General features: G+C 42.5%; 8 protein-coding genes and 2 long non-coding RNA genes across 16 annotated transcripts; 8 read left to right on the forward strand and 2 right to left on the reverse strand.

Moving 5' to 3' along the window:
* The first annotated feature begins 36,089 nt into the window (after window positions 1-36,089).
* On the forward strand, window positions 36,090-44,495 carry LOC127778125 (RNA polymerase I termination factor-like). Of its 2 annotated transcripts, XM_052304781.1 has the most exons (10): window positions 36,091-36,318; window positions 36,448-37,560; window positions 38,316-38,400; window positions 38,727-38,838; window positions 39,505-39,617; window positions 41,138-41,235; window positions 41,400-41,476; window positions 42,205-42,279; window positions 43,172-43,234; window positions 43,936-44,495. In XM_052304781.1, exons 2-10 carry the CDS (start codon window positions 36,448-36,450, stop codon window positions 44,078-44,080), a joined length of 1,881 nt encoding a protein of 626 aa, XP_052160741.1. In that variant the 5' UTR covers window positions 36,091-36,318; the 3' UTR covers window positions 44,081-44,495. The 2 variants fall into 2 exon arrangements, with proteins under 2 accessions (XP_052160742.1, XP_052160741.1); XM_052304782.1 differs by lacking the exons at window positions 41,138-41,235; window positions 41,400-41,476; window positions 42,205-42,279; window positions 43,172-43,234; window positions 43,936-44,495 and adding an exon at window positions 40,657-41,104 and having other exon boundaries at window positions 36,090-36,318.
* A 466-nt stretch (window positions 44,496-44,961) lies between these two features.
* Window positions 44,962-47,285, forward strand: LOC127778126 (GPI-anchored protein LLG1-like). Its single transcript, XM_052304783.1, has 3 exons — window positions 44,962-45,169; window positions 45,343-45,405; window positions 46,783-47,285. The coding sequence occupies exons 1-3, from the start codon at window positions 45,112-45,114 to the stop codon at window positions 47,148-47,150; spliced, it is 489 nt and encodes a 162-aa protein (XP_052160743.1). The 5' UTR covers window positions 44,962-45,111; the 3' UTR covers window positions 47,151-47,285.
* Window positions 47,286-48,567: 1,282 nt separating this feature from the next.
* Window positions 48,568-50,896, forward strand: LOC127778127 (uncharacterized). The gene is made up of 5 exons (XR_008018411.1): window positions 48,568-49,313; window positions 49,418-49,487; window positions 49,564-49,604; window positions 49,893-49,983; window positions 50,384-50,896. It is a non-coding gene; the product is annotated as an uncharacterized LOC127778127 (long non-coding RNA).
* Window positions 50,897-71,375: 20,479 nt separating this feature from the next.
* On the forward strand, window positions 71,376-72,986 carry LOC127777700 (uncharacterized). Its single transcript, XM_052304310.1, has one exon. The coding sequence runs from the start codon at window positions 71,532-71,534 to the stop codon at window positions 72,834-72,836; it is 1,305 nt and encodes a 434-aa protein (XP_052160270.1). The 5' UTR covers window positions 71,376-71,531; the 3' UTR covers window positions 72,837-72,986.
* A 5,155-nt stretch (window positions 72,987-78,141) lies between these two features.
* On the forward strand, window positions 78,142-82,134 carry LOC127776679 (uncharacterized CRM domain-containing protein At3g25440, chloroplastic). 6 transcript variants are annotated; one of them, XR_008018220.1, is made up of 6 exons: window positions 78,142-78,278; window positions 78,364-78,742; window positions 78,848-79,249; window positions 79,462-79,781; window positions 80,097-80,367; window positions 81,301-82,134. XR_008018220.1 is itself a non-coding variant. In XM_052303183.1 (4 exons), exons 1-4 carry the CDS (start codon window positions 78,202-78,204, stop codon window positions 79,648-79,650), a joined length of 1,047 nt encoding a protein of 348 aa, XP_052159143.1. In that variant the 5' UTR covers window positions 78,142-78,201; the 3' UTR covers window positions 79,651-80,089. The 6 variants fall into 6 exon arrangements, 1 of the variants encoding a protein (XP_052159143.1); XR_008018224.1 differs by having other exon boundaries at window positions 80,267-80,367; XR_008018223.1 differs by having other exon boundaries at window positions 79,462-79,695.
* A 59-nt stretch (window positions 82,135-82,193) lies between these two features.
* Window positions 82,194-88,786, reverse strand: LOC127776676 (aspartyl protease family protein At5g10770-like). Its single transcript, XM_052303182.1, has 2 exons — window positions 88,605-88,786; window positions 82,194-83,787 (listed from the first exon to the last, which is right to left on the reverse strand). Exons 1-2 carry the CDS (start codon window positions 88,702-88,704, stop codon window positions 82,475-82,477), a joined length of 1,413 nt encoding a protein of 470 aa, XP_052159142.1. The 5' UTR covers window positions 88,705-88,786; the 3' UTR covers window positions 82,194-82,474.
* Window positions 88,787-101,062: 12,276 nt separating this feature from the next.
* Window positions 101,063-106,901, forward strand: LOC127777947 (putative disease resistance protein RGA4). The gene is made up of 4 exons (XM_052304569.1): window positions 101,063-101,156; window positions 102,245-106,034; window positions 106,117-106,444; window positions 106,564-106,901. The coding sequence occupies exons 2-3, from the start codon at window positions 102,277-102,279 to the stop codon at window positions 106,136-106,138; spliced, it is 3,780 nt and encodes a 1,259-aa protein (XP_052160529.1). The 5' UTR covers window positions 101,063-101,156; window positions 102,245-102,276; the 3' UTR covers window positions 106,139-106,444; window positions 106,564-106,901.
* Window positions 106,902-110,442: 3,541 nt separating this feature from the next.
* Window positions 110,443-113,830, reverse strand: LOC127776045 (uncharacterized). The gene is made up of 3 exons (XR_008018100.1): window positions 113,369-113,830; window positions 112,117-113,282; window positions 110,443-111,855 (listed from the first exon to the last, which is right to left on the reverse strand). It is a non-coding gene; the product is annotated as an uncharacterized LOC127776045 (long non-coding RNA).
* A 10,848-nt stretch (window positions 113,831-124,678) lies between these two features.
* LOC127776192 (nuclear pore complex protein NUP155) lies at window positions 124,679-134,837 on the forward strand. The gene is made up of 13 exons (XM_052302550.1): window positions 124,679-125,144; window positions 126,306-126,475; window positions 126,653-126,779; window positions 127,439-127,701; window positions 127,783-129,415; window positions 129,487-129,699; window positions 129,833-130,080; window positions 130,184-130,595; window positions 131,290-131,495; window positions 131,615-131,960; window positions 132,910-133,128; window positions 133,238-133,566; window positions 134,012-134,837. Exons 1-13 carry the CDS (start codon window positions 124,983-124,985, stop codon window positions 134,109-134,111), a joined length of 4,428 nt encoding a protein of 1,475 aa, XP_052158510.1. The 5' UTR covers window positions 124,679-124,982; the 3' UTR covers window positions 134,112-134,837.
* A 5,669-nt stretch (window positions 134,838-140,506) lies between these two features.
* On the forward strand, window positions 140,507-141,796 carry LOC127776898 (aspartyl protease AED1-like). Its single transcript, XM_052303466.1, has 2 exons — window positions 140,507-141,141; window positions 141,223-141,796. The coding sequence occupies exons 1-2, from the start codon at window positions 140,507-140,509 to the stop codon at window positions 141,794-141,796; spliced, it is 1,209 nt and encodes a 402-aa protein (XP_052159426.1).
* Window positions 141,797-144,179: the final 2,383 nt, after the last annotated feature.

Consider the following 144,179-nt stretch of genomic DNA (forward strand, 5'->3'; position numbering starts at 1 on the left):
AGGAATCAACTGGAGTACTCCCAAATCATTGGCTCACTTATGTACCTAGCTAGCGCAACAAGGCCTAGCATCTCTTTTGTTGTAAGCAAGTTGAGCCGGTTTATCTCTAACACGGGATATGATCACTGGCGTGTACTTGACCGAGTAATGCGCTATCTAAAAGGTACTATGGACTTGGGGCTTCACTATACTGGTATCCTGTAGTACTGGAGGGATATAGTGATTCTAATTGGATCTCTGATGTAAATGAGATCAAAGCCATTGCCCACTAGTGGATATGTCTTCACACTAGGTGGTGGTGCTATTTCATGGAGGTCTTGCAAACAGACTATTTTGATGAGGTCAACCTTGGAAGCAGAGCTAACGGCACTAGATACTACTACTGTTGAGGCAGAATGGTTGCGTGATCTATTGATGGATCTATCTGTGGTTGAAAAATCGGTGCCAACTATTGTTGTGAACTATGACAATCAAACGGTAATTGTCAAAGTGAACAGTTCTAAGGATAACATGGAAATTGTCTAGAGATGTGAAAAGACGATTGTAGTGTGTCAGGAAATTGAGAGACTCCGAGATTATAACATTGAATTATATCCAAATAGCTAAAACCCTAGCAGATTCCTTCACGAATGGACTATCATGAAATGTGATAGATAATGCATCAAAGGAGATGGGCTTGAGACCCAAGTGAGTGATGCTATGGCGGTAACCCAATCTATGTCATCGAAGATCCCGTGAATTAGAACCTAGTAAGAACAAGCCATTAGTTAAGTAGAGGAGACTATCAATCTAAACCTTCTCTAAGTGAAGATGCATGTGCTCTCATGAGTTACAAGGCAGGTTGGCTATGCCTTAATGAGTTCTATTGGCTTTAATTAGCGAAGATACTATCCTACAAACCATTCTTGAAAGAACGCACCTTTTTGAGCTTGACTGTTGGTCGCAGTCTATGGATATTTTGGGTGAATCTTATAGGAAGCTTACTATGAGACAACGGAGTATGACCTATACGCTACACCCGAGGGTAGTCTACTCACGTTGTGGTACCAGATAAGACTCTGAGTGAAACTTACTTGCACAAGACTTGCAATTCAAGGCGTAGTCCATTGTTCAAGTTGTGAGTAAGTGTAGCTTGGAGTTGTAGGTAGATGTTCAACCTTAATCCATCTCCATTGAACTGCTGGTATATAAGCGGTACATTGGAATAAGGTAAATCCCAACGGGATTTTGATATTTAGTGGGGGATTGTTGGAATTAGTGGATGGGCCTTAGCCCATTCGAAGATTAATTCTTTGAAAATCACAAAAGCCCACCTCATGGGATGGCATGCATGGGGAGTTTAGTACAACCTTGACTATTCTAGGAGAGGGAGACCTCCTTATAAGGGAGGATGCTCTCCTAGCCACTTGAGGCATATCTGGTGGAGAGAACAAGAGGAGCACACGCATGTGCTCCCTCTCCTGGCAAGGCGAGGCGAGGCGAGGCACGTACACGACAGTTAACAATGGAATTTGCGTCAGGTTCGGAGAAGAAGGATGAAGATTGACGAGGATCTGGTGTGGAATCGAGTTGAATTTGGAGTCAGATTGCGCATCAGCTGGACACCGTATCGGCTATACATAGAGTATGAGTTGATCAAGGTCGATGAAGCCGATGGCCGATACTACCGATATGGTATGACTTGGGCTCGGTGGGCCTAACTTTGGCTGAGACCACCAACGATACCCTATCGGCCTATCGGCCAGTCGGCTATCGGCTGACTAACTCTACTTTTGTCTTTCTTACTGATTACAAAATCAAATCAGCTAGCACACCCTTGACACACTCGAGGCTAGCCGTGGACCTGCACTAGAGTTAAGCAGATCTCTCAGGCCGTCGTGTTTTCACATCAACAACGACATACACGTCGAATTGTTGGTCAAAATTAATTTGTTCCTCACCCTTGCGCAGATGCGGTCTCCTTTTGCAGTTTTGTTTTGTTGCAGGAAATTCGGTTTGTTTTTTGGAAACACACCGGATAATCCGGTGCGTGGAGCCACGTGGAGTCCGGATAAGTTAGACATGACTTCCAGTTCGGTTACGTGGGGTGTAGATCTTGGAGGCGCCCTGATCAAGCGTTGTAATATCTCTATATAAAGCGAGCCGCTGCATCCAAGCAACACACACGAAATCAATATAGGGTTTGTCTCCTCCTCTGTAGTGCGCCGTCGCTCGTAGTCTACTCCATCCTGCTCACCGGCCATCGGGAGAGTAGGTCACCGGAATCTTCGCCTTCGACGTCCTGCACCGGGAAAAGGCGATAATAAGGTTTTTGGAAGCGCTTTGCGCGACTGCTTGCTATTAGTCCATAACAGCTCATCTTCCACTTAGCTCGAGTGGTGCGTGCTGTCGTATATGCCCGGTACCGCAACTTCTTCCTGTTGTGCAGCCGATCTTTCAAAACCCTCGGTGCACATTAAATGTGTTTCGCATATACGATCTGTTTATGGTTTACTGTCTAGTTTACAAATGTAGATTGTATGATGCGATTATACTAGTTTATCTATGCAATGTCTTGATTTATTTATGGAATAAATTAAATCATCATGTGCTTATATATTCAACAGGATGTGGCTTCTGTGAGAATAAACAAGAAAGTACAATTTTGCCCTCAAGAGGGTTTGTACTAGACGGTATGTGTGCCGGTACCGCCAAGTACTTGATTCTTAGGCAGCCGTTCGATCATCTTGTATCGACGGTCCATATTAATTTAGTACCATCCTTCCATGCTGGACGGTGAAAACATGCATATAAAATATAGAAAGGTTTAGATATAAATTCCTGATAAGTGCTTATTTGCTTTTTAGATTCATCACGGCTAAGGCCCTGTTTAGTTCCCAGACAAAAATTTTTCACCCTGTTATATCGAATGCTTGGGCACATGTATGGAGTATTAAATATATAAAAAAACTAATTACACAGATTGTGTGTAAATGGCGAGACGAATCTTTTAAGTCTAATTGTACCATGATTTAATAATATGGTGCTACAGTAAATATTTGCTAATAATGGATTAATTAGACTTAATAAATTTATCTCGTAGTTTCTATATAAAATCTGTAATTTATTTTGTTATTAGTCTATATCTAATATTTCAAATATATATGTCATATATTCGATGCGACAAAGTCAAAAATTTTCGTTCAAGAAATAAACAGGCCGTAAAACGTGCGAACGGTCTCCTCCCGTAGACAGAGCGTCAATGCGTCATCCTCTGAACATGCTCATGTCAAAAAGTTCCTGTGTATATCGTCACGAGCTGGCCAGTGTGTCTGTCGATCTCGGATCAGGATCCTGTGCAGTCGTTATACGTTATTATAACCGTAACTTAAGCAGTTACATGTGCATCACAATATCACATGATCTAGAGTCAGGAGATGAAGTGGTACTGTAGCAAAAATACTGTAGCATGGATGCACTGTTATGCTCACACTGTAGCAGTTATCTAGAGCCGTTGGATCTGAAAACGAATGGCCATAATTATGTGCAGTTAGTATTGCGCAGTTACAATAGCAACTGCATTTCATCTCAATCCGTCGATCTCCTATAGACTACAGTGTCTATCGTCAGACAGGTCTATGCTATGTTCAGGCGAGTTGAAGTCCCCTCCATATCTATCAGTTAAATTATAGTACCACTCACACTGACGAGAAGAAGAAGTGTAAGGGGTATTGGGGCTAAAACTGGTTTAGTGGTTCTCCCTTCGTTCTAAAATATAAGTATCTTTAGTATAGTGCCAAGCCAATCATTTTTAATTTTGACTATTAATAGTAAAAATTTTTTAAAAGATCAATTATGTAAAATTGATGTTACTAGATTTATCATTAATCAAACTATTATAATATGCAACTCTTTTTATTTAAAACATTTTATTTTTATATATATTGTTGGTTAAAGTAACATCTCGAAGACTGTGTCTGGGTCTAAAAATCCTTATATTTTGGAATCAAACAACTAATTTACGAGCAAATTAGTAAAGAAGATAACATCGTACTTACGTGACGACGAACGACTAGTTTCCGAGCAAACTAGCAAAGGATAACCTTCTCGCTTTCGTGGAGGAGCACAACCGTTTTTCAACGTAAAAGGCAAAGATTAACTAAATTTTAGGGTTGCTAGAACTTAGCCATAAAAATAAAATAAAAAGTAACGGTAAAGTAAAGAACATGAAATTAATAGATTAAATTGTTGGGGTCTTCAATCTGATCTAATACCCCGGTATATATAGGGAGACCTAAGCACCGGACCTACAAGCCCTACGTACATGGAAACTCTAGCAAGTTAACTAGGGCCTGTTTATTTCGTGGAAAGAAAATTTTTTGGTGTCACATCGGATGTTTGACCGGATGTCGGAAAGAGTTTTCGAATACGAATAAAAAAACTAATTTCATAACTCACCTGGAAACCACGCGCGAGACGAATCTTTTTAGCCTAATTAATTCGTCATTAGCACATGTGGGTTACTATTACACTTATGGCTAATTATGGACTAATTAGACTCAAAAGATTCGTCTTACGATTTCCCCCTTAACTGCGCAATTAGTTTTTTTAATCTATATTTAATGCTTTGTGTATGTGTGTAAAGATTCGACGTGGTGTTTTTAGAAAAAATTTTGGAAACTAAACCAGGCCTAATACGATTTAATCCAAATAAATTAACTACCAAAATATCTCTATCTTCCATAGTCTAGATCACCGCAATACGGCACCCTGCGCAGCCAGATGCAATGCAGCCGAGCGATCGATCTCCAGCGTCCATCTGCACACGCCCTTCCGTTCGCATATTCCACCAGCAAATCCACACAGCATGTGATCAGAAGCCATGCCTCCATATGATTGCAGAAATCAAGCACCAATACGATCCGGCTAAAGACACAAGAAACCAAGCTCCATCTATCGCTGCATGCACTACACGGCACTCTGCATAGGTATGCAGTGCTGCTCTGCTCTCCATCTCCAAACCAGATGAAATGCTACGGCCACCCATCATTTTGTACACACGATCTCTCCATGCATCACAAATTCCTGCACACACAATCTCAATTGACCTCTCAAGCAAATCACTCAAAATGCACCGGTTATTCTAAACAATTTGGCCTTCTCAAATGAAACTAACTATTAGCCAAATTTTGACACAAACATGTAAGGGGTACAGAGACTAAAACTGGGTAGTACTAAACCACTACTACCCTACTATGCCCTACGCCCATGGTTTTCTGTGCTCGTGGTTGGTGGCTGTCTGAAATACAATGGGCAACACATTAATTACATCCTCCGTACTCACTGTGTCTGTGAACATATTATGGGCCCGTTTAGTTTTCTAAAATACTTTTCCAAAAAACATCACATCGAATCTTTGGACACATGCATAAAGCATTAAATATAGATAAAAAGAAAAACTAATTGCACAGTTATAGGGGAAATCGCGAGACGAATCTTTTAAACCTAATTAGTCCGTGATTAGCCATAAGTGCTATAGTAATCTACATGTGCTAATGATGGCTTAATTAGTCTCAAAAGATTCGTCTCACGGTTTTACAAGCAAGTTCTGAAATTAGTTTTTTCATTCATATCCAAAAACTCCTTCCGACATCTGGTTAAACGTTCGATGTGACATCTAAAAATTTTCTTTTCCCCAACTAAATACACCCAATATATAAAAAACAAGGGGAAGGAAGCATAACACTGTGTCTTCCTCTGTATCCAACTCGTACTCATTCGTCATAACACTGTGCCCGGGCGTCGTTCGCGGGCAAGGACGGTGGTGCCTCACGAGCTCACGTACTGCTGTGAGGATGGTCGAGGTCGTCGACGTTGGTGCTCCTGCCGTCACGCACACAATGGCCACCACCACAGGTCACGATCTATCTCCTTGTCTGTTCCACAAACCTGCGTGAAATCAGTTGGATAATTAGCAGTTAGCACAACACTACGGAAAACTATTTTCTTGATGCAGTTTGAAAATGGGTTTTACATGCGGTTCGATGTACCACATGTAACTAAGAGATTTGTTCCCGTCTTAAAAACAAGTATCTCGAGGTACCGATATCTCACATTACCAAATAGTTTTCGATCGTTGCATCTAACAATGCTCATTTTGTCCAGTTAGATCCAACGATCAGAAAGTATTTCGAGGTACCGGTACCTCATGGTACCAAATAGTTTCCGATCGTTGGATCTAACAATACCCATCTTGCCCTGCCCATCTAACAATCGAAAATGATTTGATACCGTGAGTATGACGAGTTACTTTTTATTGGACCGGAGCAAATCTCTTAACTAAAGGCATATGAAAACAAATGAACCATTTACACAGGCGGGCGATAACCCGCCTATGAAAAAGCTTTTCAGCCAACAACGTAAGGCCAGTCACCAAAGGATTCTGCCCGCTTGTGAAGATTTTGCTGCAGTTTCAGTTTTTTTCCGTTAATTTTAAATATATTTTAGTTAGTATATTGGAATGCTGTCAATTTGATCGATCTGTCAAATACAATGCAGTAGGAACATCACATATACTGTCAATGAAAGTAACAATAATATAATGTAAAATAAGAAAGGCAAGTCCCCTCGTGTAAAAGAACACGAACCCCCGAGCCCTCCCAACTATGGATGGATGAAAAGCTTATCGTTAATACGGTCTATGGCTAGGTCATCTCAGCTTGACTCAACTCGTAGCATTTTCTTTAACGAGGCAAGATATCATTTATGCTCGTGTTCCATAACGGGCCAGGCAGCCAGTTTGAGTTAGCTTGCGAGCTCAACAATCAGTAGGCCAGCAACCCACTTGGCAGCAACTGGGCGCGCGTGTTGGTGGCACGTGTTCCCGGAGCGCCTAACTAACTGTATTAAACTCCTAACTAACTAACTGAATTAGTTTTAGGTAATGACGGTAATTAAGATGAGATTATTCTTTTTTTCGGAAGATTTTCTTTTACTAATTGATTGAAAATTTTTGACTTAACATTTAAACTTTGAATTCAAATTTTGAAAACTTTAAGCTCAAAATTTAAAAATTTTCAACTCGAAATTTAAATTTGCAAGACAAATTTTGAAAACTTTCAATTTAGATTTGAAAAATTTTAACTCGAGATTTAAAAACATTCAATTTGAGATTTGAAAACATTCAACTTGAGATTGAAAATTTTCAAGTCCAGATTTGAAAATTTTCAAGTCGAGATTTGAAAACTTTCAACTTGAGATAATTTTCAAGTCCAGATTTAAAAATTTTGGACTCGAGATTTGAAAACATTCAACTCAAGAATAGAAAACCTTCAACTCTAGATTTGAAACTTTCTTCAGATTGAAAAACTTTCAAGTTAAGATTTAAAAACTTTCAACTCAAATATTTTTGAAAACACGTGTCATAATAATTAAAAAAATGGGGAAAAACACAAAAGAAAATAGCAAAAAAAGGAAAAAAAAGAAAAAGATGAAAAAAAAGAAAAAGCGAAAATAATAGAGAAAAAACCACGTGAAACCGCCAGCTGACGCGCGTGCGAGCCAATTAGTGGCCGTCCAATTCTCTACTAAGCCCTAAAAACATACTCCAAAATCCACCCCAATCCATAGTCCCTAACTCCCTAATCCTTATCTTCTAATGACCAGAGATCAGCGTCATCAGCCGCATCCCAATCTCATGAACTTCTTGCACAACAGTCGCCCCGCCATCGCACTTCTCCCAGCACAGCGACTACCACTAGTGCAGAAACGATTTTCCTGGACGATGAGCTATTTAGTTTACAGACGGACTGTTTTCACGTCCACACGCAAAAAATCGGCCTCCCATTTTTGTGTGCGGACCCTTAAGAGGCTCGTACGCGAAAATCAATTTTGGCATACGGGCCTCTTAAGGGTTCACACGCAAAAATAAGCAGATTTTCACGTGCGGACCTCTTAAACACTTACCGACAAGTCTATCCATCCTCTTCTTTTTCCCTCCTCAACACTTCAAAATTTCATCTCATGCACTCATCCTCATCCTTATCCTTATCATTTCTATCTCTCTCACCCTCTGACCTCTCTATCCTCTCTCACCCTCTCACCTCTCTATCCTCTCTTACTCTCTCTCTCTCACTCTCCGGTGCGGCCGGCGGCACCGCACGGCTCGGCGGCGGGCGCGCAGCGGCGCTAGGCGATGGAGAGCGGCGGGCGGGAGCGGCGGGCTTGGCGGTGATTGGGAGCGACGGGCTCGGCGGCAGGCGGGAGTAGCAAGCGCACGGCGGCGGACGACCGCCCCCCACCCGGATCCGGCGGAGGCGGCTGCCCCCCGACCGGATCTGGCGGTAGCGGCCGTCCCCCACCTGGATCCCGTGGAGGTGGCGATGGGCGGGCAGGCTCAGACGGCGACGGCGACGACGACGATGACGACCGCGAGGAGGGCGGCGGCGGCGGCAGCTTTAGGGTTAGGGGTTTTTTTTGGATTTTAATTTTTTTTGGCTTTTTATTTTTTTCCTGCGGGCGACATAACCACCCCGCACGCGAAAAATCTGATTTTCGCTTGTGGGTGCGCCACCCGCACGCAAAAATAGCGATTTTTACAGATACTTCGTTCCAGACGGTTGGAAGATCCGCATACGAAAATCACTTTTAACCGCATAGAAAAATCGTTTCTCTACTAGTGTACGCAAGGTATCCAGCCACCCATGACCATCGCACTTGTTTCCCCGTCATGATCAGCCGTCACCCTCCTCTCATCACGCTTGCTGGCTGCAGCTCCTTTCATCATGCTCGCTAGCAGCCACCCTTCACTACTATAAAACATCAAATAGGTGTCGGCACTATAGGTGCCGGAAATGCTAAAACCGATACTTATAGGCCTTTTCGTCACCTCCGTGGGTTGCATTCACAAAAAACCGGTACCTTTAAACAATTATAGGTGCCGGTTCCAAATAAGAACCGCCACCTATTCTATAGGTGCCGTTTTTTTTATAAAAACCGGGACTTTTAATATGTTATATATGCTGGTTAATTAAAAATGAACACCTATAATAAATTATAGGTGGCGGTTTTTACCCCAAAATTTGAGCCGAGCCGAGCCAAACCAACCTCCACATCTTATCCTCTCCTCCCCTCATCTTATCCTTATCCATACCCCTCTCTTTCTCTCTTAGCTCTGTCTTTCTCCACCTCACCCGGCTCTCTCTCTCTCTCCCTCGACCAAATTGCGGCGACCCAGAGGCAGCGGCCGCAACGTCGTGCGGCAGCGGGAGGGGAGGCGGCGGTGGTCCGACGGCCTGGGAGGTGGCGGCGGCGCCCTCCCCTCCGCTAGATCTGGCGGGAGAGGAGGTGGCGGCGGCGGCTCTGCGGCGGCTCGACAGCGGGAGCGGAGGCGGCGGTGGTCCGATGGCCCAGCGGCGGCGCCCTCCTCTCCACCAAATCTGGTGGGAGGGGAGGTGGCGGTGGCAGCTTGGCGGCGGGAGGGGAGGCGGCGGTGGTCCGACAGCCCGGGAGGTGGCGACAGCGGCTTCCCGCGACAGTGGTAGTGGTGGTGGTGGAGAAGACAGCGGCGCCCTCCTCCTCTCCATCCGACGACGGCGGTGGCGGTGGAGACGTCTGTGGCGGCGGAGAAGGCAGTGGCGCCCTCCTCCTCTCCATCCGGTTCTTGATGAATGTATTCTTCTTGTTGTGTTCTTGATGGATGTGTTCTTGATGTGTTGTTTTTCTGAGGATTATTGACTATATTATGTGTTTATGGATTTGACGAAATGTTGGGATTTGGGTATTAGATGGGATTGGCTTGATGGCTCAATTTATTGGCTCGATGCATCGAGACGATTTTTTTTGGGCTCATCGACGCCTCAAAGGTGGAACCGGCACCTTTTTCCCTAGGTAATCAGTGCCGTCTTCCGGGTGCCGGTTGGAAAAACCGGCACCTTAGGGGGTTTCTCAACCGGCACCATTTAGGCCTTCTGTAGTAGTGCTCCGATCCCCTCATCGCGGTTGCCAGCTCAATGCGCTCATCGGGCACTCGCCGGCCGCCGTGGCTGCTGCACTCCCCTCGCTGCACACCCCTCGCCACGCTTGCCAACTGCCGCACCACTCGCTTGCCTCTGCCGATCGCCACGGAGGAGTAGGAGGATGAATATATACAGTGTGCAAGTGATGGAGGAACACTAGCTCACGAGCTGCAACGAGCTTGCTCGATCGAGCTCTCAATGCGCCAATCCAAGCTGCCCTTCAAGCTTGAGTCAGCTCAAGCAGCCTATATATATGAGCTAGCTTGTCATCCACGATTTTGAGAAATACCGTTATTATTTAACTATTTGAACTTATGCCATTACAATACTACGGTTATTCAAAATATGTCACTACTTACCGTTTCATTGCATTTTCTAAAATTTCTGTAAGAGAATGCCCATGTCTTCTTCCTTATCAACTCCTCTACTTCCAGGTCATTTCTCTCAAAAATTCATTTATCTCTCTCGGATCTATCTTAGAAATTTTTATTTTTATTTTTCTGAAACGACCTCGGATGATTACAAACTCTATTGAAAATTGTAGCTCTCAATGAGATCTACAATTGTAGTTGAAAGTTTCTTCATTTGAGATTGTTTACGAGTTCAGATATTCATTTATTTGCCCTCACATCTATTTTTGAGATTATATTTTAGTTTTCCAAACGATGTTGGATGGGAGACATGTTGTCTAGTAAAACTGTATATCTTGACACGATCTACAACAAAGTTGAAAGGTTTTATATATGCGATCATTAGATGTCTAAATATTCCTTACAAGCTTTTGACCTATACATGTATAGGCAGACTTCTTCAAGAAAATTATCCTTGGAAATGGAAAGCCCGTAAAAATTGATTTTCACAAACGGTTATCTTTAAGAAAATTTCCCTTGAAAAATAGGAGCACCAGTTAACGAGATCTACATCTTAGTATTTGTATATTTTTTAATTTAAGATTATTTAGGGACCCAAATATTCATTATAAACTCCCGGATCTATTTTGCAAAACAATTTTTTTAATTTTTTTCAAATGAGCTAGGATGGAGATATGGTCTACATCAAAGTTGTATAGGTTGGCGCAATCTACAAGATTATGTCTAGATTAACATTTATTATACTCCCTCTGTTTTATAATGTAAGACTTTCTAGCATTACCCATATTTATATAAATGTTAATGAATCTAGACATATATATATATATATATGTGTGTATTCATTAACATCTATATGAATATGGGCAATGCTAGAAAGTCTTATAATATGAAACAGAGGGAGTATAAAATATATATTACAGCTTTTGTAAGAGGTGAAGTTGAAAGAATAGCAGCATCCCCATAGTCACAGAACTGCTTCATAGGTGAGATGATACAGTCATATGGAGACTACATGTTAAGTGTAAGGTACTAGGTTCAAATCCTATATTTTACGTGTAAAATTATGGGTCCGCAAATAGATCTAAAAATACAAAAAAAAATCAGGTTTCTTTTCCCTAAAAATAAAATCAAAAACTAAAAATTCGCTTTTATGGGCGGGTCTTTTAAGAGAGAACCTCCCATGAGCGGTCGGTATTTTGTTAATGCAAATCCCACGATTTTATGAGCCCTAGGTTGTAGGCGGTTTTTTTCTATAAGCCATGTCCGTATAAACCGTGTAAGAGTGCCGCCAGAACAAACTTTTTTAAGTAGTGCTAACACAAATACGGTGTTTGGCTTAGGAATAATAAACGCATACACGAAAGTATTTTGTGGCACTGCACACTGGTACACGTTTTTTCTTTTCCCTCGCGGGACTTTTTACTTTACTTGGCCACACCTCCACCAACATGTGAGGTCCTTAAGTGATCCACGTATAAAAATATCTCCTCTTTTTTTCTCTCCTCACCACTTCAAATTTTTTTCACCCTTTTCCTCTCTCCCTCCAGATATTTCTTTCTCTCCTCTCCTCCTCTCGTCTCACTCTCCTCTGCTCAATTTCTCTCTCTCCCTTCGAGTGGGCAGCGACGGGCGGTAGCGCTGCCGCCGACGATGAGGAGGCGTGCGGTCGGGAGCGGGCGGCTCCATCCCCGGCGCCGCTACCACTGCCGCCGCCGCCGAGGACGACGATGAGAAAGCAGCCAAGGGCCCTCAGCTGGCCGACGGCGGGTGGCCTTGGGTGTGATGGGCGGCGCTGCCAGCTGGCCAGCAGCGGGCTTACATGGGTACGGTGGGCTTCCTCGGGTGCAGCTGATGGTGGGCTTCCTCGGGCACATTGACCGACGGCAAGCTTCCTTGGCTTGGAACCGGCGCCAGCAGCCTGTCCCACGCGGATCTAGCATACGGGCCCTCCCTCGCGGGGATGTGATGCCGACGATGACAGAGGGCAGTGGGGACGACAGATCCGACAGCGACGGCAGGTGGTGGGGCCAGCAGCGGGCGGCGCATCCGATGCGCAGGGGTGCTGGCTCAGGCGGCAGCAGCGGCGCCGCCCTGCGCGGATCCGTCTACAATGGCGGCGGGCTAGGGTCCGGCCGGGTTTTTTCCATTTTTAATTTTCTTTCACAGAATTTATTTTTGCATGCGGTCTGATTTTCGCAGATTTTTTGGTGCATGCGGTTTGGCATTGGCCGCATGTGAAATCACTTTTGACAGTTTGTAAAACTGATTTTTGTAATAGTGAGAAACGAAGTTGAAACGACGATCGTTACGTCTCTCCCCTTGCTGTCTCTCCGCAACTCCTCCGGCCACCCATCTCCTCGTGTCTCCGGCCTTTTGCCTCTGCCAGTCCGCCCCCTGGCTTCTGTCCTCCATGGCCCAGCTCACAATTACTCCCACCGTTCCAAAATATTTACCGTTTTAAAATTTTTTTATAACGTTTGATTATTCTTATTATTCAAAAATTCGTCCGAACAATTAAGTATTAAGATCACACACATTAACACACCGTGTTTGGCTCAGGAAAGAGAAGCGCAGACACAATGGAGGTCTTCTTTTTCTTCTGCTGCTGCACAGCACACCAGTGCTTTTTTTTTCCTTTTCACTCACTCACAGAACAAGATGATTTACAGTACATACTTAATCTATACTTTCATGTACTTAATCTATACTTTCTATATAATTGGTACCATTAACAATTATTAGAAGCTAAAACTCAACATGCAAGCATACCACATCATCACCCACTAGTAATTAGTATTTTAGTCCATTTAAAAACCCATGCAAGCATGCCAATTCTTCACTCACTAACAAAACCCATGCAAACATGACACATCATCTACAATATTATATTATATAGAGATCAACAAGTATGTGTCAAATTATCTTGCTCACATTATTTTTTCAACATTTTAACTTTGATCATTTCAAAAATATTTAACATATACACATTTATAAATCCCACAGTAAAGCGCGGGGTATCATTTAGTTTAGGTAATAGGCACACACACCAATCAAGCAACGGCTTATCTAACGACTGGCAGGCAGCAGGACCTAGCCGACAACACTCACGTGGTTAATTGCCCACTAACACACTTATCTACCCCCTCCGTCCCGAAAAAAGTCCAATCCTAACTATAAACGACATGTGTCCAGATTCATAGCCAGAGTTTGGCTTTTTTTTTGACAGACTAGTACGTGCAAACCACCGTTACTTACTCCGGTAAGTAATAAACACTCACATGGTGGTAGGGAGTTTGTTCAGATTCATTATACTATTTATTATACTAGAATGTGTCATATCAATCTAAAACCTTTTATATTTTAGAACAGAAAAAATATATATGATCACCAGTAACATATATATATATATATATATATATATATATATATATATATATATATATATATATATATATATATATATATATATATATACACACACACACACACACACACTCTCCTATGCTATGCTGCTAGCTGATCCACACTTCACGACATGACTTCTTATTTTATTTGACTTGGCCTCACCTCCACCAAACGTTGACGTGCACTAGTGCACCTTACAGCTGTATGTAGGTCATGGCAATCACCAATCCAACGAATTCGGATCATGTGCAGTGAATGCAAGTTACGCAACTTAACAACTGCAAGCAACTTCGGCCGTTTATTTTTACGATCAACGTCTAGCTAGATCCGTAGCTACACTGACCATGTGAACAGTATTCCATGCTACAGTATTTGCTGCTGCAGTGCGGTATGATGCGTTAGGTCTAGGCCGTCCGGCTTGTATCCGATGATGCCATACTGCTTCTTCTTAAGTTGCAAGTTACTGTTGTGACTACACCTGATGCAAATCCCAATCCAACTAAAGGCTAAGTTTGAAACAACTTCTGGTTGTTGTAGCTTTTTCTAGAAGTTATAATTCTATTAGATTCTTATCCAGGGATACCTTTACTGATTTGAGGTTACTACGGTAATCGCTGAAAACCGCATAAAATTCACCTCCAAAAATTTGAATTTAAAAATCAGCGGTTTCATGGTTACCGCGCGGTTTTTGGTGATAACCATGATATTCGTGCGGTTCGCCGGTTGTGTAGTAGAACACATGAAATTGAAAATAAATTCAAGAAAATGCTTAAATATATGTAGAAATTGGGGATTATTGGAAGAATATGTAGGATAATTACAAATCTAACTGTTGGGTGTAAAATATAAAAATTCGGCATGACCTTTTCTATATTATATGTACTTCGAAGCAATTCAATATTTCATAGCATAATAATTACAAATTAGCATTACTTGCAGATAGGGATGAAAACGAAGCAGATAGTTTCTGTCCGCTCTGGACAAAAACAGATACGGATACCTTTCGGATCGAATAGTTATCGGATACGGATACGGATACGGATATGGTACTGGGGTTTCCGTCGGATACGGATAATAATTCGGATATCCGCTGAACAGTGCTATTCGGATATCCGCAGAAGCCATGAGACATACCCCATTTCTTTCTAAATCTATAACCTTCAATATACCTTTATAGATTTTAATAATAGTTAATATCTTAACACTAGTCCATACTATTAATATTATTTAAATTTTAAAAAAATATTTATAAATTATACTTTACTTTATATAAAATGAGCTAATTATATATGTTGATATTTGTTTCTATTAGAAGTTGAGTTGGTTTTCATGTTCCGAGAAAAAATTATTTCCGTATTCGTGTCCAATCATATTTGATTCTTATTCGTATTCGAGATAATCCATATTTGTTTCCGTATTCGAGCTATTCGTATTCGTTTTCGTATCCGGTAAAAAAAATGAAAACGAATATGGAATGAGCATTATCCGTCCGTATCCGCTCCGTTTTAATCCCTACTTGCACATCACTACCATATTTCACATGAGCAACAAACTTGAGCATATCTACTCACCAAATAAATAACATATCAACTCTACAAAACCATTTTCAGCGTCACTAGCAAACCTTTCACCTGTTTCACAAATCTTCATATCTCAATAAACATCAACCTTTCACAGTGTATTCCAGTATTTGACTTAACCCTAATACATTTTTTCTTTTTCCAATTTCTAAACTATTTTTGGTTTTGCCCTTAAATTTGAATTTATCTTACTCAATTTCAGAAAATTTCTTCACCATCTACCACTAAATCAAGAACTACATCCATGATTTTTTTTCAAATTTTTTCATAATTTTCAATTTGCTCAAATTCATCCAAACCATATTGCGAAAAACCGTTACCGTGCCTTGGTGTTAACCACACGGTTACCACGCGATAAGGTAAACCATGTTCTCATCTATATTTTGATAATCTGTGGCTATAGAATTCAGAAAATAAACTATTCTCTCTATCCAAAAGTCTAAGACTTATTTGTTTTATCACCAGGAAAAAAAACAGGGCACTAAAAATTTGTGGTTTTTGCTTGGAGACACCCGAAGAACTTTTATCTTGTCATGGACACTATAGAAACGTGGTAATTAGCTGTTGGATATCCAACGTATTATTTTATTATATCTGATGAAGATGGAGAAAGAAAGAGCGTCGAAACTACCATTTTGCCCTGATTAGGAAAAGAAAGAGCGTGGTAATTAGCTTAGTCGGTCGGCTTGTAAAGGGGAGTTTGTTCACTAGTACCAGTATCTCTCTATCACCATCGCATCGGTCAGTAAATACGTGCTACTACAATTAACTACAAATATTAACCACATTGTTATCTAAGCAGTGATAGTAGTATTTATTAGCACAAACTAGATTACAATTTTGTTAATCGCGTTGATAATTATATGGGCACTACTAGCTAGTACAGTACCGGGAGCATTGTCATGGGCCGAGCCCTCCAGACTTTTTCCCTGATTAAATTCGTATTTAGGCATTACAAGCTCGTACGGCTTCGGCGAGCCTCCACGAATGCCGGTGCTCTACCGCCGGAACGGACGGACGGACAAACATGAGGAAGCTGCCACTGGTGGAGAAATGTATTTTACTCTCAGTTGGTAATCCTTATAGTTCCGGTTTTCTAACCGGGAGTAAGAATCTGGGATTAAGTTAAAATAAGTGGGACTAAGTTTTTTTTTTCTTTTTTTTTCTATTTTGTATATCTCACACATGTTATCTCAGATCATTCACAGCAATATAGTTCATCCCAGATCACTCGCAGCAATAGTTCATCCCAAATCATTCACATCAACATATTCATTCTCAAAATCATTCACAATAATAACACAGATCGAGTCACACATTCAACCCAAATCGTATCATTCAACACAGATTGAATCATACATTAAGGAAAAAAGAAAAAAAAAATCCACGCAGCAGCGCCGGCCTCCACCGCCTGCCGCCGTCCGGCCGCCTCCCCTCGATCTCCTTTGAATCTGCCTTCGCTCCCCACCGCTCGAATCCACCATGACCAAACCCACCAGCCCCGCTGCTATAATCCGCCAGCGCCATTTGAATCCGCTGTCACCACATCTCGCCGCCGTTGATGACCTAGCTTACCGCTGCACTATCCCCGGGCTGAGACTGGCAAGGGTCTGGTTCGAACTGGTCCTAGGTCAGGTTAAACAAGATGACCCCAAGGGCAACCTTTCCTTTTATCTAAGTTTATCTATCCTTCTCCTTATTGACTGGATATAATAAAATAATACGACGGGTGTCCAGCAGCTCACTATCATATTTTTATGGTATCAAATAAATACGTGTTCTTTGGGTATCTCACAGCAAAGACCATAGACTTAATTTTCAAAAAAAATATACGTACTGGACTTTTGGATGAAGAGAGTATAAGCCTGAAACTGGATGGTTTTCCAAGTTTCTTCGGATACTCAAAAGTTGTCTACTAACCAATTATTTCTCAAAATCTTAAACTTCCTAAATATGACCTAACTTACACATACACCTAATACTCTAACTTAAGTTATGTTAAATATGACCTAACTTACACATACACCTAATACTCTAACATAACATAAGGACATAACTGGACTTTATTCGGTTCAAAGGATTTTCAAAGAATTATTACAGGAATCGAAACCATATGATTTTTTTCTCTACGCAACATTTGTTTCATAGGAATAGATTCTACCAAATTCCTAAGGATCATAGTTTTAAAACCTTATTCTACATTATCTTTAGCATGAGGTAAGACTTCTTAGAAAAAATCCTATAGACTGGAGTATATGTGGCATCCGAATCCGTTACTTTTTCTATTCTTGTGATTTAAAAATCCTTTCAACCGAATAAACCCTTAGTAGGCTTTGATCAATCCAGCATTTCATACTGACTACACCATTAATATCTAGTCTCCCCTCTCAATACACACAGCGTCTTGAAATCCATACTATGGCTATTTACAATTTTGTAGTCCACATCTCTTCTCTCTATACCCCCTCTCTATCTGGATCAGGCCCACCCTTCCCCCGCATCCTCCCCACCACTCTTCCCACACGCGCATCCTCTCTCCTCTCGGCACCTCTCCCTCTCCCTTGCTTCTCCCGGCACGCACTCCCTTCCCCTCCCTTCTCCCAGCGCCCTCTCGCTCTCTCTCCCTCTCATCCCTTCTCCTGGTGCCCACCCCCAATCCCTCCCTTCCCCGGCGCCCTCTCCTCTCCCTTCCTCCTCCCGGCACCGACTCCCTCTCCTCTCCCTTCCTACTCCCGGCACCGACTCCCTTTCTCCATCCCTTCCCTCGTTTTTTTCTCTCCCTCGAACAATCCTCCTTTTTTCTCTTCCTAAAAAATAAAAAAATAAATTAGTGAATTCAATACTTTAACCCATGATCTCTTAATTCATAACATGTTCTTCTAACCAATTTACCCCATGGCACGTTTAGTTTTAAGGATTATTACTTATTTCTTTTGCATCTTACTTTGCGATAAAGAAATATGATAACCGATTCTTTATATCTTTCATTACCACCATAGAACAAAGTAGGTATGTTATAAAAAAATTTCATAACATGTTACTATGTTCCAGTAGTAACACTACCGTAAAAGTGCAGTAACACACCACGTTACTCTAAAATATATAGAATATTACTACACTTTTGACAGTAATATCCTAATGAAATTGTAGTAACATAGAACATGTAGTAGTTACGATATAGCTATAGTACTACCAAATGTGTAGAGCTAAGCTTTAAAAATCCCAATCTTGAAGTAGTACGTTATAGTGTTACTGTTTTAGGTAAGGAGGAGGGGGTGCATGACCATAAGTAGGCACAAAGTATTAAAAGTACTTCACTTTGCACACACACACAAAAGATACATGGTAGCAAGCTAAGTACAAGTGGATTTTTTGAAATTCTAATCTTTAAACAATCATATCTCTAAAGACACATATTATATTTTTGAACCATTTCCACTATAATGATTTAAAAAGGAGCTCTACAAAACTAGATCAGTCATGACTTTATTTTGACGATGTTCTAACGATGTTACTGTGAGAAATTAGTCCTGCTACTGCATGATGGTTATCCTGTTACTACTGATAGGCGTGGGGGAAAGTGATCAGGTGGATTTGACCGGGAGATGACCACTTGCTCCCTTGGGTTTGGTTGCTGCTGTTGTACTGCCCCTGCTCTAGGCTAACAAAGGCAGTTATCATTTGTTTTTTCTTAAATAAGCTTAAGGTCTTGACAAATTTGCAACAGCTGATGCCAAATCAGCGGCATGCAATTACAGTGCATATTACCAGAGAAAGTACTTACTTATAGTATCAAGCAGTTATTAATGTTGAAAAGGGCACGTTCTAAAGAGAAAATTCAGCTTAGCTACTCCTCATTTTCGGTTTTTCAAATTGCAAAATATTGTTTTTTGTGCCAAAACTGGTGCTTTAAAAAATCAAATAAATATATAAATCATTTTTATTAATTAATAGTCACTAATGATATGCTAATCATGTTCTCATTTTGCGTGTAGCTAATACGCGAAAATGATAGGCTATATAAAAATTCGCCCTAAAACTATTTTAATCTCAAAATATGCGAAGAAAAATTGGAAATGAATTTCAGTATAATTAGCAATTAGCATAAACGAACAACACGAAACGAACAACAAACTGGTTGATAGCCGAAACCTCAAAGCTGTTCAATTTCTCTGTTAACATTGTCTGCCTTGATGTGAACACTCAATCACTACTACGAATATGCAAATCATATTTTCTCTAATGGCTGGCCATGCCGGGAGCGACTAATAATGAAAATGCAATCTTCTGACCAGCGGTAGTCAACCAACTACAGGATAAAATTATCCCAGACGGATGACGTAGCCCAGCCCCCAATGAAAATGGTCTTTGCTTGCAGCCGACTTAATCAGCCGTAGCAATAAAGTATACCTTTGTTGATGGCTTCTTAAGCCGACTACCAGTGAGAATGTACTACATTTTCGCTGATGGTCCACTTAATGGGACACCTAGCTATGAATAAGGATGCAAGCGAGCCAACCCACGAGTTCATTTATAGGTCAAATAGATGACAACTCATGTATTTTCTTGTTGTGGCCCAACTTGCCGCATCTAGAGATGTACGTAGGTCGATCCATAAATTTATTTATAGGTCAAATTAGATAACCCGCGAGTCAAACCTGCGGGTTACCAACTAATTTTGCCTATAAGCGGGTTCACGGACAAGCTCGCTTGCACCCCTACATGTGAAAGAAAATTTACACGCAGCCCTCGCCCCCCCCCCCCTCCTCCCCCCCTCCAGCCAAGGTTTATGCAAGCGGCGGTGTTTAAGGACTGCCTATGGAAAAAAAAGAAGGTGGTGCGATGAAAAACCATTTTTCATAGTGACGTTAGTTGGGCCAACTAGTGGGAGATATAATTAGGACATCATTTCTGATGTTGAGTCAATGAAGATGTTTGGACCAGTCCATAACTCTCATCTGATCACCTCAGAGGTGGCAATCGAATGGACTAGTAGAGTTCGGAGGGATAGTTGTAGTGGTGGCAATCGAATGGACAAGTAGAGCTTAAAGACCGTCTTCATTCCTAGGAAAATACCATCAATCAAGAAAACAAAATTAACTTTGATATTGCAACAAATACTTTGCAACAGAGCTATTACTAGCTGGAATAGCCTATGTCACTAAAAAAATAAATATTCTAAGTTTCTTCATAGTAATAGTGGATTTTAATAGAAGAAACTGAATGCTAGGTAAGCCTAAACCTATATCTGACCCTATAAGGTACTACCATTTTCTAATAAGAAATTTCATGAAGAAAAGAATGTCTGCACATAGAGGCACAAGATAAAAAGAATCAGTTCAATCGGAAAGATTGAAATAATGAAAATGACGAGATTATGAGTATAGACCCGTCGATTTTACACAATTCGGTGCAGCCACTATGTTTTTGCATAATAGACTTTTCATACTATATAAATTAAACACAAACCATATTATTAGGTTAACATTCCTATTTGCCCAAAAAACTGAACAATAGCCACATATGTTTGGGCATTTGACCTTATATGTAACCACCCAGCCTTCAATTTTATGTTAGTCCACTCCCCACATTCATATAGCACTGATTTACACTTCCGTTCTAGCTTTCTATCAAACAGTTAACCTAAAGGTAGTCCTAATATGGAACAAGGACACATATGGGCTAGGTTATTACACTCCGCCCTCCACCCCCCACCCCCAACTGGTTGACATCGCATCTCACCGATATTCAGTAGGCGAATACCAAGGATCTCCTCTCTGTGTTACGACATTGCTCCATCTCTCCTTCACGGGCCAACATGTACACCTAGGATCTCCCCTCAATACTACGGTGATGTGCCATGTCCCCTTCATGGGTCAACATGTACGCACACCCGTGAAACCGGTGCTACAGCGCAGCGCCATGTCCCCTCCACGGACCAACATGTACGCGCACTTATGCAGCCCAGGATCTCCCCTCGTTGCAACAATGTTGCACCATGTCCCCTCCACAGGCCAACAGGTACACCCAAGATCTCCCCACGATGCTTCTATGATGTGCCATGTCCCCTGCACAGTTCAACATGTACGTACACCCATACAGCAAGTGCTACGGCGTTGCGCCATGTCCCCTCCATAGGCAAACATCTACACACACTCGTGCAGGGTCTCCCCTCGGTGCTACGGTGTAGCGCCATGTCCATGTACGCACGCCTATGCTACCTAGGGTCTCCCCCTTGGTGCTACAACGCTGCACCATGTCCATGTTGTACGCACACCCTGTAGCCTATGATCTCCCCTTGGTGCTACGGTGTGGCGCCATGTCTGCTCCACGGGACAACATGTACGCACCCCAACATGTACGCACCCCATGCTACCAGTGCTACGGCGCTTCACCATGTCCCCTCGACGGACCAACATGTACACATGTTCGTGCAGTCCTGGACGATCTCCCCTCAATGGATCTCTTCTTGGTGCTAGGGTATTGGGCCATGTCCCCTCCACAAGCCAATATGTACCAACACCCGTGTCTGCTAGTGCTACAGCACTGAACCATGTCCCCTCCACATGCCAACATGTACATACCCCCGTGCAACCAGTGCTACGGCATTGCACCATATCCCTCCACAGGCCAACATGTATCCACACTCGTGCAGCCTAGGATCTTCTCTAGGTGCTACGGTGCTGCGCCACCCATGCTACCCATCTCCCCTTGGTGCTACGGTGTTGCGCCATGTCCCCTCCATTGGATAACATGTACACGTACCTGTGCAGTGGGGGTTGAGGCTCTAATAGCACCTGTAACCACCCAACCGCCAAATTTGCATTAGTCCATACTACACACTAAGTGGGCCCACATTCACATAGCACTCCACTTACACTTTGGTCCTCGCTTACTATGGTTGGAGTGAACTGTGTATATAAGCTGGCATAAACTTATCTAAACTTTCTATATGGGACTATTCCTGACAAACACTTAGCGGGACCAAACTGGAATAAGGACATGCAAAACACACTAGATACATTATACTTCTTGGAAGTTATATGGACAAATATTTATTAGATACAGCCCATACACTCTGGAAATTATATTTCAACTTTCAGAATCATGTTTATTTTTTGTTATGCTGCATCTCATTCACACATGTCTTGTTGGAGAATTCCACCCAAATGCTTTCTTTTGTAAGATAGCTATGTAATATGTGTGATTTGGAACCCTAATTTCTATGGGCCCTAGACTGATGGGAATTGCTAAAAATATTGTCTCAAGTTTTTGGTGGAAAACTTTCTAATGTAACTATAGTATATAGTGTAACTGCATTGTAACTTTATATAACTTTTTCTACAAGTTACATGTGTTTTTAATACTTAAATTTAAGTTATATAAAAGTTACAATAAAGTTATACTATATAACAAATTATACTATTGTTAATTTTGAAAGTTTTCCAACCAAAAAACTTATGGTAGTTTTTTAGATAGTCCCATATTAGCTATGTTGAATATAAGCATAGGCATTTCTTCATTGACTTGCGTTGCACATATTGGTCATAAGATGTAGGGTTTATCCCTTTTCATATAATGTATAGAACCCACCAACTTGATGGCATACACAAAAGATTGCTTTTGCAATATTGATTCTCCAAAAGTTTTAAGCGTACTGGAAACAAAAAAGGAGAAACACAGCTTCAGAAATTCATTGTATGAGCTAGTTTATGAATGACACAGTCACACAGACAAACAACGCATAACAATCTTGTTGCTTGTCTTTGTCACAGCTACTAAGCATGCCTTAAAGAATATTTTGGTCAGCCTCCCAAAGCCAGGTGGTGGTGAATATGGGAAGTTTTACAGCCTTCCTGCACTAAATGATCCAAGGATTGGTAATTTCTATATATATATGCTTTGTTCTGGAATTACACAGTCTCCTCCTAGCTAGCTACACTTTGCAATACATTCCTATATTGATTGTGCCCGGTTGAGCCTGAGTTCTTACAGACTTCAAACATTCTAATTCTTATAGATGTAGTTCTTACATTGATTGTGCCATGTTCAACTCTGGCGTCACTAGTACAGAACCTTCCATCTCTGAAGGCCTCTAGCATGCTTGGAATTAGCGGGCCGTCACAAGTAAGTCATCTCCATCGGGCCGAAAAAGTGCCCGATTGAGATAACTCAGGCCCATCACGGTGACACATATTAGTGACGGGACGTAGTTTAGGCCCGATTGAGATAACATTTTATATCTCAATCGGGCCTAAACTTTTATTTTGGTCATTTTTCTATATAACTTTTTTTTACAGTTTGAATTTGAATTTGAAAATATAAAAACTTCAAGACAACATTTTCAAATACTAAATGATTTCAACTAAAAAAGTCATCAACAACAAAGTTGTATAACTCATCAAGATCTATAACTTTTATTTTGGTCATTTTTCTATATAACTTTTTTTGAACAGTTTGAATTTGAATTTAATAATATGACAACTTCAAAACAACATTTTCAAACACTAAATGATTTCAACTTAAAAAAGTCATCAACAACAAAGTTGTATAACTCATCAAGATCTATAATTTTTATTTTGGTCATTTTTCTATATAACTTTTTTTGAACTTTTTGAATTTGAATTTGAAAATATGACAACTTCAAACAACATTTTTAAATACTAAATGATTTCAACTAAAGAAGTCATCAACAACAAAGTTGTATAACTCATCAAGATTTATAACTTTTATTTTTGTCATTTCTTCATCCGACAAAGTGTTAGTATCATTGTTCATAAAATTTACAGATCTTTGTAATGTTATGTGAATGTGGTTGTGTTAAATATATTGATGGTTGTGTATGTGAATAAATATAGAACTTCTTCTCCGGAAGCCGATATCCAAATAACTCTGAGGTTAAGCATGCTTAGGGTGGAGCAATTCCCGGATAGGTGACCGACTAGGTGCACACGAGTGAGCACAAAGTGTGCAGAAAAGACGGGCCTGCTGACGTGGCTAGCAAAGGCTTGAGGCTAGCCAAAAAACAAAATTTATTTATTTATTGATTATACTCATCCGTGACGGGCTATAATTTAGACTCGATTGAGATGAGAGTCATCCATGACGGACTATAATTTAGGTCCATTAGAGATGAGAGTCATCCGTGACGGGCTATAGTGTTGGCCCGTTAGAGATGAGAGTCATCTGTGATGGGCTATAGTGTTGGCCCGATTGAGATGTCTGTCATCCGTGATGGTCGGATGCCCGATTGAGATATTTTCTCACATCAGTGACCTTTGCTTAGTGACGGGGGCCTTGCCCGAAAGAGATGAGGCTTTAGGCCCGTTAGAGATAACCGATCCCGTTCTAGTGCGTGTTACCTCACTTCCTTTACCGGATCGTTCATTTGCTAGCTTTTTTTTTTTACGAAAAACAGCAGGAAAGACTGCTAGTTCTTTACATTACTTAGCTGTACAGTTTTTTTTTCTCAAATACGTGAAAGAGTTGTGTAATAGTTCATTAAGATAGGAGGAAAGACGGGGAGGGAAGCAAAAGCATCCCTCACCCTACAAACGTACAGGACTTACGTTTACAAGAAAAATAAAACAAAACTTATCCTGTTTTTTTAACAGTTTAATTGTCCCTTCTCACGAAAGCTAGATTGTTCACAATAATGAAACTTTACTTATGAATATATTTGCATGAGAAGATGATAAGGTGCAATCCCTTAGAGACCTTTATTTATTTTGTGTATTTGTAGAAATTGCGATGGTGTACTTTGTGCATGTCCATTAAATTTGATAATTGTTTTGAAACTAAACAAAAGTCAATTTTCTCCTCTATCAGATAAGCTTCCTTACTCCATTAAATTTGATAATTGTTTTGAAACTAAACAAAAGTCATTTTTCTCCTCTATCAGATAAGCTTCCTTACTCTATCTGTGTTCTCCTGGAGTCAGCTATCCGCAATTGTGACGACTTGCAAGTTACAAAGAACGATGTCGAGACAATTATCAATTGGGAAAAGACATCTCCAAAGCTGGCTGAGATACCATTCAAGCCAGCAAGATGTATCCTAATGGTCTTGAATTGACACATCACACAAAGTATTAGTATTGTTTTATATAAATGTCTTTTGCTTATAATCGGATTTACTCACTAGGACAACACTGGAGTCCCGGCAATTGTAGACCTTGCAGCAATGCGCGATGTGATGGCAAAGTTAGGCTGTGATCCATACCAGATCAATCCATTGGTACATATATCATTCTCATTGGCATCTCAAAAGCTGTTCTCCCTTAATTCTGTTTCATGAAAAATAATTTTTATTGGAGCACATACAGATTCCAGTGGATGTTGTTATTGACCATGCGGTGCGAGTGGATGTTGTGAGATCGCACGATGCATTGGATAAAAACATGGAGCTGGAGTTTGACCGCAACAAAGAAAGGTTTGGTTTCCTTAAATGGGCATCCACTGCTTTTCACAAGATGCAGGTTTTCCCTCCTGGTTCTGGTATTGTGCACCAGGTAATTGCTCTGGATCATATACAAAGAAAATGTATGTGGTTAACATTAGCTAGGTCTTAAGCTCGAGTCAGCACTAATCTAAGCATATCAATAACCTTTGAGAAAATTCCCTCTATGCCCCTGAAAGTTTAGCCAATCCCTTCTACGCCCCCGAGTTTTGTCCACTCCCTTGAATACTCTTGAATTTTGTTTTTGATCTCTGTCATATCCATTCCATTAGTTGACCATTAGTTGATTGTTTAATTCCTATGAAAAGAACCATTTTGCTCTTAAACATGAAGGAAACATGGAAATTATAGAGTAGCTATATTGTTCAAAGTGTATAATTTTGTTATATAAGACTACTATATTCATTTTATTGTACAAGATATTATTCATGGTAATGTTTATTTTTACATAATGACATAAAAATTAATATTTATTTACTTATTAAAAGAGTATATGTAGCATTTTGATGGTAGTTCAACATATTTTTTTCCTATTGTATATATTATATAGGAATATATGCTTTCCAAAGCTAGTTCATTATTTAAAAAATGCTACACGTACTTGTTTAATATATATTAAAATTTCTATGTTCAATAAAGTTTTGAATATTATGGTCACAAAACAAATTTCTATAATTCCAACAATATAGTCCATAAATTTCTACATATTCCTCACATATTGAAGGGTAAAACTGACTGCAAGGGTATGGAAGGGATTCAAATCAAAATTCAGATGTATACAAGGGAGTGAGGAATATATAGGGGCATAGAAGGGATCAGCTAAAATTTCAGGGATATGGAAGAAATTTTCTCATAACTTTTGAAACTAGTCCAACAATTTTAAGATCATGTCAACAATTCATAATCTAGTTCAATATTTCTGAATCCTAGAGTTAAGCAATTTCCTGAGCCTAAGTTCAACATCTTATAAAACCTAGTTCAACAAATTTTAATATTTGGTTCAATATTTGCTTAACCTACTTTGATATTATTCTTTTTCTGCAAAATGGAAAGGTAGTTGCCATTTAGCTGAAAATAGAAAGTTGACCCGTTAAAAAAAGCTAGTGCTAAGGTTAACATCAAGTTAGTACTAACCACTTAGCAAAATCCACGGAGTTTTACTCTTTTCATTTATTATATGTATATAAATTTCAGGTAAATCTTGAGTATCTTGCCCGAGTTGTGTTCAACGCAGATGGCATCATGTATCCTGACAGCGTGGTTGGCACTGACTCACACACCACTATGATTAATAGTCTTGGGGTTGCTGGTTGGGGAGTTGGTGGTATTGAAGCAATTGTTGCAATGCTTGGGCAGGTAAATCTCAACTAGAGACCTGCATTCGAGTGTTTATTTCTAAATGACTATTATTTTAGCACCGTTAACTTGTGTAGGATCGAACAGCAAGAACTAAACCAACCAAATAGGGGTGAATGGTTGTAGTACCCAAAAATTAAAACTTTTAGCAAAATTAAAAGTTACCCACAAATTCGATAAAGATCGGTCTGACCAAGGTTGATATGCCGGTCTGACCGCGTCCGTCCTACCGGTCTGACCTATGTAGATCGCCTGATCTAACCGTCCAAAGCCGCCGCTGTCGCCTATCACCGCCGCCGGTCTGACCGCCGTGCTCCTGCCGGTCTAACTGGTGCGTTGCCGCCGGTCTGACCGTAGGTATTCCACCGGTTAGACCGCCGAACCCAAGCAAACGCAAATTGAAAATCTCTTAAAGTATATTGAAACTTTATTACTTCTATTTGTATTTACAAAGTGCAACAATAGCACTCTTCACAAAAACCTCGATTAAATTCGAAACCCTAACTTTTCTCACAACTCAACTCTCTAACAATCGACACAGGGAGGCCACACCCTCCCTCTCTGTTTATACCCGAGGTAGGTAGCCTCAAGCCACGAACCAACCTTGTACAAGAAGTCCTAATCTCCTAGAAAACCTTCTGTACAAGAAACAAACTTTACAAACTCCAATTGTACCAAATTTGTTCTAAGATATTTAAATCATATTGCAAGTCTAAAGGCATTGTGTGTCACTACACCGTTCCTCATACACCTCAACGAAACAGCGTAGCTAAGCGTATGAACAGGACGATTATATCAAAGGCCAGTTGTATGTTGTCTAATGCAGGTTTGCCTAAACATTTTTGGGCGGAAGCTGTTTCCACTGCTTGTTATCTTATTAATCGATTGCCCAGTTATGCCATTGGTAAGAAAACTCTAATTGAGGTATGGTCTGGTTCCCGAGCAAATTATTCAGACTTAAGAGCATTTAGTTGTACTGCTTATGCTCATGTTGATAATGGTAAATTAGAGCTTAGAGCTATTAAGTGCATTTTTCTTGGTTATCCATCTGGTATGAAAGGCTATAAGTTATAGTGTTCTAAAACTAAAAAAGTTGTGATTAGTAGAAACGTTGTCTTCTATGAATTAGTTATGTTACATGACAAAACCTTCTACTAATGTTCATGTTGAGAGTCAGGAGAAAGCAAGTGTGCAAATGGAGCACTTGATCAGTTCAGGGCATGCACCAGAAAAACAAGATGTTGCTATTAACCAAGATGCACCTCTTAGTGAAGATTCAGATTCTTCTACTGCTGAGCAGTATCCAAAACGTTCTATTGCAAAAGATATACCCAAAAGAAAAACTAAACCTCCTCAAAGATATATTGAAGGAGCGAACATATATAGTTGCTTATGCTTTTAGTGTGGCAGAAGAAATTGAAGGTAATGCAGAACCTTCTACATATTCTGAGGCTATTGTTTCTAATTATTGCAATAGATGGATAACTACTATGCATGATGAGATGGAGTCATTTGAAAATAATCATACTTGGGAATTGGTGAAATTGTCAAAGGAGAAGAAACCTATCAGTTACTAGTGGATCTTCAAAAGAAAGGAAGGTATATCTCCGAGTGGTGAGGCAAGAGACAAAGCAAGGTTAGTTGCTAAAAGTTATAGCCAGATTCCAGGTATTGATTTCAATGATGTTATTTCCCCTGTTGTGAAGCATAGTTCAATTCGCACTTTACTCAGTATTGATGCAATGCATATGATTATAAACTAGAGCAAATGGATAGTAAAAGTGCATTTTTACATGGGGAGTTAGAAGAGGTCATTTATATGGAGCAACCTGAAGATTTTGTTGTTCCTGGAAAAGAGAACCTGGTCTGTAAGTTGAAGAAATCTCTTTATGGGTTGAAGCAGTCACCTAGATAGTGGTATAAGAGATTTGACTCTTTCATGCTTTCTCAAAAGTTTAGAAGATCCAATTTTGATGAATGTGTTTATCTCAAAGTTATTGATGGTTCAGCTATATATTTGCTTCTTTATGTCGATGATATGTTGATTGCTGCAAAAGACAAATCAGAGATAGCAAAGTTGAAGGCACAATTGAGTAGTGAATTTGAGATGAAGGATTTGGGTGCAGCAAAGAAAATTCTCGGTATGGAAATTACTAGAGAAAGATAGTCTAGCAAGTTATATCTTAGTCAAAATGTTATATTGCAAAAGTTCTTCGTTGTTTCAATATGCATGATACGAAACTGGTTAGTACTCCTTTAGCTGCACATTTTAGATTATCTTCAGATTTATGTCCACAGTCAAATTATGATGTTGAGTAGATGTCTAGAGTTCCATATTCAAGTGTAGTTGGTTCGCTTATATATGCCATGGTATGCTCTCGTCCTGACTTATCACATGCATTGAGTGTTACTAGTAGATACATGGCTAATCCTAACAAAGAGCATTTGGAAAATTGTTCAGTGGATTTTCATATGCCTATGTGGTACTTCTAATGCTTGTTTGAAGTTTGGGAGATCTAGAGATAGACTTTGTCGAGGAGTGATCCTCTCTAGCAGGAGATCGTGAGATCCCCCTTTCGTGAGTTCGGCCGGGGGAAAAAGCTCGCCTCTGGAAATCACGTATCCGCCCCCAAGGCTGCTAGCTAGCGTGTACACAACAAGATTATACAGGTTCGGGCCGCTATGAAACGTAATACCCTACTCATGTGTATGGGATTTAGATTGAGAGTTACAAAGGTTGCTAAACTCCGGAGGGCGCTCTTGCTTCCCTTCTCCTAGAGCTCAGGTTTTCTGAGAGTCGTCCTTTTTCTCGGTGGGCAAGGTCCTCGTTCTATACCTCAAGGGGATACCACATGCACCGCCTCTACCTACTCTTCTATCAGGTGGGGGCCCACCCTACCTTGACCGGATCTTGACCTGTGCCTTCGCCTGGAAGCTAAGCCACAGTTTGTCCTTGAGTGGGGCCTGGCGCCGTCCCTCGCCTGACACGGGAGACAGCCCTGTCATTCCCTTATTAATGGGTGAAGACTTGTGGTGGCCGCCCTCTCGTGGGGAGAACTCCGAATAACCCTCCGATGGGACTGGTCATACCTACCTCCACTCCGTCGGAGGCAGATGCGACGTGGGGGTGCGGCTGTCCGTCCAATCAGACGTGACCGGCGACAGGACGGTCACAGATCGGTCATTCCTGACCGTCGCGCGCCAGTCGGGCACGCCGCACGTCTGCCCCTACTGCATTGAATGCGGCAGGGGGCAGTTGGGGCGCTACGCGCATTAAAGGTAGTTCTGCCTGGGCCCCCTCCCCGCTTACTCCCCCCGCCAGATGGCGGCTGGGCGAGGGCCTCAGGGCAAAGCGGCGAGGGTCCGTGGGGCATGACGTGGCACCCCGAGGCCCCCCCGGCCGCTCCTGCGATTCGCGGGATGCGGGGCGGGGGTAGGGCCAAGCTGTAGGGTCACGCGGCAGGATGGGAAGGTAAATTCCCCTCACTTCGCATACCCCCGGGCCCATATCTCCGACAGACTTGTTGGTTACGTGGATTCAAATTTTACTGGAGATTTGGATAGGAGAAGATTGCTCACAGGTTATGTTTTCATTGTTGGAGGATGTGCTGTTAGTTGGAAGGCAAATTTACAAGCAACTTTTGCCTTGTCTACTACTGAAGCAGATTATATGGCTATTTCTGAAGCTTGTAAAGAAGCTATTTGGCTTAGAGGCTTGTACACTGACCTTTGTGGAGTTACGTCTTGCATTAATATATTTTATGATAATCAAAATGCAATATGCCTTACAAAGGATCAGATGTTCCATGAGAGAACAAAGCACATTGATGTGAGATATCACTTTATTCGAGGTGTGATTGCTGAAGGTGATGTCAACATATGCAAGATAAGCACTCATGATAATCCACCTGATATGATGACAACACCAGTTCCTGTTACTAAGTTTGAGCTTTGTTTAAGCTTGGTTGGTGTTACAATATAGTCCTAGAGACTATTTGGCATACGGTGATTTAACCTATATGAGGTATTTTTGGCGATTGATGTTTTTTATGCTACAAGAGGAAATTCGTCTTAAGGTAGAGATTGTTAAATATGTGCTCCAAATTTTAGGCCTACAATATATTCGGATTAGTGTCCTAGTAGAAGTTCATGTCTTTTCCTATTAGGTGTCTTTTCTATTATTATTATATATATATATATATATATATATATATATATATATATATATATATATATATATATATATATACTCTTGTAAGCCGTACGGGAAGGGGTGACGTTCCCATTGTTATTCCCCCTACGTTTGTAATCAACTCCTCAATAGTGATAATTGCCGGTCGGCACCCGTGGTTTTTTCACGCATGGGTTTTCCACATAAAATTTGTGTCTCTGTTATGCATCTATTTTCATAACATAAGTCTCCCAAACTGGTCTACCACCTGATTGATAATCTCATGGTTTTTAAGCTGCAGGTGATACCCAGAATCATAACCCAACCCTCCCTATTGTAAGGATGGTTTCTTCTATTGGCTAACTCATCATGGGGAATGAAATTTGCTTGAGAAAACTCCCCTAACAAAATAGGCCACTCATCGAACGTAGTGTCCCTGTCAAGAACTGACTGGAATTGAATAGTGCAAAGAGCGAGGGGGTAGCGTTGAACTCTAACCAAAGGTATGTGCCGATGATGAGTAGCAAAATGAACTAGCTGATGAATCATGTGATCAACCTGATCTTCCGGCGATTGCGGCTCAATGAGGACAGTGGCAAACTCATCATGGGTGCGAGAGGGGGGGGGGGGGGGGGTTGTACCGTGAAATCAGCCCTCGGGGTTCTGACGTTCCAAGCCACTTCCACTGATGTATCCTAACCTTGTACAATATAATTGTTCCTGTTGGCTCAATGCATGTTTCTGTGAAGCAAGAAGAGGATCAAGGAGGAAGGAAATTGAGCGAGTATACATATATGTTGGCTCTCTTCAAGTACCAGTTTGAATAGATTAATTATCCTAGGCTCATTAGGATGGTTAATTAGGCATTGTGTTCATATTACTTTATTATATATGTAGTTATTTTTCATGGAGTCTCGATCGGTGATTTGCAGCATCATTACAAGGCTAAGTATTTCCTTAATTAATCTTTGTGGATCAAGTTTGGAGTTGGCTGGGCTTCCAGCCCAGGTGCCAGCGTGCACACACATATATATACACTAGTAATCGTGCAATGCACGTTAGAAAATACAACTTAAACCAAATATATCGCACATATGCAGCAGCCTGATTTGTTTTTGAAGTGAGACTACCTTCACACCGTTGTAGCCAACAATTTCAGAAGGTGAATTTTGCAAGTCGGTAGCAAGCTCCTTGACCAGTGTGAAGATTGCCTCCTCTCAATCATCATTGGCTGCACATAGCAGTGAAAAGAGTAATTCAAAATTGCATATATACCTTGAACCAGCCATCGAATGTTTCTGACACCTCCGAAAGGCGTGAACTTGATACTGTGACATTCTAATATGGACAGGAGCACCAGTATGAAAGATAATCAATACAACAAAAGAACAACATCAAATGATCAATGCAAATGAGGTTCAATTTTTTGTGCGTATTTATTTACCTGTTGTTACAGACAACTGTGGTCTAGAGCTTCCTGCATTGTCCATTGAATTAGCCTGGGGAAAGTAATTAACTAAGAAGTAACATATAAATGTGTTATCAGCTATTTTACATCCGCATTATATATATTAGCACTACACAAGAAAACTTCAAATGTCTAAGCTATCGTACGTGATTGGTTCATAAGTAAAACAGCTTTGCAAATGAGGCTAAATTTGGTGTCTAAGCTATCCTTATAGACAATTGTGATGTAGAGCTTCCTGCGTTGTCCACTGAAGTAGCCCGAAGTAAGTTATTCTTTGAAAAGTAAGATACAAATATACAATTGGCGCACACCATTGAAATAATTAACTGAGATATCAATCAATCAATCAATCAATGTTGGGTTAGAAGCATGGCTTAGGAATGAACTAACCTCATTGGAAGCCTTCATGATAACTACACCAATTTCACCATTTCAGTGATGAGAAAAAAAATCAATTGGCAAGTCAAACAAAGCACTGTAATTATGTAAAGCAACGAAGAAATCATCACCTTTGACATTGTCCGAGCTCCATGCAGCAGTATACGGCAGGCGTGCAGCGTGCTGCACAAAGTACTTTCTTGGGTCTGTCAGTTTCACCTATGGATTGAAAGTTTTGCAAAATGAAATTAGTCACCCTGCCTCCAAATGCATCATTGCTACAGCAACCTTAGAGCGAGAAAAATGAAAAAGGATAGCTGCAGCAACCTTAGAGCGAGAAAAATGAAAAAGGAAAATCAGTTGGGTCATGTTCATCAGTTGCATGAAGCAACAGATGGTTCTCTTGGTATCGTCTCATCAGCCAGGACATCAAGAAATGAAAAAAAAAAGGAAGATCAGGCCAGAGAAGCTTGAATAAAACGCAACCAAAATCAAAGTCTTGTTATTGGCAAGGTACATGAAGTATTTTAAGCTGGGGAGGGTGCATACGAAGGAGCGTATTACTCATGGATCTAATCAGATGCAAACAAGAAAGGAGCAACAACAGCAGAAAACATTCGGCCTTTTGCTCCCCTTTTCCACCAGTGACTTAGATCGCAGGCTGCCTCTATCCTCACGCAGCAGCTTTGGCCCCTGGGATCTACGCTCCGCACCGGAGCCCTGCAGGCAAAGCGACGAAGGCATATATGGCGGGTGCGGAGTTTCCGATGGAGCTGTTCGTGGCGACGGCTAGGAGGTATGGCGTCCAGGTTTCTCTGCGAGACAGGGCTCGCAGCGAGGATATGGCAGCACACGGCAAGGAGGTTCGGCCCCCGGGGGGTGCGGAGAGGACAGGGCTTGTGGTGCCGTTACAGGCCGCCGGCAGGGTGTAGCACGACGTGAGAGGGGTGGAGGTGTAGTGGGCGGCTGGAGCCTGGAGGTTGGGGTTTTGGAACCGTGGCACAGGTGAGGCGAGGAGGGCCGAGGCGGTGACTGCGCTGGCGGCGGAGACGGAGTAGCCCCACCAGCACCAACGGAAGAGCGCACCACTGCGGCGCCAATGGATGAAGGATGCGCGCAGTCGCACGGAGGAAGCAATCTGTGGAGGCATGACGGATGGCGGCGGTGTTAGCGGGCGGAGATAGCGCGATGATAGCGCTGATGGTTGTCAGTGCGAGGAGTAGCGCGTCCGCTCGTTGGACGAACGGATGAGATGATTTCACTTGGCGGATGGACGATAGGGATTGATCCGGATGATTTGGCCCGTAGGATTGGAGGTGTATATATATATATATATAGTAGATGTATTTTTTTTAATTGTTTAGCTAGGGTTTTTTTCCCTATCGTACTGTCGTGATGGTGCTCCCATCATCTCCCTGCTATTTGATTTTTTTTTGCCGCCACCGGTCGGTCGAGAGGGAAGAGCATGGCTAGAGATCTGTTTTTTCTGGCTGAATTCCTTCGGTTCCTGTGAATTCCAACTCCTTTTCTATTCGTGTATTATTGTTGCACGTACGGGTAGAGCTTAGCTACTAGCATTTGTTGATTTTGGTTGTAAGTGGATATAAGCAGAATCACATCGAAGTCTAGCTAAACTTTTGCAACGTAAACCACTGTCAGTTCTGTTTGTGCTTGATTAACTGATTAAAGTACTGGAGTTTCACGTGATTGGATTGCTGCATCGTTTTATCTGAGCAAGGATATATTGGTTATATATTTACAGCTGTTGATTTGTACCGTTAAAAAGAGGGAAAATTAGGGTACTTGCCGTCGGGTGCTCATCATCCACATTGGCTCCCAGAGGGAGAAAGAGGTCCGGGTGAAGCTCAGCATCTGTGCGGTTCAAAATAGCCAGATGATGATGGCACATCAGGGCTCTCTCTACATACGGTTTATAAATACAAGGACTATAATCACTCCTCACTTGTATCAAGAACTATACATACTATACCGACTATAGATCCGTATTAAGGGTGTGTTCGGCATAGCTGGTTCCCAACACTAACATTGCGCACGGAAAACAGAGCGGTCCATTAGCGTGTGATTAATTAAGTATTAGCTAATTTTTTCAAAAATGGATTAATTTGATTTTTTAAGCAACTTTTGTATATAAACTTTTTGCAAAAAAACGCCCCGTTTAGTAGTTTGAAAAGAGTGCGCGCGGAAAACAATGGATGAGTGTTGAGAAAAGGAGGTGTCGAACACACCCTAAGACGGGCTGGGCCTAGTATCTTATCAAGTATGGGAGATGATATAAACCCCATCGAATGCCGATGAAGTGCATTTCAGGTGCATATAGTAGCGCGGTGGTGTGGAGAGTGTTTGTATATCTGTTTTTAGGTCCAAGGTAGCGACCGCAGGGTGGTGTTTGGTACCGCGAGACCGTGCGCGAGTACACCACAAGCTTACCGCACGCATCCAAGGGCTCTGCAGCCGTGTTGCCGCTGGGGAGGTGTGTAACATCGATTACCCGTTCTCTCCTTGGCGGCATTTGTGCCGCTAATCTTGGGGGAGAGATGGAAAAAAAAAGAAGAGAGAGGAGGAAAAGAGATGAGAGTTGCTGACATGTGAGCTCCACTTGCTAACTCAGCAAAGTCAACCATGGTCAACCTACCACGTCAGTGAAAACCACTCAAGAAATCACCAAAGGAGTTGATTTACACCAGTTTTGGAAGATGCGGAAAGCGCTTATACCCGGTTTTGCGGTTGGAGGATGATTCAATGAGGAGCTAAGACAGGAGGGGCATCAAATAGACTTGTTCCAAGAAAGAAAAGGGAAATTTTCTTTAGCCCACCAGTCAGTAAGCCTACTCCAGCGTCCAGCCCAACATGTGGAAACGAGCTTTAGGTTTAGACTTTAGAGGCAGCAAGGCCGCACCTCTCGCTCCACTCAGCCGCCGCCCCTCGCCGTCGCCGGCTATCCGCCGCCCCGCGCCGCCCGCCGTCGCCGGCTATCCGCCGCAGCTCGGCCGTCTCCCAGCGCCGTCGCACGGCTCGCCGCCACCCCGCGCCGTCGCGCGGCTCAAGCCTCCCGGGGGGGAGCCCTCGCGCACGTCGTACCCACTCGTCCTCGGCTCCTCGCGCGGTCACTCCTACTGTAATTCTTTTCTCCTGTTTTTTCTTTCCGTTTTTATTTGAATTCCCTTTTGATTTTGGAGGGTTTTTTTTCTCCCTTTTTTTCCCGTATGGATGCTAAACCCTAATCTATTCTCCCGCCCGCGCGCAGATGGGCGGAGAGGGAGCGGAACGGCGCAGCAAGAAGGAGAAGGGGAAGCGCCAGGAGGAGAAGGCTGAATCGGGCAGTCGCGGCGATGGCGAGGCAGTGAAGCTGGATTTGGCTACAGATTCCCTAAGTAATAGCAAGGGGAAGGTTGCAATGGACGTTGAGGAGGCGAAAGAAATGCCCAGGAGGAAGAAGAGGAAGGAGAAGGAGAAGGAGAAGGGCCACGGAAAGGAGAAGAAGAACAAGGTCATTGCCGATAACATCGAGGAGGCCTGTGCCGAGGCGGAGCAGGCTGAAGCTTCAGGACTGAAGGTGGAGCAGCACTGCTCGGAGCATGTTCAGGGTGATATGAGCAAATGCGGCTCGGAGGAAGACAAGAGTATTAAGAAAGATAATAAGTTGATGATGAAGAAGAAGAAGAAGAAAGAGAGAAAAGTGGAGATGGCTGAAGAGGGGCAGATACTTGCTGGTTCTACTGATGAAAATGCAGGCTTGTTGCATGCGGAGATGGGCAGGGGTGAAAAGGAACAGGGTAAGAAGTCCAAGAAGAGCAAACGGAAGCATGAGGATGGTGAGCCTGTGGCAGATGGATCTGCCGGTGATGAAATCATGACCAACAGAGATAAGAAGAGGAGAAGAAAGGAGCAATCTGTTGAGCTGAAAGAGGGTGATCAAGTTAACATATCTAAGAAGGCAGTGAAGATAAAGGGAAACAAGAAGAGAAAAAATGAAAGCGATAAGTTTAATCCTGACTTAAGCACTGATGCACTCACTGGAGAAGATAAGGTTGGTGGAGATGGCAAAAATGATAAGAGAAAAAAGAAGAACGATACATCGACTAGAAGGAATGAGGTTGGTAGGGATGATAAGAATGATAAGAAAAAAAAGAAGAGCAAGGAAGGGAACGGTGGAAGAAAAGGCGAAAAAGAAAAAGCAGCCCAGTCAAAGGACAAGGTTAGGCGGGTGAGCTTTTCCGATGCTGTGGAGGTGTTTAGCATCAACGACGGTGAAGATGAAGATAATGGCAAGAGTGCTGAATCCGAAGTTGTGCATGGGAAACGTTTTACTCCAGAAGAAAACGCGACCCTTATGGAGGCCATCATGAGCTATATAGAGGTTGCCTCTCCTTCGAATGCTTAGCATCTTTCCTCTTTACTTCAATACCTGAATATATGAAAATATATGAAACAGTGACAAGCACACTAAAGTTGAATGAGAACTATGCCTCTGACTGTATAAGACAAACCTGGCTGTTCTTTATGACTGATTTTTTTTTGTCTTTATTGCACTCAGATGATCTATTAATCATGTTTAACAAACATGCCAATCCTCTGTCATCAAATTTAAAGCATATATTGATGAAAGCATGCACTTTAGCTGTGCAGTTCAACAATCCCTCCGTCCTAAAATATAGCTACCTAGGAAGCTTTTGGAGGGATTAAGGATTATGTTGCAAGGTCAAAACTGCCCATCATTATAGTAGGGCTAAGTAGTTGGTGTGATATAGATTGCTAGGGGTACGATGGAAAAGTAAGCTAAAGAAATTTGAATTTCAAAGGTAGCTATATTTTGGGACGGAGGGAATATCAGAATCCATCTGTTGCATTGTTTATTAATTTTCCATTGCAATAATCTTTTTTTGGGGAAGTTAACAGAAATTTCATGATTTAGCTTGGACACCACTTTGTTGTTAGTAAACTTTTACGCTGTATCACTGGTTTTCAAATATGCTGGTGGTATTCTTTTGGTGTTTGGATTTCATCTCATGATTCTACTAGTCTTTTATTACTACTAAACTAAATGGTGCATGGAAACTCCATGCCTCGCAATATAAAGTTTAAACACATTACATGTTTTATTTTTCATTTTAGATGAAGCAATTGGGAGAGAATGGGCTAGAGATGATTCGAGCTTGTAGTAAACATCCAGAGCTTAAGGGTTGTTGGGCGGAGATTGGTAAGATGAGAACATCTTCTATATCTAACTCTTCACTTTTGTTTCCCTTATGTCTGCTTGTGTTTGTGTTTCCCTAATGTCATTATTCTTTTATCCCTGCAAAGAAAGTAAAATCTCCTTGTTGCCCCAATACTGAAATCTCTTTCATTGCATTGCAAAGTTCAATTTTCCAACAGAATATGCACTTTGCATATATTTTGGAATATCGGCACTGGGAACAGTGAAAAATTGCTTCCCGCTCATTCACTACATCATGTTCACTTTTCCCTTGTCTACATGGCAGACAGCATATCATGTTACTCATTAATGCACGACATCCTTTGCAGGAAAATCATTACCTCACAGGCCATTGACAGCCATATACAAGAGAGCACGGATTTTACTCTATAGGAGTGATGAGCGTAAATGGACTCCGGAGGAGTATGAGAAGATTCGCCGGTAATATAAAGCCCTCCTGTGGTTGAGCTAATGCAGGTTTCTATTTCCTGCATATCGTATTTTCAAAACAATTCCATAGTCCATACTTGCTAATGTTTTGTACTTTCAGCTATACAGATCAAACTATTTTGAAAAGAGCTACACAAATCAAAACCTTTTTCATAAAATGGTGCACAAATCAATCATCTAGAAGCGTGAATATCAGTCCTCAAATATATCTTGAATGTTCTGTATGTGCTCAAGGATCCACAGAGTTAATTTGTAGAGCATCACCCAATTTTTGAAGTTAAATAAATTCAGATTCAATTTTTGAAGTTAAATAAATTCAGATTGCTTGTATGGTAATAACTTATGTAGCTTGCTCTATCCCCTTTTTTTAATCTTTAAGGTAATGTTCACAACCATGAGTGAGGTCAAACTAAAACCTTTGTAACTTCATGTTGATGTTTTGCAATTTGCTTTGAACGGTTCGACTATATTTTTGACTGAGGTTGTTTCTGTCGGATTTTTCATATTTGTTCATATCATTTCACATCATCCTGCAAAGTGATTGATACATCAGTCTATCCAAAGCATAATTTATTGTCATTTTGTCTTCATAAAACCTAAATGTGAGCAGTATGTTTTTTGAAAGGCTTATTAAGATCAGTGTGTATTATGACACAGGCATGTTGAAAAGAACGGCACTTCTTGGATATCATTAGCACAGGAACTTGGAAAGAGTGAGATCCATTTAAAGGACACTTGGAGAAGAATCAAACCTAAAAACTTGAAATCAGGTACTGGTTGCTGCAATTCCGCTGTTTGAAGTTCAATATTTCTTTGCAATATGCTTGGCTTTTAACTTCTAAAAATGTTCACTTTCGGTATTCAAAAAAAATGTTCTTTTCTTTTGTGCATTCTTCCAGAATTCCTTTTCTCCCATTATACATAGCACTTTCTTGAATTGGTTATTATGCACGTAAAATGGTTGTGCTAACTGCAGGCTGACTCTGTACTGTAGTTAGTTTTTGTTTAGCTGTATAACATACATCAAATGTGGGACTTCGTGAGAAGAGGAAATCGGATATGAAACCTGTTGTCAAAACTTGTATCAGGAGTGCAGGCGTGGCAAACATGACTTGTACAGACCTCACAGTATTATATGTGCAGGCATAGCAGACACAACTAGGGTGGGCAAAAAAGACCAAAATCAAAAACCAAACCCGAAGTCACCTATGGTGCTTGGTCCATATATTTGTGCGGAAAGACTGGTTGTTTTTTAGGTTGTTTGGTTCTGTACGTCAGTACCCGAACTGCCTGAACCTCCACCAGTAGATGACGCCAACAGGCCCCAACTCCTCAAGGTCCCAGTTAGTTCTAGACACCATTCCCCATTCCATTTGCGTACTTCTCAACCCTAGCCGCCAGTCCAGCATGCCACCACCCCCAGGCGCATCGGATTGACAGATCAGGGATGCAGAGGCGAGGCGGCGACAGTGCAGGGGCAGAGGCTGCTCAGCTGGCGGGCTAAGGTGGTGAGGCATGGCCACCTGGGGGTGTTGCTGCCTGGGAGGTGTAGGTTGGGCAGCTGACATCGACAGCCAACGAAAAGGGCTGGAGCAAGCTAGTTGTAGTGCCAGAGGCAAGCAGTGGATGCCCATTCCCTGGTTTCTCATATGTCAGTTTTTGTCATTTTGTGATTGGGACCTGTGATCTCTGACTTCTTTTTTGATATTTTGATTAGTTTATTTGTCTATTTAGCTCATAATTGTTGATTAAGAATCATTTCGAAGGCTGGCTTAATGACTTTGATATGCTCTGTGCTAAATTGATCAGATCGTGCAAGAACAAAGACTGGACTGATCGTTTGGTTACCCGAATTGTCGGCTCATGAATTTGTGTTGGCAGCATCGGTTTCTCCTTTCTGAAGACCTTTGAAAGGCCGAACTAACCGGACCGAATTTTCGGTCTAGACCGAATATCCACCCTAGACACAACTTGTTACAAATCTGTCATATTTTGTTTTTCTAACTCTGAACATACTGGAAACTACATGCAAAAACTTCATAATACGGTGTTGATTACGAAATTGCATTTTCTACTTGAATTTCATCGTCAGTTGCGAGGTTTTGCATTTCCATTAAATGGAAAGACAGTTTGCAGAGTAAGTTATGAAGGGTCCACTTGCGCTTCGCTATGCGAATGATGTTTGATGCCTCTTGTGCAATGAATGCAACACAATGCAATCATATAAAGTAAAATGTATACCATGGTTCATAACTTTTTACTGTTTGTGTGTTCATTGGTTATATTTCAGGCCAATGGACGCAGGACGAGTACCAAAACTTGTTTGATTTGGTGAACTTGGACTTGCGAGTGAAAGCTCATCAAGAGTATGATGCTGGTAATCGTAAGGTAAAATTTACTACTGTTCGACTGTTCATTGGTGTATTCCAGACCTGCTGTAATATTTTTACAACTTTTCATACTGTACGTTAGCTTGCATATTTGGCACTGTTCATTATTATTTCATCCCATCATTCCTTGTTATGAAGTAATTTACTTGCTTTTTGTGACAGTTAAGAGACAACATTGCATGGGAGGCTATTAGTGATAAATTGACAACCCGAAATCACAAGAATTGCTGCCTTAAGTGGTTAGTATTGAGCTACCTGCATTCCAGTACTTTATGTTTTCTTTTCCCAGCTGATTCCAGATCTGAGGTGCTGTGATCATATCATTATCTGTGTATCACATCAGATTTGTCTGGGCAATAATAATACCTAGAGTGTTTTTAAAATGAGAAATATATATCATGAGAAAAACATATATTTTTCTTCACCTTAGGGGCATTTTAGTTATTTTAGGTCATAAAATTTGGTTGGCTTGGTATCTGTGCATGGTTAATACTTACAAGTGAAACCCCAAAACCAAGAGAGTAGTATACCTACGGTCTACGGTGCCTCCTTACATAGGAATCTACTTTTTCCTATTTTTTCTGGATCCTTTCCTGATTTTCGTACTCTTTCATATGCTGCTGGGAACTCATGCTTTCTATTGTCATTGGATCCATTGGTATATAGCCAGCAGGCTGCGGGCCAACCATTGCTGTTGCTTCTAATCTTCTGCTGTGGCTGTGCGCATTATTACATCACATTGATTGGCCTAGTCATCAAAAGAGAGTGTTGCTCACAGGCGAAATTGTTGAGGTTTTATGGCAATGTGCATTTGACAGAACTTTAACTAATCGATCCCATCCTTTTTGTACAGCTAAACCTGCTCTATCTTGCATAAATCTTATGCTTCTAGATGAATTTGCTATCATCAGAGTAGGTTGTTTGCTTGTACTTGTACATGTCGAATTAATTCAATCCACACTTTCAGGTACTACCAGTTAGCATCACCACTGGTTCAGAAAGGCATCTGGGCAGACACTGATGATTATCGATTGGTGGAAGCGTAAGTTTGTACAGATTTTACCAAATTCATTGTTCTTTTCAAAATTTAATGCTATGTCCTTTATACCCGAGAGTTCTAAAATAGTAGTTGTTTCAGTTTTAATCTGGTTTTTGTCGAAATGTCCTTAAGCTTATTGATGGTACGGTTTGCACTTATTTTTGTTGATATGGAAGTGTGCATGTATATAATACTACAAATATTAGAAGTACTATGGATTTTTCACAAATTTGAGAGTTTTTGCTTTGCCTATCCTGTTTATGTTACCATGAGGTCACAAATTTGATGAAGAATTGGAAACTAGGCTTTGATTTCATTTTCCCTTTTTTAATTACTGGCACTAGGGCACCTTAAGTTGTCTACCTTTGGTTTTAAACAAACGCACCGCTGACATAGAACCCAAGTAATGACTGATGAGTGTCAACTAATGGCATGAGAATCGGAAAATTTTTCTCTATTATTTGAAGTTGTCTATATGCTACACTATAATTTCATAGGAATCAAGGGAAATCCTTATCCTCAATGGGCATACTGTACAAGATAGCACATGCCATGACATGCCATTTAATTTATTGTGAAAGCTAATTTACAATTTAGGCTTTGCATTCAATGGACCGATGGAGCACATCTTCTCTTTCTTCAGAAAGCAGAGTTGGTTAGAAAGCATACTACCTAAACAAAATTCGATTGATGAGATGTTAAAATAGTAGATTGCTGTATTAGACTCTGATTGCTGCGATTGTTAATTAGTTCAAATGTTATTGATTTTCTTGGACTTTATTGGATTGGATTAGATAGTGGATTGTTTTTCTTTTTCAGTTTTAGGCCTCTTGTCTCCTCACGTTAAGTCTTGCTAGCATGAAATTTTATAACTAATCGCTGAATCTTCTTCCAGGCTTCAAAATGTTGATGCTGTTTGTGTTGAAGATATTGACTGGGATAACCTTCTTGATCACAGGTGAGTGCTCAAATATTTCTGATCTACCTTCAATCTTGTTTGTTCAGGGAAAAAAACTTCTTAGCCCCCTATAAAGTATTTGTTCTACGATTACTTTACCACCTCCTTCTTTAAAGTATGAAACCAGGTATTCAATCCCCTGAAGTATCAAACCCAGGTCAAATAATCTGCCCTACCCTGTATTTCAATGGAAACCTTGGGCTGCATGTCGCTACTCTTCATGCCTTTTTTTTTTCTCTACATTTGTATAATCATATTAAGGAATTTAAGTTCACTATGGATGCACAATAGCATGTGCACTAGTTAAATGTGGGTTCTTTCATGCTGACCAGTTTGATTGCACCTGCCAGTCTTATAATGTGGAGACAGTAGTGCAGATCAGCAAGGTTTATTTTTTTGGTAATGAATGCAGATATTAGAGGCTTAGAGTTTTCCCTATAGAGGTACTTGTTACCTATAGTGATCGAAGTTGCATTCGAGGTATAATATTTGACTTGGGACTTGAAGAGAACCATACATTTTGCACTGTTGAGAAATCTATCTTTTTTTTTTCTTTTTGCTGAAAATATATGACGTTCTGTAGGCATTACCAAGAACCTATTTAAACCTTTTGAAATTGGCATGTATTTCCATGTGCGTTGAAGTTTGGTTCCATTTGGTTACAAATTTATAATAACGGAGTATTTCATTCACTCTACTAGGTCTGGAGAGGTTTGCCGTCAACGATGGAACGAGATGGTCCGCTATTTAGGTGGCCACAAGGAGAAGCCCTTCATTGAACAAGTGGAAGTGTTGTCGAAGCGCTACTGCCCAGAAATGGTTGACTATAGGGAAGGGGAAGCGTAGGAAATGTCATCCACCAAAACCTTCCCAATCCGTTGAAAGGATAGCAATAGCCGTCTTAGTTACATCTCACCTCGTTCAAAGGATAGCATTAGCCGTCTTACTTACATCTCGCCTGTTGTTGAAATGTGTTCTGTGGCCTGTACAAAATGTTTGGCTTTTGGAATGCATGGCACTGATGTTTAGCCGCCCAATGCACTTGGGAATTGTTTGGATAGGCCATCTATGTGCACACGGGAGACGACACTCATCCAGCAACCAGGGCACCCCCTACCCCCTCTCCCCGGGCCATGGTAAGCATGGCTGTGGCGTCCAATCATCTTCGTATGGAAAGTGCTGAACATTACGATTTAAACTCATGATGGATGGAGTCATGAACCCTGTAATTTCATCACACCACAGGTGCATTCTTCTTGTTGATCTGCCTGCTTTTGTGATCTTCCGTTTTCTTTTTCAGATTTTTGTGACTAAGATCCTACTCATGTTTTAGCCATTCCTTTTCATTATTGTACATGTTAAGTTGCCCAGATACTCTCTCCGTCCTGAGATAGCTATATTTTGGTACTCTCTTCATCGTTCTTAAGATAGATATATTTTGGACTGCAGTGGGAGTATCATGGATTCATGGTGCATCTGATATGAAACACTTCCCATCGTCCCATGGCACATCTGAGATGTCGCATCAATTTACAAAGGCCCTATCCTATTGCCCTTTTGCATGTCCGTTTGCAAAAGGACTCGTACAGTTCTACTAGTGTGCTAAAAAGCTAGTAATGCACTGGAAGCTACCTTCTAAAATATGGGTGCGCTACAAACCAACTTGAACATATCAAAAGCAGATGTAGACTATATAAAGCACAAACCTGCGGACACGGGCACCCGTGAAAGACTTGCCTATTGATTGACCCGTCTCCATCAATATAGTGAGTCCATAGCATTTCCCCTCTTCCCAATAGCATAAGCACGAACCTTCTTGTAGTGTCTATCCAGCAAAAGAAGAGAAAACATATGCTATAGTGAGTTTCTCTCAGGCCATGGCTGATCTGAACCTTGTGTTCTTGTTCTTCCTCTTGTCTCCTCCCATCTTATCTGGTCACTCTCTCTCTCTCTCTCTCTCTCTCTCTCACACACACACACACACACACACACTCTCTCTCTCTCTCTGCTACTTGTTGCTCCTGACTCCAGTGAGTGCTTTTTCTCTATATCTGAATCTCTGACGAGTCCTTGTTTTTCTGTGTTGTGGCTATGGAATTGTTGATCAGATGGGGTGCTTCAGGTGATGGGAACATCGATGAATAGGAGGAGCTTGCTTCAGGCCAAGGGTGGTACGTATGGCCTCTCTATAACGACTTCTCTTCTTTGCACACAGCTCAAATGCTCAATTAGTTCTTTGTTAACATGGTCAGACCTTGTTAGCAGACTTATTATCTGAACTTGTTAACATGGTCAGGTGATGTGTACTTCTTGTTAGCAGAACTTGTTAGCAGACTTGTAATGTCACACCATAGGCCTCTATTAGTTCTTTTACTATTAAGGCAGTTCTGAATGATTTTGTCCAAGTTATTCATTCTAATGTATTTAGTCCACAGAGTTAGCGTACATGTTCGGCTGTGTGCACTCTTGATTCCGATTATAGTTCAATAGTAAAAGAGAACTGATATCTGGTGGTACATCTAGAAAGAGAACTGATGAGGCCTCACAAGCTTTACTCCCAGCAAACAAGAGTAATAACTTGGTACCCTTATAATTCACTGGCCTTTCCAATCCCCCCTACAACTTAATTTAGTACGAAACACTCTCCACAAGTTTATTTTCTCTTCCAAAACTTTTCACTTCTATCCAGTTTTCAGCATTTTCTCACGCCTTGGCCATAGGCATCTATATATTGTGGTGAGCGAAGTTGCCCCTTGCAACCAAAGATGTGTACTTCAGCCTCCTTTAACCTTCTTTTTTTTGCACACTTTAATTCCACCAGCGTTATGGCATTAAAACCACGACAATAAACACATACCACATAAACAGTGTATCAAATCTCATACCCAATAAAAGAAGTGTTGTATTAAATCGACGTAAGGGCCAAATTTGTTCGCTACACTGGAGGTCCACAGGATGCCACAAATCGCTAACACGGCAAAAATTCAATGAAAACTAGATAGAGGTGGGAAGTTAGAAGAGAATATACTTATGGAAAGTGTTTTACACGAAATTAAGTTATAAGGAGGATATTGACTTGTAGGTGTTATTTGGATTTTCCCCTAAGCGAAAACTGTTTGGATTACCGACAGAAATTTGTCAACAAGGAGTTCATTGGATTTCTTAAACGGAATTGCTTTTTTTTTTTGTCATAAGTTTTCTTAAAACCCGTTTGCTGAGTTATGAGAGGAAACAGAGCCATCGTGGTTTTCCTAAGGTGGTTGCTCCTTTTATTACGGAACTAGATCCTCCACACAAATAATTCTGTACACCCAAAACAAACGGAATAATAATCCTAACCTAAAACCTGTCTTCTCAAAAAACATTCATAAAACCAGTTTTTTTTTCCAACATATCTCTAATAATGCTAGCTTGGCACGTTTGAAAAGCGCTATAAAATAGAGATTAAAAATTGAAAATATATCTAAGCTACCGGCACACACACCGTGCACACCAACTATGGACCTTTACTAATATCATTTCTCTCTCTCTCTCTCTCTCTCTCTCAGCCTGCCCTGTGAGCTTTGAGAACCAGAACTACACGACCATCACGAGCAAGTGCAAATCGCCATGGCCTGCCGACCTCTGCTGCCCAGCTTTGAACGAGTTCGCGTGCAATTTCAGCCAATATATCAACGACGAAAGCACCAACTGCGCAGACTCGATGTTCATCTACCTCAACGCCCATGGAAACTATCCAGCTGGCCTGTTTTCCAACGAGTGCGCAGTGCTTGACTGCAACGGTAGCAATAGCACCATTGGTACTAACCAAACTGCTAATGGAAGCGGCGCCCGAGGGGCTAAAGACATATCAGAGATGTACTCACTTGTGACGACCTTAATTGTATCTGGACTCGCAGTGTTATTGTTCTACTGAATGAAGTAAGTAAGAAAAGATGCACTGTCACACAGAATGGACATGTTACAGTTGTGGTAATAAGTTGCGTTTCAGCACATATATAGACTACCCCCAGATTTCCTTTTTTTTTTTCCTTAATTTTCTTTCATGGCATTTACACTCATCCGGATATTTCTTTTCTTCTTTTGAGCAATAATGCCTCTCTTTACTCTCGTAAATTTATGAACTTTTGGTTAAGCTTTTTTTCCCCCTCTAAGGCTTCTTTTATGAGAGACGGGCGAGAGAGGCTCCTACTATGTTAAATTCAAATTAAACATATTTAGATGATCTCTACTACTTAAAAAAAAATCCGTAGTGGTGATAGTGAAGCCAACGTAGACGCGCGATCCGACAACGTAGCGTAGACACGTCACCGTGGAAAAAAAAAAGGAACGCTTCAGAGAGACGCGCAACAGAAGCGATCCGGACACAACGCAACAGTAGCGCCCCCCAATCCATCCTCGCGCATCCCCACATCGCCGCGCCCGCTCCACTCTTCCACCCCCGGCGACCCCATCGCCGCCAGCGATCCCGCGTCGATCTCCTCCGCATCCCCCTTCTGTGGCCAGATCCAGATCGATGGCGAGCCCCGGCGACCAACGCTGGCACCCTCTGCTCCGGCAACCTCCTCCTCGGCTGTCTCCTCCCCGACTCCCGGTCTCCATTGCAGCGCTCGCTTCCTCCGCATCCAACCTTGCGCCGCCCCCCATCGCCGCACGACGCCTCCATCAACGGCGCCCCCCATCGTCCCCGTCGACCGTCGCTGCCCACGGCGCCTCCAAACCGTCGCCGCACGCCCAGCTGATCCCTGTCGCCCACGACCACGCCGCCCACCTATCCTCCATCGCCGCCTCCACGAGTCACCTCATGTCGATATCCTCCGCGCCACCAGCGATCCCGCGTCGATCCCGCCCTCTTCGACTGGAGCTCCCTCGCTAACCCGATGCAACGACAAAAATGCAAGCTGCTGGCCTGTAGGTAATACGCTAATGCTCCCCATGCTCAAATGGTGTTCGACGAAATCCTTGCTTAGACGTTACAGTCGTGATGATCAGGGAAACCACTTAGGTGTTAATCCTTGCTAATATAGCCTGGTGATATGCCATGTTTTGTCTAGGAAGAGTTTACCAGGATGTTTACTACGCATACATGATTCAGGTAGTGCTCTATGGAGGAACTTGTATATGTAGTGCACTATGGATGTTTGCCAGCTTAACATGATTGTCTGGGATGATTTGTAGAAGCGGGCTATATTTTACTCAACTTGTTTCTGCGTAGCATGCTGATAAACCAAGTGTCTGGTGGTTTAGGGCACTACGCAACATTGTGATGAGTGAGCCATTGCCACTATGCTGGTCATGGAGCAGCAAAGCAGAGACTATATGTTAAGGTGATGTCCTCTGTTCATAATCCTCAAATAATAAAGATTTGAGTGTGAAATTTGAGTCATGTCTTTTAGGATGAATCTATTTATGTAGTTGCAATGTGTGCTTATGGTTTTGTGATTGGTTAGTGCAATATTTGACTACTGATTTGCTCCATCCATAAAGAGCTTCGAAATAAGATTAGTTAAATCTTATTTGAGTTTTAAATTTCAGTTTGTTAAATTTGCTCTTTTTCATGCCAGTGTGAGAAGGAATATGATTTGTGCATTCCTTAATATACTTATCAGTGGTATTTTTGAGGTTCTGTTCGGATGTATTATATCTTTGTGTCCTTGGATAAAATGATCTCCTATTTACTTATTAGCGTACTGAAGATTTTTTTTCTTCTCACAAATTCATCCATCTCCATTCATTATGTTTCTTCATCACATTCGATAGTAACACAAACAGCAAGACCCAATTATCTTCCTTAACTGATCAACTAACTTTGGATCAACACATTGTCGCTTTTTGGACATTGGCCCTTGTAGTCCTGGAAATTATTCTGGAGGTGGCTGTGACCTGAGCATACAGTACAGACTGGATCCTCCCTCTAAACCATGTTATTTCAGTTTCTGACTTGCATGCTCTATGCTATTTCAGTTGGTGACTTAAACCTTGGTAGAACCCTGCACAAATAGGAGGCGGCATCTTAATACAATGAAAAATTATGGGAACTCCATGCCAGATTTGTCAACACAATCAAGTCTATTCTTTCGTAAGTTATATCTTCACTGCCTATCTATAATTAATAGGAAGAGGCACACCAAGTTATTGATCACATAATGGTTCGATTTGAGTTTTCCCGGCCACATGTTATAGGAAGAGGCACACTGGCCAATGTAACAAACTTAACTGCTGCCGAGGTTAGAAGAAAGCATGACAGGAAGAGGTACGCTTCACTCTCTAAAAAGCATGTGGTTTCTCAATAGTAAGGGTTCATATTGATCTGTTCTATGGAAATTCAGGGTCTTGAGGTCAAGGTCATTGACGAGAGCATCCAATTAAGGTTGTGGGAATTTGACATGACAGTATTTAAGTTTGTCAAACCAAAATTTCTTTTCAAAAGAAGCGAATAATGTCAAGATTGTGTGATAAGACACTATTTGACTATGAATGATTGATGAATTAAGCTATATTAAAAGGATCAACAAGAAATCTTAATAAATATACTGCAATATGATGAATAGTGTGAAACTCACTCATGTTATAGCTTATGTGTTATTATCTGGAATCGACTGGCGAAAAAATGGAATCTTTATGATGTAAGCCTGATTTGTGATTTTTCACTACGTAGGTACTTTCATGAAGGTAAGTAGCAGAAATTCGGTGCCCGTATCCTGTTGTTTCCAGTTGACGTCTTCAGATCCTCCTCAACAGAATCGAAGGTAAACAAACTATTTTCCCTGTTTTCCTTGTGTGAATGATATGAAAAAATATTTTGCACTTGCTCAGTAATTTGTGCAAACTGGAAATACTGAAAATACTAAGGACGAAGAATAATATTCGAAGCCAATCCAAAAGCATTGCAAAATGTCGAAGGACAAAAACTCCCAGTAATGCTTGCATGAAAATAGATTAAAACAGGCTCTCCGCGAACAAAATACATTTCTTAATATTGCTCATTTGATAACGAGGCTGGAAACCTAATCTTTTTTTTGTTATCAAATGTTGCACATTTGATAATAATCCATATTTCTTAATATTGTCTGCACCTTTCGTTTGCAAGCTCCAAGTTGTAAAATCCAATCCTGACTGCAAGCTTGTTTACAATTGTTTGGCCAGCAGTTTGAAGCTTCTGGAGTATTACCACTAGCAACAGTAGGAGCAAGGTCTGATCGGGTGCTCCCTGTGCATAGCTGCTATTGGTTCATTGCTGTTCCAAAGTGAGCAATAGTATACTTTGGAAGGAAATGAGGGTGTTGAGGCGATTGTCAAGCACCAAACTTCTTCCGCAATAACCCTGACTTCCATGGGAACCGTTCTGTTATTTGTTTTGCTATAGAATGAGAACCATTGTGTAGAATTTTGTAAACAACTTTAACCATTGCTTCTCAGCATGCAAATGCAGATCCATTCCTTTCCAAAAGGATTAGGTACCATTTAGTTTTTTAAATATATGATTAGCAATTGTCTATAAGCATTAGGAATGAGAAGTAGATGAAACTATAGACAAACTTTCTAATTTGTGGTCCTTAATGTGCCGTTCCATTCATTAATTTTGTTATATGTGGTACTAGCATGTGAATACTATAAAGATGTGAAAATTATAAATATGTGGCATACTTATTATTAGTTCTATATTAATGTTTTTGTTACATCCGATTTACACTCAATGATTATTTAACATCATTTCACATGGTGTGATTTTTCCCGTTGCAACGCACGGGCACCCTACTAGTATGTAAAAAAAATAAAAGAAAAACAGTTATGCGAGATTGTCTATCCATGGTTGCCAGATTGGTTTATCTATCTCCTTTGCCTATACAAAGGTTAAGTCAAAGTCTTCCACGCAAAACTTCTTCCAGTGTTGGACAGATTGTTGTACGCCATTATTGCTTCAGGTCCAAATGTTCCAACAAGAATCCCCACAACATTAACAAACAAAGGGTGCCCAAATCGATGTTTGGTTGTTTAATACCACGTGGAAAATCTATTGTCACTTGACCCTCTCATGGGGTATATATAGAGAGTACATATGAGGTAGAGATCATTGCTTCGGCTCCAAATGTTCCAACAAGAATCCCCAACCTTAACAAAGTAAGGGTACCCAAATCGATGTTTGATTGTTTAATACCACGTGGAAAATCTAGTCACTTGACCCTCTCATTTGGTATATATAGAGATTACATATAAGGTAGAGACTTGGAGTACAGGATAAGTTAGGATAAATTTGTCTCTAGGACTCTATCTTTATCTTGTATTTAACTTTTATTTCTAATCATACATATATATACTTCTAACATGCAGTATCTTCATGAACTCCAATTGTAGGTCCCATTGAATTCCAACATAATGCCAAATATCTTTGTGCAAAAGAGTAGGGGTGGGCATTCAGTCTAGACCGAAAAATCAGTCCGAGTAGTTCCGTCCTTCAAAAATTCGGTCTTTACAAATTGGAAACCGAAGTAACGAACAAAAATTAGCGGACCAAACAATTCGGTTAACCGAAAGTTCGGTCCGGTCTTCGGTCTCCACCGAATCGACCGAAGATAGATGGACTGCGGAGAGTAGGCTGTCAAAAAAGCTCGAGGCTTGCAAGCTACTCGAATTCGGCTAGTTGTAGGCTCGGCTCGAGCTCGATTCGACCGTCATACGAGCCAAGCTCGAGCTTGCACTAAGGCTCGCGAGCTCCACCGAGCCGAGCTCGAATGGCTTGACGAGCTTAGCTGCTCACCTATGGTCGAAAAGTCTCATGCTATTTCCTACTACTCCGTTGTACCGTATGCTCACATCTATCTTTATTAAATTATTCACACAAGCCATTACTTCTTCAAAGGCCAACGAGTAGTACTAGCACTAGCACACTCCCTAATAAAAAGTTGCACAGTAGATTTATGTGCTAGTAGTAGTAGTACAAGCTCTTGCATGCTGCTTGCGTATGCTACAAGTAGTACTAGTTGTGCGTGCTAGTAGTAGTACTGGTACAAGCTCGCATGCTGCGGCTAAGTACTTCCAAGCTCGAGAAAAAGCTCGAAACTCAAACGAGCCGAGCCCGAGCCCGACTGAAAGCTCGAGACTTAATGAGGCTCAGCTCGAGCTCGACTCGAGTCTGTACCGAGCTCGAGCCTAGACAAGCAAGCTCGCTTGAGCTTGGCTCGTTGACAGCCCTAGCGGATAGTTGGTCCCATGCGACAGCCTGGAAGCAGGCGGCGGTGCAGAGGCGGATGGCAGGCGGAGGCAGGAGGCGACGCAGAAGCGGGCAAGCGGCTGTGCGACGAGCATTAGCCCGGGTTGCTCGCGAAGGCAGGAGGCGGCGCGGAAGGCAGCGGCATGACGACTGACGAGCAGCCTGGCCAGGCAGGGCGCAGCTGCCAGCCGCACAGGCTGCAGGCGGTGGCACAAGCAGCCAGGTCCTAAGCGGCATGGAGGCTAGGCGCAGGCCACGATTGCTCATGGGCAGCCGAGCGACGCGGGCGGCTGGGGCACTCGGCTCGCCTTGCACGAAGGACGGAAGGGATAAGCCTTGTGCATTGTTTACGTGCGATTGGATAAGCTTGTAGACTTTGTGGGCCTTGTACAAGAAGAATACGGGGAGGAATACGGTCATACACTCATGCCTTGGTTGGTTTGGTCCATCGGTTCTTTCGGTTAATCCAAGGCAATGACCGAACTCACCGAATTAACTTCGGTCTTTTTTATTGAACACCCGAACTAGTGGACCAATATAATGACCGAGCTTACGGTCTTTTCTGTATCGGTTTTAGTTTTTTCGGTTCGGTCTTCAGTTCTCGGTTTTTATGCCCACCCCTAAAAAGGGCATGAGAAAAATAGGTCTCATACCTAATAATTTATGGCTTATAACTTGAGAAGCGATAAAAAGTAGTACTTCACCCTGAGCAGGTCGTCAATCACATTATAGTAGGAAGGCAAATAGCAAGTGGAGAATGTGAGTAGACTTTATCGACCCCAATAAAATGTGTCCAAAGAATCATTTTTTCCTTCCTAGGATAGACCAACTAATTGATTCTACAGTTGGACGTAAAATGTTGAATTTTCTCGACACCTAGTCAGGCTACCATCAGATTAGCATGTACAGGGAAGATGAGGAGAAAACATATATTGTAATGCCCTATGGCATTTTTCGCTACGTGAAAATGTGTTTTGGGTTGACAAATGCTAGAGCTACCTATCAACGGGAAATCCATGGTGATTTTCTATCCTAAATTGGCGATAATTTTGAAGCTTATGTACTGGACGATGTGGTTGTGAAGATGAAAACTCAAGATTGCTTGATAGGATACCTCTAGGAAACATTTGACAATCTTCGGAAGCATTGTTTTAAGATAAACACGAAGATAGGAGATTCAAACTCCAAACTCTGAAAAATATTGATGATTATACTAATAGGATATCAAGCATTGTGCATTTCGTTTAAACAAGGAGGATTCCCACGTGATGAAAAGGGTAGGGATTTATGAAAAAAAAAGTAAATTATGCTTTGGGCTATATATTCTCACCTCTAAGTTTCACTTTTAGGTTGATTTGGTTTGAGGCCCTACCAAAATGTTGGTATAGCACTACTAAATTTGATAGAGTAGATTTATTACTATTTAGTAAAAGTTGGTCACAATCCAAATGCTATCAAAGTACTATTTGAAGCTACCAAAATATTGGCATGGCACAAATTGGTACTAATCCAAACATGCCCTTAGACCATGTATATTGTTAGTAAATGTTGCACTTTGGACTAGGCGGGCCACATGTAAGTGTGACACATGTGGGCCACCAGTCCAAAGTGAAAAGGATCCTTCCAATATGATTCAAAGTGAAAATTTGGTAAGAATGTGTGGTCAAAGCGCAATTTACTAAAAAATAGTTGTCACATTAGCATCTCCACCATAACCTCCTAAACACAGAAAATGTCACACGTTGAGGGTCCGACACGGGCTAAAAGATTGGACGCTCTCCTACCTTTATTTTCTCTATCCTTACATGCTACATGTGGCTGCTATCTCTACTCTTGTTGATGTAAAAACACGAGGCCTGAAAGATCTGCTTAACTTCAGTGCAGATCCAAAAATCTTGCCTTTAGGTTCGTGAGCGTGCCAATTGATTTGATCCTGCAATCAACCAGAAATAAAGACAAAAAAACCGCGGTTAAATCCATAAATGATAGCCGATCGACTAGTTGCCGATGACATATCATTTATCTCTGAGCCGATGTCATGTTTGAATCGATCGGCAGATATAAATAAGTAAGAAATGACTAAATCTACTCGATTGGCTGTAGATATTAACAATATATAATCCTTATGTCGATATATACTTAAATCAAGTGATTGGGATAGATCGGTCGCCATACCGAGACAGTATAAATCACTTAGATCGAAATATATATTAACAATATGATTATAGATGTTTATAGCATAGCCGATCAGATAGATCTAGCATGTATCGGCTAATACTCCGATACCACTCTATATTAAAATATTAAAGAAAGTAAAATATATCAAACAAAAGCCTAATATACCTAAATGCGACAAGATCTTAACATAAAGGGCAGATTTAACATGTCAATCAGGCATATAAAATATAAAGTAGTTAAATCAGGTAAGATCGGCTGAAACCCCGATACTACCCTAATCGGCAACCAGAAAGCAGGCTAGAGATTGAGATTCTAATCATGACTTATAAGATCAAACTCAACTGATGCAGCTACAAGTATGAAAACAAGGACAATATCTAGACAATCAAGCCGCTGGTTGTTTCATAGAGTGGTGGATATCCTATATAATCCAAGTCAACGTTGGTATTTAACCTGATCGGTTGCCTTCCAGCGACAGATGTTGGCCGATTGAAGGTTAAATAACAATACTGCCATAGATTATATAAGATATATGATAACTCGACAACTTACATAGACAAGATTGAGTATCATAAAGATGGAAGCACTAATCCCGAGAACGCAAGCCGCCATAACAAGTTTTTCCTCTAGTTGAAGATCGAAACCAATACAGCTCAACCCGAAAGTAAGAACTCGTCGAAACAAAACGAAAGTAAAGGGTGGCGATGCGCCGAGATTGTATTGAACATCTGTTGTTTGATTACATGGGTTTGGGTCATATTTATACCCGAGATACAATATATGTTCTCGTCGGACACGACTCTTATCTCTAACAAACTATAAGATACCATAAGTCTTTGCAGCAGACTTTTGCCCAAACATATCTCTAAGGAAATTACATAAAATATCCTAATTAATAGATACAATTGCCTTCTCAGGACTCAATCCGTGCATGGCAATCCTCATGAAGCACATTAACTCAACCCAACCATGTGTACTGCGTCACATTGTCGGACTCGGCTCGATCGGCTAACCTTGTCCAACTTGGACTCTGCCGATCCCGGTCGCAACCGATTCGGACTTTAGCCGATACTTGCTCTGTTTCCGAAACGATTTCCATCTTGGATTCCGTTTCAGTTTCATCTCCATCTCTGATACTGAAATTACCAAATTTGGTCGTTAACACATGCCCCCCAAGTCCGGAATATTTGGTAATGTTTTGGATTTGCCATATCCATTCTTCCAAGAATATCGCTCATTGCCGTTTTTCCGACCATTACCGCCTCGCTTTAAATACTAACCGTCGTCCCCGAGAAATTTGACACCGTTAGCTCCGTTTTCACCGCTTAAGCCAACCTTGTCTTCTCTCTCTCCGGCGATCCCCTCGGTGCACAAGGCGATCTCAAGGCGACTTCTCCTCCGACCAAATCTTCCGCCCGCAGAGATGTCGTCCTCCGCCAGCCCGTCCGTCGCGCCATCGGCCGAATAAGCGGAGGTAAGTACTCATCGGCTAGATCCTCTCCTTTCGCAATAGATTGGTTTTTCCTTGCCTCATCTTGTTTTCTTCTTCTCTGTTCTTGTTTATATATGTAGCACTTGTCCAATCTGGTAGAGATTCCAAGTCTGTCACATGAGCATCACTATTTTCTTGGTCCGATTGGCAATCTTGATCCCACTGAGTTCATCATTGCCGAAACCAATAGGATCCCTTTTAGATTAGCCAACCCGAATCTAGGTCACTAGAAGAATACCTTCAAATCTTGGCCTTCTCTTGAGAAAACTTCCCCTGAGAAAAGTTGGGCTGTGTGGTATAAGCGCATATCGGCTAGCAAGCATGTTCATTGGAATGAACTAGGAATCGGCCAAGCGCTCGCTCTTACTTCAGCAAATTCAGCCAAGGATGAACCTCTGATGGCCTCCGCAGCATACTTTTGGTCCAATACCCTCAACGCCTTTTTGTTCAACCAAGGGCCAATGACCCCAACTCTGCTCGACATCACCATGATTACTGGGTTAGATGTGACTTCATCGGCTAATCCTATGAGCCTGAATACCAAGAACCAATTTGACTTCAGGACCAAGAGCATAGGTAGCTAGTCTGGCTATGTAGCAGCATACATGGGCAAAGGATTTGTCACCCCTAGGGAGCACACAGCTTTTCTTCTGATGTGGCTTGAGAAATTCCTCTTCTGCGGATCAAGTTGTGGCCCTACCACCAACTGGCAATTCTTAGCCGAAGCCCTTGAAACCAAGAGGCAGTTCCCTCTGGGTAAAATTCTTCTCGGCTATTTGTACCAAATGTTGAGCAATGCATCGGCCAAGATAGCCACAGGCTCAGTAGTGGGTGCAGGTGGACCATGGTGGCTGCTGCAAACATGGCTCAACCTTGTTGTCATGAAGGTGGTGAATCGGCCACCTCTGATAGATGCAGAATTCCCGAGGTTGGAGCCGATCACAGGTGATGATGGAGAAGAACTCACTCACCGCCAATGTATGGCATATGGTGAAGCTGCATCAACACCAGCCGATTCTGGAGCAAAGTTATCGGCTGAATTGCTCAAGGATTGGTTATGTAGCTTTTATGAGGGCTTCCAGAGAGATGCTCGGGTTTGGTTTCCAAATGAAGATTCAGTAAATTTTGATCTCCCAGCAGACTTCAGATTTGAGGATATCAACTCCGAAAAATTTGACATGTCCAGAGAAGTCTTCTCGGCTGCTATTAGTCCATGCATCCTTCCTGTCGGCATCCACCAAGGAAGAAACATACAAGTTTCTTATGAGTTTTACCATCCAATGAGCTCGGCTAGACAGGTTGGAATGGGACAGCTACCAATCGGCTTGTTCTTTGCCGATAAGATCCAGTGCAGAAAAGAGATCTCATCAACATTGATGATGGATCGGCTGCTCAACATCCCAGGACCTTTCTTGGGCAATATCGACATGAGCAAGAATTTTGACAGATGGTGGGGTGAATGGAAGCAACACATATTCCATCAGTCAGCCTCTATGTACATGACAGATTTGTTTCCAGATGTTGTCCCTCAGGTACATTTTACTTTGTCAATTATGTTTGAACCATTGTTAGCCAATTCATATTTTGACTAATCTCCTTCTTTACCTTGCAGACAACAGAATCTTCTCTTCCTCGCAAGAGCAACAGTGACAGGGACATAGAATATGCTCCAGGCCTTCTACCAAATGGAGGTGGATTAACTCCTCTAGTCATCGGCTACCATGCCCCCAGGACCTCGAGTCTACTTCAAGGGCAAATGAGAGAACCAGCCGATGTTGGTAGGAAGAGGAAAACCAAAGCATATCGGCTCTGGCTCCCAAGTAGAAGACCAAGAAGAATAAACCCAAGCCAGCCAATGACTTGCCTGCCTTAGATCCGTCTATCAAGCAAGCTTTGGATGAAGAAGAAATCGGGGAAGATGTCGATCAGGCAGCAGCCGAGTTGAGTGAAGGAGAGAAAACACCATCGGCTTCTCCCAAGCAAACTCCTCCAACTCCTGCTACTCCAGCTCATTTTTCAAGGGTTTAGGGTTTAGGGTTTAGGGTTTAGGGTTAGGGTTAGGGTTTAGGGTTTAGGGTATGGTCACTTCCTGCAGCAGATGTCAAGTGACCATACCCCATCGGCTACAGGAAGTCATCATGTTGAAGAAGAGGAGCAACCAGCCGCTCCTACCATCCTAGTAAGTCTCTCTCTATAATAAGATCTTAGATCGGCTGAATTTGTTTGATTATTTAATTGTCTTCGGATTTCTCTTTTGCAGGTCTTAGCCGATCTGTTCTCTTTTGATATCAAGGATTACTTTGATGAAGAAGCAAAAGAAGAATCTACAAGCAAGGCTCTAGCTCCCCTGGGTGAAAATGTCAAGAAAACACTTGAAGATATATCCCTTCGGCTAGAGTCATCATTAGATAACTTGGTGGCCGACTGTGGTTCAATCTGGGCACGATTTGCAGAAATCCAAGCCTTAGTCCCAGATGACTTAGCAGATGCCATCACTCCAGCAGTGTATCTCGAGCAACATCAATTCAAGCTGGAAAAGGCCAAGCAACGGATAGTCGATCGGCGGGAGCGGAAGGATATTGAAGCCACTATTCAAGCCAATCGGCAGCTTGTGCACGAAGATAAAGCCAAGTTAGATCAGCTCTCTTTTGGGCCAATTCAGTCGAACATAGATCGGCTTGAAGCCTGCAAGATTGATCTAAATAGCTCAACTTGAAGAATGCAACGCCGAGTTGGATTTGGAAAAGCAAAAGTTAGCCAACATCCCAAATGCTGTCGAAGAACAGAAATCCAGGTTGAAATCGGCTATCAAAAATGTAGCTGACATGACCAAGTCCCTCAAAGTCATCTCTGGAACCGACGCCCAAGACATCCAAGCCATCGAAGAAGTAGATCAAATTAGACAACGGGCTGTGTCGGCTATCTAGTGTTACTTGTCTGGAATTGGTCTTGTAATAGGATAACTTATTTTTGTAATCGGCTAAGAAACTTTGATACACCACTGTTATGCCGATTAATATAACTTTTCTATTTGCTCAATTTGCTCAAAAATTTGCAACTTTTGTATATGTATGCCCCCCTAATTTTGCAATGACGAAGTCATTGATAAAATTATAATTTGGACTAAGGGCGATATAACCATATCGGCCATTGTACATCGGCAAAACACAACCGATTACAACAAGAAAACGACTAACATATCGGCCATTTGTACATTGGCAAAACTTAACCGATTACAGCAAGAAAACGACTAAGGGCGATATAAACATATCGGCATCTCAAGGCGATGTAAATACATCGGCTATCATGCATCGGCACTATCCAGCCGATCATGCATTAACCCAAACATTTGGGTAATATTTCTTCAAGTATTTGCCGTTGAGCGCTCGTCCATAAACTTCTCCATCAAGTCCTTGCAACATATAAGCCCCTTTGGACACAACCTTATGGATTTGAAACGGTCCTTCCCAATTCGGTGACCACTTGCCGAATTTGTCATCTCAAGTACCTATTGGCAAAATCAATTTTCAAACAAGTTCACCTTCCGAAAAAGACTTGGGCACCACTTTTTTGTTATAATGTCGAGCAACGCGTTCCTTATCCTTGGTAACTTTTGCAAGAGCTCTCAACCTAGATTGAACCAAGTCCTCCCTCTCACCGGCCATGAGATTATAATATTCATCGGCTGTCGCCTCATTTTGTAAGTCTGTCCTCCTTGAGCCGATTCGAACTTCCCACGGTAAAACTGCCTCATCTCCATAAACAAGTTTATAAGGAGGAACTTGGATCGAACCGTGACAAGCCATTCAATAGGACCACAATGCTTCAGCCAATCTAGTATGACATTACCGAGGATAATCAGAAATCTTTCTCTTAATCAACTTAATCAAACTCTTATTAGATGCCTCGACTTGCCCATTAGCTTGTGCATAATATGGTGAAGAATTGAACAACTTGATACCCATACTATCGGCAAACTGAACAAACTCATCGGACACGAAGATCGAGCCTTGATCGGTTGTAATGGTCTGAGGAATACCAAATCGATAAATAATATGTTCTTGAACAAATTGTATAGCATCCCCCGAATCAACTTTCTTCAAAGGAATCAATCGCTTCTACCCACTTAGCAAAATAATCGGTTGCCACCAATATAAACTTGTGTCATTTGCTCGATGGTGGATTAATCATACCGATCATATCAATTCCCCAACCTCTAAATGGCCATGGCTTGATGATAGGATTCATAGCCGATGCTGGCGCTCTCTGAATTGCTCCAAACTTCTGACAATCTTGACATCCTTTGTAATATTTGAAACAATCTTCCAACATTGTCGGCCAAAAATATCCTGCCCGCCGAAGCAACCACTTCATCTTATAAGCCGATTGATGAGTGCCACAAATTCCTTCGTGTACCTCTCCTATATATTGCAACCTTGGCTTGATCGGCACTCAAACATTTAAGCAACACTCCATCAATCGTCCGATAATACAATTCATCATCCAGCAAAGTCTACTTCAAAGGCTTATAGCGCAATTTCCGAGAAGCCGATTGAGATGGATTCTACAAATACTAAAAACATCATATCTCCAATCATCGGCTGTTATCGTAGCAACTTCCACCTTGACGTCCTTTATCATTGGCTTGTACCTTGATGCTCCTTGAGCTAAATCATTAGCTTCAACATTTTGCTCTCGAGACACATGCTTCAAAGTTACCAGCCGAAACCCATCCATCAATTCTCAACACTTCTCATTGTAAACCATTAATGTATCATTCTTGCACTCATTTTCTCTTACCAATTGACTGATCACCAACAAGGAGTCACCCATAATTTCGACAGCATCGGCTTCAACCTCCTTGAGTAATTGCAACCCTTTGAGAACCGCTTCGTACTCAGCCTGATTATTGGTTGCATAGGGCTTAATAGTGTAGGCAAACTCGAAACTTGCCCCCCTAGGAGAAATTATAACCAAGCCTATACTACAACCATGAGTGCACACTGATCCATCAAAAAACAAAGTCCAAGGCACAATTTCAACCGAGCCGATTGAGTCATCACGATGATCAACAATAAAATCGGCTGTAGCTTGCCTCTTAATCACCTTCAGTGATTCATACCAAGATCAAATTTTGTCAAAGCAAATATCCACTTTCCAACCCTTCCTTTCAGAATCGAAGCCGATAGCATATACTTAACCACATCAGCTTTACATATCACAGTGCATTCATTGGACAATAGATAATGCCTTTACCTTGTGCAAGAGAAATATAAGCACAAACACAACTTTTCCATAGGAGAATACCTTGTCTCTGCATCCAAAAGCTGACGGCTCAAATAAAACACAACTCTTTCTTTCCCTTCAAGCTCCTGAATCAAAACTGAGCCGATTGACTTCTCACTGGTCGACAGATACAATCTAAAAGGTATCCCTTTTTGTGGAGGGATCAAAACTGGAGGAGAACTAAGATATTCTTTAATATTATCCAAAGCCTTCTGCTGCTCTACCCCCCAAGTAAATTCTTGATCGGCTTTCAATCTCAACAAAGGTGTAAAAGGTTCTAATCTTCCACACAAATTAGATATAAACCTTCTAACGGAATTTATCTTGCTGATCAACTCTGTCTTGTCCTCCGAGGTTGAATCTTCTTAATTGCATTAACACTCCTCTGAGTTATCTCAATCCCCCTTTCATGAACAAGAAATCCCAAAAACTGACCAGCTGATACGCCAAAAGCACACTTTGTCGGATTCATCTTCAGGCCATATTTCCTGGTCCTCTCAAAAACCTTCCTCAAATCGGCTATATGGTTCTCTATTTCTTTTGACTTAACGACCACGTCATCTATATAAACTTCAACCAACCAGCCAATCAGATCATGGAATATATAAATTCATGACCCTTTGATATATAGCTCCAGCATTCTTCAAGCCGAAAGTCATTACAACCCACTCAAACAAGCCGATTGCACCAGGACATCTAAAAGCTGTCTTATGAATGTCTTCTTCTGCCATAAAGATCTTATTGTAACCAGCATTACCATCCATAAAACTCAATATCTTATGTCCTGAGGCAGCATCAACCAACCGATCGGCAACCGGCATTGGGTACTCATCCTTTGGAGTAGCTTTGTTTAAGTCTCGGAAATCAATGCACACTCTGACTTTGCCATTTTTCTTGATAACCGGAACTATGTTGGAAACCCACTCAGCATATCGGCATGGACGAATAAACCCAGCATCATTCAAACGTTTAACCTCAGTCTTGACAGGTTTGAGCATATCGGCTTTGCATCTCCTCGGCGGCTACTGGTATGGTCTAACCCCCGGTTTGATAGGGAGCCGATGTTCAACAATCGATCGGCTGAGTCCTGGTATCTCGTAATACTCCCAAGCAAAGCAATCTCTATATTCTTTTAACAACTCTATCAACTTGGTTCTGAATTCTGGAGATAAATTCTTACTGATAAATGTCGGCCTTGGTCTATCGCCTGGACCTATATCAATCTCTTCCAAATCATCAGCCGACATGAAACCCTGTCCTTGCTTGTCATCGAGATCATCTACTGTGTCCTTGATGTAGACGTTTGAACCCTCCACGATGCCCTCAAAATAATAATTTGGGCTCTCCATCTTCAATTGGTTGTATATCACAATCGGACACTTTTAGAAAATCTCCATCCCAAACTTTTCTAGACAGGCAATCAATACCGTCCATCTACCAAAGAGCTAAATCGGCACTGACAACGTTAACTGACCTGTTGGCTAGCACGATCTCAATCTTTTCGCCTTGCCATTGAATCAAGCATTGATGCATGGTTGAAGGAATACAACAATTGGCGTGAATCCAATCCCTTCCAAGCAACAAGCTATAGGAACCCTTCCCATCGATGACAAAAAATGTTGTAGGGACGGTTTTGCTGCCGACTGTCAACTCCACATTCAAAACCCCTTTTGTTTCCAATGGATTGCCACCAAAGTCCTTGAGAACCATGTTTGTCTTGATGAGATCTTCAGAATTTCTGCCCAACTTCTTGAATGTAGCATATGGCATCCGATTCACAGCAGCCCCACCATCAACCATCATCTTGGACATCGGCTTCCCATTGACATAGTCGTTTATATACAATGGTTTAAGATGCCGATTCTCTGTCCCCTCTGGCTTCTCAAAGATTGCTTGCTCTGGCGACAAAACCAATTTAGCAGAGGCCTCTTCAACTTCATCAACATCGGCCTGTCTGGCTCCAAATTCGGTAGGTAACGTGAAAACCATGTTTACCGATGCAGTTACGACACTCTTTCCTTTGGCCAACCTCTTTGCTTCATCGGCTTTAGCCTCATCGGCTGCTGGATCCTGTCTTTTAACACGCCATTCTTGCCTGGGCTTTGCTTTCCTCCGCCAATGGTTGATCTCTTGTTCTACCTCATGAAAACGCTCTCTGTTCCTCAGTCTTTGAACCCTTCTTTTTTTATTCTTAGTGAATATGCCAAAAGGACACCATTAAGCTTTTCTGTCCTCATCGTCTTCTCGATCACAATCTTGGTTCACTAGGCCCAATCTTTGATGAACAGGAACTCTTGTTTGCCTCAGCCGATTGCTTCTATTGTAAGATCAGCTTGAACTTTCTGCAACATCACTACATCCAGGACAATCTTCGATAGATGGCGGCCTCATACCTTCATTCCAACAACATCTAAAACATTCGCAGTCCCAATGAGGATCAAAACCACCATCGTCTTCTTCATAATACCTTTCCTGCTGCTGCTTGTCATATTTCCTTTTGTACTTGTTGATAATCCTAGCCGAATTCATATTAAAGTTTCTATTCTTCCCTCCATCGGCTGCCCTTCCGGATGTATGCACCATATTGATAGGGAAAGGGTTACCATCAACCTTCATCGACTTCTTTGAATCATCAAATTTAATTTTTTCCCCCTTCAGTGACCACCTGGATTTACTGCCTAAAAACTTTGCAATCATTAGTAGAGTGGGAACCAGAATTATGCCATTTGCAATACCTCCTTTTCCCTAGTTCCTCAGCCGATGGTATGATATGACCAGCAGGAAGTTGAATCTGTTTCTCCCGAAGTAACAAGTCGAAAATCTTGTCAGCCTTGGTGATATCAAAGTCAAATCTTTCCTCTTTTCCAGAACTCCTCACCCATGGGCACGGCACAACCTTTTTGCTCCTAACCCACTCGGCTGCTACTACTTCGGAATCATCCTCATCTTCGGACTCATACATGTAAGGATACACATTATTGATCTTTTTGAAGCTCTTTTTAGCCTCTGCAAATCTTTGCTCATGAAGGGTCACCTTCTGTGCAAGGTGAGATAAGCTTTCAAACTCCTGGGATGAGAATTTCTCTTTAATCAGAGCTATCAAACCTTGAAAAGCCAAATCGGCTAGCTGAGAATCCGTTAGAGCCAAGCTATAGCATCTATCCCTTGTTTCTCTAAACCTTTGGATGTAATCCTGTACAGATTCATCATGCCTTTGCCGAATTGCTGTCAAATCAGACAGTTTCATCCCGTGAATTCCACTGTAAAAATAGCTGTGAAACTATTTCTCCAAATCGGCCCAACCATTGACAGTGTTGTATGGAAGAGAAGAAAACCAAGTAAAAGTCGATCCGGAGAAAGACAAAGGAAACAGCCTAACTCTCAGGGCGTCAACAGCCGATGCTTCACCACACTGAGCTAAGAATCGGCTGACATGCTCATAAGTCGAAACATTGTCTTGCCCTGAAAATTTTGAGAAGTCTGGAACCTTGTATCGGGCAGGCAATGGAACTCTCTCAAACCACTCAGGGTATGGATGCTGATATAAATTCCCAGTATCCTTCAGCTTAAGCCTAAATTGCTCCCTCATCACATCTGCGATCATGTCGGCCCACTGTCTCTGCTGAGGTGTCCCCTGCGTCTGCTGCTGTATCAGCTCAAATAGGGATGGCAACGGGGCCATCCCCGGCTGGGTGTGCTCCCCCGTCCCCATCCTCACGCAGTTAAAAATCCCCCGCCCCTCGCCCCCGTCCCCGGCCTCGGGGCTGTTTTTCTCCCGTCCCCGACCTCCACCGGGTACACGGGTTTCCGACGGGGCCACACACCCGATGAGCTCACGACCTCACGTTGCCCATTATCATAGAAATGAGAGAGAAATTAAAGAACAGATCAAGAATAATGGTGTACAAATCAATAAATCAACATTTGTTTTTCTCAGATTACATACATGACCACGTAGAGACAGAATTAGAAGCTTTATACTATGTTCCCAGGCATCAACTGCACCGAGACATCAACACGAGAGAAAAAGAAATAGCATGTGGACATCGAGCAAGTAGATGCAGGCAAATGGATGAAGCAGGTGCCGTTGGCCATCCTCTTGCTTTGTCCGACGAGCGAGACCTGCTTGTGGCGGCGCGGAGTAGACGAGTAGGCAGCGCTAGTGCAGTGCACTGCACGGAACAGCCCGAAGGCGTCGGTGGCGCGGTGCGGAGGAGGCACGCGCGACGGCGCTGTGAGCTTGGACGACGCGATGATGCGGGCAGCAGCGGCGGCGTGGCCTACAGGAGTCGCTTCCTATCTACCCGATTGGATCTGAGAGGGGATATGAGAGGAGGAGTGGAGGCTGTAAACTAGGGTTTGCTCTATGTATATATACGAACCTATGAATTGGGCCTCTTATGTGGGCTATCACTTTGCTATACAGGCCATGGGGTTAAGGGAATTTCACATGTGCCATCACATGCTCGGGGGCCCATGGGGATTCGGGGCCGGGGGACATGGGAACGCTCCCGCTCCCGCCCCCGGCCCACCCGACGGGTACTCTTTTTGCCCGATTTCAGCCCCATGGGTGATGAATTTACCCGTTTATGTACCCTAATAGAGGAAATCCCCACCGGGTGATGGGGTTCGGGTCCCCATTGCCATCCCTAGGCTCAAACTGATTAAACTGAGGAGCAAACTGAGGCTGAGGTGACCCCCCTTGGTGGACATGAGGTGAAGGAGGCTGATAATATTAATTCAAGTGACCCCCGTTGTAATTCTGAGTATTCGGCTGGATGTTGCGCACCAAATGTTCAGGGATAATTTGAAGTATCACCGATTGATCTGGCTGCACATTATGAACCAAGTGCTCAGGGACGACTTGAGTTGCAACATGCTACCTTAGCTGATTATCAGGTGTCCTCAACCTAGCCGATGTATTTAGCAAACTTTGCTGTTGAATCGGCTGAGTAATCTACTGCCTTGGTGGCATATCCTGGCTCGGCAGTGCTGGATCGGCAGCCGGTGGATTTGGCAAGAACATAGCAGCCACCTGCTCCTGAGTTAGCCGATTGATGTTTTGTCCACCATGCTGTGGCTGTTCTCTTGTCAACAACCGAGGATTGGTTATTTTCCTTTGTGCCGATGATGGTGCAGCTTGTGCACCTGGAGCAGAAGTTGTAACCGGTGCCATCGGCTGAGTTGATGGTGTGTTAGAAGAACCCTGTTGATTGCCTGTAACCAAAGGCCTATAATTTGGAAAAATACCACCTGGCAAATACATTGGTCCTGTAGCTTGATGCTCAGCTATTGTGCCATCAACCACTGTTTTCACCATGTTGGTTATAGTATTGACTAAGACTCCTGATTGATTGATCAAAGCATGTTGCACAGCGTAGTCAATCCGATCTTGGAAGTTGTTAAACTGTGGTTTTAATCCACTGCCATCTGGGCCAAGAACTTCAACCATGCCCTCCTGAAAACCACTACCTTTGTCGCCTGGTTCACCAACAGTACCTTTATCGCCTTGAGCTAAGCTTGAGCCGACTTCATCGGCAGCAACTACTTTTACCTTGTACTTTTGGTAGACCTTCCCATGGGTATCTGCGAAAGACTTCATGAATTGCTACTATGCATTCTTCATCATTAGATCGTAATCCTTCTTCTGTTCTGGCGAGAGCTTGTCTATAGTGACTGGAACAATGTTGCCTTCATTAACTTCAGATCCAGCTGGGTTTAGCGGTTTGTTTTGAGGATCTGTTGACTTCGAAGCTTGCTTGTCCCCTGACATGTTTATCGTGTCCCACTGGGCGTGCCAAAAGTATGTTGATGTAAAAACACAAGGCCTGAAAGATCTGCTTAACTTCAGTGCAGGTCCAAAAATCTTGCCTTTAGGTTCGTGAGCGTGCCAGTTGATTTGATCCTGCAATCAACAAGAAATAAAGACAAAGAAATAGCGGTTAAATCCATAAATGATAGCCGATCGGCTAGTTGTCGATGACATATCATTTATCTCTGAGCCGATCTCATGTTTGAATCGATCGGCAAATATAAATAAGTAAGAAAGGACTAAATCTACTCGATCGGCTGTAGATATTAACAGTATATAATCCTTATGTCGATATATACTTAAATCAAGTGATTGGGATATATCAGTCGCCATGCTAAGACAGTATAAATCACTTAGATCGAAATATATATTAACAATATGATTATAGATGTTTATAGCATAGCCGATCAGATAGATCTAGCATGTATTGGCTAATACTCCGATACCACTCTATATTAAGATATTAAAGAAAGTAAAATATATTAAACAAAAGCCTAATATACCTAAATGCGACAAGATCTTAACATAAAGGGTAGATTTAACATGTCAATCAAGCATATAAGATACTACCTCCGTCCCAAAATAAGTGCAGCCATGGCTTTCAGCGCCCAACTTTGACCATTCGTCTTATTTGAAAATTTTTTGAAAAAAAAATTAAAAACATAAGTCACGAATAAAGTATTATTCATGTTTTCTCATCTTATAACAACAAAAATGCTAGTTATAAAAAAATTTCAAATAAAACGGACGATCAAAGTTGGGCACGGAAACTCATGGCTACACTTATTTTGGGACGGAGGTACTATAAAGTAGTTGAATCAGGTAAGATCGGCTGAAACCCCGATACTACCCTAATATACAACCAGAAAGCAGGATAGAGATTGAGATTCTAATCATGACATATAAGATCAAACTCAACTGATGCAGCTACAAGTATGAAAACAAGGACAATATCTAGACTATCAAGCCGCTGGTTGTTTCATAGAGTAGTGGATATCCTATATAATCTAAAGTCAACGTTGGTATTTAACCTGATCGGCTGCCTTCCGGCGACAGATGTTGGCCGATTGCAGGTTAAATAACAACACTGCCAGAGATTATATAAGATATATGATAACTCGACAACTTACATAGACAAGATTGAGTATCATAAAGATGGAAGCACTAATCCCGAGAACGCAAGTCGCCATAACAAGTTTTACCTCTAGTTAAAGATCGAAACCGATGTAGCTCAACCCGAAAGCAAGAACTCGTCGAAACAAAACGAAAGTAAAGGGTGGCGATGCGCCGAGATTGTATTGAACGTTTGTTGTTTGATTACATGGGTTCGGATCATATTTATACCCGAGATACAATATATGTCCTTGTCGGACACGACTCTTATCTCTAACAAACTCTAAGATACCATAAGTCTTTGCGACAGACTTTTGCCCAAACATATCTCTATGGAAATTACATAAAATATCCTAATTAGTAGATACAATTGCGTTCTCAGGACTCAATCCGTGCATGGCAATCCTCATGAAGCACATTAACTCAACCCGACCATGTGTACTGCGTCATATTGTCAAACTCGGCTCGATCGGCTAACCTTGTCCAACTCGGACTCTGCCGATCCCGGTCGCAGCCGATTCGGACTTTAGACGATCCTTGCTCTGTTTCCGGAACGATTTCCATCTTGGATTCCGTTTCAGTTTCATCTCCATCTCCGATACTGAAATTACCAAATTTGGTCGTTAACAACTCTTTGTCTTCCTAGTACATATTATATGTATGCATGCATGTAACTTTTTCAAAATATTAAAGATATTTTTTTCTCCTACACTATTTGTTCAATCTATATTTTGATAGCGAGATCTCGCATGACTATATTTTGATAGAAAAAATATTTGTTTTAATCATTAAGTTTTGGTATTTCGTACACAATTAAACAATTGTTTTAACTGGAATTCGACTATGTGGCAAACTTTAAGTTCTTTTCTGTTGTAATCAATCTATTGAATGTCGCACATGATATGGTTTAGATGTTTCAATAAGTATATTATGATATTTCGCCAGTTTATTTTATGATGTTTCACATGAATTTTTCAATGTTTCGCTAGTTGTGACACAATGTTTCACATAGTGGTTATCAGTGTTTCAGTCAAACTTTTGTGAACGTTGTGTCTCTTTGAAATATTTTATGAAATGAGTTGAAACACTTTTTAACACATGATGAAACAATTTTCTATAAATGGTGAAACACAAATTTTTAAGACATATATTTTTCATCAAAATATAACGGCACTCTACTGTACATTCCACATAATGTTAATGACATTCATGGTAATAACAACATGATGTGTTCTTACAAAACCAGTCTCCCAACTTACAAAACCAGTGCAAAACGAGATCCCTTGGCAGTATTGTCCCTAGTTTTGGCTAACGTGGCTCATTTCAATAGGTCTTCATCCTATGTGGCATTAACGTGGCGCTTACATTACAATTTGATATGAAATATAATAAAAAACATGGACCCACATGTCAGTTTCACCAAAAAAATTAAAATGTGGTGGAGCCCATGTGGGCCTCCACATGTCATTCTCAGTCCGCTCCTCTTCTCTCTCCCCTCTACCGGGCAGTCCTCTTCCTCCTCTCTCTCCCTACTCCTCTGAGCCGGTGGAAGAGAGGGTCGACACTGCTCCCTACGCCTGTCTTCCTTCCCCCTTTTCGGCATATGGGCAGAAGAGGATGAAGCCATAGCCCTTAGATCTGCCAGATTGCTTGTTGGAGATGACACGACAGTCCTTGAGCTCACCGAAGAGGGAGAACGCGAAATGGAGGTCATGGGCTCCAGCGCCCTAGGCGAGACCATGGACGAAGAGCTTCATGCTTGTCAAGTCGGCCTCCGTCGCGCGTAGCACAGCTGCCATCGTTGCGGGGGTTGTCTCCACGGTCATGCGGAGCAGAGCCACTAGCTGCTCCCGCGATAGGCTCGAGCACCTTCAGGATGTTCTCCTCATCGTCGTCTCCTCTGGCTCCGTCCTCCCCCTCTGCATCTCTCTTGATCTATCAATCTCTCCCTCCCCTGTGTTACCACGGCGGATGGTGAGGAGCGGTGGCCGGCGGAGCATGCTGAGGAGGACGGCAACGGGCGCCGGTGGCGCCCCCAAATCTTCCACTTTGTGCCCCCTCCTGGATTGGCACTGACCAAGGCGTTCTTCGACACCGCACAACGGACTGGAGCCACGTCTTCCTCGCTGCGAGCTTGAGCTTGCCAGCCCGTCGGTGGGAAGACGACAATGGCAGCTGGTGAGGAGACCAACATGCTGTAGCCGCTGCTGTATTACCCCCCCGATGTGCATCGTCCTCGTCAGAGTCGAATGAGGGGGAGGGCTCCGTGGCAGAGGAGGGACGGCGGACGTGGAGTAGGAGGTGGAGGGGGCGAGAATTCGTCTGCCGCCGCCCGCTCCGCTACGCCTGCCGGCTTCGCGTGCCGCCGCCCGCCGTCGTCTCGCCTGCTCCGCTTCACCCTACTCTAGCAAGTTGGCATGGGAGAGAGAAAAAGGATATAGATAAGAGGGGAGGGTGATGGTGACATGTAGGGCCTTGTGGGCCCTACTATTTATTATTATTATTTTGTGTGTAACTGACGTGTGGATCCCATGGTTTTAATTACTTTTCCATATTGAATTGCCACGAAGCGCCACGTCAATGCCACGTGGAACGAAGATCTAGTCAAAAGGAGCGACATAGGCACCACATCAAACAAAACCGGGGACAATACTGCCAAGGGAGTTCGTTTGCCTGGTTTTGTAAGTTGGGGGATACGTTGTATCCGGTTTTGCGGTCGAGGGACGAATTTCAGACTCGGCGACAAATTAAGGAACCTAAAGTGAACTTACTCCAACTAAGCGAGAATGGCCTACAGGCCGGCCCATGGAACCGTGCTCGACGGGAAGCGATCGGTAGGATTTATTCCCTTCTCTTAATTACTACTCATGGATTAAGGAAACTAATTAATCCACTACATTAAAACCTGACAACACATATGCACAGGGCCCAGAAGCAGAGAATGCAAAAGCCAGCCCTGCAGGGAAACAGAAAAGGCAGAAAATCATGCCAAATCAGAACTGCCTACTAGACTTCCCCGCGGATAATTAACCACTGCCATTACCGCAGCCACAAATCGGTTCACCTTTTTATTCACCCCCAACGAAGAGTTTGCCGCTTCTAGCTTCCTTACTCCACCATCGCCTCCCAGTGAATCTGCTCCTGTTCACACCGCCAGATTCATCGTCTTCCACCTCCGTTTAGCTCTTTGCTTTTTTTGCCATACATGAGTGGGTGTAGCTGGCTCTGTTCGTTGGTGATCCTGCAGGCCGTTTGCTCCGCCTGCTGGCAGGTTGCTGGTGCCAACTCGTTGCGGCTTGCCGTCGGTCAGATCGGAGGTGTTTTTGTGTACCTCCAAGATCCGAGCCTTATGTCGCGGCGTGCCCGCGACGAGCTTGTAGATGGTAGCTGCTCCGGTGATGAAGATCTGGCTGATCATGGAGCTTGGCCGCAACCGGGAGGAGGAGCTGGTGGTGATCATGGAGGTGTGCCGCGAGGAGGAGAAGCCGGCGAAGCTGAAGCCGATGTAGATGTCGACGGCGACGGTGGTTCTGCTGGCGACGTCGAGTGCCAGGTATGTCACAAACGATTCAAAAACGACAAATCTATGTTTGGCCATCTGCGGAGCCATCCCAACAGAGGTTACAAGGGTGCCACCCCACCTCTCAAGATGTCGAGCACACCGTCGTCGTCGTCACCGGTTATACCGGCCGGCAGCCCACCGCCACAGCCACCACCGTCGTCATCGTCGTCATTACGACCGGTTGGTGACAGTAATTCCTCAATGCCAACGCCTGGCATCTCTTTAACCACTTACGAGAAATTGGCTGCCTGTGTGATGCTCACACTTAGGCGTCGGTACGACCGGGATCAACGGCAACTGCAAGCTCCACCGAAGCTCGAACGAGCTGGAGCAGGAGACCAGCTGGCCACAAACATGGTGGAAGGAGCCGAGGGGAGCTCCCGCGCGATTGTCGGCGACGAACATGAACATGAAGCACGGAGGAGGAAGAAGGGGAAGAGGAAGCTGAAGGAGCCTAGAGAGGAAGAGAGGAAGGTGAAGAAGGAGAAGAAGCGCCACCCCTACATGTGCAAGCATTGCAACGAGGAGTTCTCCACACACCAGGCGCTGGGCGGGCACATGGCCGGCCACCATAAGGAGAAGAGGATCCTCCTCAAGGAGAAACAGCGTGAGAGAAGCCTTGTCCTGGAAAAAGAGCCTGAAAGGAGTCATCACCTGATGGAGGAGAAACATCCTGAAAGAGGCCTGATCCTGGAGAAGAAACAGCTCGAGCGAAGCAGCATAGTCTTGAAGGAGAAACAACCTGACAAGAACCTGATCCTGGAAGAGGAACAACCTGAGGTGGTGTACCAAGACAAAATTGATCAGACCATGAACTGGCAGAAAACGGAAAGAAACGAGGGAGCGTCGTACCTTGGTGGCGGCTCCAATACAGCGCCGATTGCTCAAGAAGATAGCCGCCCACCGTTTGGTTTTGACCTCAATGTTGAGGCTCCAGAACAGGAATAGAACTGGAATAGCAATCCAGCATATCATCTGTGTAATCTCGTAGTAAAACAATAAAGCTAGATGGTAGGCATGTTTGCCTAAAGCCAGGATTCCAAAGACAAAGACATGCTGTAGGCAATTCCCTATGTTGCTTTGAGAATTGTTTGCACATTGAGGACTATGTGTCTTGTTGAAAGCTATACATGTCGAAAAGCATCTTTCAGTCCGAGAAACAAAACGAAAAGCAGCCAAGGTCTAACATTCCTTACTGTGCAGAAGTAACACATATGAGGAAAATATACAAGAGCTGAGTTATCAAGATTATAAACCTCTATAATTCCAACGTGTCATGAACATGCGGATTCAATATATGCTGAGTTGAAGCTTCTGGATAACATAGTGTAATATTCCCCCATGTTCAAAGTATGCCAGCTCCACCTATAAAAGCATGTTAAAAACAGAAATACTCAAAACAAATGCTTAGGTTACAAACGGTGCACTTGAGAAATTAAATATAAAAGAACTAACTTGAATTCGTACAACTATGCACTAAACTATCCAGAGTTTGATATAAAGCTTTCAATATAAAAAATTATATCTCTACTGCTTTAAAAGACGACACTCTTTTACTTTAAAAGCGAAGTCTTTGTTCTCCTCCCCCACCAACCCCACCCAAAAACCAGTGTGTCCATGAGAAAATCAACCCACCAAAAAAAACAGATAGAAAAAAATGAACCCATAAAGCTATATGTCTGCATTCCCACAATCCTGTTGCAAGTTATGAAAATATCAACATTGTTCTCGCATTCTAAGAAAATACAAATATAAAGTATATATGATACTATTTACATCTCATGTTGGTATCCTCTCATATAAAAACAACGATATGAAGTTACACACACTGGACAAATGACACCATTTATACTGGTTTTTATTAAACAAATAATAATAGAGGTTTTCACTAGTGCAAATTGGTGACATAAATGGCACTTCAGGTATGCCAGGGCATTGACCACAATGTATTCTCTAAAATACAGTAGCAGGATAATTAATATGAATAGTCTACAATCATGAAAATTGTTTGCAAGGGCAGGCAGGCAGGAACAACTTAAATCACAAAAATACGTGTTCAACTATGGTCCTGTTTGGTTCCATGGGCTAATGTTTAGCCCTCACCTTTTAGCCTTAAATTAGTCCTGAAGGATCCAAACAGGTGGGCTAATTTTGAGGCTAATTTTGAGCTAATGTGAATTAGTCTCCCTCAAAACATTAGCCCCTCCAAGGGATGCTAATGGGGCTAATTTTGTGTGGGGACCATAAAAAAGCAGGTCTCTCTCTCCTCTCTTTTTACTCTCTCCACCTTTTAGTCTTAAATTAGCCCATGGCAAAAGGCAATATTTAGCCTACCAATTCATGACTAAACATTAGCTCTCAAAATTAGCCCTGAGCTAATCTTCCAAGAGAAAATCCATGAAATGCCATTGACAAACACTCTAATTTTAGAAATGCCATCGACAAAGTCAACTTCCCAAAAATGACATTGCACAAGCCACTTTCTCCCAAAAATGCCATCACCGTCAAACTGCCGTTAGCATCTTTCTGTTAAGTTGCATCAAAAGACAATCTTACCCCTAGACAACCATTTACTCACACAACATCATTTCGCATTGCTTACTCACAATAAATTATATTTCTGTTAGTTCATAAATTCACAAACATCATTATTTTGCTATCAATCAAGTTATTTCATAATTAAATTCACTGAAATCAAATCAAACAAAGTCTTCAAATGAAATCAAACAAAAGGGAAAATTTCAACATCAGAGTTGCAACACCTACTACGACTACAGCTTCCTCCTCCACGGACCTCAGCGACTGCGGCTGCAGGCCTCTCCTCCCCCTCCTTGCCGGCGCCTACGGACCTCTCCTCGCCAGCGTCTACGGCCCCCGCGCCACATCCTGCAATAGCCGCGCCGCCGTGGACATCCTCGCCGCACCCTGCCATGCCACCGCCGCCGTGGACCTCCTCACCGCGCCCTGCCGCGCCGCCGCCGCCGTGGACCTCCTCGCTGCGTCCTGCCTCGTCACCGCCGTGGTCCTCCTCGCTGCATCCTGCCATGCCCTCGCCGCCCTAGTCCTCCTCGCCGCGTCCTATCGCGTCGCCGCCATGGTCTTCCTCGCTGCGCCGCCGCAGCAAGGGACCGCCGCCGAGCCACAGCCACCGCCGAGGACCGCCATCGAGCCACCGTCGGGGACCGCCGCCGCCGTGGACCTCCTCGCCGCGTCCTGCCGCGCCGCCGCCGTCCTGGTCCTCGCCGCGTCCTGTCGCGTCCTTGCTGCGGTCCTCCTCGCCGCGCCCTTGCCGCACCGCCTCCGTGGACCGCCGCCGCGTCCTGTCGCGTCGCCGCCATGGTCCTCCTCGCCGCGCCGCCACAGCAGGGGATCGCCGCCGAGCCGCTGTCGCCGAGATGCCGCCGGGGAGAGCGCTAGATCGGGATCGGGATCGGTAGTGGTAGGGTTAGGATTAGAAATTTTGTTTTTTTTCTTTGACAGTAAAAACTAGGTATATTTTGCACTGAGGGCAAAAGTCATTATTAAAAAAAATAACGGTTGTAACAGTGTGGAGTTGACGGTGATGGCATTTTTGGGAGAAAGAGGCTTATGCAATGGTATTTTTGTGAAGTTGTCTTTGTCGATAGCATTTCTAGGATTAGGGTGCTTGTCAATGGCATTTTATGGATTTTGTCATCTTGCAAACAGGGCCTAGGCATATTGCCTTTTGCTCTCTTGTGCAACTACTCCCAACACTTGGAACATACTTCAATGTATTATTCTTTCACCAATTAGCAAGCATTAAATACAGACAATTGAAGTAACTGTCGATTCTGCACCTTGAAACCAACTTTATTGTCCAGGCATGCATGCCAGTCTGTTTTCACCCAGTCATGAGTTCTGCAATTGTATAGCTTCATAAAACCATGTATGCAAATAAACCTAATCTACAAAGTGAGTGTGTGCATTACCCCTTTGGACCTGAAAAACATGACTCAACATCTCCCAAATCTACTAATCTAAAGCTGACTCTTTTGCTGGCTTTTGATTGGTCCACGTGGCGCCCTATTTTAGAAGAAAAATCATTAATTCATACTAACAAAAAAATGCTTAAGAATCATTCGTGGAAAAAAAATCTAAGCAAAATATCGTATATGGATTCCAGAGGCTTCCAAAACTATCTTCTCCTCCCAAATCGTACAAACTTCCATTAATTTACCTTCTATAAATAATCCACACCTACGCCTACTCAGTAGTACTCCTATACCTAAATATATAGTAAATCTAAAATTATTATGTAGAAAAATCCAAAACAAAGAGTGAAAAAGATAAAGGCAATCTCGGTTTCCTATACCACGCAATTTGATCAGAAATACCTCCCCAGCTAAAAAATAATAATTGTATTTTTATGTTATATAAGCCATGTCAAATATATAAGTTTAGAATAAGTTCACCAACTACCATATTTATTTTACAAAAGAAAAGATATTTCAAATTTACCTATGCTAGAAAACTACAATGACAACAAAACCTTCAAATGTAAAGAAAAACAGAGAACGTTGTTCCTTTTCACCTAATGAACAATACCATAACCATAACCAGGAGGTATGATAAGAAATGAAGAGGAACCCTATTTGAGGCAGACAAATCGTTCCCAATTCTCTTGTGAAATGAAGAGGAATCCAATTCAAAATGAAGAGAAATCCTACTTGAGTCAGGCAAATCGTTCCCTATTCCTCTCAAAATCTATCTGGCTTTACTGCATTTGTTGTAAGTGGACCTTACCACATCAGCTGTCACGAATGATCAATTATAATATCTGTTGGAACCTAAATATGGAAGAGCAAAATTATATAAAACTAGAAAGCATATATAGAATGAAACACCCCAAAATAGGATGGGAAAAGAATTAATTAATACCATTGTATTAATCCGAGTAGCATCGACACCCAATTTAAATATTGCATCTCTCATGCTTGTAAGGTCAAAAAGGACAGACACACACTACAAACTTTCATATAGAAAGATAGATGAAGGATCACACATGTTGACAGGACGTCTCCCAGTACATCTTCTCTATATACACCTTGGTTATTTCGAAACCACCGCAATTACAGATCGCTGATTCTAGAAGCACGCGTATAGTGTATGGCAGCTTACATGGAATAAATATAACGAAGCAATGGTTTGGTGAGAGTGATCAACTTTTGTAATTTCCTGTAGGCAGTGGTAAGGGTAAAAATATGTTTACCGTGGTTATAAGAATCTATTTTTTAGAATTGTATGATGATGAGGACCACCATTTTTTACAGCACAATATATATGTTAAGTAAAACATATATGAATAAGTCTAATGTTGAAACAGCATAACACATAAATGAATCTAGTCCAATGATGAAGCAGGACCTCCTGTCATTTCAGTAAAATTTCACTCTACCCATTCCGCATTACCGATTCTCGTGAAGCAGGATAATAACTTCTGTGAACGGAGTACTAATTTCAGTAAAGTTTCAACGAACCCAATCCGCATTGCCTTTTCTCTAATCAGAGACTTAATAGATTCCGAAATCACCATCATCGCTGTTTGGGAGGGTCTCGTGGCTTACTAATATCCGCCAAAAATAACATATTTATTGACAAATTATGCATCAAAAATAAAAGGATTAGTTTAGCAGTTCGTGAAAATCCTTATATAGAGCGAAAATAAAAGGATTAAATTGACAGTTCATGAAAATGCTTATAGAACAGGACAAAAGGCCACATAACAAAAAAAAATGAAGGGGAAATCCACCCTCTACTCATCTACTCGGTTAGATGATCATTCAGAGAAGACAATACTACACATCCCAACTCCAAAAATCTTCCAGGCGACGCCAATTTGACATCCATCGAAACAAAGAAATAGAATATTTTTTAAAAAATAACTGGAAAGACGCCGCGAGAGACTCACCCATACACCGACCCGAAGAGCATAGCGAGGAGCGGCGGGCGGCGGCCGGCCTCGCTCACCACCATCTCTTTCTCGGCGAGAACTGGAACTAGGTCTCATCCGCCGCGCCGCGCCGCGCCGCGCGGTGATGACACGTGTCGCATGACTCACCAGCGGTGTCGTGCACTCGTGGCGTGGCGGGGCGACGCGAAGACGGAGGAGGCGGCCATGGGGATCGGGATGATATAGTCTCTGGTGAACAGAGCAAACTGCTTTTTCACACGGGCCCTAACGAAGCCCATTAAGGCCCACTTTAGGAGGCGCAGGGGCCTAATCCAGCCCATTAGTGGCCGCCCCCGCGCCAAAACCCCCCGCCGCCGCCGCTGGCCGGAGCAGCTCTTCGCCATGGCGTCGCTCGCGCCCTGTCTCCTCCGCCGCCGACCCCTCCGCTCCGCCGCCGCCGCGGCTCTAGTCCATCCAAGGTTAGCCCTCCCCCGTCGCCTCTCTCTCTCACACACCGCGCGGCGTTCGATCTCACTCTCTCGGGTTGGTCTCTCTTGAATTCAGCGGATCCTGGATGCGGCCGCGCGGTGCGGGTTCTTCCCCGCGTCCTCCGGGCGCGTCGCCGTTGTTCGAGCCTCCCCGCGTGGTGTCCGAGCGTTGGATGGACGGGCGGGGATGGTGGTTCCGGTTCCGCCAGCCCGTGCGGCACGGGAGCACGGCGGTCACGCTGGACACGGGCGGTGGATTCGCCAGGTTCTCCGTCGGCGGCGACGCGGGCACGAAGCAGGGGGCCGGCCGGAAGGGGCAGCCTCCGGCGAAGGCGGCGAAGAAGAAGATGTCGAGGAAGGCCAAGGTTAACCAGCTGAAGTGGTACCGCCTCAAGGCCAAGAAGAAGATGAAATCGCCCAATCCTGAAGTCAGGATTAGATACAAACTCGAGAAGGTCTATAATATTTCAGTGTTACTGATTTGTCTTGTTTCTATTTGCTGTTTGAATGTATCTGATTGAGGAGAAATGCTGCATTGTTAAATTGACATGTGAATTCAGGCGAAGAGGAAAGAAGAATGGCTGATTGAGAAGCTGAGGAAGTATGAGGTCCCGAGATCTCCGGAGCTGGTTCATGACCCTGAGATTCTAACCGAGGAGGAGAAATTTTACCTCAAACGAACTGGCGAGAAGAAAAAGAACTATGTTCCTGTTGGAAGGAGAGGGGTGTTTGGCGGCGTGGTTCTTAACATGCACCTTCATTGGAAGAAACATGAGACTGTGAAGGTGATCTGCAAACCTTGTCGGCCTGGCCAGGTCTATGAGTACGCCGAGGAGCTGACCCGGCTGAGCAAAGGCACGGTCATTGATATCAAACCCAACAATACCATTATCTTTTATCGTGGAAAGAACTATGTGCAGCCAAAGGTTATGTCACCTCCAGACACTCTCTCAAAGCAGAAGGTAATCATGTTTGCTAAAACTAATTTGTCTGGAACAGAGCTTGTTGTCATGCCACCTCTCTTTCTTTAAACTTAATACAAACATGTCTTGTAATTATAGCTGATTACCTATTTGTTCTCATGCTACATTGCTACTCAGTAATATTTAGATTTTTATGAAAGAAGTTCAAATGTCCAGTCAACTTATGTTTATCTGTATTCTGTACTCCATAGGCCCTCGAGAAATATAGGTATGAACAATCCCTTGAACATACCAGTCAATTTATTGAGAAGCTAGAGAAGGAGCTTGAAGATTACCAGAAGCATGTTGCTTTATTCAAGAACCGTGGGGAAACTTTAGAAACAATCAGCAGCGAAGAAACTAATGTTGATGACCTTACAAGTAGCTCAGATACTGAATGAGCTATCTCTTTCAACCATGATGCCATAGATCATTTCGTATTGAAGGTTTGATCAGAGCATACTCATTGTTCATTACAAATGCTACTCAGTTTTGGTGCAATAATGATCATCAGCTTTCTTCAATAGTTCAGGTAGAAAATAAAATAAGTATCATATTCATTAGTTTGAATACTTTAAATGAAAAGAAGTCGCATTCATTAGGCCATGTATATCTTGCTGTCATATTGAAAATCCTTTAATTGAACAATGCTTGTATCAGCAATTTATCTTTGTAAGGTTGGTGCTGAGTACAAATCAGGCTTTTACTAGACCCAAGCAGGATTTCTTGTTGGAATTGTTAGTATGTTTTATTTCATGATATTGTTTCCAGTTCCTGTGTAAAATTATTTATGAAAATAGTTTTTCTTTTGGTCCATTTGTGTTTTCTTATTGCCCTTTGTGTATAGATTTGTCAAGCTTTTATGAGAAGAAATGGTGCAGCATACAGAGATCCATGTACCACTATTTATTGTGATTGCAGCATCTGGATATATTAAAGACCTGTCCACATTACAACAGTACACGTTTACATCAATGTCGGATGCTGGTAGCAACATGAGCTGTATTTGTGTGACAGATGGCTTCCTTGGAGCTTGAATCTTGAAACATCAAAACTTGGGGCTGACTACTTGAAAGAGGTCTACAGAAAACTTGGGCCATCTACTCAATTGAAAACTGGTAAACTCTCACCCAGATCTCCATGAGTTGAATAATTTAGTAACATGTAGAAGAATGTTGTTTTTAGATTGGCAAATTATGTTTGTTCACAGTTATTAATTTATGAGATTAAGGCAATATGATGTCAATGCCTCAATGGACAATTTCCATGGTAGATAACTTATAATACTCCATATATTGTTTTAGTCTCTACAGACATTTTATGCCAGATTAGAGGAAATTCCTCTTGATAGTCCTATTTTGCCTGGGAAGATACATAAAAATCTGCCAAAGCTATCACTGTGGTCATTAAAACCAACTTGTTTGAGTCAGTATCTATATTTCAGTACTGGGGTACTGTACTGGTATATACTTGCTAACCAGTTACTGGCAGAAAACAATACTATTGCATGAATATAAGAACGTAAACCCTAAATTTGTTTTTTTTTACTAAAATTAATATCTAGCAACTCTCCAAGAATTGAATTAAATCTGTGCTGTGGAAAATGGTAGTCACTACAATCGATGCATTGATACTATTATAATTAGTGAATTTCAACTTTAGTAGGTTATTCTTGTTTAGTTGGATCTTTGACAGCAAAGGAAAAGCAGTGCAAGTTTTTTAGTTCTTTTCTTTGTGATAATCAACTAAATCATAAATCCTTAGTTTACCACTACTATTTAGTATATATCAACAACATCAGAAATTGAAACATTAACCAGGCTACAGTTTTTTCACCATTTAAGGTTTGGTTTTCTGCAGTCACCACTGAAATGTAATGTTTTGCACAGAAGTGATCATATAATAAGAAACGGAATAATTGAGTTATGGAATAAGTAGATCTTGTGAACTACAGTTGCTAGGTGGTTGTTTCATCTAATTCTTTCCCTTTGATAGCTAACCTGTCAATGTTGAAGAAACATTTTTGACATTTTGTACGATCGTATATGCAGGCCATGGCCGGCTCCTAGACAAATCTATCTGCAGTGTTGTTTGCTGTTAAGCTCCAGTGACATAACGCCTGCAACTGCAAGCAGATCCCATGTGGTGCCTTTCAGCTTCACTGGGGATGCATTCCTAGCGTCTTCTTTTTTCTCTGTTAGGTATTTAAGCCCCAACCATTGACATGATCTGGTTGTATCCGCCTCAACAGGGCCCTGATTGATGAAGCTGATGCCATACCAATCGACTCCAAATGATTCCTAAATGTCACTCGTTGGTTCCAGTCCTTGTCATGGTGCATAAAGCAAGGTAATCAGACGAATCAGTCATCACATAGAACCGAATATTGTGCAGAGTTTAGCAGCATCTGCTTGGCATGATTACTGGCATCCTATGAGCTAGTGTAACTGTAGACCTGATCATCTGTGGAGTTGTTCACCACTTAGCGTTGTGTAACATGGACTCTGAAAATCATGTGTCACCAAATTGTGCTACTTACAGGCATGAGATTCGCTGTCAACAGATATCAGAGGCTACAATTGTTGCTTGCCGTTATTGTCTTGGAGCAGAGATTCTGAATCATGAAGTTAGCTTATTTATATGTGCAGTATGTGAACCTTTTTTTTTTTCAGCTAACAATGGAACTGTCTGAGTTGAACGTCCAAACGATAGAAGTGATGGTGCTTTCCATCAAGGAAAAATGAGCAAAAGTGTGCCTTTGTGAGAAATGTGAGATGGTGAAATGACTCAGACTTACATATCAATTAACCAATGATAAATGATAACTCAAATCTTCATGTTCTTATACTGCTTTTCTTTTCACCCTGAACATTTAGAACCCAAACACACCCATAGTTTACATGTACATGATGAACATTTTGGCTTGATTGCTAACAAGCAGCCATATAACATAATAATCTTTCAGATTGATAAGTATTATCTTCACCTAAAGTAGTTACCCTGTATTTATTTGTACATCTATATTTGTTTATGACATGTAAAACTAGGTCCTAGAGCCACACTCGTAACTTCCTGGCACATGTATATGCATTTACATGTGATGAATGAATTTGCAGTTAAGAAGTTGTCACTTCTGTGCCTGAGCAGAGATAGGCGGCGGCAGCAGCCGAAGAAGCAGCATTGCTCTTTTACCTAGCTTGAGTCGGCCAGCTGCAGTTGGGGTCCTCAGCTGCAGCCGCCGGCGGCGAAGCCGATCCTGGACTGCGCGACGTCGTACACCACGCTGAACGTCTGCTGCTGCGTGTTCCCGATGATCGCCGTGCCGCCGGTCGGCGCGAACGCCAGGCACGTCGTGGAGTCGTCGACGTCGATGAGCACGTTCCCGGGCGACAGCGCCAGCGTCGCGCCGCCGGCGAACGCCATGTCCACGCGCGGGACGCGCAGCCCCGCGGCGGAGCCCCGGAAGCAGGTGTCCAGGATGGAGTAGGTCGGCGCCCGCGGCGCGGCGCCGGCCATGGCCGCGGCCACGGCCCTGCTCAGCGCCGTGTACACGTTCGGCGGCAGCCGCGTGATCACCGTGCCGGAGTCGATGATCGTCGGCAGGCTGCCGTACTCCGACGGCGACACGGCGAGCGGCGCCCCGGCGACCGAGATCCCCGACAGGGTGACGAAGTAGAGCGAGGCGTCGAGGGAGCTCGTCACCATGGGCGTGTACGAGTACTGGCCGGGGTTGTACGACCCGATGGAGAGGTAGCCCGCCGCCGCCGACGAGGTCGGGAGGCAGTAGGAGAAGGCGTAGCCGAGGCTCGGGGCGAGCTGGTAGAGCAGCGAGAGCTTGTTCTTGGCGAGGCCGATGAGCCCCGCGGAGCGGCCGAAGAGGCCCTCGTTGTCTTGGCCGCAGCCGTAGTAGAAGCCCGGGAAGCTGCCGGAGCCGAAGGAGACGGTGTCCTTGCTGAGGTAGCCGACGGAGTAGGAGCTGTCGCCGTAGCTGGCCTGGTAGATGCAGACGTTGGAGGCGGAGCAGGCGGAGGGGTTGAGCGTGGCGGCCTGGAGCTCGCCGCACTCCGACGAGGAGCACTGCACGGCGGCGTACGTGCCCGACGCGCGCGGGTCGAACACGGGGCCGGCCTGGCGGTGGCACGACACCGAGCATGGGGAGCACTGCAGCCAGGTGAGCGACGACCCCGTGTCGACCACCATCACGTAGGGGATCGCCGGCGTGCCGAGGCCCAGGCGGGTGACGTAGTTGCCGACGGCCACCGACGCGCCCGGCGTCAGCGGCACGGACGACGACGACGCCTGCGAGCCGGCGATGCCGGCGGCGGCCTTCTTCTTGCGGTGGCCGTGGAGGAGAGACGACGACGACGACGATGTCGGGTGGTTGTTGGCGAGGCGCGAGGCGAGGTGGGCGATGCGGGCGTCGTCGTGGGTGACGACGGCGGAGAAGGGGAGGTCGGAGGGGAGCGGCGCCGGCGAGCAGGGGCTCTGCGGGTGGTGCAGCGTCAGGTGCAGTCCGGAGCTGTTCAGGTGCTGGAAATCTGCAACAAACAATTTAAATTAACCTTACATTTTTTTTTGAACATAAATTTTGAAATTTGAACAGATTAACACTAGTAAATTCGAACAAACTTTTGTCAAATTTAAATAATTTAGAAACATTATTTTTTGTAGAGGCGCGTCGGGCTTATCACGGTCCAAATTTTGCAAATTTACTTCCGAAACTGTGAACCCAAACCTAAACAATTGCTCAATCCGACTTAAAATATATCAACTTTTGTAAGCATTTCAAATTTACCCTAAAATTTAACAATTTTTCCAACTATATTATCTTCTTAACGATTCACTTGTTGAGAACATTCCCCATTTAATCTCTTAACCTAATTTTTCTTCTAATTCAATCAAAACATTTCTTCTGTTTAATTCCACCTACTTTTTTTAATATGTTTAATCCTAAATTGTTTTTATATTTTAGGATGAAGATACAAAACTAATCAGTTGATCATAGGGAAAGCCCAATTGTTTAACTCAGTAGCAGAAACTCCACTAACTCTGCCAAGTGATTGAAACAGATGCTTGCTAGCTAGGAGTACATTCATTCCAGAATAAAATAATTTTTAGGGTTGAATACGAGTATTAAGAAAATATGTGGAATTAAATGTGAAATGATTGTGATTGCTAGGGACAAGAAAGTAGCAAGGGACAAGAAAGTAGCAGTGGCTCTAGAAGTTTTCATTGGGTGATCCTACCCCCATAATTCGAAATTGCATAATATCAAATTTACATCTTTTTTTTTAAAAAAAAATATTTAAGGGATAGGGTAATCCAAAGGCCACCCTCAAAACCTCTATAACCACCATAAAAAATAACTGTAAAATTTGAATGAAATAAGATTATAATTGGTTGAGAAGAAAATAAACATGAAAAAGTTATTAAGTTTTAGGATAAATTTTAAATGTTAAAAATTATTATATTTTAGGATAGGGCTAGTAGCCACTGGCTAATCAGCTAATTAACCTAGCTAGGTAGGTGCCGGCCGTAGGGCCGGAGACAATCGTGTTGTGCCACAAGTAGTTCTGGTATTTGTGGTCGATCGTGCGACAATGCGACGAGACAGTGATGCGCCACCAAATGCAAGCAGCGGCACCGAGCTATCGATCGATCAACAAGTCGCTGGTCTGAAAGAACTTTCTCAAGAACAAACGCATGTGACTGCCTACACTGTCCAATACTCTCTGTGTCCACGTACAGATATCATCCTTGATTTGACCCCAGTACGTACTTGTGGTCGTACATCAATCTGTCTGTATATATAGCTTTTGATCGATTAGCTTGTCGCCGGATGCATCACGTTGCAGATTAAGCTAGCCAAACAATTAAGTAATCAGACACCGATCTGTATACATGCATTGATCTCGGACGGACAGGCAGACTGGCCAGCCGACACAGATTTCGGCATTAGCGGATGTAGGTGAGGATAGGTTAGGTACGAAGGCCGACTAGCCTTATAGTATAATCTTTCATGTAATTAAGGAAGAAATCGCTACAAAATTATCCGTTCATTTTGTAGATTTTCAAAGGAGTGTTAAGATTCATGCAAGTTTGAGAATGATAAAATTGCTGCCGCGCGAGAAACATACGCCCACGGATTTTTCGGCTAGCTCCACGAGGTAATGGGCTAACCGGTCTTAGTTCGAAGCCTTACCTCTTCTATTTATGATATTAGATCATTCTCTAATATTCGTGTTTTCTTCAAAATTATTGCCGCGTGCATGAGGTAAGGATTGGACCTACGACCTCACGAACATATATGCACGTGGTGCTAAACTGCTAATCAACCTTCTGCATTTAGTTGCTTAATCTAAGTTCAGTTACAATATAATTACATTCTAACTATAGTTATATTTAAAAGTTTTCTTTAAAAAAAACTATCGAATTAATGTTGTATATATACTCCATCGAGAAAAAGCCAAACCAATGTCACGTTTAATTATATTCGATATGCTATTGTTGTGTACCACAGTATTGTTCGATAATCGATAGGTTGGTGTGTGTTCTAAAAAAAAAAGGTTAGGTTGGTGTGGGGTCATACGGTCACGTGTGAATGATTTGTTGCAGGATTGTATGTACTTGAGTACAATATACATGGACCATGGAGTGCAGAATCTGTCCTAACACGATTGGGAATTTGGGACCTAGCTAGCAATATATATGTCTAGGTTCTTCATGTCTGCTTCCAATTTCCAAAACGATGATTATACAACTGAAAGTATGCGTCTATTTTGTCACACTTTCATCAGGTGTCAGATACTCACACCTCCTTGATCAGATAAAATATATTTCCATGGCCGTTCTTTCTCTTTTCTTTTTTTTATTAAGGGTGCGATTGTCGGACGATCATCGATCCGTCAGATGAGGTTTCTCAATCATTTTTGATGTGTTCTTGTTTGAATTTCACCACCACAATTGCATATTGGGTAGCTACAATGTGAGTAAAGTGTATTAAGTGTCTAAAGTGAACCTTATACATTGTGAGAGTAGTCCTTATACGTGGTATTAGGTTGAGCTAGCCATATGCATAAAGACCACCCACAAGGAATAAAAAAAAATATTACTCATTGTGTTACTCTGTCTCCCTCTCTCAATGGCTAATCTTGGGTTTGTGATCCACCTTAATATCCACTCTAGCCATATACATTGTCGACATGATAATATATTTCAGTGGGACCCACCATAATACCAAGGTAGTCCATATATATTGAGCATGCCCTAAAACGGATGACGGATTATCATGTATAGGTCTTCTAATATTCTAAACGGTACGATTAATTTTACGTGAACTTTTCATCGGCATTTCTAAGAAAACTTTGTAAACCGAAATTTAAAGTTTCAAATATTAAATTCATTTGTTGTGTTTTTAAATAGCTTTTATAATTAAGCTTGGTTTCATCCATCATCCATCAACACCAAGCTGTTGGTTGTGTTATGCAGAACAACGAAGAGAGAGAAACTATGTCGTTTTCTACACGCACGGTTTTTTAACTGTTGAACGATGTGTTTTTTTTAAAAAAAAAATCTATAAAGTTGGTTTTAAAAAATCATATTAATATATTTTAAAATTTTAAAATAATTAACATTTAATTAATTATGTACTAATATCTCACATCATTTTACGTAAATTCTCAATCTCATTACCCATCCTCGTAAACACACCCTTATAACGTTTTGAGTGAACAACACACAATAATAGTAACAGAGTGTTAACAGAGGGCTGGGGTCAAAACGAGTCAAGCGGAGTCAAGAGTAAACCAAACAATTTTGTCGACTTGATTACTCAGAAGAAGAAAATTTAATCGGTGCACGCGAGAGTCTATTCGCCACGTCATTGGTTGACTCTTCTCTGTAGATGATGGTCACTTTTTTACAGGTAGCGTACCCCCAAAAAACGCCTAACATAGTGCAGAAACTAGTGCGCATTTCGAATATTTTTATATCAGATTAGAAGCATCCAAAAATTGTTAAATCAAATAACTTAATCATCCATGGACCATGGTACTTGCTGGATTTTGTCGAGTTCTATAGGGTTTGGTTTGGAAAATTCATAGCTGGACCACTGCTATTTATAGCTTCAAAGAAAAGAAGCAGAGCATCACTTGATTCAGTGTTCCTAAAGACAAGCTCCATGTTTTTCAGGTCCGCTATTGATAGGCCAATTTGCTGTAGTGTTCATCATTGCTCTTAACTTTGTCTGATAATATGGTTGTTCTGTACTTAGTTGATCAGCTACTTTGACGAAGGTAGTATGTTAAAAGATCGATCAGCTCAAAGTCTGAAACTGCGAAAGGAACTCCTGATAGCAGACTCTCTGAATAATACTAATTACCATCTCTCGGCAATTTCTTCAGGTTAAAAAGGAGTCAATTACAGCCTACTAGAATAGATTTACAAGATTCACGTTGTGTCTCTTTTTTTCCTCCTGAAGCCATTCCCATGCTAAATTCTTTACAGAGATTAATGCAATATGGCATAGGATAGGTCCATACGGGTCTCCGTCATCATGGCAAACCAGAAGGACAAAAAGATGATGATTAATAGCATCTCAATTAATCATATCACTAAATTGAAAAGAGATCAGTACTGTGTGTGGACCTAGCTAGTGACAGTTGACGCGCCATCTACCACTTCCTTAGTTCTCTCTTGGATTCTTGCCTCTCCTAGCCTTCATATTTCCAAAAGCAAGAGAAAAAGGTTTGACCATCTCGTGCAAATAGAGATGAACTGAATTGGAGGTGGTAGCAATTGGATTCACGAGATCAGTAGTACGCAAATTTGTATGTGTTTGGATGTCGTGGAAATATTCAGGAAGTAATAATGAAGCACCGCTGCTTCCAATTCAATTGGATCACAGTGTCTCAGCTTTTCAGGCAAGAAACAGGCTGGAATTAATACTCGTGATCTCAGGAGAAAAGGGCAAAAGGAGACAAGATAGGTTGATTTCTGTGTATTTTAATTTTTTTTGTCCATCTGTTTTGTACTAAAACATCTAAATGTAACACCAGCCTTGGAAAGAATCCAGTAATCTGTTAATTCTGTACTTGTCAAGAAGATTACACTGTCTCTGCTTGCAAAAACTGTCATGACAGTTCAAGCTAAGCACTAAACTATTCTCTCTATCTATATGGGCATAATCCATTAGACATACTATGTTTTGGTCCTTAATTATATTAAGGAATCTAACAATTCACATGATCATACAATACTTCAGCAGTAACAGAAGAATAACAGCAAAGAAATGACGAGAAAGCAACAGATGAACTGAACTACATGTAGAAAATTAAGCAAGGTCAGGCATATATACCACTGATCTGTGAGGCACAAACGTCGGTGATGTCTCTGATAGGGGTTGCAATGGTGAAGAGGAGAGAGCAGGCAAGGAGAAGGGGAAGAAGCACCTCCATTTTGATCCCCCAGCTCAGCTGGAAGCTTCTTCAATTCAGAGAAGTTCAGTATGGCGAGGCCCTTATGCTTGTGACCCTTTTTATAGGGAAAAGATTCTCATTGTGCCGGTGTATGGAAATCGTGCCGGTTGCTTTCGTCTTAACACTCTAAATTAATCACCGTTTTCATCCACCCAAATGATTAGGCAGTAATTATCACTTGCTGTGAGTTGTGATCAGTAAATGATTCTTTGCCTATACTCCTACTTATATGCTGTGATTAGTAACTTAGTATATCAATCTGGCACTTGGGCAGTAGAAGAGGTGCTCTATCAGGTCTGTCTTGTCAGAATTATTCAGCTACACTGTATAACATCAATATGTCTTCTGGTATAATTAAGCATCACCTGATCACCAATGTCCTTTGCATGCATGCTCCATTGCTCCTATATGTTCGGCTGTTTATTCGGAATCTCTTTGACTCAATTGCACTGTACTCGCTCCACTCGTAAATAAATAGTTGACGCTATTGATTTCGAACGAAATGTTTAGCCATTTGTCTTATTTAAAAATCTAGCACAAGCATAAAAAATATAGATAATTCTTTTAAAGTAATGAAGTTATTATGACGTCAACTTGGCAGAGCCTTCCAATTATATTTCATCTGTCCCATTTTAAGCGCAGTTATAAGTTTTCATGTCTAATTTTAATCGTCCATCTTATTTTATTTTTTTATGATTAGTATTTGTATTGTTATTAGATGATGAAACATGAATATTACTTTATGTGTGACTTATGTGTTTTTAATTCTTTCAAATAAGACGAACAATTAAAGTTGGACACGAAAACTCGTGACTGCCTTTAAAATAGAGCATAAAGAGGAATTTTGCTAGTAGCTATGTACTCCCTCCATCCCATTTTAAACGTAACTATGAGTTTCCATATCCAACTTTAATCTAAATAAAAAATTTATGAAAAAACTAAAAATCATAAGTCACGCACATAGTCAGGACAATAAAAATAAAAAATAATAATCATAAAAAAATTAAATAAAATAGACAATTAAAGTTGGACACAAAAATTTATTGTTGGGGTTAAAATGAGACCATGGAGCATAATTGTCAGGTACTTTTTGTTTAATGATTCCGGCGCATCACACATCGCAAGGATTAATGATAGCAGGAGGGAAGAATGGACTGCACAAACGGACAGTGAATCAGTGACACCAAATATCGCCACAAGGTTTATTTTAAAATATATTTTCTAATATTAATTTGTTGTTGGTTCCTAAAAATGGGGACTAATATGTATGTTGACTCTCGGTACGTGTTCAAGTACCAAATAAAAACACTCTCACGAGAAAAGAAATGTAATACATCTCTAGACAAATCTCTTAAAGAAATAAATTATATTGAGGGTACAATTATCAGATGAGCACACTTTAGCATATGAACTTATAAAACGTTTATTTTGGACATGAACTTGTCTGATGCGTGTGAAACAAGACACAGAAGGATTCATCATAGCTAATTTTATCAAGTCAGACACTGATTAAGACGTGACGTACACATACAAGGTGGACATGAGACCTGCTATCTTTATTGGTCTGTTCGGCTGCAGGTTACAATCCTTCTTCACAGCCAAGTTGCTGCTTGGAGATGCAACGAAAGAACTAACCACTAGCTACCTTCGGCTGCCTAGCACCTGTTGTAACAAGCAGCCGAACAGGCCCTATAAACTTGAGTTGTGCTTTATTATTTATTGTTCTAACCTTGGATCATTTCTCCTTTTTTTTATGTATTTCTCTAATCTTTAGACCTTAATGAACCTTTTTACTGAACAACATAGCATTCTTCTTACGTACGTGTTTATGTACCTTCCTAACAAACACTTAAATAGCAAGATTAGCCTTTATTTTATTCTTTTGGTCTTGGTTCGCATGCACCTAACAAGTTTATGTACCAAATAAGAGTTTTATAAGTTTATTACTAGATTGCACCCATATAATAAGTTCGTGTACCACCAATACAGTTTATTAAAAGAACTAGTGTGATTTTCACTTAAAGACATATCTCTACTACCTTAAAAGTAAAGTCGTTCTCCTTTCATCCCCTTTTCCCACTGCACACACCGCGCTCATACGCATAGCATGTGTGGGTTACCACCAAATCCAATGTTATATCCTTAATCTCTTTATAGCTATTCCTATTTATATGGTTCTGGCCCATTACCGTATGTTCATAATAAAATAGAAAAAACCGAGTTTAGTCAATTTATCTTATGTTCCAAGTTTAATATATACATAGCTATCCTAGATAATTATATCATGAAGCACCATATAGGATGATTACGACATGCATGATAATAATGAAGAAACTGTCAACTAACCAACCACATGACATGTTCCAGCAACATAGTAAACGAGCTATCGAGATAGTCAAAATACCATCATGGATGAAAAAGATAATATGATTGGTCACATAAGTAGTGCCATGGAGTTTTCTACCCCGGCACATGGGTGGTGTTCTAGGCTACGGTTAGAGGGCTCCTAAAGTTCCTTTTGTTCCTACTATTTTGGATGATGAGTTTATCTTTTGTTTCTTTCTTATTGGTTGTGTGCACTTTTTGGGTACAGAAGCCGGAGGTGCTCTAAGAATAATTGTACTTGATGAAATTTACTGAGATTAATAAAACTTCCATTACACTACTAGAAAAAGCATTTTCGGCGACGTAGGGGTTTTATTTTCATAGGCGGGCATGGCCATCGAAGCGAAAACCCCGCCGGCAAAGACGATAACCGGGGAGGAGTTGGCGGTCCGCCTGCGAAGATCGATTATCGCAGGCGGACCACATAAGCGACGCCTGCGAAGATCGATCTTCGCAGCGGCAAGGACCATGCACTTGCGAAGATCGATCTTCGCAGGCGTCGCTTATGTGGTCCACCTGCGATAATGGCACTATAAAGTCATCTTCCTCCCCGAGCCCTGTTCATTCTATCCGATGTTTCTGTCTCCTAAAGTGACTTAAATATAGGGGGAAGGTTTTGAACTTCAAATCTTCGGAGGATTTTTCTACGGTGGTTAGATCTACTCCTTTCCATCCTAGGTATGCATTTTTTTTAAGCTTTTAGACCTCAATTTGTGATGGATCTATGCATGCAAAATTGTGAAGGAAAAGCTCCTTGTTTTTTTATTTACTTTCTTTTGATATGTTGATGTTAGATATATGTGTAATACTTGATGCCTCTTGTTGTAGTGGTTTAATGTGGTAACATAAATTCCCAATTTTTTTTTATTTTGTTATCACATCCACCTCCTAGATCTAGATCTAGATCTAGACATATATATGAGATAGAGAAGAAAATTTTTTATGTCTATTTATTTGGTTTATTAAAAAATAATTGTATTATTTTTAATATGCCGATGATATGATTTTGTTATATTTTCCTATTATACTAATTTGGTATGTCTGTATAAACCAAATTGAAATAAACTTTGTTTTTCATTCATTTATAAATCACCTTCACTTAGTTTTGAATAGTGATCTGTTATTGTTAATGAACCCTACAAATTTGGTATAAATAATGCAAATATTTGTTGTTCATTTTTTTAGAGATATGGACAAGCGGCAATGGATGTATCATTCGCAGAGGTTTTTGGCTCCATATAGGGATGAAGTGTCTAAATTTATTGGTATTACGAAGGCACACGCTGAACAGAACAATATGAGGGAGATACTTTGTCCATGTGCTGATTGTAAGAATGAAATAGCCTAAAAAGATGCTTCTACAGTGATGGAGCACTTAGTAACTCGTGGATTTATAGAGAAGTACGAAATATGGACACGTCATGGCGAAGAACAAGTGGACGGGCCTGAAAATGTAGTTCCGACAGAAATTGAAGACATGGTGTACGACGATGGTTGTGGTGAGGACAAAATTGATCTAGTGGAAATGTTACGTCATGCAGAACCCGAGGTACTGATTGGGTCGGCTAGAGGTTTAAATAACTTTGAAGCTTTACAGAAGGCAGCTAAGGAAGTTTTGTACGATGAGTCAAAGGGCTGTGATAGTGAGTTCACAACACTACGGTCAGTTCTTGAACTTATGAGGTTAAATGCGAGACATGGATGGTCTGATAGTAGTTTCGACAATCTGCTTGAACTTCTCAAGAAAATGTTTCCGAGGCCTAACTCATTACCATCCAGCACGTATCAAGCGAAGAAACTCATATGTCCCCTTTCACTTGATGTGGAAAAAATTCATGCGTACGTTAATCAGTGCATACTATACAGGAAAGAGTACGCTTCTTTGGATGAATGTCCAACATGCAGTGCTAGCCGGTACAAATTGAATAGCAATACTAGCCTAGAACTGTCTGACACAGCCGAGGGAACTAAAGAGAAAACTCCCGCAACTTGTGATGTGGTACCCTCCTGTCAAAGACCGCATTAAACGGATATACTCAAATCCGCGAGATGTGGAACTAATGCGTTGGCATCAAGAAGGGCGCAAGAAGAATGGCAAAGTATATCTTCCACCAGCCTGTTTCACACTGAGACCTAAGGAGAAGAAGTCATTTTTCAAATCACTCCGCGATGTCAAAGTGCCCATAGGTTTCTCAAACATCAGTCGACTAGTTTCCATGAAAGATTTGTCGGTATCTGGTTATAATTCACACGACTGTCATGTCTTGCTCACCGTGTTTCTTGCAATTGCAATAAGGGCCATAAAACCAGAACATTTAAAGGTTGCTATCACAAGGTTGTGCTACTTTTTCAACGCACTGTCACGAAGGTCATTAGTCACAAAGAGTTAGCAAATCTTCGTACATTCGTACATGAGACACAGTGCCAACTTGAGATGTGTTTCCCTCCGTCATTTTTTGATATGATGGAGCACCTCATCGTTCACATAGTGCCCCAAATCGTTTCGCTTGGCCCATTGTACCTCCATCAAATCTGGACATACGAGCGTTACATGGCGGTTTTGAAGGGCTACGTTCGAAATCGTGCCCATCCAGAGGGATCAATGGTTGAGGGTTACAGTACAGAAGAGGTCGTCGAGTGCTGTATCGATTACCTCAAAGATGAAAATACAATTGGAGTACCTGTGCCTCGACATGAGGGTAGATTGAGTGGCAAGGGTACGATAGGAAAGAAGAGATTCGTCATCCATGATTACAAATCATTTCGAGAAGCTCACTTCAGCGTTCTTCATCAGTTTGCTATCGTTGAGCATTTCATCGATCAACATATCGAACTACTACGAGCTAACAATAAGGGTCGCACAACTGAGTGGATAATGAAAGAACACAAGCGACTCTTCATAGATTGGTTGCGAGACCTAGACTTACTTGATGAACAAACAACCGATGAAATAACTATGAAGCGGTTGGCTTGTGGTCCATCAACTACAGTCAATTCTTGGGAGGGATATGACATTAATGGATATCCGTTTAGTACAAGAGCCCGAGATAGTAAGACCCTAACTCAAAACAGCGGTGTCCGTGTGGAGGCAATTGATTCGGGGGGGGGGGAGGGGGGAAGGGACAATCATACTTCAGGTTTATTGAAGAAATATGGGAAATCGACTATGGACTTACAATGCAATTCCCCATATTTAAGTGCCAGTGGGTAAAATACCCGAACGGGGTCAATGTTGATAAGTTTGGTCTTACTGTTGTTGACCTTGCGAATGTGGATCACAAGGATGACCCTTGGGTACTCGCCAATCGCGTGGCACATGTGTTTTATGTGATGACCCTGCAAATTTGAAGAAAGAGATAGTGCTACCAGGAAAACAAAAGATCTTGGGAGTGGACGGGGTCGAAGATGTCGAAGATTACAACCAATACAATAGTACGCCACTTTATACTCAGTTTGTACAAAAGATTAAGCATGTCGAGGCATCTACTCAAAAGACCGAGAAGCCTTACATGCGCACGGACGATGTGGGCAAAAATGTAAAAGGGTAATGATTGTTAAGTGGCATGTAAGCCTCTAAGAAATTCTTAGTTATGTAATGATGGTATGTAAGGGGATATGTGTGCTCATATTGCAAATTTGTATGTTTTAATTGACGAACAATTGTACTTAACATTTTGTAAATTAGTTTATACTAATTTTTATGTGTACTTACCATTTGTAGTACAAATTTTACGGACATTTACATTTTAAAGTTTTTTTAAATGAGGTTTCAAAATTTTGTAGCATTTTTTATGTACACTTACCATTTTTTTAACAACTTTTAAAAACATTTACATTTTAAAAGTAGTAATATTAATGTTTCAAAATATTAAGTAACATTTACATTTTAAAAGTACTAATATTAAGGTTTCAAAATTTGTATGTACACTCACCATTTTTATTACAACTTTTATAAACATTTTCATTTTAAAATAATAAATTAAAAACATTTTCAATTTAAAGTTATATAAGGTTTGAAACCATCTTCGTAGGCGGACGGTGTGCCTGCGAAGATGGTTATACCGAATGGGGTTCGCATCTTCGCAGGCGGACTGTCCGCATGCGAAGATAATCAAATTCATCTTCGCAGGCAAACCGTCCGCCTGCGAAGATAGTTTCCCTATATAAGGTCCCCGCCCACAGCTCCAAAATTTCTAAGTCCAAGCGGGAACCCTAGAAATTTTGGCGCCGACAGGCTGCTGAATTTTTTCACCGACCGCCGTCCTCTGCCGCTATCCGCTTGCGACCGTCATCCTCTGACCGCCGTCCTATCCACCGCCGCCCGCCGTCCTCCGCTGTCCTTCGCCGACCGCCGTTCTTCCACAGGCCGCCGCTGGCGCTGGCCGCTCCAGTGCCACCTCTCCGCCGCCGGCCGCTCCACCGCCACCTCTCTCTCTCTCTCTCTCTCTCTCTCTCTCAGTCTCGGCCGAGCTCATCGGCCGAGAGACGCCTTCGGCCGGTCATCATCCATGACCGAACGTTGTCCTTGACCGAACGGCGTCTTTGGCCGGTCGTTGTCCACGAGCGACTAAACCTTGTCCTCAGCCGTTCGTCGTCCACGACCGAACGTGTGTGCTTGTGGGTGTTTATATATATATATATATATATGTGTGTGTGCGCGCATTTGGGTGTGAGGGGATATATATGTGTGCATGTGGGTGTGAATAGGAATGAGGGGTTATATGTTGATTGTGAATGTGAGTGTGGGTGATATGTGAATGAGAAATGGGTGAATGTGGGTTTTTGTTCAATTTTTTTTTGTATAACATGTGGGAGGGTATGTTCAAATTTTTTTTTTATAACATGTGGAGGATATGTTCAAATTTTTTTTATAACATGTGGAGGATATGTTCAAATTTTTTTTATAACATGTGGAGGAAATGTTCAATTTTTTTCCTATGATATGGAGGGAGATATGTAAAATGATAACATATGATAAGTAGTACACTACTTATCAATTTTTTTTAATATGATAAGTAGTGCACTACTTATCAATTTTTTTTAACTATGATAAGTAGTGTTCTATTTTCACATATTGTTAATATATGGCAATGCGGGCGAATTTAAATTTGTTCATATGACAGATTGTTAATATACAGTTTAACTTTTATGTTAGAAGTACGAAACAATGGCCGATAGTACTAAAGGAAATGAAGAAAAGGGTTTAGGGGAGGAGGAGCTATCCCTTGCTATTGTGGTTGCTCCGGAACCAACGGTGCCGCCGTCAGATAGTTCTGACAACGACGTAGCTGACGAGGACGACGAGTACTCCTCGCCAAGTGATCATTGTCCAAGCCCGAAGAAAAGGAAAAAGGACGAGGGTGAAAAAGGCGACAAGGACTACATTCCCCCTAAAGAAGGGGTAAGTACAGTTAAGATCTAACTGTTTGAGTGATAACTATTAGCCCGAACTAATTCGAAACTTTGATACCTACTCGTAGGAAACAGCGCCACAGAGATCAAAACGGTAGCCGAAGAAAAAAGATAAGTCAAAAGACGACGAGGTCCCAGCTAAGACCACCGGCTCAAAGAAAAGCGAACTGTTAGCAAAGGCGAAGAGAAGTAGGGGCGAGAGAAGCGTCAATAAAAAAGACGAAGGGTTCTATGTTGTTACCAATGTTGGGCCAAGAGGACAGCCGCTCACCCCTCTGACTGCACTAGCCAAATTCAATTCACAGTGTGGCATAATAGTAAGGGAAAGGATCGCCATCACGGCTAGGGTTGGCAATTTTGTCCATGGGTTCGGGTATCTGCGGATACCCGACCCAATGGGCATGGGCGTGGGTGTGATTTTTTACCCGTGGGCACGCCCACCCGAGACCCGAAGACATCGTGGGCAATGGCCGGGTTTCATTTTTTACCTGTGGGTAACTCACGCCCGACCCGATACATATATATTAGCTAATTTCGACTTATTTCTTAATTCTTATACCCCTTTCTCTTAGTTCATTTGTGATACTAACTAATAATAAGTTGTGATGTAATTTAAATTATTGTTGATAACTGATAATTTGGTAAATTTTTGATTTTATTTCTCTTTGTTAAATTATATATCTTTAGATTTATTATTCATGTGAAATCCATTGGGTACTCGCCGGGCATACCCGTGCCCATCGGACATGGGTACGGGTACAGAGTTTTGCCCGCTAACCCTAGTGGGTAGGATTCGGGCAGGCAACGATGGGCATAGGGTCGGGCATGGTTTTGCTCTACCCGTGCCCGACCCGACCCGTTGCCATCCCTAATCACGGCCAAGGACTGGATCATGTATCGGATGGGGATAAGGAAGTCCTATGGAAAGAGCTGAAGAAAAGGTTCCAGTTCCCGGATGGAACAGAGGCAGCTGCGAGGAATTGTGCACTGCAAACAATGGACAAGTCGTGGCGTGGTTGGAAAAACACATTGAACAAGAAATTCGTGAAGACGGGCCGAACACCATTTGTGACATATGCCAACATAACCCCGAAGCACTGGGATGACTTTGTGACGTTGAAGAACTCCCCGGAAGAAATTGCCAAGAGCAGGAAGTTTGCTGAGTTGGCCAAGAAGAACATATTTCCTCATCGCTTAGGCTCCGGGGGGTACGCACCAAAGGTTGAGCAGTGGGCAAAAGAGGAGGAGGAAATGAGGAAGGCGGGGCTCCAGGTACCAATGGAGGAATGAAGCCAGAGATCGAAGAACTAGGTAAAAGCTAGAACTCCTAAGATCACGCAAGAAGGCAAAGTTTCGTTTGAAGATCCCGAGCTGCAGGGGGTTGCCGATAAAATAGAGACTTTATCCAGTGCACAGAAGAAATGATCTTTTAAACCAAAGAGGGATAAATATGTGCTAAGTACGGCGCTGGGTACTCCTGAGCACGGGGTAGGGTTCGAGGTGTGTTGTCCAAACTGAGTTGGAAGGAAGGGTTCAAACATGACCCCTACAAGAAACATGATGCCTACAAGGATAGCCTAAGGGACGAACGGGCTCAGGAATTTGAAAGGCAAATGATGGATTTCTGCGTCAGGCATCTTATTTTGCCTGACCCCACAACCCAAGAACCTGAGCCAGATTACCCCTTCGATGACCTAAAGGAGAATACCCCCTACAAGTTGCACGTTCCAATTGGACGCTCCGGAAGAACTCTTTAAGGCCGCTACAGCCATTGCTATCCCTGGGAGAACATTTAATGACGAGTTCATACCCGATGAGTATGCCAAAGTGCAGCAGCAAGTGGTCCACGAAGGGTTTGAGTCGTACGACATCGACATCCCTACTCCAGATGGTGTATCCGTACTTGGGGATGTGGTCGATCTTATAACTCTTTGGCACAAGAATGACATATTCTTTGGATTGGGCACCGATGCCACGCAAAAACCCGTGGTGCCAAAACCAGTGGTGCCAAAACCAGGGGGTGCAAAAACCTCCGAGACCTCCTCCGAAGAAGCAGGTGACTGCTAAGGCGGAGGAACCCAAGATGCCTAAGGAAATTTCAGTGCCGAAAGTGCCACAGGAGATTTCAGTGCCGGAGGTGCCCATGGAGATTTCAGTGCCAGATGTCCCATGGAGATTATAGTGGTAGAACCAGATGTGCAACTTGTGGCATCAGTCGGGACAGATATAGAAGATGTACCAGGATTGGAATGGGACGGTACAGAGCCAGAAGTATTTGAAGACCCTTCTCCTACGAATGACCCCGAGGTGCAAGAACCCCCGGTCAGTGACAAGGCCACTGACAAGTCTGAAGTGCCTAGAGTGGTTAGGAGCCACAACTCCAAGTCCAAAGATGATGAAAATGAGAAGTTCATGGTAACCGTCTTTAGAGGGGGTAAGGAACGTGCCAAACTCAGGGAAGATGACCCCAAGAAGGCCGCTGCACTAGCCAGGAAAAAATACTTGCCAATTGATGATTGCCCGGAAAAATACGAACATAGGAAAGCAATCTTGCCGGATTGGGCACTTGAGGAAGGTCCATGGGAGATGAGAAGGTTACATAAATGGTACATAGACGCTAGCAAGAAAGGCCTAGTAATATAACAGCTCGATCACCGGCAGAGTGTTTCGGCGGCGAAGGTTACTTCTGGCAAGATTTCGAAGATCTCCACGCCATATATCGTCGGGACAAGATGGATGTCAACTATGTCGCTGTTTGGTGCCTGTGAGTATGAGTTTACATTAATTATATGAAAAATATGTACAATACAAAGCCATGTGATTATTACTAACAAACTTCTTATGTAGGATGCAATACATGGATGCTAAGAAGACAAAAGAACCTATCGGATTCTTGGATCCAACTAGGATCTATCAAACACAGCATACCATGAGGCTATCACCAGGGTCAGACCAACTGAAGGACAAGACTCCCGAAGAGATAGCTAAATACAAGTTGGGATTGCACAAGCAGAAAATGATTACTATCGCAACAGTACGTTGGACGAGCCTTCTTGCACTTTCCAAATAAGAGAGTCGTCCTGGCCACTTATAATTTTAAGTAAGTCCGGTACATTTCTCTTCTACATATATGTCTTATTTTAGCCGCAACTAACTACGATATCATTAATATGTAGCGATCATTACATCTGTTTAATCATCTACCCGAAGGACGGAACTGTGATAGTCTTGGACCCTCTCGATTACAGTCACCACTCATACAAAGAATTTCTAACAATCTTACAGTAGTAAGTGATTCTGACTCTTGCATGTATAATATGAATGCATTATAATTAAATATCCTCCTTAATGCGAAACGGTACGACATCATACAATGCGTACAACTACTACAAGTTCAAGGGTGGAGAACAGATTTGAACAAGGGAAAAGCTGCTAGTACATACATATTGGCCGGTAATACTCCACTCACTTAATGTATTCCAATTATTTCACTAATTGCAAAATTTAACTATTTTCTTCTATGATATGTCGTGAAGTGTCACAAGCAACCTAGAGGCACTGTCCTCTGCGGGTATTACGTGTGCGAATTCCTCAGGGTTAATGGGAGATACAGGGTTAACGCAGAGGATGTAAGTCTCTAGACTATGGACTAGACAACTTCACACATATATGATACTAATATATTGTTTTCCTTCAATGCACGCAGTTGTCAAGAATAGAACTTCGAACAAGCTTTGACGATACAGACATCACAAATGTCTAGCGCGATCTCTGCCACTTCATCCACCGTGCGTGTTGTCATGTGCAAGGAGAGTTCTTCGACCCAGAGGGTGCCGTAGCTAGAAGTGACGAATTCAAGCATCTTCGGGAGTGGAGCAATGATATGCCATAAAGTAATTAGATGGCATATTCGAAGTGATAATGTAAAAAAAATATTATAATATATATTTTGACAACACTTTTCACTTATGCAATATATGTAGATTTCTCAGTACCAAATGCTTGTTAATTACTAATAATATTCCTGCATCAATTTCAATTACATAGTTAAAAAGTAATTTATGGGCAAATTATTATTGTATCAAATTTCAAAATTTTCTACCTATCTTCGCAGGCAGATGTTTTTAATTTTCACAGGCGGCCGCTTCCTATTTTCGCAAGCGGATTTGTCTAGCTAATGTCCGCCTGCGAAAATTATCTTCCCAGGCGGACGGCCGCCCCGCCTGCGAAGATCGGCAATCTTCGTAGTCGTTGACTTACAGGCGGAGCCGCCGTCCGCCTGGGAGATGTGTTTCATGCGCCGGCGATAATGCTTTTTCTGGTAGTGTTATCTTAAAAAAACATAATTAGTGCCACATTGTATTGAAACCAAACAACTCAAATCAAATAATTATTACAGTATTATCATCATCACCTCTGTTCGGAAAGGTACAAAAATTTCTGGGCCCAAAGACATCATATTCAAGTGCCATTAATTGGGCCTAGTTAGCTTATTGTCTCGGAAAAGCCCATGCAATTTGCAACCTGGGGTGCTTCGTCTAGATTGATACGGCCTGACGAGGCCTGCGCGAAGAGGGGTGCGCGATGGCGTCATCCCCGCCGCCGGCGGCGGCGGCGGCGGCGACGGCGACGGGGTGAGATGCTAAAATCTCCCAGAGGAATCTCACCATTTCCGCCTAATTACCTTCCTTTTTTTGCTTCGTCTTGTTCCGTTGCTAGCGCCTGCGTTTGAGGGTTCAATCCCTCGTTGGTTTTTCCAGGATGGCAATGATTGGGTTCATAGCTTTTTTTTTTTTTTTGAGATAATGGATTAAACTGGCCTCTACACCCAAAGGATGTACACAGCCTAGGGTTCATAGCTTGCTTACATTGGTCTCGCAGATTCTTGGCGTGAGGTTGAGAAAAACTTTTTTGTTTTCTCTACCAGGATTCGGTTTGGACCCTCTGTATATTTTGCCTGACATTTCTTCAGCTTAGCTCTGCTTGACATGACACTCTTTATTAGAAAACACCACTTCCTATTTAGTTTGGCAATTACTTGGATTAATTATGCGGATAACGGTGGGCGAGAGAACAACCTATGGTCCCACGCAAATGTGGGCTAAATTGATGCCAGGTTTATTTAGTAGGTTAGGTTGTAGCGCTTACTATTGTTAAATCCTAATATTGTAAATCATGCCAAGTACCCAAAAAAGAAACATAATGGTTTCTAACAAACGGTTGGATGTAATAGCAATTGAGTTGCTTATTTCTTGCCATGGTCTAGATCTTTATTGCTTGGAAGAAACAAAAGTACTCAATCGAACAGAAACAGAAGAAGCTATTAAAGATTTAGTTGCACATAATTTATCTTCGTTGTTGCTTTCGGTCCGCATAATGAGTACAGTAATGATTCTTTTCAAGTTTATAGAACTGTCGTTCAGTACCGTCTGAGTTTTCTTTTTCTGTCTTCTAAAAGGTTTTATGGTATTTTGCATGTTTGCAGAGTAATGGTACTTTGCACTAGATATAAACTACTTTGTTTAGTCTGCGTCATGTGCACCTAATGGTTGCTGGTTATAGATTAATAAGAGCACACAGTTTAGTCTCTTTTTCCTGCTCGTTGACTATCCATCCATCATCCTACATTTCCCCTTCCTGACTAATGCTGGCATGCTTCATTCTTGTCTTTCTTCCCCCCTTCGTACACAAACTATGGCTACTGCTTCTCTCGTTTTTGCAGGCAAAGCGGTGGCAACACCAGTTATCTCATATATGTTGAACAAGGCCTTCACTTATCTGGTTAATTACTGGAGGACCGAGGACATGGAATCTGTGAAAGCAGAGCTTCTCAAGATGCTACCTCATGTCCAAGCAGTATTTGATGCTGTTGATTGGGATAACATTAAAGAGCAGAGCGCAGCGCTGGATGCATGGCTGTGGCAACTCAGGGATGCCGTTGAGGAAGCTGAGGATTCACTCGATGAGTTGGATTACCACAGGTTGAAGGAAGAAGTTAAAGCCCGTGATGAACAAGAGGCGAGTGGCAGTGTCTCAAAGCTAAAAGGGAAACTTATCAGGAAGCTCACTAAGCATGTCCCTAAGAATGGCATGTTCAAGAGGTTGAAGGAGTCTGTTGAAGGGTTGCATAAGGCAATTGCTGGTGTAAAAGATTTCATAGGTTTTGTGAATAAGGTTGGTGTTGTTAATCACTTCATGGATTATGAGCTGAAAATGAAGGGTAGGCAGTTTCAAACAAGCTCAAGGTCGACGGCGGTTGAGGTTTTTGGCTTGGAGAAGGAGAAAGACATCATGATCAAATGGCTCACCGAACCAACAGGTAATGATCCTGCAGATACCAATCTCCGTATTTTTACCATAGTAGGACATGGTGGTTTCGGGAAGACAACTTTAGCTCAGCTCATTTATAATGAGAAGAAAGTGCAAGGTTGTTTTGACATATGCATATGGGTATCTGTGTCTAGTCCCTTTGATGCATTAACAATAACAGAAGGTATCATTGAGGCAATTTCAAAGGAGGCCCCTCCAGCGAACACCTTGGAAGCACTGCATGCCATCCTTGAAGATAGGTTAATCTCTAAGAGATTTTTGCTTATTTTGGACAATGTTTGGAATGACAATGATATGGATGGGTGGGAAAAATTATTAGCTCCCCTCAGAATTGGTGGAGCTGGCAGCACTATTTTGCTTACAACCCGGCTGAAATCTGTAGGAGATATGGCTGGTTATGCCCTTGGACTCAAGGTGCGACATCTGAAATTAGATGGTTTACTAGAAAAAGATGTTCTGATGCTGTTCAACAAGCATGCATTTAGTGGTCTCAATATTGATTGCTGCAAAAACTTCCACTCACTTGGTGAACAGTTTGTGAAAAAGATTAGTGGATGTCCCTTGGCAGCAAAGGTTCTAGGTGCACATTTAAGGGATAATATGAAGTATATGTACTGGAAGAAAATTTTGCAGGAAGACTTACAGAACTTACAATTAGGCATGGATGGTGTCATAAAGGTCCTTAGTTTAAGCTACCATCATTTACCTTCAAACCTGCAGATGTGCTTTAGATACTGTAGTATATTTCCACAAGGGTACAGATTTGGGAAGAAAGAGCTGGTCGAGATGTGGTTGGGTTCAGGGATGATTTTGCAAACTACAGATGAAACAAAAGCTCTAGAAGATATTGGAGGAGGATGTTTGGACGAGCTTGCGAGAAAATCATTCTTTGAGTTCACATCAGAAAAAAAGGAAGGTGTAGTTCTTGAAGAATATTATGCTATGCATGATGTACTGCATGATTTGGCACAAGCTGTTTCTTCTGGTGAATGCTTGAGGGTTGGAGTTATTAGATCAATGAAGATTGCAAAATCAGTTTGCCACCTGTCTGTCAGATTAGTAAATTCAGTTCATCTCAAGGAGCTCTGCCATCTTAACAACTTACGCAGTTTAGTTATTGAATTTGTTGGAGATGACTCAAGTACAAACTATTCAATTGCATTTGATGAAATTTTGAAAAGTTTTAAAAGCCTGCGCCTATTGTCCATAACTGCTAAATGCTGGTTTGACATGCCTGATGCTGTTTCGAAGTTAGTACACCTTCGCTACATCTCCTTGTTTAGCACCAAAAGATCTTTCCTTATGTCAGTGCATAAACTGTTCACTCTTTACCATCTAGATACACTGAAGATTATGGAGTATTCAGAAGGGAAAACACTCAAACTAAATGGCATGAGTAATCTAGTATCCTTGAGAAATTTGCATGTTCCTTATGGCACCATTTCCTCAATACCTCGAATTGGGAAACTTACATGTCTTGAATATTTAGATGGATTTAGTGTCCAGAAAAAAGTTGGATACACTGTGTCTGAACTAAAGAATCTAGCACAACTTCGTCATCTTTGTCTGCGAGAGATTCAGAATGTTGATCTAAGGGAAGTTTTGGATGCAAATTTGAAGGAGAAGAAACAGATGAGAACCTTATCTTTGCATTGGTCGTCTCATGAGGTTGTTGCAGAGAATACAGATGACCTAGTTCTTGATAACTTTCAGCCACACTCTGATCTTGAAGAGTTCTATATTATAGGTTTCTCTGGCACTAAGCTTCCATTCTGGATAACAAAGTCATATCTTGTAAATATCGTTTTGCTCAAGATCATCAATTGTTGCAAAATTGAGCATCTCCCATCGTTAGCTAATCTCTTTTCACTGAAAAATCTGTATCTTCAAGATCTTTCAGTACTAGCAAGTATGGGATGCATGCATCATGAGTGTGACAAGATTCCTATTGGTTGCAGTCATTCATTCCAAAAATGTCCAAGTTTAGTTGATTTTTCGGGAGGGGTGGATGATATTGAGTCAAAAGAAATATCTTTTCCTCCTTATCTCAGTACTCTGACAATTCGAGGATGTCCTCAATTGATGAAACTCCCAACTTTACCATCAATGCTAAAGCAGTTGAAAATACAAAAATCTGGGTTGATGATCCTCCCTAAGATGTACAAGAACTATAATTATATCGAGGGAAGTTTGGCACCTCCAAATGAATCACAACTTACAAACGTGCTCATCGAATATTGCCCAAACTTGAAGTCTTTGTTACATTGTTTCTTGGGACAGGATGTAACTCTTACATCTCTTAGAGAGCTCCACGTCAATCAATGTGAAAAACTAGAACATTTACCACCGAATGGTTTTATGGGACTAGTAAACCTACAAATCCTAGAGGTATCGGATTGTTCAATGCTCAAGAAAAGTGGGATGGAAGTTAAGCTTCTTCCATCATCCCTGGAACAGCTGTCCATTAAATCCTGTGGTGAATTAGAGAACATATTGATTGATTCATTGGCAGGACTCGAATCACTTACCTTGCTAGAACTAGCTAATTGCAACCACTTGATATCCCTGCCCTCAGTGGAGACATTTGAAACTTTGACAGCATTTAGGGTACTGGGACTATATGATTGTCCAGAATTGTCATCCTTGGATGGGCTGCAGTGCCTCACATCTCTGAGCAAATTGACCATCCGTCGTTGCTGTAGTCTTACAAAGATTTCTTCATTGCAACCTCCATCACAATGCTGGAGTAGCCAAGATGATTCCACAGATAATTCACTAAAACTTGAGGCATTATTTATTGATGATCACTCTCTGCTTTTTGTGGAGCCACTACAAAGTGTTCGGTTTACCAGGAGATTATCTCTTTTGGGTGATCCTATCATGACTTCACTACCTGAGCAATGGATCCTGCAGAATCGCACGACACTAAGTAGTTTGTGGCTATGGAATGTGAAGTCTCTGCAGTGCCTTCCTTCAAGCATGAAAGATCTCTGTCATCTCCAAAGTTTCACTCTATTTAATGCTCCTCTTATAAACTCACTGCCAGACATGCCTGCATCACTTAAGTATCTCAGTATTGGTTGTTGCCAAACAACCTTAGCTGAGCGGTGCAGAAAAGGAGGCTGTGACTGGAGCAAGATTGCTCATGTCACTCTTGTGAAAATTAATGGTAACGAGCCCTTGTAGGTCCTCTACCTTACTTCTACAGTGGTAAGTGCTATTGATATATCTTGACTAGTAATTCTGCTCTGTTCAATTTTTTAGAGAAAAAATGAATCTTCCGTGAGCCATTAAAAAGCATGCATTTTACGGGAGTTGACAATATGGGATGATCCTGTTATGACTTCATTGCCAGAGCAATGGCTCCTGCAGAACCGCCTTGTTCTGTGAAATTTGTCGATATGGAACACAAAGGCTCTGCAATGTCTTCCTTCAAACCTGGCAAATCTCTGCCATCTCCAAAGTTTTACTCTAATCAATGCTCCCGTTGTCAGCTCAATTCCAGACCTGCCAGCATCGCTGAGCAATCTCATTCTTCAAAATTGCCACACAATATTAGCTGACCGGTGCTGAAAGGGTGTTCATGACTGGAGTAAGATTGCTCATATCCTCCTTGTGAAACAGTGTTATAGATGAACAATAGTTGTATATTTCATATTGTATACTCTTTATTGTTTGACTCGCAATTTCCTAACAACATTGATTATGCAGATAAATGCTGCCCTCATGACAACTTTTTCATCAACATGTAAGAGCTTCCAGTTTCATCTTCCTCTCCTTTTCCTGTGGATGAATGCTCCAAGGCAGCCAAGCAAGTGGAAGGACTCCCTGTGAACGCCTATGGTGTACAAATTTAAGGCCAAATAATATTTTCCAGTAGGGTAATGGAGTAATTATGCTGAGTAAAAAGAAGTGGATGCCTCTAATGCTCTGCTTGGAACAAAAAGATTTGTATGAGTTTCTAAGAAACTTTTCTATGGTTGCTACAAAATTCCTGTGGAACACATGTGCTAAAACAAACAATATGAAGTTCTTCTGATAGCTCATTCCATTTAGACCACTTCACTGTTGTTTAATCATTAGTTTACTAACAATGACAGCAAAGCAGTGCAAACCAGTATTTGCAAAAATACTACAGGATTGGTGGGTTATCTGAGGTGATGTGGTATCCAATCCTTCTTGTAAATAACTCCTTGGTATCTATTATTTGGGGTTCTGTTTTGTACTTGTGAGGATAATGGGGAGACACATATATCAACGAATTATAGTTGGTTAATCCTATAGAAAAGATGCACTGGAACAACACTACAATATACAAGTAATATACTGAAACAACACAATTGAAAGCAAGATTTATACGGTTGGGACCCTATCTAATGTGTAGTAACACTACTATGTGCGGCTCATTCCATGGTAATTATAATGAGGAATTGCTCGAGGACTGTCTCGTGCAAGAGCAAATTCCTAATGCTGATGCATATATATGTTTTGTTTCAGATATTTTGTATCCTTATCCATCAATTGATGGAGTGAAGATTTTCATCCACCAGATTTCAGCAGTTACAGATATAGAGCAACTGGCAGAGGTTTTGTTGTTCGCCGTGTAAGGTTTGCTGAGAATTACATAATGTACTCCAGAAGCCATTTTGTGAAAGGACTTAAACTGATGTTACTGCTAGTAGTCTCTCAGTTGTATGGTGATGTTGCTACGGATTCGACTGCCTATATATTTCTGACTTCATCAATGTGATTCTTGGTTATCACTTAGGCTATTCACTCCATTCCTCTTCAATCCATCAGGATTTGAGTGGCAGAAAATAGTACATGACTGGGATGACTGGACCAAGTTGTGAGAGTTCTTATGGCCAACCAGTCAATGGTGTGTGTGCTTTTCTCCCCAACAATTTTTAATGCCAATTTGATATGTATATGGGTAACCTGTCACCTGTTCTGAGTACCTGGAGCATTTACACAATGCTAAGAAAACCAAAACGAAATAGAAAAAAACATAAAACAAATCCTGCATAGTTTCCAAAACTTAGCGCTTGACGAAAAACAGTTGTCATCCAGAAACAAAAACATGAAGCCAAGAGCCAAGAGGACAAGATGGCAGCTGTTTTTAGGGGTGTAAATGGCTAACCTGCGAAACCCACTTATAAGCTAAAATAAGCCGCAAACCCGCTTATTTTGACCTATAAGTAGGTTCGCGGCTGACCCACTTACAGCCCTGCCTGTTTTTGTCAACCATCTTGAAATCACGTTCAGGAAACTATATATAAATAAATATATATAAATAAAGCTGATATACATTTTTGCATACCCTTTTGTTCTAGGATCCACAGATTCGATTACAGCAAATGGCACATAGCCTAAAGCTCTGTGCCTGCGTATTGCTCCTATTCCTTGTTCACAGTGATTCTCTTGTTAATGAAAGCACGACCCAGTTTTGTATCCGTACTTCCAGCAGCAGTCATTCTGCCTGGCCTCGTTCACATTATTGCTGCTCCAAAATACCTCCAGGTAACTAAATCTCTTGTATAAAACCGTTCGGTCAATTTGATTCTGTAAAATTATTCGTGCTATTTTCGCGGGTTCAGATGAGAATAATCATTTTTCGCATACGTCAACTCTGTTCAGATGATACCTGGTCAGGCGGCGTCTGGAACTGGAGCTCACAGTGGCCTCTTCTCATACCGCCCCCCTAAAGAGTTTAATAGTACAACCGACTGATGGCTCCAAAAATAACACATCAGCATACTAGAGATATTGCTAAAAATTAGTGCATACAATAAGCTATATGTTCCCAACAACTATTTTCTTTTCAGTCTGCGATTGAAAAGCTAGCCATCGCTCCGTCCTGCCATTCGTGTGGACCCCATAACCACCACGTGAGCCAATAGGAGGTTCCTTGTGCCGCTTTGCTCGTCTTGGAGCGTGTGTGCAGTCGGCGATTAAATAGTCGCCGGCTCACCCCCTCTCTCCTCTCCAGCTCATCCGTAAATTCAACGTGGCACTATTACCGCCGGCTTAAATAGCCTATTGTACATGCTCTGAGGATGATGGCACGGTTCGCTTCATGAACCAATCTACATGGCCTCTTTCTCGTGCGTGTGATGGTTAGTCACAGGAAACAGGGGGTCCCAAGGCAGCGTTCCTCAACCCGGGAATACCGTTCCCATCCTGGGAAATTGGGGACATTTTCATCCCCACCTTATAAAAAACATCGCAAGCAGCGATTATGTTTGCCCCATTCCTAGATCCAATAGACCTATTAATTTTGTGACTATGTCATGATTCTAAGAAACCTTAGGATGTTTATATACCCAATCTTGAGCAGTCATCGGCCTCGTTGGACTGCTAGTAGGAGGACAGAATCTGGACATATGTACCGGATACCGTGTTCACGGGAGTCGGGACGACACGACAATCAGCGAGGGATGAAAATAGTTGGAAATAGTTGGAAACGGTATCATTATTTTATTATTTTACGGAAACGGTCAGGAAATTTTCGTATTTAAGAATTTAACTATTTAGTATTAACTTCATTGCATAACATAATCCAAAAAAACTAAATTTTAGAAACAGTAAACAGTCGGTAAAAATATTATTATTATATTAGTTTGTAGAAATGGTATCAATACGGTCGGCAAGGGCGTGCCCAGGATTTTAAGGTTGGGTATTCAAAATAAAGAGGGGGAAAATTTTTCTACACTCAAAAATCCTAATAATTAGCTTATATAATATCACATGCGAGTATAGTTGTATAATATATAACATATATAACACAAAATTGAGCATAACTTCATGTATATAGAATTTTTGGTTGGGTAAAATGGAGTGAATCAATTGTGCTAATGGGCCAACAAAGAAGGGGAGGACACGGCCAAAAAGGATGGTTTATTTGCTTGATGGGTTGTTTGATGTCTTTTCTTTAATTTTTTTACACATATAAAATACATAGTATATATTTTTTTTGGCCAAAATTCTTGGGTATTCATTTGGATACCCTTGAATTGTTGTAGGCCCGCCCCTAACGGTCGGAGGAAATTTCCATACTGTTTTCACCCCAACCGTCAGCTACCTCCCTCCAGAAGCATACACCATGCTCCGTGAGAAATGAGAATGACGCATTCCGCGGTTTCATGACATGGTATCATCCAGGAGGATAGTTTTCAGTGCTCCACACCTGCTACAACCTCGCAGAGATGTGGTTCAGGGAGAGATTGGAATGCCACTGGTTGGGCTGCTGTCCGAGAACAGCGTGACCTATTACCTATACTAGTAATCGTGCACGTGCAATGCACGTTTCTATAAAAATTATTGATTCAATTCTATTAATAGTTAAAAAAATAAGTTCATTGTAAACCTATGATGTTAACAACTTAACATGAAAGATAAGTGGCAAATTAATAAGGGTCTTCTTCACTGACAAATAAGCAAAAGGACTCATTGGTCCTTTTTGTTTCCATTGCCATTTCAGGAAAAAAAAGAATACTAAGTACTCACTTCATTTAAAGGAAAATTCTACAGGTGCCATTACCAGTTGTTGTTATTATTGCAAAAGCAACCATAGAACCATCCTCTCGCCATAACAATGTGTGACCAGCAGATAAAAACAATAATCCAGTTAATCTTAACATGCCAGACTATCATAGTCACAGGAAACAAAATTGAGATGTCAGGTCACCAACTGAGACACAAAGGAGTACCCAAAACATCATCAGCTCAGGAACCTCCTTTGTCGCTTTGGTTCTCCTGATTACTGAAGCATGCAGGTAATCGAAACACCAGAAGTAATGATACATTTTATTGGCATATGAAAAAATAACTTGACATATTCAAACACCAGAAGTGCAGGAATTCATGGTGTGGCCTTATGATACAAGGGCAATATTAATGTTAGAAAGGTAATGATACACTCTTAACTGAATTTAGTAGCAACATTGGCCTTTTGAAAAAAGAAACAGATTCAAAGAATAAATTATATGAAGAATACTTATCCTAATTCACTTGCAAATTACTGTTGCAGATATTCTTTATAACTCCTAAATTGAAAATATCGCACACAAGGTGAAGTATCATATCATCTGTGACAAAAATCTAAGATCCCTCTCATAAAAATCAAGGAGACTGCCAAGATATTAACAAGTTCCTCCACTGATAGGGGACTGAATTACTGAAGTTCATCTCCATATGTTGGTGGAAAAAAGATACAGAACAGAAATTTGTACTAATTATGGAAAAAAAGGCCTATGAACAATGGCATAATCATGAATAGTGGATCTTGTTCCATTCAGTTTCCTATTATTAGATTCAATCATGGATATTCAAAACAGTGAATGCATATGATAAATAGATATGAGAGATCTGCCTCTGCGAGTTTATATTGCAGTAAATGTATTATCCCTCTTCTTGTACTACGAGAAAATAACAATATTATAAACAGTGAGCTATTTATATGCCCACATTCTATTCTAGAGTGTATGAATGTTCATGAAAACCCACTATACTGACACTTACTCGCATCCAACACCACGGAGTATATTTGTGAGTTGGTTTACAATACCGCTTATATATTACAGTTGTTGCCTTTGACTTGGGTACGATACCCATCATAGGAGCACCCATTAGCTAGACAGTTCCAGCAACATAGTGGCCATGGAATGTATATATTTCTCAATTGAGGAAGCCAAAACAAAGAACATATAGTTATGAGGTATGGAATGCTTTCATCTAGAAAAATTACAAGCCTGCTTTCCTCCAGCTTGAAAGATGGGATGTTGAAAGAGGACAGACTTTAATCATGCGCCATTAATCGGACTAACTTTGGAATACAAGATATTTGCAATACCTGTTGAATGATATCAGTCTTGTAATCAGTTGGATTGCAGTTATGCTGCCTCAAATAATTAGCACGGTCCTCTCAAAACTAAATTGTGCGTAGTCCTAGCAACTGATATATTCCACGATGAGCAATGAACCTAGCAGGCTCACCTAGATTCCCTGCATTAAACTCGTTAAATGCCTAGACCAAAAGGTGCATGCAGTATAGAATAAATTCAGCTAGCTTTAGGCCTACTTGTATCTAATAAACCCAATCTTGCATTATTACTACTATCACAATGTTCACTTCCTAGCACTGTGACATATAATAAGTCTCAATTTTTTTATGATTTACCAAAAATAAAAGAAAAACTGATTTTCAATATCATGTTAAGGCAAATTGCAAATGCAAAAGGAGACAACATGCGGAGATGCTCTCACCTCTTTTCAATTAGATGGCGTGAAAAAGCCTGCATTTACGTGAAGATCACCAAAATGTTTGTACACAATCCCTGGGAAGCAAAAGTGCACAAGTGCAGAAATGCAGGCATGAAAGTTTAGATACATCAACTGCAGCACATGTAGTATATGCAATTGCATTAATAAATGTATCACCGAGAAATCAGACACCCGTCAGAAATAACAAATGGTTCACCATGGTAAAAGTTCCTCATCAAGGCAAAGCATATTAACAAACATATAGTGGGCATACTGTTGTACTCATTTCCTAACCCATGCCTCCACTCCCGACCGCCTCGTATAAAAAAATATCATAATTTGTATGGCCAATCATGCAATACCTTTTTTTTGGAACACCAAGAAGATATTAATATTACCCTCATTTAGTTCATATCCACACGAACAATAAAGATCCCTGGGTCTCCATTTTAATGAAATGATTAGCTGCTTGCTCACCTTGTTACTGAAAATGGATTACGAAATTCGGCCTATTATATCCGAGAGAGGCAACAGAGAACTGAGGATATACAAAATGTTTCGTGAATATATTGATTTAGATTGTAGCACTAAAACACACTAAATCTAGTGTTGTGGCTGTCAATAACCACCCAGCATGTATCTTATGGAATTGGAAGCAATAAGCCAATGAGATCAAATCAGTGCTGGAACAAAATTAGTTGATCCAAAATGGCTATAGGAACAAAACTATATGCAAAGTATTACTTCTAGAGGCAACCACATATATTCTTTGAAACAGAGGCTTCCCGTTACGCCAAAGAAAGAGCATTTCAGTAGCACAGGGAGCAAAAGGTATGTAGGTTGTTTGTAGATTTCTTTTACCTTGCAACGATATCCACATAAACTCTACAAATGGCATGATTAGTATGGTTGCTTGATACATAGTAAAAAAAACAGTTAGAACAAATGGTTGGAGTGCATTGGGATCTGGAGTCACTGTGGCAGATTTCCAACAATAGCATTTCTCTTATTGCACTTGTTTTCAACTGCACCACAAATATTTATAATTATGGAGGAAATTGAAGAGACACAAACGGAAAACAGAAAAATTCCTCAATAGTTGCAATAGAGAGTGGGTGAAGCTTCCTGCGTACATCAAAGAAGCTTCCTGCATCATCGATTGAATTAAACTACAGAGAAGAGATGAATGACCTGAATTGCAATTGATTTAGATGATCACCGGCATTTGGGTAGTATGGAGCTCGGGATTACTAACCTGGTTTAGGGATTAACCGTGATTGATAATTGCAGCTCGATCGTGCCACGTCCCTGTTTTGCCCGATGAAAAGCCCCCATTGGATCGTGCCACCATCAGGAAAGGCTCTTTGCGACGACGCCTTCACAGCATGGCCACGGTGGAGTTGGCGACATCGTCACCAGAAGATGGAGGGTGAGGGGGAGTGGATCGAAGCAATCGGGGCATGGTGGAGTAGAAGCGTGCCGGCGATGGGAGAGTGGATCGGGAGGCGACGCGGCAAGGGTTGCACGGCGAGGATGGGGGCGACGCTGGAGCTTCGATGGTAGAGAGTGGGCGCGGCGCGGTTGAAGGGATGAAGGGCACCGCCGACGACCACCGCTCCTACGACGCTTCCAGGGCTGCTAAGGGTACCAGCACCAGCACCCCCCACCACGGGCTTCCCAAGGCGAGGTGGTGTTAGATGTATCTCATGTATTTTGTTTGTTTACGTATGCCGATCCTATCTGTATTCCTCTCGGTTCTGTTTCCATAAGCCGGTTGAGTGGATAAGGAAGGACTTGCGCCTATATGTACTCCGCATCGGTATCAATCCAATCTATTGCGTTGAGTTTATCGTGCTCTCATGGTATCAGATTCCATCGTTTTTCCTGCTTCCGCTTTTGCCCTAATTTCCTGCCGCCGCTGTTACCATGTCGACGACGGGCTCCTCTCTCTCCCCGGATGCCCTCGCTGACACGGTCGCCGCGTCCGTCGCGGACGCCATCCGCGCCGCCCTACAGCTCCCTGCTGGCTCGACAACTGACGACGCCACATCCAAGACCGACGTCGACGCTGCCGCAGATCAAGCTTCTGCCGCCGTTCGTGCGGCTCTTGCCAAGCATCTGCCGGTGCTCCAACCGTCCACCCAGTTGCCGCCGATTTCCCCGGAGCTGACGGCGCTGCTCGCCCGCCTCACGCGGGGCTCCGACGGCCACACCGGTCCTGAACCTGCTGGCTCGACGCCTCCGCCGAACGCCCCCGTCCTTGACGACGCCGCACGTGCTTCCCTCCACGCTCAAGCCGTCGCTGTGCTCAACATCAAGGCCTTGGTACCGGTGACTCTCGACCTTGCCGCCGGCAACTACGCCCGCTGGCGCGGTCTTTTCCTTGTGGTTCTCGGCAAATATGCTTTGACGGACCACGTGCTTTGCGACGCTCCTCGCCCCGATCTCGCTGAGTGGGTGCAGATGGACTGCGTCGTGCTCGGTTGGTTGTACGGCGCCATCTCACCAGACCTTCTCCAAGAAGTTCTGTCGCCGACCGCCACCGCTCGCAGTGTCTGGCGCGACCTGGAGTTCCAATTCCTTGGAAATTGTGAGCTCCGTGATGTCAATCTCTCTGCCGAATTCCACGGCTTCCAACAAGGCGACCTCTCTGTCTCCGAGTATTGCCGGCACCTCAAGACGATGGCGGACAACCTCGCCGACCTCGGCGAACCACAATCTGACCGCACCCTCATCCTCACGCTTATCAATGGTCTCAACCCTAAATTTGGCCACATGCAGTCTCTCCTTCCTATGCAGCAGCCCTTTCCTAGTTTCATTCAAGCCAGGTCTCAGCTGCTACTCGAGGAGATTACCAAGGGACCACGTCCGGCGAACGACTCGGCCACCGCTTTTGTTGCTACCACGGCCGGCGCCGGTGGCACCCCAAGCGGTCGTGGTGGCACCGGCAACACAGGCGACTCCCAAGGTGGTTCTGGCAGCGCCAGCGGCAACTCTCGCAACTGCCGACGTGGAGGACGCGGCAATGGTGGCGGCGGCGGCAACACCAGCAATAGCGTCGCCGCCAATCCTTTTGGTGGCTCGGGCGGTGCTTCTGGTGGCCAATCAGCTGGCTCCCAGTCAGCCCAGCCCACTACTCGGCCGCCCTAGCCATCTCCCTACAACCCGTGGGCTGACACTATTTAGATGTGGCTTGGCTAGGCCCATAGGCCAAACTTCATGGGAAGGCCTCCTTTCGCGAGCGCTGCAGTGGCCAGACAGCCCACCTACATGGTGCATCCTGCTTACTATCCAGCACACAACCAAATACATGAGATACATCTAACACCCTCCCGCAATCACAACGTCGGTGGAACGAACGTTGAGACTGGACCTAAACTCTGTAAAAACAGAACTAGGGAGCCCCTTGGTGAAGATGTCGGCGTACTGCAAAGTGGTTGGCACATGAAGCACTCGAACAACACCGGCCGCAACACGATCACGAACGAAGTGAAGATCGATTTCAACATGTTTAGTCCGTTGATGTTGCACCGGGTTGGTAGATAGATAAACTGCGCTGACATTATCACAGTAGACCATAGTTGCCTTGGTAGGAGGTGTGTGCAACTCATGTAGAAGTTGGCGGAGCCAACATGTTTCAGCAACGGCGTTTGCCACGGCTCTATATTCGGCTTCGGCACTAGAGTGGGATACGGTGTTCTGACGCTTGGAGGACCAAGAGACCAAGTTGTCACCGAGAAACACGGCATAGCCCGAGGTGGACCGCCTCGTGTCAGGACAACCCGCCCAATCAGCGTCGGAATAAGCAACCAAACCCACTCCTCGGGAGCGCTGAATATGTAGTCCATGGTCAGGAGTCCCACGAACGTACTGAAGAACATGCTTGAGAGCGGCGAGGTGCGGCTCTCGAGGGTCATGCATGTGGAAACAAATTTGCTGGACAGCATAAGAAATGTCAGGCCTGGTGAACGTGAGATACTACAAGGCACCAACGAGGCTTCGAAAATCAGTCGGGTCAACAACTAGATCACCATCCGTAGCAGAAAGCTTGGCGTTGGTGTCGACCGGCGTAGAACACGGCTTGCACTCGGACATAACAGCACGATCGAGGATATCAAGGATGTACTGGCGCTGACTGAGATGCAAACCGGATGAGGTGCGGCTGACGCTGATCCCTAGAAAGTGATGCGGAGTCCCAAGATCCTTCATGGAGAATTCGGCTTGGAGAGCAGTGATTGTCCAACGAAGAAGACTGTCAGAGGAAGCTGTGAGCATAATGTCGTCAACATATAGCAAAAGATAGACCATATCGGAGCCGCGATGATAGATGAAGAGCGATGTGTCGGAGCGAGCTTCAGTGAACCCGAGAGTGAGCAAGAAACTGGCAAACCGACTGTACCATGCGCGGGTGCCTGTTTCAGTCCATACAAGGATTTGTTCAGGCGGCAGACCATGTCAGGCTGGGTGGGATCAATGAAACCGGCAGGCTGAGAACAATATACTGTCTCCTGTAGAGTACCGTGGAGGAAAGAGTTCTTGACATCAAGCTGATGAATAGGCCAATCCTTGGATACAGCAAGACTGAGAACGGTGCGGATGGTGGCCGGTTTGACAACCGGACTGAACGTCTCATCATAGTCCACTCCTGGACGCTGAGTGAAGCCGCACAAGACCCAGCGAGCTTTGTATCTATCCAAAGTCCCGTCAGCCTGAAACTTGTGACGAAAAATCCACTTGCTAGTGACGACATTGACGCCGGGCGGACGCGGAACGAGGTCCCACGTGCGGTTGGCTAGAAGAGCGTTGTACTCTTCTTCCATTGCCGAGCGCCAGTGCGGGTCTGCCAGGGCTGCACGGAAGGTGCGAGGGACCGGCGAGAGAGGCATGGCGTGGAGGTTGAGGCGATCAACCGAGCGACGAATGCCAGCCTTGCCGCGCGTGATCATCACATGATCGTTGTTTGACGGTGAGGCGCCGAGTTGGTGTGGCGGTGGACGACCGCCGGGCACGCGCATGCTGCGTGGGCGCGTGGGCGCGCCGGTCGGAGGAGGACGCAGTGCAGAGCCAGCTGAAGATGTGGTGCCGACGTTCATGGGCTAACGAAGCAGCCCAATGGAGGAGTGGGCTGGCGAGTGCGCCGAGCCTGGGGATGGCGCGCGGCCGGGAGACAGGGGGACGAAGTGTCCAGCCCAGCCCCGATAGGTGAGGCCGGCCCTGACGGTCTAGCGGAAGAGGACTCGTCAGGCCGAGCGGAGGGGGCCGGCAGTGACCGATCAGAGGTAGTCGTGGGCGGCCGATTGTCCGAAGCAGCACGGCGACCAATGGGGGTCGGGAGCGGTGCTGAAACATCCTCAAGAAAATCCAGATTAGAAGCATCTGCACTGTTAGTCATCTCAGCAAAAGGAAACGAGTGCTCATCAAACACCACATGACGGGAAATATAGACCCTATTAGAAACAGGATCAAAACACCGGTACCCTTTGTTTACGTATGTCGATCCTATTCGTATTCCTCTCAGTTCTGTTTCCATAAGCCGGTTGAGTGGATAAGGAAGGACTCGCGCCTATATGTACTCCGCATCGGTATCAATCCAATCTATTGCGTTGAGTTTATCGCGCTCTCAGGTGGGCCCCACTATTAACCGGGAGAAGGCAGGCAAGGAGCCATCGCCGCCGCCGGTGAGGGCACCAGTCCCGTCCCCCGTGTCGAAGGCAACCTCAAGCGCTTTTTGGCCGCCGAGACGCCATTCGTGCCGGCACAGTCCCCCTCCAAGGTTCGCTTATTTGGCTTGCCCACACGCGAACATTGCTGGTGGATTTGGGATGCAGAAAGCGGAGGCGCGCGGCGGGTGGGAGGGACAGCGGCTCCAGCGGGGGAGGGGAGGGGACGACATTGGAGGCGCGTAGTTATGGCGCCGTTGCGGAGGCGGGATTGGTGCGGCTGTGATGGGGATGGAGACGGGGGCGGTAGGGGTGTGGATAAGGCCGCGATGATGATAGATAATTTCACCTAGCGGACGGACGGATAAGATAATTTTACTAGACGGATGGACGGATAAGATGAGATGGGGTGATTTGGCATGTAGATATAGATATAGATGAGCTCAGCTTTGATGAGACCATACTGCAGGGTACTGGTTTGCTAGGGAGTTGCACGTCATCTATTGATCATAGGCGTGTTATGTTGAATTCCGAGAGCATATGGCTTTTTCACTGCATGTTGTGTTTTTTTTTTTGACATTGTCAAATTATTCGATGCCCTTCAATTATTAAGGCCTGGTTTAGTTTTCCAAAAACATCACATCGAATCTTTGACACATGTATGGAGTATTAAGTATAGATTAAAAGTAAAACTAATTGCACAGTTAGGGAGGAAATCGCAAGACGAATATTTTGAGCCTAATTAGTCTATGATTAGCCATAAGTGCTACAGTAACTCATATGTGCTAATAACGGATTAATTAGGCTCAAAAGATTCGTCTCGCGGTTTCCAAACGAGTTATAAAATTAGTTTTTTCATTCGTGTCCGAAAACCCCTTCTGACACCCGATCAAACATCTGATGTGACATTCAAATTATTTTTTTCGCGAACTAAACAAACAGGGCCTAAGTGTCCTTGAAATATTCCTCCATAGATTTCAACGTCCTCTCTTAATAATATATTATAGAAATTCAAAGACCTTTCATATTAGGCAAAATTGCCTTCGTATTATGTACACATCTATACCAAGTTCCCACATATAGGAAGTTTACATGCATAAGTTTATATATACGTATGTGTGCTAAGTTTCACAGTTAAAAGCACCCATCGTTATCGTTCTATTTATCCTCTCCATGGGAAAAAGAAGAAGAAGAAGAGAGAAATACAGCGCTAGCAGATGCAAGTATGGGAAACAACTGAAAAGGAAATGCATGTAGTGCGAAGTGAGCCTAACTTAACAGTTAGACAACTTGTGGTAGAATCAGTTCACTTGGGTTAAGTCCTACACTTAAAAAAATTTCTTATTTGTCACTCAAAGTTCATGAGTTTCCTTATATGCCATCGAAAAGTTATTATTCATTTATATGTGACTGGTTGAACTTTTTCTCCCCATATATGCCATCCATGTCATTATCTTGTGTAATAGGAATGCAAAAGTATAATATTACCCTTTTAATCCCTCGAGGGGATGTCCACTCGTATATTTGCATGTCATCCAAATAATCATAGAAAACATTTTTTAATAACATAGAATAATATATGATATATCACAATACAAATATGCAAGTTTAAATTTCACTTTTGCACTTTTTTTAAAAAAAAAGATCAAATTTGGCTATGAGCACACGTGTACTAGTTTCAATTAAATTTGTTGTTTTCATTACAACTTGCAAAGATCAAATTTAAATTTGAATTTTTGACTAATATACTATCAAATATTAATCTATCTTATCATTTATTTTTTAAATATTCATAACAATTTTAATGACGGTGGATGAACTAGCAAAGATGGCAGATCAACTGTAAGATGAAACCATTATGCATGCTCAAGTGTGTATGTTGCTAATGACTGAATAGAAGTAGTCAGAAGAACACACGAGGGTAGTTTTGTCATTTTGACAAGGTCAAAGCAGTTTGACCACGATAGTGGCATATAAAGGATGAAAATTTTGTTGGATGGCATATAAGGAGAGTAACTTTCCGATGGCATATAAAGAAATTTGTAAATTTTGAGTAGCATATAAAAAATTTTCTCTATTCTTTTAGTGGTAAACGACATATGTGTTGACAACGAGACGTTCGTGGTGACTTCGTCAAAATCAAGATATCTCGATCCGGTCTTTCCGAGGTGGGTAGCAGGGGCGGACCTACCAATATGGCATGTTGTGGCGCATGTCATAGCTAACCTTCGTCGTGAATACCCCCACCCCCAGCTTCCCAGAGGTGTTTTTTACCATGATAAGTGTATGGAGCAGCAGGCAGTGTGTCGTCGGCTGTAGACACGCGAGGAAGAAGATGAACAGCTCCCTTTGTTGTGTTAATGGGCTGATATGGGGGTGTGAGAGACAATGGGATAACGTGACCGGTTGCTTGGCGCCTTGGCCCATATGCCGAAGCACACTTCTCATTTTTCCAACTAGTTGCAACCCCGCGCGTTGCTGCGGGATAATTGTGTTAATTGAAGCATATAATTTCAGAGCTTTGAGTACTGAAAAACTGTGGCTACAACGAAAGAGCATCATATATATTGAACATGTCCCTTACATTGATATCAATATTTTACGACAACAGAGAAAAGGAAGAAAATTAGACACCAAATTATTGGTCAAATACGGTCCTACTCCTACACAAATAGCATGGGATCCACGTACTTGGGAAATCTGGCCAGCGTGTAGGACACTATTTACATGATTAAAAAGACTGTAAGGACTGTAAGATGTGATTGTTCTCTGTAAGGATTGTAAGATGTGATTGTTCTGAATGTGATATCTTTAACAACAAAGATAAAATATGGGTATACAGCTGCTAATTGTATTTTCTGATAACTATAACTATAGCCTTAAAAAGTAACTGTGAAAACACGAAGCAGGTAACTAATTTTCAGAAAACGTTAATCACATTATGTGTGAACGGAAGAATTATATAGACAACATTCTGTGATCTGTAGTCTAAATACCATGGAGATTTTGGCATGCACCTTTTATTAGTAGATGGTGATGGTCAAATTCGAGAGTAACTGATCCCTCAATCCTGTTGATAGTTTGATACAGTGCAAACAGAGCAACAGTAGAAGTTGTTACATTTATTTATATACTTTGGCATATATATGAAACATGGTGATAAACAAACTTAAATCACACTCCGATCAATTTCTACCTAGAACATGATAGAATTACAAAAGATATCCATGTTATTGGTAAAAGAACATGGACTTGCCACTTGTGTTGTTCTGCAGAAATCAATGGTAAGAGAATAAGAGATAGATATGTCAGTTCGGTTAAGAGAGAGAGAGACAGAGAGAGAGATCGAGATATGCCATGGCAAATGCAGATCGAGCGAGGGAATGAGAGAGATATTGCGCCAACAAATTTTTAGGGCCATGTCGGTATGATGTATGGCAGCAGCAAGGCATGTGAATTTACCCTTGATCGCTGGAGTTGTTCATAGACGATCCCGTATTTGTTCCAACAAATCGCATCGGCACTGTGAAATCTGCAGTACGTATACTGGAACAGATGAACAGCTACAGGAGTTCCATCCAGAAAATAAAGTAAAAGAATTAAAAAGAAACACATAAAGGTTTCCACTGTTATTTGACACTGCCATAACAACGTGAAGCATTCTCTAGATATCTAAGCATCCATAATTTTCAAACATGAAAAAAAATCACGCCAGCATAATGAGAAAACATAGAGAAGGGAGTTCACTTTTCAGGAAACAAATATCACGCGGTGTGCACCTGGGAAGAGAGAAAGCCTGCACGTACGACTGGATATATAAGTTCCAGAGCCGCCACCAAATCTAGAGATGCCTGGGCAAGATGAACCATATATATCGAATGGAGTTGATGAATCGGCAAATTACATGATGCAGTGATACATTTATGCATTTAAATGTAATGAAGGTGAAAATAAATTAGCACGTCGGCAGTTATAAGAAGATGAATGGCTATAGTGTTTCAAGCAGCAGCTTTCAAGTATTGCTTTACCGTTGGACTACAATTCTACAAACAGTATCCTAGGGGGCACCGCTCACATTCTGCACTTTTGGGCTTCAGAGAGCAAATCGATCTAACGGCTGGTACTCGGAGATGCATGTTCATCTAGCGGCTGACACAATCTTGATGACGTGGCTCGACGTGAGGGCTGCTTTATAGCAATTATTCCTGTTAGTAGGTATCAACTATATAGGAAGAAAGGATTAACAATTCCCTAATCCCCAATTGCTAGGGGCTAGGGTTGCTGCCTGCTGCTCGATTTTTGCGATTGGTGGCGGCTGACGGGCAGGGATGATTTTTTTTCGCCGGGACATAAAAAAAAATGCCGACCGATGTATATTAAGGAAAAGTGGAAATGATTTTTTTTGAAAATATACCTTTTTTTTCTTCTGTTTTAAATAAATATACACGTCTCGAAAGAACTGAAAGAAGTATATGATCTTAGCAAAGCGAGATGCTAAGGCCCTGTTTGTTTCAGTTTAAGATTATTATAATCTATATTATGAAGTAAGATAGTTTAAGATTATTATAATCTATATTATGAAGTAAGATTACTATAAGCTGGATTATAATAAGCCGATATAGAATAAGCTGTTAACTATTTGTTTCTCTAGATTATTAGTTGTATGTTAGCTGTTAGCCATCTAATAATCTAGAAAAAGAAGGCTTTAGAATGGATTACTATATTATAGTAATCTGACTTATAGATTATAATAACCTGTCATAATAAGCTATATGTTTATTTCAGCTTATTACTCATAATAATCCAGAATATAATAATTTTAAACTCAATCAAACAGCTAACTCACAGTGAGTGAGTACGCAAACTCTCAGGAAGTCAGGAGATCGCGTGGGCAAACAACGAACTCGCGCGGGCAAATGAGATCGACGTGACCCCGTCTCGAGTTCGCACGGAACAACGTGAAGGCGCCACGACTTTGTCGAACTCTTGCGAGCAAACAAGGTCGACGTGACATCGCCTTGAGTAAGCACGGGATGGCGCGAAGTCGCGACGACTTTGCGGGATGGAAGAATGAACTCATGTGCACCGCGAGTTCGCATCCTTGCTTTGCGACGACGATATATATTTTTTCTAATTCTTTTCAAACTTGTATATTTATGTAAAACTGATGAAAAAGTATATATATTGTTTTTAGTAAATTTCACGTAACAACATAGTTTGTGATTCAAGTTGCTCAAAACCATACATATTTTGACACTTAGTACTTGCACTCTCCGTCCTAAAATAAGTATAGTTTGGCACTATTCATGCCTAACGTTTGACTGTTCGTCTTATTTAAATTTTTTTTATTAATATTTGTTGTTATTAGATGATAAAACATGAATAGTACTTTATGTGTGACTATTTTTTTAAAATTTTCTTAATAAATTTTTTAAATAAGACAGATGGTCAAACGTTGGACATAAATACCCACGACTATACTTGTTTTAGAGCGGAGGTAGTAACTACATATATTTTGTTACCATACTCAGGGAATGGATCCACCGTGAAATTACGGGTCCCACGGGTTTTATTATTTTTTCAGATTGAATTGCCACGTAAGCGCCATGTCAGATGAAGACCGAGTCAAATTACCTACGTAGCGCGCCATGTCGGCAAAACCGCCGAGGGCCCTCATCTGTACCGGTTTTGATAGTTGAGGGACCCGTTCTATCTGGTTTTCCGGTTGAAGGAAGAAAATCGAATTCGTTGTTGACAAGTTAAGAGACCTTAGATGAACTTATTTATTTTATAAACATCTTTGGCCCAAGTTATCTCTAATGACCCATTCCCCCGGCCCAACTATTATAGTCCCAGTGTCCCACGAGGTTACAATAACCCTAAAACATAGGAGCTGCTCCAGTTTGATAGCTCCCTACCCAGCTACTACTTCCGTTCTCTAATATAAGGGATATTCACTATTTTTTTAACGTTTGAGCACTTGTTTTATTTAAAAAATTTGTGCAAATATAAAAAACGAAAAGTTGTGCTTAAAATACTTTGGATAATAAAGTAAGTCACAAATAAAATAAATAATGATTCCAAATTTTTTTAATAAGACGAGTGGTCAAACAGTGCAAGCAAAATGTCAAAATCCCTTATATTAGGGGATGGAGGGAGTACCATGATACTTTATGGAATTATTACAATTATATGTCATCGAATTTATAACTATCGGCAAATACTTGAGCGTATTATCATTTATCAATTTGTCATGTATGTTGTACGTATTTGTGTTGAATGGAATGAGGATGAATTTGTGTCATGTAATCATGGTACGTTGCTATTTAAATGTGCGATGTTACAGTTCGTTGTTTTCAACATGAATTGTCGACTTTCGACCAGGGGTGGAGCTAGCCCTATTCATCGGAGCCAGCCAACCCGTATGAAATTCCTAAATCCTCTAGTAAACATTGTCTCGATCCATGGTTTACCGTGCAATATGATAGGGCTAATCCCGATAATATTTTTGGTGGCATCGTCTCGGTTTCGATCGAATAATTCCATTTTCGATTTACCGATATTTTTGATATCATTTTCATTTTCGGCTTACCATTTTCGCTTCGATTTCCGAAAAATAATATAATTACGAAAATGGTTGGGAATTCATCTGCACGTACGCAAAACAAAACAGCTCATTAGTACTGTATGATTAATAAATTAATACAATGGAGATGAGATCGGAAAATATGGCTGCAGAAACACAGCGTTAGGGTATTCCCTGACAGTTTCCGACCGTTTTCATCCGTTATCGACGCATGGGGAGCTCAGGGAGCGCCGGAGCGGTGCCACGTCGGCAACAGTAGAATTTTTTTTTTCTCCGTATACCTCCGGGCGGTAGTAAAAAAAAAAATTCCACACCCAAACCCTAGCCCCGCGCCGCTCCATCTCCCGCCGGCGCGCGCCGTCGCCGCCGCCGCCGCCGCCTCCGCCTCCCCCTCGCGCCGCCACCCCCGCCTCTCGCCGTCCCCGTCGCCGCCACTTCCGCCTCCGCCTCGTTTCCCCAACGCGGCACGGCCAAAAGCGGGGGAACCCGCGCTGGAGAACTTGAAAAACCCCAACCTAACCCCCTCCACCCCGCCGTTCCTCACATTTGCGCCCCCCCTCGCCGCGCACTAGGGTTTTTTTTCCTCCGCGCCTCCTCCCCGCAAGAGGCGTATTGCTCCGGCGATGGCTTGGGCGGAGGACGAGGCGATTGGCCCCGACGTGGCCTCCGCGGGGCTCCACGTCTCGGAGCGGATCGGCCGCGACGCCGCCGCTCAGCCCGACCTGGAGGAGGCCCTCGAGGCCTCGCGCTACGCCTCCCATCCCTACTCCTCGCATCCCAAGGAGGTGAGAGCTCCCCGGAACCAATCGCGTGCTCTGTACTCGGGGCTGTGCGCGGCTGAGCCGTTGATCTGCAGAGGCGCTCGTTGTTGGGGAGTCATTATTTTTGGTAGATTTGCTGGAATTTTTAGCTATTTAGTTGAACTGGGCTGTGCACCAAGCAGCTGTTGTTTTGGGCGATTTGCTGGAAATTTTTAGCTATTTAGTTCTTTGTTTGCTGGGAGAAAGGGGAGGGGAAGCTGTGAAGTGGGGTGTTGATGAGAACGAGAACCCTGAAATGGGCCGTTATGTTTAGTTAAGTAGAACGTTAGGGTGAATTTTTCTGTAGCTACGGTAGTGCATCATTTGAAAATTCTGGTTTATCTTCTGTGTCATAATTTGAGATCCCGCGAGGCTGGATGACGGGACAAAAACAGAGCTCACCAATGTATTTATGGGCCAATTTAATTTTGTTATTAAATTTTAGGATCCTGCTAACCCTGGATTATGTATAATAAACTGTGGAATAAACTCTCCAGTTATATTTGAAATCCAGGGAAAACTCTAGGGGAAGTTATCTTTTGATATACGTTAAATAGTGACACTTTTTTGCAGCATCATTAATCACTCTGTGAGCTTATTTCCCTGTCTCCCTTAAATTCCTTCTTTCTGGGTGAACATCCATAGTTTGATTGTAGTTTGGGGATCCCATACATTCCAGGTAGGCAGTGAAATTTTATGAAACTAGGAACCAACTTGTATATCCTTCTTTCAACAGATGGGACAAACCGACAAAGGGTATAGAGTTCACCTCTCAAACTGTTAAAATATTTGGAACCGATTTGAGGTGTTTTGTTTTATTACTTTCCATTTTTTCTGTTAGATTTGTGAAGCAATTCCTTTATGAAAAAAAATCAACGGAAGTGCAGGGATCCATTGTATCTGTTGCAAATCAACATTTCTTGTGATACTGGATGCTTATGCTTGATGTTAATGAAGAATAAATAGACACCTTTGTGCTCTCCTGTAAAAGAGGAAATTACATAGATCCAACTATTCTTTTCTACCTCCTGTGTATGTTTTAAGTTATACCCTGAAGTTATTATGAAAATGTTCCTCAATTTTTTTGGAAATACATCTTTTATTCTTTTGTGCTTCATGCACTCACTCTGCCCCTTTTTATTTCAGTGGCCTCCTTTGGTGGAAGTAGCAGAAACTAGGCAGTTACCTCCTATGCTGGTTGAAAGATATAATGCCGCTGCTGGTGAAGGAACAGCTCTTTGTGGAATATTTTCTGAAATACACCGTGCCTGGGCAACTGTTGACAATTCGTTTTTTATTTGGCGCTTTGATAAGTGGTAATTGACTTGCTTCTCTTTATATTTGCCTGATACATTGAACTTAGTTGAAAACAATTTTTTATGGATCAAGGTGATTCTTACCTTTTGTTTCGAAATTTTCATGTTGTCCTTAGCATGCCGTGCTAACCATCTAATGTATGAACATATGGTTTGGTATTATGATGTACCACTCAGGGATGGGCAATGTCAAGAGCATAATGCGGATGAACAAGTGATTTGTGCTGTTGGCCTTGCTAGAGCAAAGCCTGGTGTTTTTGTTGCAGCCATTCAGTACCTTTTAGTATTAGCAACTCCTGTTGAGGTAATAATGCCCCTTTGAATCGCTACATTCCGTGCTAAACTTGAGCAAACCTATGATGTCTTGCGGACACACCATTAGTTCTATTTTGATTAAGAATCTAAGGTTAATGTTGATCTAAAAGAATATCACATAATTAGCTCATAGGTGTTTTTTTTTTCCTGCAAGGACATTTAGTAAATGCTACTAGAAATAGAACAACAGAAGTGCAAGGACATTTAGCGATGCATTATCTCTTGGAAGCTCGTATACATTACAAAAGGTCTTTTGCTGAATAAAGCTTCACTAGTGTAGTGCCCATGCATTGCCATGTATCTCAAATAAATAATACACTTATTAAGATCAATCAAGCAAGCTCATTTGCATACGAGATGCAATCTTTCACAAAAGATCCTACAAAAATGACGCGCATAGGTCTGTGTAGAGTCATCCACAGTATCAAAGGAATGGGACAATCACTGACTCCTTTTATAAAAGAATAAAGATACAAAATATCTGTCTCAGTTACTATCAAGCTTCCTCTTTGCTAATCTTTCTCTTTGGTGATTGAAATTTACCATGTGAACTAGCCAATCTTCCAAGCAACAATTTTACTACCTTTTCTTCTATTTATGATCTTTATTTCCAAGCCGCCATATACTCATCTGCAACTGTTGTGCCAGCTGATACTTGTCGGAGTTTGCTGTTCAGCTAGTGGTGATGGAACTGATCCGTATGCGGAGCTCTCATTGCAACCTTTACCTGAGTACATTATTTCTACTGATGGTGTCACAATGACATGCATCACTTGTACAGATAAGGGTCAAATTTTCCTAGCTGGGCGTGATGGCCATATATATGAGCTGCAATATACGACTGGTTCAGGTTGGCGAAAGCGCTGCCGTAAAGTTTGCCTTACTACTGGTTTAGGCAGCCTTCTTTCCAGGTATTAAAGCTGTAGGACAAGAAATGTGACGCTTTGCTTTGTTTCTTAACAGTCTCCCAATTATTCAAACATGATTTTCAGGTGGGTTTTGCCAAATGCATTCAAGTTCTCGGCTGTTGATCCTATTGTTGATATGGTTATTGATGAGGAGAGAAATACAATTTATGCGCGCACGGAAGGCATGAAGATGCAGCTATTTGATTTAGGAGCTACAGGCGATGGTCCTCTGAGAAAGATCACTGAAGAAAAGAATCTTGTTGATCCACGAGATGCACCTTATGGCAGTCGGAGGCCTAATGCACAAAGAGCTGCACGATCCCCCAAACCATCAATTGTCTGCATTGCACCTTTGTCAGCCATGGAATCAAAATGGCTTCATGCTGTTGCTGTTTTATCAGATGGCAAGAGACTGTTCCTTTCTACATCAGGTGGGAGTAGTTCAGTTGGACTTAACACTGGTTTGCAGAGGCCAAGCTGTCTAAAAATTGTTGCTACCAGGCCTTCCCCACCTCTAGGGGTTGGTGGTGGTCTCACATTTGGTGCTGTTTCAGCTGCTGGCAGAGCTCAGCCTGAGGATCTTGCTTTAAAAGTGGAGTCCGCTTTCTATTCTGCTGGTGCTCTTATAATGTCAGATTCATCTGCTACAGCTATGTCCTCCCTTCTTGCTGTGCAGAAAGATTCAGCTGCCCAATTATCCCTTCCCAGTACTTTTGGGACAGCATCTAGAAGCTCGAGGGCTCTGCGAGAAACAGTCTCTGCTTTGCCTGTTGAAGGTCGGATGCTTTGTGCCTCTGATGTCTTCCCGCTTCCAGATGCTGCTTTCATCATGCAGTCATTATATGCGGACGTGGAATGCTTTGCATCTTTTGGAAAACCTTCTGAGAAGTCATCCATTAAACTGTGGGCTAAAGGAGATCTTCCTACCCAGCATATCTTACCTCGGAGGAGGATTGTTGTATTCAATACTATGGGTTTGATGGAGGTAGTTTTTAACAGACCTGTTGACATCCTAAGAAAATTGTTTGATGGGAACACTTTGAGATCTCAGTTAGAAGAATTCTTTAGCCGCTTTGGTGCTGGAGAGGCTGCAGCAATGTGCTTAATGCTAGCTGCTAAGCTGCTTTATGCTGAAGATAGCCTGATAAGCAATGCAGTTTCTGAGAAAGCTGCTGAAGCATTTGAGGACCCTGGACTTGTCGGAATGCCTCAAATTGATGGCAGTACTGCCTTGTCTAACACTCGAACTCAGGCTGGAGGCTTTAGTATGGGACAAGTTGTTCAAGAAGCACAACCTATATTTTCTGGTGCATATGAAGGGCTTTGCTTATGCTCTTCTAGACTACTGTATCCTATCTGGGAACTTCCAATTATGGTGGTTCAAGGACTGGTAGGTTCCAATGATCGTGGTGATGGTGTGGTTGTTTGCAGGCTTTCTACTGGGGCCATGAAGGTTCTTGAGAGTAAAATCCGTTCATTGGAAACATTTTTGAGGTCAAGAAGAAACAAAAGAAGAGGACTTTATGGTTATGTTGCTGGTCTAGGAGATTCTGGTTCCATACTGTACAAAGCAGGGCCTATCATTGGGTCTGGTGGTCATAGCAGTGGGAAGAGTCCATACAGCTCTCGCATTAGAGACGCTGATCCAACAGATCAGTCTGCATCAAATAAAAAGCAACGGCTGCCATACACATCAGCTGAACTAGCTGCGATGGAGGTAACACTTCTGAAATTTATTGGATGCATGCCTTAATTTATTTTTACTAACGGTCCTCAATTGGTAAACAGGTGAGGGCAATTGAGTGCCTTAGGCGGTTGCTTCGAAGATCTGGTGAAGCACTCTTTCTGCTTCAACTTATTTGCCAGCATAATGTTGCTCGCTTGGTTCAGACACTAGGTAATGATTTGCGCAAGAAACTAGTTCAGTTAACATTTCATCAGTTGGTATGTTCTGAGGATGGTGACCAGCTTGCCATGCGCCTTATTTCTGCACTCATGGAGGTAACACTCTCCCCCCTCTCCCTCCCTCCCCACACTGTCAACAAAAATGAGAAGAAAGCACAAATGTGACACATGCCCACAGGGCTTTCTCACTCATTCCAATTTAGTTTTCTTTTTATGTGAATCTTTGCAGTACTATATCGGTCCAGAGGGCAGAGGAACTGTTGATGAGATCAGCACTAAATTGAGAGAGGGTTGTCCTAGTTACTTCAATGAGTCGGATTATAAATATTACTTAGCAGTGGAATGCCTTGAGAGAGCATCTATGACAAACAATCATGACGAGAAAGACATCCTTGCTAGAGATGCCTTCAATCTTTTAACTAAAATTCCTGACTCTGCTGACTTGAGTGCTATATGCAAGAGATTTGAGAACCTAAGGTTATTGGTTCATTACTTACCAAATTACATTTTGTAGCATAAATATACAAATTCTACATATTCTCCATTAGCTGACTTTTTTCACTGTTGTGTGGGGGTCCAGGTTCTACGAGGCAGTAGTCCGTTTGCCTTTACAGAAAGCTCAAGCACTTGATTCCAATGCTGATGTTATTAATGGGCAAATCGACGCAAGGCATCATGATACTATAACTGCACAGCGTGAACAGTGCTATAAAATAGTTATGAATGCTCTACGTACCCTCAAGGGTGTTGGACAGAGTGGCACACAAGGTGCAGACAAGTCATCTGCTTCAGTTACTGCACTTGATCCAGCTTCTCGAGGGAAGTATATTAGACAGATTATTCAATTAAGTGTCCAGTGGCCAGACACAGTGTTTCATGAGCATCTATATAGGACTCTTATTGAGCTTGGTTTGGAAAATGAACTTCTGGAATATGGAGGTTCTGATCTGGTTGCTTTTCTCCAGAGTGCTGGTCGTAAGCATCATGAAGAGGTGAATCCTAATACCTACTGATATTTGATTAGAAATGCAATACGTATCCTGATGGAACTTGAAACACTTGATTGATGTGTTAGATTCATCCATTTATGATGGGAACTTGTATTTATTGAAAAGTGCCATTTATTGCCTACCTTAAACTTTTATGGGATGGCCTGTGAATTTTCTTTTGATGGCCCCTCTACCGTTGCAAAATCAGGATTTTAGCTTTTCTGTGCTTGACTGTGTGTTTTTGCTTTCTTGCATTTTGGCCCTTCTTCGTCCCTTTCCTTTTACATGCTTACTGTCCTGATAGGATTCATGTGTTCTAAACCCATGTATGATGTATCTTTAACAAAAACAAACTATTGGCATGATTTACTTGATAAAAAAATATCCTTTCAGTTCAAGCCTGGAAGTTGCAAAATTTCCCTAGATACACATGAGGCAGCTTGTCATGCCTTAAATAATGCCAGTTAGAACATATCTTACTACCGTGTAGCATCCTACGAATTAATGTGCTCTCTGCGTTAAGGATCTGGACAAGTCTTATATGCTGGCTATATGATTCCACAGATACCTTTGAGTTTGCTATATCTTTCCAATTCATCAAGTGGTTACATCAAACTCAGTTTATGTCTCTACTGTGTTATGGATATCCGCATTTTATTCTATCCTGACCAGTTTTTCTATTTCTTTTTCCATTTAGGTTCAAGGACTTTCTGTGGTTGCATCAAAAGCCTCTCAACTGACTGATTTGGATGCACCTATTTCAACTAGTCAAACCAAGTATCTTGAGCTGCTAGCCAGGTATTATGTTCTCAAGGGGGAGCATATTGCTGCTGCTAGAATGTTGTTGATATTGGCAGAAAGACAGTGCTCCAGTGCGGAAGAAGCTCCAACTCTTGACCAGAGGTCTCCCAATTTTGACTCAACTTCTATTCGTTTACTTATGTGACTTTTGCTCAGTTTTGGTCCTTGCTTTCATAAGGTCCATGTGTCATGGAATGAAACCTACCTTTTTTTGCATCCAGGTATCAATATCTGAGCAGTGCAGCGATTCAGGCCAAAAGCGCAGGCATTACTGCAGATTCTTCGAGGAACCCTATTGATAGCAGCACGATAGATCTACTTGAAGGCAAACTTGCAGTTCTTCGGTTCCAAATGCAAATCAAGCAAGAACTAGAGTTCATGGCTTCACAGCTTGAAAATCTGTCAGGCAGTTCTGAATCACCAAATGATCCCTTTCCTCGTGATAACATTCTAGCTGATGCGGAGACTGCTAGATTTGCCATGGACAAGGCTAAAGAGCTTTCACTGAATCTAAAGAGTATTACTCAACTTTACAACGATTATGCTGTTCCATTTAATCTTTGGGAGGTAAGACTATCTTTGTTTCTTGGTGGTTTTTTCCTTGATCCTGCTTTTACTTATTTAGACTTCTCTCTTGTAAGAGAGTTGCTAGGCAATAAGCATTTCTACAATTGATAGCAGCACAGCAGATCCACTTGTTTTTACTAGGAATAACCGACATATCTATGGGGATTGTAGCATTCGGTAGAACTGTGAAATTCACATCATAAGTTGGGAAACAGATCCCCTGACTTTGTGCAGTCTGCAGTTGTGCCACTGACATGTGGACCATACCACAACTGCAAACTGTACAAAGTCAGGGAGTCTCATCCGATAAGTTCTAAACTGTCATAAAGATTGCACTCCTTTTACTGTTAAAGTCATATGAACTGATACCACAAATCAGTAGGATAGACTATGATGTCTTGTGGACTTGTGGTGGTAGTGTGATCATACAATGAAAACCGGTGATCTGAGCATATCCTCAGCATTCCATTGCGTCTTTATACATATAATAAATATACTTGACTGGTTAATATATGCAGAATTTCCAATAAGGTTTTGGAAACTTTGCACATAGCTACATTAAATGGGTAATACAACTTTCTCACTGTAAATTGTATCTCAAAAGAGTTTACTTGCTTGTGTGAAAATAAGCAAGCACTTTATCAATATTTACATGTTACCGATAGGTATATCTAAATCCTCGAATTTGCATCCACAAAAAACTGTTTTCGAATTTCTCATGTTGCTGAATTTACAGTTTGTGATATAGTAATATAGCTCTATAACTGGGTGTGGGATCACAGTAAATTCTCACAAGCTGCTGCTCTAAAGTTATATAATATGGTCTGCATTTTTCTTGTGCAGCTGTATTTAGTGCTTTAGTTGTACTTATTTACTTGTTAAGGCAAATCTGTCTTAGGTAGTCACTGTAATTTTTCATTTTTCATGACGACTTGAACCTTGTTGTTAGGTTTGCCTGGAAATGCTCAACTTTGCAAATTATTCTGGAGATGCTGACAGTAAAATTGTTCGAGAAATTTGGGCCAGGCTTCTTGACCAGGCACTTACAAGAGGTGGTGTTGCAGAAGCATGTTCTGTGGTGAGAAGAGTAGGTTCAAAACTTGATCCTGCAGATGGCGCTTGTTTACCATTGGATATAATATGCCTTCATCTCGAGAAGGCTGCATTGGTAATCTGTCAATTCTTCTATTTATGTAGTATTTTTTATACTAACAAGTAACAGTAACCCATTTTGTAGTGGTATTTACATAATTATGCCATCATGCTAATATCTACAGGATAGAGTAAGCTCAGGAGAAGAATTAGTTGGTGATGAGGATGTTGCAAGAGCCCTTCTCGGAGCCTGTAAAGGTCTACCTGAACCTGTGCTTGCCGTGTATGATCAACTGTTATCAAATGGCGCTATTGTTCCCTCCCTAAACCTGAAGTTGCGGCTTCTGAGATCAGTTCTTGCAATCCTTCGTGAATGGGGCATGACTGTCATTGCACATAAACTAGGCACCACAACTGCTGGGGCTTCATTCTTTCTTGATGGAACATTTTCACTGAATCAAACATGGTCTTTAAATCAAGGCGTTCGAGATAAAATAAGTAGTTTGGCAAACCGGTACGTTTACTTTTAATTTTTCCATTCTTAGTGTGTTTTACAAAGTGTAATTTTTTTGTTGTTGGATTTCTGTACAAATATGCATATGGCTGGCATCTTGTCACACTGGCCTTAGCCATTGGCCACTACCTGATGTGTGGTATGCTAGCCGGTAACAATCATGCGTCATGAAATCCTAAACTGAGTCATCACAATTTATTTTGACAACTAAGATTTGAATTATTTATCGTTAAACTTCAATTTTATCTTTAGCATTACATTTTTTTTATTCAACATTGCCATATAAAATTATAAACCCCTGATCCCTGTTAGCCTTCAAGTCAAAATACTCCTGCTTCTTTGTACTACTGCTATCTCAACATATTTTCTTGTAAATATCATGTAACCACTTTACAGTTAGAGCTGATTATTTTCCTTTTACTTTATGTTGTATGTGCAACTTCAGGTATATGGCTGAGGTGAGGCGGTTAAGCCTTCCAAAGAACCAAACAGAGAATGTCTATCGAGGTTTCCAAGAGCTAGAGGAGAAATTATTATCTAATTAACCATTTCAATTTGTATTCTCGGCATTGTAAAACATGGATTCGTGCATTCGTTGTACCAAGTAGAGAGATAAAGCTAATCCATCCTGGTTCAATTGGACATGATCTCCGAAGACTCCGATAGGCTCTTCCTGTGGTTGACGTCATTGCGAGATCCCAAGGGTACAAGGGGCTGCATATCAATCAGATATTATCCTTCTGTGCAGCCCCCTTTATTTTAAGTAATCAGTACTCCGCATGAATTACGGAATTACGGCTGTTGATGTGGTAAAGTTGTTTTGTGCTGATTGCTAGCAAGTCCTGCGGGCGATGCCATTCGTCTGGCATTACTAGAAGTGGATCAGGAGAGTGGAAAGTGAACTAGGGCTGTTAAAGCGACACAGATCTCTTGTTTCATTCATGCTGTAAAATTTCAATTTGTATCATGTTCTCTCAATTCACCCCAGTTTAGTTTTTCAGCCAAAATCAAGATCATGCTCTGTACTTGCCATTATAATCTGGGTTAATTTTGTCTACGAATGGTCAGTCGTTGTCAAGCTCAATGTATGGTGCATCAAGTTCCTTGAAAAGAAAAGCATGTGAATCAAATAATGGAGATGGTGGTTCTGCTCATGATGATAGTAGAGGCTATGATGCTGATCATGATGATATTGGGGAGTACTGTGGTGACGATCATGATGATATGAAGTCATTCTTGCCATTCATTTGGACTGATTAGCTTGAGATTCATTAAGATATGAAGTCATTCTTGCCATTCATTTGAACTGATTAGCTTGAGATTCATTAAGAAAACTATTTGTATGAAGTCAAATGTTTAGCTAATTTTACTATACTAGTAGAGTAGTGGAAAACTCACAGTGCTTGTATGATCATCAATCTTGTTCATATTTCCTTTTAAACTGAATTACTAAAACCTGCTAAACAAATGCTTCTCATATGAAAAGCAAAAAAACTGCTAAACTAATGCTTCTCGGATGACAAGCAAGGTTACAATAAACGAATGCTTCTCGGATGACAAGCAAGGTTACAATAAACGAATGCTTCTCGGATGACAAGCAAGGTTACAATCTTTTGTGGCTAATGTTGGGTTATCTTTTGTGGCTAATATTGGGTTGATGTGATGTAAATTGCTGCTAGTGTCGTCAATTATTAACCACTAATAGTCATGCACGGTAAAAATAAACTATTGTAAATGTACAAATGGAGTGGTATTCATGAAAAGCACATCTCATTTGAAGTACCGGAAAAGACGAACCTTCATTCAATTGTGCAAAACCTACGCACACATCCAAGTATTATAATAGGAATTCTCCAATAACACCTTGATTAATTGATGGAAAATAAAAGGCATACTCTGAAACTAAAATTTCACTCAAGCATTATGTAGATCAGTTTAAAGGTGACAAGTTGGAACAAAATATATAATCTTAGAATTATAGTTGCGTGTTAAGGTTCATATCCTTGACCTGGGGAAGAGAGATTTCAGCACCTGCCCTTGAATCTTGCATCATGTACATAAGTAAATCAAATTGACAGTTGCATAGATTATTTCTTAGAATTTTGTCATGTTAACCTAGGGTGGAAGTGAAACAATAGCACAGAAGTATTGTCGCCATGTACTTAGCTTCATTTTCAAATCTTTCTCCGAAGCAGATTTTCTACTGGTAGTATAATTTTGTTAAGAAATCAACCTGAGACAACTACTTCATTGAGTATAACTTTGATAAAGCTATGTGTTACGGTGTTACCAATAGCAGCAGTAGTAGCAGTAAACAATCTGAGAGTTCAGAAACAGATAGAATAGTTACAAAATCAACCCAGAGTCAATCAATGATTCATACAATTCTACGTTCCTGTAGGACACTAGCCTCACAATTTCCTCCTAGATCCAAATTGTACATTAAACAAATTACTATGGAATGAGCAATGATCTATATAGATAATTTCTAATGGAAATAACCACAAAGACTAACCTGCCAAATGTAACAATCATAATTATTAGCCACTACCATGAGTTTCAAAACTGAATGACATATCATCATACTCCTTAATATCGTTTCGGTCACAATTTGTTGCATCTTTGCTAACTTTCCATTACCCCTATTCTTAAAAAAATTTTACTTCATTTGTGCTGGATATCTATTGAAAACATGAAAACTCAGGTTGCCAAGGTGATGATGTTCCTTGTCCGGGCTCCCGTAGGTTGGATTCGACGAGGAAGCTGGTGGGCGGCATGGAGGAGGCAGCCTGGGTCAACGCATTCAGGAGTGGCGGCGGGGTAGAGGACGCTGGCGATAGGATGATGCGGCAGTCTTGTCGATGGTAGGACTGGAAGCCGACTGGCGAAGGGGCGTCGGTCGGGTGTGGCGGAGGCCATGTGCTGCCGATGTTCGGATGGTAATTTCGGATTGGGCAATGTACCACGGCAGTAGGGTTGCAAAGGGTTCCAACTTCCAAGCGAAAGCTTTGCCCAATGTTTGATTGGGCCAACAGTGACTACGCTTTCGAGGTGGTAACCCTCCTGAGGGCGCTGTTGAGGTACTTCTCTTCCCACGGCAAGGAGCTCTGGGTGAAAATCTTGTCCAGTTCTTTGGACAGACGACAACGGCGTCTTTCGGCGTCGCGACCTTCGTGAGGGCGTCGTTTTTTTTAAGTTTCCGCTCCGTGGTGGTGTTGTAATCCCGGTGGCGACCGGTCTTGCATAGCGACGGCCGGTTTGGTGCTCGGCTTCCCTCTTTGTAGCATGTGTTTGTGTGGCTGGCACACGGTTCGAGGCATGTGCTCATCCTTCCTCGATAGCCAGCTGTTGATGAAAAACTTTCTTGTAACCATTTGTTCCTCTATCTTAATAATATTTGGATGACCTTCTTTGGTCATTCCGGAAAGAAAACATGAAAACAAAATTGAATCTATTCAAAATTATGGACCGAAAGGACATGGAATTGAAAATAAAAATGAAAATATTCTTGCATTTACTTTCCTCTCTCGCACTATAGCCCCTACTCTTCAAGTGCTATATGCATGTAAATACATGTACCCTCGAGGACAATGTGTTCCTTTCAAGTGCATGAGTATATATGGCTGGCCTGCAAAATAGAAGTGATGTTAAAAAGTTGATACACTATAGCACTACGAATGGCATAGCGGCATAATAGAATTTTCTCACAATTGTTCTTTCTCTGAAAAAGAACAAATATGCTGAAACTATTCACTTGAAAAAGGCACATCATCTCATTACAAATTTGGTACTAAATCACCAAAGAACACATGAAGTGAAAATTGTAGGGATCAATACTAATAATCCACTGAAGAAAGTGAAATAGGCACATAAGAAATATAACTACAGAAAGATAGTCATGCAAACATTTGTTTCCCAAAAGCTATACTGTCACTTACAAAAAATATAAATGATGACCAGAACATGAACTAATTGCATGTTGGCCTTTTCTAGTATATAAAAGGACAACATTTGGATTGCTAAACATGTACCTTGCTGAAGGGAATAATAGGAAAAATCACCTTTGTCATGTGAAGAGAAAATGTGTAGCCAACCTGAGGGTGGAAGGAGGCGTATTGCCAATCAGTGGAAGGTCACGAAGCTCTACGCGGTGACACTCAACACCGTGCTAGCGCTGCACCTTGATCTTCTGATCAGTTGAGAGATCAGCTGCAGGTATAGCAATGGAAGTGATCATAATGCGGCCTGAGGAGATGGCAACACGGTAACTTCAGAATTCAGAACCCCACTGTCTTGCAGATTTGGTTATTTTCCTGTAATTCAGAGGCAAAATTAGCAACATAGTAATTTAGTTTTTACCTTTTGATTTGCAATTGCATCCCTTGTGAATGGTAATTTACTTCTATTAACTCAATAAATTAACATACATTCTAATTCATGCTGTCAGTGTTATGGAATGACATACCCAATAGTCTTGGTTAAGCTTGGTGGGACCCACCATATACCAAATTTTATATGGAATCATACCTTGTATACGGAAGGTATTCCGGATAAGCAAGGAGAAGCAGAGTTCAACATGAAAACTACAAAGGCTATTTAGATCGTATCCATACTTGTTTCCCTAATTCTATTTGGATAAGGGGATATCTTTCAAAATTCCTAATTAGCGCATACGCGCTAGCTAATGATCTGGCGCATGTTTTGGTTTACGACCTCACGCGTGGCTTAATTTGGTCCGGCCCACCAACGAGGCAACGAGGCGGCCGTTTTTTCTTTTTTCTTTTTTCCGCTAGCTAGGAACCGCGGAGGCATGCACTCATGCGCCGGATCAAGAGGGAAAATCGTGATTTCACAACATACATACAATTATTGATAATCATAGTTTTAATTAATCTTTCCTTTTTTTTGGGAGATTGGTTACCTTTTTTACTAAAAAAATTGTATGTGAAATTTGAGACATTCTATAGAAGAAAATTAAGTCACACCCATAATTTAAAACTTCCAACTCAAAATTTGAATTTTTAACTTAAATTTTGAAAACTTTCAATTAAAAATTTAAACTTTCAAGTCAATTTTAAAAACTTTCAACTATAATTTCAAAAACTTTCACCTCGAATTTGAAAACTTTTGACCCAAATTTTAAAAACTATCTACTCGAATTTTCAAAACTATCAACTCGAATTTGAAAACTTTCAAGTAGAAATTTGAAAACATGTAACTCAATTTTGGAAAACTTTCAATACAAATTCGAAAAACTTTCAACTCAAATTTCATCCACCCTCCCCACCACTCATTTCCCCCTCTCCTCTGTCTCCCTTACGCACAACAGAGGTGAGCGGCCGGCGACGGCTCCGACAAGCGGCGGCGGCAGGGCGGGGCAGCGGCGGCTCCGCTCCTCGCCTCCTCGGGCGCCGACGAACGACGACGAGCAACGACGGCGGCGGCTCCCCCCTCCTCGCCTTCTCGGGCGCCGGATCCGCCGCCGGCTCCCCTCCTCGCCTCCTCGGGCGCCGACGAACGACGACGACGCCTCCTTGAGCGGCGGTGGCTCCGACGAACGACGACGGCGCTGACAAGCGACGACGGCGGCGGCTCCCCCTCCTCGCCTCCTCGGGCGCCGGATCCGCCGCTGGCCGGTCTCGGGGAGGGGAGGGAAGGCAGCGGCGACGAGGAGAGGAGACGCGCGACGACTGCCGCGACGATGACACGTCGACGACGACGACGACTACGGCGACGACGACTGCCGCGACGATGACGACGTCGACGACGACGACGACTACGGTGACGACGACTGCCGCGATGACAATTGCCGTGCCGACGGCGCCGACGCGATGACAACGACGGCGCCGCCTATGGAGGCCGGCGGATGGAGGAGGCTCTTCCCTCTCAAAGCAGTTCGCCGTCGACGACAACACGTTTTTTTTTAAGTTTACATGTTGATTGATGTTGATTGATGTTAGCTTGCAAGTTGATAATGTGAATTTGAATCCAATGCTTTCCTGGATGAATTTTGTGATAATTTGAGATTTATGATTTGAAACCTAGGAGGGTGTGGGGTGGGCTGGTGGGAAATTTTTTTTTGGCGCGGTGAATATTTTTGCAGGCGGGCTACTGTAGCGCCTGTAAAAATATGAACTGCCGCCTGTGAAAATTATTTTTTCTAGGCGGTGCTTTGGTCCGTCTGGAAAAATTGAGGATTTTTACAGTCGTTTAGGTACAGGCAGAAGGTTTGTCCGCCTGCGAAAACGTGTTTTGACCGCCTGGAAAAACGTTTTTTCTAGTAGTGAAAAAAAAACTAAGCTTCGATTCATCTTCTAAAATTCCAACCAAAAGTAGAGTAATTCTTCTCTGGTCTCATCTTGGGTCAACCCATCATGGCAAAGCTGATCCATCGATCTACCCCAACCCAACTAATTTCAAATCCATATATCCATCCAGATTAAAGCTCAAATTGCAAATACTGGCTATTTAACACCGGTTGTAGACAGTAACAGTGGCATGAGACGATGGAAAGAGCGGTTTTGATCTACCGTTTCAACCGAACAGTTGGACATGTTTTGGGTGGAAGAACCAACTTCGCGGTGCTGAGATTACTATGTTGTTGTTCCCTCTTCTTGTCGTGTTCATAGAATCTATAAAAGGAAGGCTCAAAGCTCCCATTGGAGGTAGCTTAATTAGCTGGTTATTACTAACACCTGGTTTATTTATACTTCACTTAACACAGCCGATCATTGTTAATCAACAGTAATTAATCATGCCATCTACTGCTCCCTGTTTACTACTATGTGGTCTGCTTCTTCTTCTTCTTCCTCGTCATGGCAGCTCTGACCTCGGAGGTGCACCTCTACGGAGAAGGCACATCGTCCTCCGATCAACCCAGCCTTCTTCGCCGTCGACATCGCCGCGCTTATCATCCTCGATTCCTTCGGATGCCAACACCATGCCACTGGTGCGCCGCGGTGGCGCGCGGAGCGACGAGAACCGCGGGCAGCCGACCGCCGACGAGGTGTTCGACCGTGATGCTGTCCGCCTCCGTTCTCTCTTCGCCGTGCCGCGGCAGCTGGGCGGTGTGGAGGCGGGTGGTGGTGCCCCCGCACCTGCTCTGGCGGCGGCGGCGGGTGGTGGTGTGACGGTTACTCCCATGGTGGCGCCCATCTCGGTGGCTCCTGGCGCGCTGGAGTACCGCGTCCTCGCCGGGTACGGCGCCCCGGCGCAGCGGTTCCCCGTGGCGTTCGACACCAACTTCGGCGTCTCGGTGCTCCGGTGCAAGCCGTGCGTCGGCGGCGCGCCGTGCGACGTGGCGTTCGACCCGTCCCGGTCGTCCTCCTTCGCCGCCATACCGTGCGGTTCGCCGGAATGCGCGGTAGAGTGCACGGGAGCGAGCTGCCCGTTCACTATCCAGTTCGGGAACGTCACCGTCGCCAATGGCACGTTGGTCAGGGACACCCTCACGCTGTCCCCGTCGGCGACCTTCGCCGGCTTCACGTTCGGGTGCATCGAGGTCGGCGCCGACGCCGACACGTTCGACGGCGCCGTCGGGCTGATCGACCTCAGCCGGAGCAGCCACTCGCTGGCGTCGCGAGTGATCTCAAACGGCGCCACCACCACCACCACCGCCGCCTTCTCCTACTGCCTCCCCTCGTCGTCGTCGACGAGCTCCCGCGGCTTCCTCTCCATCGGCGCCAGCCGGCCAGAGTACTCCGGCGGCGACATCAAGTACGCGCCCATGTCGAGCAACCCCAACCACCCAAACTCCTACTTCGTCAACCTCGTCGGGATCAGCGTCGGCGGCGAGGACCTCCCCGTCCCGCCCGCCGTGTTCGCCGCCCACGGCACGCTGCTGGAGGCGGCGACGGAGTTCACCTTCCTCGCCCCGGCGGCCTACGCGGCGCTGCGCGACGCGTTCAGGAACGACATGGCACCCTACCCGGTGGCGCCGCCGTTCCGCGTGCTCGACACGTGCTACAACCTCACCGGGCTATCCAGCGTCGCCGTGCCGACCGTCGCGCTCAGGTTCGCCGGAGGAACGGAGCTGGAGCTCGACGTGCGGCAGACGATGTACTTCGCGGATCCGTCGAGCGTGTTCTCCTCCGTCGCGTGCCTCGCGTTCGCCGCCGCGCCGCTCCCGGCGTTCCCGGTGTCGGTCATCGGAACCCTGGCGCAGCGGTCGACGGAGGTGGTGTACGACGTGCGGGGCGGCAGGGTCGGGTTCATCCCCGGGAGATGCTGATGAATCGTACGTGCGGACGGTGCGGTAGTTCATTTGATGGGTAATTTCGCCGAACACTTGTGTGTATGTGTTGGCGCAATTTAATAAGTAAAACAGGTCACATACAAACAGGTTACAAGTTACAACCGAACAGGTCACAAGTAAAACACAATAACACATATGCTCCCAATTTTCGACAGTTTCTCTTGCTCGAATGAACTGAGAGAATACATCCAAGTATCACTCTACAAGTAAATTAGTTTCCCAATTACATGGAAAATACATAGTACTACTTTCATCAAGAATTTTTTTTTTGGGAGAATTCCCTATATGCCATGTCAAATTAGCCTTGTCCCTTATATGCCACTGAAAATTGGCTCTTTCCCTCTATACCACTAGTTTGAAATTGTCCACCCTTATGTGCCACTGCCGTCACCCCTCCGGCTCTTCACTGTTAATAGAATGGGGTTAGTAGTCATTTTTTTTTTGCATAAATGGCAAAAATGCCCTTTGGCCCAAGTTGAGGATATGGCCCAATCTGGCCGAACTCCCGCACCAGCCATCCCCAGACCAGCAGCTTATCCCCAAACCCTAGCTCCCTCGTATCGAAGGGCGGTAGCGGCGAGGTGGCTAGAGCAACGGCAAGGGCTCGCACTCGGAATACCGTGGTGGTTCGCGTGGCGGTCGTGGCTGCGGTTCCCGTGGCGGCTGCTGCTGGTGCGTGAGGTGGTGGCGGCGGCGGTGGCCGTGGTTCCCGTGGCGGCGACTGCTGCTGCTTGAGGAGGTGGCGGCGGTGGCTGCTGCGGCTTGAGGTGGTGGCTGCGGCTGCTGCTGCTGCGCCTTGAAGCTGTGACGCCCACGCCGGCGGCTACTGTCGCTCCCGCGGTGGTGCCCGCGGTGGCGACGGCTGCTGCGGCTTGAGGTGGTGGCTGCGACCAAGACAACATCGAAAGATGAAGGCTCAAGCAAGCAAATCACCTCCCCAATCTTTGGTGCCTGAAGGGTATGTGTCCATTTTCCCCCTCCCGTTTGGCAATGAATTTTGTTGCATACATGGTAGGATGCACTTATTTTTTGGTATGCATTATGGATAGGATGGATCTTGGTACAGCATATATGTTGAAAATCAGGCTCCATGGGCACCAGAGTAGAGAAAACTTTACATTTAGAACAGAGGAGGTGATAGATAGCAACAGAACAAAATCTTGGGTGCCTGAAGGGTATGTGTCCATTTTCCCCCTCCCGTTTGGCAATGAATTTTGTTGCATACATGGTAGGATGCACTTATTTTTTGTCATGCATTATGGATAGGATGGATCTTGGTACAGCATATTTGTTGAAAATCAGGCTCCATGGGCACCAGAGTAGAGAAAACTTTACATTTAGAACAGAGGAGGTGATAGATAGCGACAGAACAAACTTCAGGGATTTTATTGATCACATTAGAGAGAAGTACCCATGGGGGGTGTATGAATTTGTAACAGTGAACTACTTTGACCCAGTAAACAGAAACTACCCTCAAGTATGCTCAGACCAGTCAATGCTAGAAATGTTTAACAAGAATATGACCACCAAGGAAATATCTATGTTGATTCAAATTCATAAGAACAATGAGCAAGCTGTAGTTCTACCACTTCCTGATTTGCCAACACCTAAAAAGGTAGTTAGTGGGGCAGAACCTAATGTAGCTAATATACATGAGGTGCCATGTACTCCATCTCTTACAGTGCCATCTCAGGCTATTATATCTCAGCCTAGCAGCAGCACACAACCAGTTGTTGATATGTACTTGGCAAATTTATTTGAGCTAAATGAACATGTCGGTGTTGACGATAAGGATATGTATTCTGATGGTGAAATTGTTGTGGCTGTCACTAATGCTGAGCAAGAGAAAGAGCCTACTGATGTGCCTGAGGTGGACAGTGAGGAAAGGGATGAGGTAGAGGTTGAGGTGGAGGAGGAGGGGGAGGAGGAGGAAGGGGATGAGGAGGGGGAAGAGGGGGAAGGGGAGGAGGAGTGGGTGGGTGAAGATGCTATTCCTGTCAATGATCCAGAGGTGGCATAAAAGATAGTGTGTATGAAAACATTGTGCAATTCAGATTGGCAATAGCTCAGCATGCGATTAAACATGAATTCGAGTATAACATTGTTAAGACTGACCCAGGGAGGTTTATTGCCAAGTGTGCTGCTGAGGGATGCTTGTGGAGAATTCATGCATCAACTATGCAAGACAGTGTTACAATGCAGGTTATAACTTAATTTCTATTGTTTTTTCAACAGGTTTTCTAGTTTTGCAGTTGCTAATTAAACCATGTTTTCTTTCCTTTGTTGTTTTGCCAGGTGAAGACCAATAATGTGCCTCACTCTTGTTCAAGTGCAAGAAGAAGTGAAAAGATCAAACTTG

Source organism: Oryza glaberrima, chromosome 6 (assembly GCF_000147395.1).
Source record: "Oryza glaberrima chromosome 6, OglaRS2, whole genome shotgun sequence".
NCBI lineage: Eukaryota > Viridiplantae > Streptophyta > Magnoliopsida > Poales > Poaceae > Oryza > Oryza glaberrima.

What these genes read in the sequence shown, in the direction of transcription:
- LOC127776679 (XM_052303183.1), top strand. Translation starts at nt 78,202, where the DNA reads ATGGCGTCGCTCGCGCCCTGTCTCCTCCGCCGCCGACCCCTCCGCTCC. An exon ending in TTAGATACAAACTCGAGAAG is followed by an intron (nt 78,743 to 78,847) that starts GTCTATAATATT and finishes ATGTGAATTCAG; the next exon opens with GCGAAGAGGAAAGAAGAATG. An exon ending in ACACTCTCTCAAAGCAGAAG is followed by an intron (nt 79,250 to 79,461) that starts GTAATCATGTTT and finishes TGTACTCCATAG; the next exon opens with GCCCTCGAGAAATATAGGTA.
- LOC127777947 (XM_052304569.1), top strand. Translation starts at nt 102,277, where the DNA reads ATGTTGAACAAGGCCTTCACTTATCTGGTTAATTACTGGAGGACCGAG. An exon ending in ATTAATGGTAACGAGCCCTT is followed by an intron (nt 106,035 to 106,116) that starts GTAGGTCCTCTA and finishes TCAATTTTTTAG; the next exon opens with AGAAAAAATGAATCTTCCGT.
- LOC127777700 (XM_052304310.1), top strand. Translation starts at nt 71,532, where the DNA reads ATGAGTGGGTGTAGCTGGCTCTGTTCGTTGGTGATCCTGCAGGCCGTT.
- LOC127778126 (XM_052304783.1), top strand. Translation starts at nt 45,112, where the DNA reads ATGGCTGATCTGAACCTTGTGTTCTTGTTCTTCCTCTTGTCTCCTCCC. An exon ending in GTCTCCTCCCATCTTATCTG is followed by an intron (nt 45,170 to 45,342) that starts GTCACTCTCTCT and finishes ATTGTTGATCAG; the next exon opens with ATGGGGTGCTTCAGGTGATG. An exon ending in CTTGCTTCAGGCCAAGGGTG is followed by an intron (nt 45,406 to 46,782) that starts GTACGTATGGCC and finishes TCTCTCTCTCAG; the next exon opens with CCTGCCCTGTGAGCTTTGAG.
- LOC127776192 (XM_052302550.1), top strand. Translation starts at nt 124,983, where the DNA reads ATGGCTTGGGCGGAGGACGAGGCGATTGGCCCCGACGTGGCCTCCGCG. An exon ending in TTATTTCTGCACTCATGGAG is followed by an intron (nt 129,700 to 129,832) that starts GTAACACTCTCC and finishes GAATCTTTGCAG; the next exon opens with TACTATATCGGTCCAGAGGG. An exon ending in GTCGTAAGCATCATGAAGAG is followed by an intron (nt 130,596 to 131,289) that starts GTGAATCCTAAT and finishes TTTTCCATTTAG; the next exon opens with GTTCAAGGACTTTCTGTGGT.
- LOC127776676 (XM_052303182.1), bottom strand. Translation starts at nt 88,704, where the DNA reads ATGGAGGTGCTTCTTCCCCTTCTCCTTGCCTGCTCTCTCCTCTTCACC. An exon ending in TTGTGCCTCACAGATCAGTG is followed by an intron (nt 83,788 to 88,604) that starts GTATATATGCCT and finishes TGTTTGTTGCAG; the next exon opens with ATTTCCAGCACCTGAACAGC.
- LOC127776898 (XM_052303466.1), top strand. Translation starts at nt 140,507, where the DNA reads ATGCCACTGGTGCGCCGCGGTGGCGCGCGGAGCGACGAGAACCGCGGG. An exon ending in CGGAGCAGCCACTCGCTGGC is followed by an intron (nt 141,142 to 141,222) that starts GTCGCGAGTGAT and finishes GTCGTCGACGAG; the next exon opens with CTCCCGCGGCTTCCTCTCCA.
- LOC127778125 (XM_052304781.1), top strand. Translation starts at nt 36,448, where the DNA reads ATGGGCGGAGAGGGAGCGGAACGGCGCAGCAAGAAGGAGAAGGGGAAG. An exon ending in GGGTTGTTGGGCGGAGATTG is followed by an intron (nt 38,401 to 38,726) that starts GTAAGATGAGAA and finishes CATCCTTTGCAG; the next exon opens with GAAAATCATTACCTCACAGG. An exon ending in GAGTATGAGAAGATTCGCCG is followed by an intron (nt 38,839 to 39,504) that starts GTAATATAAAGC and finishes ATTATGACACAG; the next exon opens with GCATGTTGAAAAGAACGGCA.